The following is a 115,864-nucleotide window of genomic DNA, read 5'->3' on the forward strand; positions in this document are numbered from 1 at the left end:
TAGCCCTCTCTCTCTCCCCACTTTGTGCCAATTGTGTTTGATCAGTAGGCTTTGTGGGTCTTCACCCAAGTTGTGGATAGAACAGGGAGCAGGCCTACGGTGCTGACCTTGGCCCCTGCCTCTGCGTGTGCAGGCCTCAAACAGGCACCGCCTCGTCTCTGCAACCCCCTCCAGCTGGAGGTCGGGGTCTCTGGGGTCTCCGGGACTGGCGGGGAGGGCCCATGCAGGGCCCAGGCGAGTGTGCAGGGCAAGGCGGGGGGTGAGGTGAGGGTGTGGAGTAACCGGGAGCAGGAGAGGAACAGTGTGGAGGGAGGCCAGGAGGCCAGACCTCCCCGTGGGGCTGGCGCTCTGGTGGGGTCACCCTGTGCCCCGACGGCTGGTGCAATGTTGGGACACACGTGACCTCTCCAATGTGTCAGAAGACATGGCAGCACCTCTCACCGGGTCAACCAGCGGGCCGTCTGAGGGTTCCTGACCTGGATGGGTCGGGCACAGTTCATCCTCTCTCAGGAACAGCAAATACTTTGAGGCAAAGTATCTGGTCCTGCGCTCTCAGAATCGCAGTCTACACAAAGGCCCCTTCTCACGACTTTCCTGGGTCAGTGTCTTCGGGGACCGCCAAGCGCTGGGCACTGTGCAGACACCAGGAGTGTCCGATGGGACAGAAATAAACTGTGTGACCCCAGGATGGCCTATGTGACCCACCTGTGTGACCCCAGAACATACCTGTGACCCCAGGATGGCCTGTGTGACCCCAGGACCTCCTGTGTGATCCCTGGACATACCTGTGTGATCCTAGGACCCCCTGCGACCCCAGGACCCCCTTTGTAACCCCAGAACCCACCTGTGTGACCCTAGGATGTCCTGTGTGACCCCAGGACCCCCATATGACCCAGGACCCATCTGTGTGACCCCAGGACCCACCAAGCAGGCTCTGGACACGTGGTTGCACACTTTTGAAGGCGGTTCTTTTCAGAGAAGAAAGTTCCATTTTTCCAAGAACAAACTCATAACAGCCTGGTTGAGAAAGCCAAACCCTCAAAGTCCGTGGCCTTTGACCCTGGCAGAATGCAGCATCGCAGGCTCTGGCCTTTCCGTCCAGCCTCATCAGAGCAGGTGCCATGAGCTCAGGTTCAGGCTACGGACTGTAAAGTGGGGGGCAGCTCTCACTTCAGTCTGAGGCAGGGGGCACGGCAGTCATCAGCCAGACTAATGGGACCCTCAGAAAGGGCCACACGCCATTGTAGTGGAGTGTCAGGAGCCTGAGGGCTCTGCTGGGTGGGGTTGGGGCCTGTGTGCACATCACTCCTGAGGGGGCCCGCAGGGGGTGCCTTCCTGGGTTCCAGCCCCCCTGCAAAACTGGATCCTCCTCTGCACACGTGCATGAGGCGTGGACATGCGGACTGTCCAGGTTGTCACAGCTGGGCTGGGGCTTTGGGGTCTGTGTGTGGAGCCGGCACCTGGCCCCGAGGGCCTCATATGACTGACTGGGAAGACCTCCCCCGGCCCCCCGGCCCCACGTGGTTAAACGGGCCCCTAACTTGCTACGTGTGTTTCTTCGGGACGAGAGAAAGCTGAAAGCTGACAGGTCAGTCCCCTTGGAATGCACCAGCTCTGGGCCCAAGGTCACCACGTTTCTCTGCACCAACTTATAAAAGCACAGACGAATTAATTCATTTCCAAGTAGATAACCACTTCTGAGGAATCATTTAGAAAACACAAAATAACATTTTTCTTGGTATGATTCAGGTCAACACACAGAGATACAAAAGCTGGACGCTTACCCCAAGAATCTTTGCAAACAGTACATGATGCGGATGTAAGTCATTAAAACAACTTCTAAGTGCTTTAGCAGAAGAGTCTTAACTACATTGTGAGCACTTGGACGAACACTCAGCTGTTGGGGCCGCTGCGCCCGGTGGGGGTTGGGGGGTTGCCTGAAGCTTTAAGCACATCTTGGGTTCTTCAAAGCCCCAGAAAGAAGCTCTTTACTTCACAGAGGCAGTGAGCTTGTTCAGGGAAAGACACAGAGGGGACCCATCTCTGAAGGACGGTTTGGTTTCTCTCCAGAAAACGGGTGATTCACCGGGAGCCACGTGCATCTGACTGGGGTTAAAATCCCTGCTCTCCCGGGGCCCATGGAACCTCCAGAACATGTCGGTTCATGGAAATACCTGCTCTGCGTTTAGATCCAAGACTTCCTAAGCACGGGGGCTGCTTGCTGGCCATGTTTACCACAGAGCAGTGGGGATGATAGTGCTTGAAACGTGCTGGGGCAGTGAGGGAACAGACGATCTCTGCCTCCCACGGTGCCCGTGGGCCACGCCAGGCAAACCACGCTTCTGGCAGCTGTCCGGTCCCTGGAAACCCGCAGGGGTCCCGGGAGCCCCGGCTGGGCCACCGCGTGTGGCGGGCACTCAGCCCCCACCAGTGGTCTGCAGAGGCTGCAGGGCCGGGTGGGGGCCGTGCGCCGGGCCCGCCGGGGTCCTACAGTCAGGGGTTTTCAAGTTAGGAATTGGGAAAACCAGATTCCTCAGCGACCCGGGAGCTTCGGCCGCCCAGCACCCTCACCCCAATCTATCATACATTCCCTCATTCCCTCATTCGTTCATTCCTGCCACCCTTCTGCTCTGTGCACCCATCACTGGGCAGCACCAGCCCCCAGGGCCCAGAAGAGGAAGCTCACTGTGTCCCCTGACGACCTTGTCCTGCCCGCCTGCCCGCAGGGTGTCTGCTGGCTGCTCTCCGGAGGCACCTCTAGCAGGCATGCCAAGGAGCCCGTCCCACTCCTTCCCGCGCTGGGACCACGCCGACCACCCTTGGGGGCGGGTGCGCTGCCACGGGGGTCTGCATGGCTGGCGCGGCTCGGAGGTTGAGCCTCTGCTCTGTGTTTTCTTAGTCACAGAGACCTCCCTTGGGGAGCCCCTCCTTCTCTGCCCACAGGCTTGTCTGCGGGGTTTCTGCAAGTTCCTCGCATGTTCCCATGCAGAGCCTGTCAAGGTTTAGTCTAGACCTAGATGCACCAGGGCCTTACACTTGGCACTGCCTCTCCGAGTTCCTCAGGAGTCGGCCCCAGCCCTGAGACATGTTCCCACCCCCACACAAGACCATGCACACCACCCCCCCATCTCTGCACAGAGCAGGGGAGGCCCAGCACCCACAGGTGCTGGACGGGCCACAGGTCAGGCCACGTTCTCCTGCCCCCAGGCCCTGTCCGTGCTCCTGGCGCTGGGTGAGGGCCCAGCAGGACCCCAGGAAGGGAGCAGCGGCGAGAGTCCTGCCCCCTCCGAGCAGAGCCCCCACTCCACTCCTGTCTGCTTGCTCCCTCTGGAGGTGGCAGGAAACAGAAGCTGCAGTCCCTCAGCACACACAGCCCCACCACTGACCCGTGTGCGGGAGGGGAGCCCAGGGTGGGAGGGGAGCCCTGGGGGCTGGGGTCTCAGGCCTGGTCCCGAGGCCCAGGCAGCTGGTTGGGGGTGGAGGGGAGGGTTCGGCCAGAGCGACCTGGAGGGTCAGCCCTTGTGCTGCTTCGTCTGTGGGTGCCATTGCACACCTTGGGCCTGGCCCCATGGCCCCCATGCCCATCCTTTGACACCAAAGGCCGACCGCAGGCAAGCCTGTGGGCCAGGTGAGCACAGTACCTACCAGCAGACATGGAGCCACGTGGCCCTGGGGCAGAGGCGGGAGATTCTGCGCACAGGCCTCAGCCAGAGGTCATCTCCCTGAGAGTGGGGGTGCGGGACGCTGGGAAGCATGTTCCAGGATTCGGATGGAAGGGGGCAGTTCTGGGTAAGGAAAATGTGCTTCCCGGCCACTGGCCTGACTGCTGGCCCTGGTGGATCACATTTCCGCTGGGCTGTGGTCAGCGCACGCTGGGTCCGGGGGCAGGCCAGGGATCTGGCGAACAGAGGGTGTTGGCGTGGGTTTAGCGTTGAGCCCGGGGTCTCCCTTAGAGCGCTGCCTTGGCCGCATGGCAGACACTCTCTCGACCCTGCCCTACTGGCCTGCAGCACAGCCCCGGCTTCCTCAGGGAGCCGGTGGGCGCATGCCTTCATCGTTCTCAGCCCTTCTGGGGCCAGACAGCTGTTTCCAGCCGTGGGCAGAGCGGGAGGGCACCAGGGCCCCCGAGAGGACAAGCCTTTTCGGGAAAGTGGAAGAGAACGCGACCTTGGACCTGTGACTCAGGAAAACTTCACGGGCGTGGGGATGACTGTGATCTGTGCGCTAGAGAGGGGCGCAGAGCAGCGGGAAGATGAGTCCCCTGCTAGAGAGGGGCGCAGAGCACTGGGAAGATGAGTCCCCCGCTAGAGAGGGGCGCAGAGCAGCGGGAAGATGAGTCCCCCGCTAGAGAGGGATGCAGAGCAGTGGGAAGATGAGTCCCCGGCAGCCAGCTCCAGCGTACACCCTAAAAAGCTGTCAGCCTCTAAAGACAAGGGAGAAATTGCCTTTGGACATTGAAGCAAAGAAATTAAAATTGCCAAACGTATTTACAAAGAAAGAACATACGATTAGTGTAAATGTCGCAACAGCAGGTCTCCGCTAGGAAACAACAGAGCCATGTTTTAAAGCTGCTCCGGGGGAGGAAATGGAGCCCGGAATGCTGCATCCGGCCAAGCAGCTCTGCAGGAGTGAGGGCGGAGGGGCTGTAAGGCTGCAAACACTCGGGGAGTCCGGCCCCAACAGCAACCTCCCAGCACCACAAGACAAGGGCGAGGCTTCAGAGCAGCTCTGCGGGTGACCTTGGTATCGTGACTGCGAGCAGAGACGGGGGGCTAGTGAAGAGGGGACGCAACAGGGCACAGATGTGACGCACCTTCAGACACAGACACTGTGCGGCTAGCCCAGAGCCACAGTGTTGTGACCGCCAGTGTCCTGGGGAGAGAACGGCGACCGGCACCAGGAACTCTGGAGCCTGCACCCAGCGATGAGAGCAGCTCGGCCGCATGGAGGCTGTAAAATGACCCAGTCACTCAAGAGGGCAGGAAACAGGAAGCAGAGGAATGAGGAGGAAAACGCAAACCTGAATAATAAAATGTGCCCCAGATCCCAGTAAATGAGTGTTAGATGTAAGCAGTCCCCACAGACCAACTAACCACACAGGTGCTCACAGTGGATCTGTAAATCACTCAAACAGATGCGGTCTCCAAAATACTTAGAGAAATGTAACGATACAGCTAAGTTTAAAATAAAGAATTTAAGAGACATGCACTGCAAACTAATCGAGCAAACGCTGAAGTGGCTGTTAAGGTCAGAACAAGGAAACCATGGAGAAAGCAGAGGCATTGCAGAGTGACTGCAGAGGAAAGAGAAGCGAGTTCACCAAGAAGGTGGAACAAGCGGAACAAGCGAGACCCGGGGCACAAGACCAGGAGACAAAGGTGCATCTGGGAGCAGAAAGAGACCAACCGTGGTTACGCTTGGAGACTTCAGTGCTCCTCACTCAAAAACTGATAGAAGCAGTAAAAAGAAAGCCAGCAAAGATATAAGTAATGGACGAACATCAACCAACTGGAGCGAGCTGCCGTTTCTGTGATACGGCGCTTGGCAGCGGGGTGTGCCCCATGTCGCGGGCCCCGTGAACGTTCCCCAGGATCGGACACACCTGGGCCGTAAGTGCTCTGACCACGGCGGATGGACACCAGAGCCCAGGAACAGGAAAGCTCCAAGCACCCAGAGGTGAAACGACACTTCGCCAAATAATCGACGGAGCCAAAGAGGACACCTCAAAGGAAATTTAGAATGAAGTGCAGTGAACATAAATCCAAGTTTGTGTGGCACAACTAAGCCAGTGCTGAGGGGAATTTATGGCGTTAAATGCTTATGGTACGCAGTGAAAAGAACACAAATAATCTAAACTTCTTCCTAAAGAACCTAGTGGGGGAAGAGAAGGAAATAAAGACGAGTGGCAGGAGGGGAAATAATAAAGAAAAGAGTGGAGAGTGAAAAAGTAGAAAAAATTAATGAAATAAAAGTTATTTAAAAGATCAATAAAATGAATTAACACCAGTCAACACTGACCAAAAAAGGAGAAGATATAAACGGCCACTACCTGGACAGACAGAGGAGGTCTTCACAGACCCAGAAGGACACACAGAAACCCTGTGAACAGCCCTCTGCACAGAAGCTCAGCTGCTTAGCTGAAACAGGCCAATTTCTCAAAAAGCCACAATCCCCCAAAACTCACCCTAGGTGAAAACCCTGAACAGTACTATGACTATTAAAGAAATAGAATTTATAATTAAAAACCTTCTAAAAACTAAATCCCTGGTACAGATGGTTTCATTGGTGAATTCTGGTTTACCTTTAGGGAAAAATTTAGATTAGCTTTATGCAAGCTTTTACAGGAAATAGAAGAACAGGGAAAACCTTGCCTATCATGATATTTAACCAATACTATCAAGACATAACTTTACAAGAAAAGAAAACTACAGTCCCTTATTAATAGAGACACAAAAATTCTCAATAAAATATTGGAAAGTGAAATCCAGAAATTTGTAACATGGCCATGTGGGATTTTGGAAGTGCAAGGCTGGTTCAATATTTGAAAACTAATCAGCATAATGCACTATTTAAAATTTTAAAAATTTATTTGAGAGAGACAGAGAGAGAGCAGGTGTGCACGGGACGGGGAGGGGCAGAGAGAGGAAGAGAGAATCTCAAGCAGACTCTGTGGTAAGCCTGGATGCTTTCCCCTCAGATCTGGAACTAGCTGAGGACTTTGCCTGCCCCACCTGTGACACGGTCATGCTGCCGACAGGAAGAAAAAGGAAGTACAGCCAGGCAGCTGGGAAGCAAGAAGTTAAAAATAGCTTTAATTGCAGACAACTGGACCCTCAATGTAGGAAATTGGATGGAATCTAAAAAAAGGCTACTAGAACAAAAAAGTGAGTTTGACAAGATCACAGGATACATGTTTAATGAACAAAAATTGCAGTATTTCTATATACTAGCTATGAACAACTGGAAAACAGAATTTTTAAAAAATAATACAATTTATAAAAGCTCAAAAAAGTAAAAGTAAATGCATACATATAAATCTAACAAAACACATACTGGATCTGCATGCAGAAAACAACAAAATGCTGATGGAAGAAATGAGAGAAGACCTAAGTAAATGGAGGGACGTCCCATGTTCATGGACTGGGACTCAGCTGGGTAAAGGCATCTGTGCTCCCTACATGAACCAACGGTTTAAGGTAGGTTCCAAGAGAATCCCGGAAGATCTTCCTACAAATAAATAAAAGCTCATTCTTAAATTGATATGGAAAGGTAAAGGAATTAAAATAGCCAAACAGCTTTTAAAGTGAAGAATACTACTTGATTTTAAAGACTTACTACAGAGCTACGGTGATCGAGACAGTGTGGTGTTGGCCAAGAGGTACACACAATCCCACGGCATAGAGTCCAGAAGCAGACATACTCAGATACGGCCAACGTTGATGGGGAAAGGACAGTGTGTTCATCACAAGTATTGAACAACCACACTTGCACGGGCAATCCTCAACGCCCCCCCCAAGTTGTCCTGAAACTTAAATACAAACACTTTTGTATTAATCATGTTTTTTTCAATTTTCTGTGTCTTGTGATGTTTTGACATCTTAAAATCCTTGCTGACCAGGGAGAGACTGCCCCCTTCCTGGAGGCGGCAAAGGGCAGGGAGCAAGCCTTTGTTGTGCAAACCAACTTCCCCCACACAACCACTTGGTGTTTCCCCTGTCCTGAAGCACCCAGGAGCCAGGCAACTGGAGACCACCCACTTGAGTCGTGCTCACTGGCCCTGCCCAGCCATGCTTTGCAGGAACCCCGGGCGGGACAAGGGCTCCCCGTGTGGCCCTCTCGGGAAGTCTTCTTTCAAGGACACTGGTTCCTCCATGCAGGCACAGCCACCCCATCCGACAAGACCCGGGCACAAAACAACTTTGTGCAAAACTTTACTGAAAGTGGATGGAAGATCCGAGGTTAAAGAGTAACACTTGGCGGAGGCCTGTCCGGCCCAGAGTGAGGCGCGCTGCGGAAAGCCCGTCCCTGGAGGAGAAAACACAAACCGGACTCAGGTTGGAAGGACGTGCTCTGTGAAGGAAGTGGCTCCGCGGCAGACAGTGAAATGCCTGTGGTCTCATGTCCTTTGAAGGAGCTGAGGTCAGAATCTACAATGGACACAAAACCCGCGAAGAAAACACAGCTCCAAGGAAACACGGTTAAGAGACGTGAAGGCACGTCAGGAGGTCAGCTGCACGTCCCCCAAAGCCCGCACAGTGGCGCCCGCGACTCCGTGAAGCTGGTCTGCTCCTCACCTTGACCGCAGTGCTGGTTTCTCAGGTGCATGCATGTGCCTAAACTTGGCAAATTGTGCACTTTACTCAATAAAGCTGTTAACTGCGGCAAGTCTCAGGGAGGCGGCTGTCAGGAGTGGGGGACGCCAGAGTGGCCCTGGGGCCGCCGGTGCTCCTGGGGAGCGGTGGCGGTCACAGCTTGGCGGGCCAGGGTGTCCGGGCTGCTTCAGGGTGGCGCCCTCCCCTCCCCCGGCCCCCCCGCAACCGTTAGAGTATGAAGTGTCTGCTGACCTTGGCCTGCAGCCCCTGTGCGGCGGTGTGAAGGGTGTGGACAGGGAATAGCGGTGGGCTTGAGACAACAGGTGCCGGCCTCCCCAGCCTCTGTCTTCCCAGCGCCATGGAGAAGACTCTCCAGTGGGTCTGCTCGCCTGCTCCCCCACCCACTGCATGGCGAGTGCGGCCATGGGGTCGGCTCTGCGGTCAGGACCCTCTGCTTCTCTACCTGCACCTGGACTCGGGAGCTGTGGGTCCGTCCACCTTGTGGGCCCAGGTTGCCTCCACGAGCAGCTTCTTACATCAGACTACGTAATGTTTACATTTTAAGGAACGAGGACCGTAAGCCTTTCCAGGCAGAACCACAAAATTAGCGAAACCTTTCGTACTTCCTTCCTCCAAAACCTTTATCCATAAATCAGAGGCACAAAGATTTATTGCCCAGATGCTTGTCTGGACCAGCCCGTCCAAGAGAATACACTGCAAGCCTATATGTAAAACTAGGTTTTCTAATAGCCACGTTTAACAAAAAAAACCAAAAACCCCAAAAACAAAAAGAAACAGATGTCATTAACTTTGATAATACATTATTTAACCCAATGTACCCCAAATATTATAATTTTGGACAAAATTTAACCAAGATGTAAAGTTGTTGCTGAGATGCTCTGCATTCCTTTCTCTGTGCTGTGGAGGGTGGGTTTCAGGTGCCCCACAAGCCCAGACTTGTCACATCACATTCAGGCCCAGCCATACCCTAGTCAACGCATGTCTGTCCCATGTGGAGCCCTGGGCTGCAGGATATGTGGGGTCCAGGCTGTGGGGACATTGGGCTGGGGAAGGGCCCTGAAGCTCACCTGGGCTGTGAGCACTGCATCTTGCATGGATGCTGAGCCCCACATGGTGGTGGGCACCCAGCTCTGAGGTCAGCACCCAGGGATATGTGTGCATCGCTGCTGAGGCCCCAACAGGTGCAGACCCTGGCTCAGGGTAGTGCCTGCCCCATCCCTCTGGAACATTCTTCATGCTCTGGGCCACAGGCCGTCCTCCCAGGGGCCCCACATACCTGCCAATGGTTGGTAGCACACTGCCCCCCCAGGCCTGGGGCCTGTGTTCCCTGAAAAGAAGGGTTGATGGCCATTGGGACCTCTCAGCTCCCCTGCAGGCCTCCCTGGGCCAAGCCTTGACGCAGCCAGGCTCCTGCACCCAGTCTTGGCTGCGATGGATCACGGCCATCCGGGCGTAGCCACACCCGCCCTGACAGCCCCAGCGTGGAGCTGGGTTTGTGCCCTGCTGCAGCCTCACAGGTGAGCATTCTGCAGTGGCCACAGGCACTCAGATGGGACCGGGCCCACCCCTGCTTCCTGGCAGGCCAGAGCGGCTGCCCTTTCCCTGGCCACTGTGGAGGGAGCCGGAGCCCCAGGCCCTGCCTCTGCTGGGCGCCCCCCAGCCTCTGGCCACGTCCCTGGGTGAGCCCCGGCCTCAGCCACCAGCTGTTCTGTCCTCCCTGGACCATGCTCTGGCCTCAAGTCCCTGAGGCGCATCTTGGTGATGGAGAGATTGAGGTATCATGACCTCAGCACCAATGGCAGAGAAAACCCCAACCGGCGAATAAACGGGGACCACGAACAGAAGGCAAAAGTGTTGGGACCCCAGGAGGCGTCTCCCCACAGCAATCCCTGGAAGAGCCCTCTAAGGGCCACTTCCAGGTTAACGATGACGTGCGTGGCAAGGACCAAAACCACACTCCCGAGATGAGGGTGAGCAGCTACAAGGGTGAACGGGACACATCAGGGATAAAACGAAACGCTCAGCGCCTGGAATACAGAGCTCGGAGCAGGCGAGGAGCTTCTGGAGGCCCTAGCAGTGGCCCCTGGAGGGACCAGGCCTGGGCGGAGCCCTCATGGCCATGAGAGGTGGAAGTCGGTGCTGCACCTGGGGCCACGGGAGAGAACAGACCACACAGATGGAAACATAACAGCGAGTGTCCAGGTTCCCAGAATTAAAGAAAAACAAGACTGGCCCAGAGAGATGGACAGCAGACGATCCCAGCCTGCGGCCTAAAACCAGAGGGCATGAACCAGGGAGGAAGTCCAGGTGATCAGAAGGGGGGCCGCCAGCGAGGATGCTCGGAGTCCCGCGTTTGGGGCCACAGAGCCCCTGTCCGAGAAGCTTGTGGCGGGGCTGGAGGGGGGTGCGGACCGCGATGAGTTCAGGGAGTCGGTGGGAATAGTCAGGGCAACAAAGGACAGACCCGGAACTTTCCAACCAGCCAAGGACAACCGGTCTCGGCAGGGGCCGGCGCTAAGACAATGGGAGGGAGACAGGTGCACGTGTGGAAGTGGAAGACAGAGGAGACAGAGTTGGAGGACACAGCATGTGGCGGCAAACTGCCACGGGGGGCGGTTTTAGCCACTTCTGCCCCAAAGTCATTCCGCCGTTGTTCAAAATCCCTCAAGACAAGGAATACTCGCAAGGCTGGCTAGGAACGGGAGGTCTCGCGGGCTGGACCGGAGGGTGGCTGGCTGGGGCCGCGGATGCCCCACTCTGTACGCTGCACCCTGTGGGGCCCTGGGCCCCCATGCTGGCCTGCGACCCTGGTTGGGTGGCTCCGAGTCTGTCACTCCCTAATGGGATGCAGGTGACGGCACAGAGGTGTTTGATTTTAGAACAAGGAGAGGGGCAGACCTGTTGTCCTGCATCACTGTTCTGGCTTTAAAAGTCTGTCTTTTCCATCAGGGTGCGGGCATAGTCTCCCCATCTGTGCATCCAACTTAAGCAACAGGTCGTCTTTCCCTTTTGTTCCAAAAGCTAGGCTGAATAAGAAGTAGCCAGATCACTTGCTAATTGTTCTCCGAAAGGGAAATAAAAGAAGCTGTGTGTCAGCAGAAAATACAATAACCCTGCTTTAGACAGTGGGTGGCCGGACCCCACCCCTGAGCGGCTCCTGCTTTCCTGACCCGGAGGGTACTTGCTCTCTGTGGCCCTCCCGTCAGCAGCCAGCTCTGCCCAGCACACCCAGGAAGGGGGACCGTCCTGCTAGATCACCACCCGTTCCCTGATTTACCCAAGTGTTAACACAAAGTCCCCAAAGCACAGAGTAAAATAAACTAAGCCTGCCAGGTGCTCTGCTTCAGCTCACTTTGCTTTAACAACTTAAAACTGTGTTCCTTCCCCCATCACAGGTGAACGTGCTCACAGGGGAAGGTGTTCACAGGTGAACATGCTCACAGGTGAACGTGCTCAGAGGTGATTGTGCTCACAGGTGAACATGCTCATAGGCAAACACGCTCACAGGTGAATATAGTTCTAGGTGACCATGCTCACAGATGAAGGTGCTCATAGGTGAATGTGCTCACAGGTGAACATGCTCATAGGCAAACACGCTCACAGGTGAATAGAGTTCTAGGTGACCATGCTCACAGGTAAACATGCTCACAGGTGAACATGCTCACAGGTGAAGATGCTCATAGGTGAAGGCACTTACAAGTTGAACGTGCTCACAGGTAAATATAGTTCTAGGTAAACGTGCTCACAGGTGAACGTGCTCCCAGGGGAAGGTGGTCACAGGGGAAAGGTTCATGGTGCTCAGCTCCCTGGGCACCTGTAGGAAGTATGACATACATATACTAAGTAGGGATAGCCTTAATAAAGGTGAACATCTGTGGATGGAAGAAACACCACCTCAAACACCATACAGAAAGCTGACCCAGGACACCACTGACATTAGCCTGTCCCTTCTCTTTGGTCCCAAACACAGCTGGTTCTATTTACTTCGGTTATAAATTATATGGGTCTAGGTGGCTGTTAAGCAAAAGGAGAAATTAAGATAGTCCACAGCAGGTGCCTGTCTTAAGCACAGGTCTTTAAAACTCATAAATCAATGTAAAATAACATTCTGTTAGAAAGACTCATCAAAGTTGGCTAAGCCAGCCCGGCCCCAAGAGAAGTGAACCCCTTCCAGCTCCCTGGGAAAGGAACCCAGGGTAGGGGACACAGCGGGGGACAGAAGTGGGGGAGGGACAGACGCCGCAGCACCACCCGCACACCAGTGAGGGCGGCTCCATGCTCTGCTGTCCCAGGTTCCCTGGGCTCCGTGGGCACCAGGGGGGAGGGCAGAGGAGGGAGCAGATGGCGGCGCGATCAGTGGTTGGCGTCCCCTCCAGACTCCTCGTCATGGTGTCCCATGCAGCAGTGAAGGTCAGATGGGGGGCAGCGCGTGGGCACAGGTGCATCCCCTCCCTGGCCCTCGGCCCTTGTGCACACGGGCAACCCTGCAGCCAGGCGAAGGGCAAAGCCCACGGCCGTCTTAGGGAACTGAATCCAGCATTAAGGGGCCAGCAGACGGGTCTTGCAATTCACAGGGCTGCTTAGCAGCTCCGGGCAACTGGGAGCAAACAGGTTAGCCCCCAGGGGTCAGTGGAGTCAGGATGGCACGTCTCACGAGGAGCTGAGGGCTGACGCAGCCTCTCCAGAGCTGGCAGCATGGCCGCGGGGCCCTTGTGACGCCGGGCTCCTGTCCTCACCACCCCTGGCCCCGGGAGAGCACGGGGGTCCCATGTGCCCAGGGCAGGCCAGCTGGAGTGGCAGGAGCCAGCTGTCAGCACTGTGACTCGGCAAACTGACAAGAAGCGCAGCAAACAGCCCTTATTTTCTGAAAAACTCAAGAAGACAAAACACAAACCTATGTTAGAGCAATTGCTAACCCCGACCCAAGTGGTTGAGAGAGGGCCTCCTTTTCTTTACGGTCTCAGGAAGCGGAGCAAACGCCCTGGGAATGAGCAGACTCCGCAGCACAATGGAGTGACCTGGCCTTGTAGAGCGCTCGGCCGGCCCATCAGGGAAGAAATGCTCCAGGTGGGCTCCTTCCCAGGTGACTGCAGGGAAAAATAAAGCGGGAAAGACAAGTCTGTGCCCCAAACTAACAACAGAGTAGTCAGGACACACGGATCCACAGCTGCCATTCAATGCATTTTCTTTCTCCAGGAAAACACCACTGGGTGAGAAAACAAGAGAGGCACTAAGAGTCAACCAAGTGTGCGATGCAGAGGCTCTGGGAACACAGGCCTCCACAGAGAGCTGGAGGGGAGGCAAAGGGCTCCAACCGGCAGGGACAAGTCAGGGGCCACAGAAGGAGTATTTTCTTCCACGTATGCCAGTCAGGACATGGGGAAGAATAGTTCCTGATGTGCCTGGAAAATTAGGAGACGAAACACAAGGTTGCTGGTTGCAAATGGCAACTGGGCAGACAAGGAAGGAACATTTCCGGTTGCAAATTAGTCAGATGGCCACGAAGGACTCCCTGGTCATAAATGGCAACCCAGGCGGCAGAGAGAGAACGGCTCCCATGGCACATGGTGAGTCAGTGGATAGAGAAAGACCTCTAGTCATTAACGATAGCTTGGGGTAGAAACAGTCTGCACTCAGGCAATAGCACTAGATAGAAAAACATCATTGCGGTCATCCGTGGTGACTCAGCCAACAGGGAGAGAAGGTTCTGGTCCGAAAGGAGAATTCAGTTTTGACAGAGAAAGAATGATTTCAGCCCTACTAACTCCGGCGATGCAGACAGAGGTTTCCAGCACCACGTTATGCCCAGACGCTAGCGGAAGCATACTTCCAGGGTACACAACCAAGGTGGATACATGAGGAAAGGTGATGGAGCCACAGAGACGAGAACACAGGGGACGGCACGGAAGATCCCGTCATGAACTGTGACCCACAGGGCAGGGGAGGTTTCAAGCAGTGAGTGTGAGCAGATGAGAGAGTCTCCCGTCATAGCCGATGACTCAGATGCCGGAGGAGGATTGCTTCTCATATGAAATGGTGACTGTGCGTACAAAGATGGCCTCCAATCATCGCGTATGACTCCTGGTGAGGAAAGAGACCACTAGTACAAATGATAACTCGGATGATGGGGCGCGCAGGCTCCGGGTCGCAAGTGAAACTCCCGCGACATGGGGAGAAGGGCCCCAGGTGCCCGCGATAGCTCGGGGGATGCAGAAAGGTTTCCAGCGACCATTCACAAGTTGGGTGATGGAGGAAAGCAGACCTCGTTGTAAGTGATCACTCGTGTGGATGAGAAGGGGATTGTCAGCCCTAGCTGTGGGCTCGGCAGATACTCACAGCGTTCAGGTGACAGAGGAGGATGATTTCCAGGCAAAAATGAGAAATCATAGAGGAAGGAAGGCAGACCGTGAAGGATAAGTCAGGTGGTAAAGACAGAAAGTAGCCAGTCATTGGATTATAACTCCGGTAACTCCGAGGGAACATATTCAGCCAAAAATGACAACTCGGGAAAAGAGAAAAAAAAGTTTCCAGAAATAAACATTCAGTAAGTTGGTAGGGAAGTAAGTGTTGCAGTCACAAATGGGGATGGGAGAGAAGGGTGGGTTTCCGTCAGAAACTACAACTTAGGAGATAGAGAAGGATCCAATCATGAATGGCAAGGGAGTTTGGTCGTAAACGATCATCAGGAGATAGAGGAGAAAGAATTCCACGGGAAGATGACAACTAAGGTCACGGAGAATTCTCCAGTCATACGTGGGAGCTCAGATGAGAGTGAAGAGGGGCTGCCTCGGGAACTGGCTGACCACTCACGTGATTGGCCATGTTTCCCGTCGTGGCTGGAAAGTCCGGGCACCAGTGAACTTACGAGCCAGGGCCAGGAGGTCTGCTGTCATGGGTGACAGGCGGGAAAGCTGTCCGCTTACCGACAACTCGTGGGAGAGGCGGAAGAATCCTGGCCGGACAACGGTGACTCACACGACAGAGAAGACAGGCTTGACTGTGACTCCTCTGGTAGAGAAGCGTTTCTGGCCCAGTGAGAGCTCACAGGAGCAGCTTGCATCTGTGACGAGTCACGCCGGGGGTTGGCCCTGTCACGTGTGGGGACAAGAGGGAGGAGGGAGCGCGGGCTCAGACTGCCTGCTGTGCCGCGAGGGGTGACGACCCCTCTCCCACCCAGGAGGCTTGAGTTTCCCGCCAGCATCCGTGAGACGTCTTTGTTCTTGACTGCCCCCCAGAGCGGTCCAAGGGACCAGGCCTTTCTCCTGGCAGGGAACCCTACCAACAGGCTAACAAAGTCCAAACCGTGGGGTCTGCTTGGCAGTCTGAAGGCCCCCACGCCCAATCCCACTTCCTGCCCGGTTGGGGTGCCCACTGCCTGGTGGGGCAGGTGCCCAGCCAGCAGGGACACAGGAGGCTAAGCGTCACCGGCACTCGAGCCGTGGGATGCACTGGCCAGAGGGGTGTGTGAAGCGCTTGGAGGAATGACAAATGCAAGGACGGTGGCACTGGGTGGTCCCTACTAAGGTGTGAGGGTGTCCTGCATGCAGGACAGGAAAAGCTGAGAGCATCAGACAACAACTGTGAAGGAGCGTGAGGGCCCGGGATTCTCCAGACACTCAGAGAAGCGCAGCTCATGTGGCAGAAAAGCGGAGAATTCTGGGGTCAGGGAGCTGGACTCAAGACGATTGAGCGCTCCGTCGAGACACCAACGTTTACGGGCCCTGGCGGATCCCAGACCATGACCCAGGGATGGGGCATCTGCGTGAATGGGCCCAAATCTAACTCCCAGACTCCTCAGGTCTTCTGAGCCTGCATTAGTGGCCCCAGAATGAGGGCTAAGTAGCACAACCCAGCTGGGGACCTGCCCGGCCCCCAGCGGAGGGAAGACATCGCACTGCCGAGGAGCACCTGAGCCAGACTCGGGGTGTCGCTGAGGGAGCTGGAGGGAAAGAGGTCTGTGAGAATTCAGGACTTCAGGTGTTTTCTCAGGCCATGGGCTTGGATCCCCCAGCGAAGACCCAAGGGATGAGCAAACCCACCGTGCAGGAGCCCTTAGAGGCCTGGAGAAGCTGAACGTGGCCACGTGGAGCCATGGCAGCCAAGGAAGGGGAGGGCAGGCCCCAGGCCTGTGCGAGGAGGGGCCGGGCAGCCGAGGCGGGGAAGGCCCACGGGAGCTGCATCTTCCAGCGTGTTGTTGGGAACGAAACAACATGCTCAACGTTGGGTCCCTGCTTGGTGAGGAGAGCCGGGGAAGACGGAACTGACCCCCCACGACAGCTTACCCAAACCAACAGCACGTGTTGGGGAAGGGTGAGGGGTGCGCCCAGCCCATCTGTTCACTCGCTGCCTGGTCCTTTCAAGGCCAGAACCCTGTGATGACCGTTGACCGTGGACTCCCTCAGGCTTGGCTAAGTGGTGGCCCCCCTGGCCCTGGTCCCCACACCTTTGTGCCAGGCATGGCCTCGTGGCTACAGTGGTCCATGGGGCTCCCATGGCCCCTGCCGCCCCCTCCCCTGCACAGAAGTCCATGGATCAGGCCCCTGATTTGGAGGCCTCAGAAGGGGCCCAGAAAGGTGGTCACACATGCACTAACCCGCCTGTGTGGTTCTCTCTCCCACGGTTCAATCTCCTGGCCCCTGTGGGCTTCTGGAGACAGCACTCTGGCCTGTTTCACCAGTGAGGAGTGGGCTGTCCACCAGAGGAACATAGCTCCACCTGCCCCTCGTGGCCAGGACAGCCCCTTCCCCAGCCTGGCCCCAAGCCCATGGGAGCACCTAGCCGTGCTCAGCGATGAGCATCTGTCGGGGTTTGGCCACCACCCACAAAGTGCCCATGACAGCCTGTGCCAGGGGAGGAGCCCAGGACCTGTGTCCTCTGTCTGGGGGCCCAGGTGTGACCCCCTCCTCACACTTTGGCCCACCCATCTCCAGCAGGCCTCAGGACGGCCAAGTGGGTGGGATGGCCCACATCCCTTCTCCTTACGCGTGCCTGGTGAACCAGGTCCTGAGGAGGCACTTGTGCTCCCCTGGCCCTGCCGCCCTCTCCCCTGCACATAAGTCCATACCCACGCACACCCCGAGGCACAGACATGCACACGGGAGGGGTGGGGCCACAGCCTGGCAGGGTTGGCGGCCTCTGCTAAGCACCCTGTCCGCCCTGGGGCCCCCGCTGAGCTCTGGAACCCCCTCTTGCCCCACCGTACGGGGCAGTGCCACCCTCTGGTGGCTCACGGGCAGACCCATCAGAGGCACCCACAGAACCTCTGGAGCCCACTTTCTGGGAAATGGGTCTTGGTCTGGTGGACGTCCCCACCCTTAGATCTCTCGTCCTCTGCCCGCAGGATCTGGCTCTAGGGCCGCACCCCCACCCAGTCCGTCCCTCTAGGCCTCTCTTCCCCCTGCCCGTCTCCCGCATCCTGTTTTTCCACCTGTCTGCACCAGCCTGGTCCCTGGCCCCTTCCTTCCATCTGGGCACCTGTGGGCATCAGGCATTTTAGTAGCAAACTCACAAGATGAGGCTGTCTCAGGGTCCCCCAATCCTGGAGTATGGCATACCCCTCTTCTCCTGACCCTAGTCCCCAAGGACTGCACTTTCACCCCCACTACAGGGCCTCAAGGAAACCACAGAATCAGGCTCTGGTCCCTAAGTAGGAGTGGGTCCAAGCTCTGAATCTGGCTCTTGGTGCCATTCCCATAACAGGCTGTCCCTTCCTACACCTCAAAGCATAAAACTGGCTAAAAGCTAAACAATCATGTGAGTAATGTTTCAATAAAACTCAGAGCACTGGGGAGTGATAAGAAGATCAAAATGAGAAAATTCTGGGGAAAAGTTTTAATACTTAAAAAAGTTCTGTAACAAAAGTTAACATGTTCTTCAAAAATGTATATAAAACACAAACATGAAATTTTAGCGTAAGAGCAAAATACAACATTCCATGAGGCACGCCGATTAGCCAGTATACTTTACATTGTTAACGTGAATCTGCACTTGGGCCGCAGGAATGTGACTGAAGGAACAAAATGACAGGCCGAAGTACCACGTGATACTGCCTGCTGTGGGTGGCAGGGTGTGTGGCAAGAGCCAACCCGAACGCCGAGGCTGCACTTTCCCACAAACAGCACCGTGACTGATTATCATGAAGAACGCTCCACCTGGAATTTTTTTTTCCATTTCTAGAACACAGGAATAGGGTTTCTTTATTCATTAAGTCTCTAAAATGTGTGCACTCAATAAAACAAGCTCAGGTCAGAAAGCTGCCTTCTATCTTCAGTGCGGGAAACGTTTTTAATGTTGTGATTACTTTATTATAAGGTGATATAGTTTCTCTTTTGTTTCTTAAAACCTATGGTGACTGCCTCTTTCAAACCATATTTGTCAGCATTTTGTGTCTGATCCACCAGACACAGGATATGGAACGAGCACATCTAGACAGTTCTTCATAGGACAGAACGTGAATTAACGGCTTTCAAAATAGTGAAACTGACAGGCTGTTTGTCTTAAAACCACGTAAATACAACACACTTCTTTGAACACTGCTTAGCCTCAGGAGCTTCTGGCCTAGAGACGTGCGCCGAGTGTTTGGAGACTTCTGGGCAGCTGCTGCCGTGAGCAGTAACGTCACTTGCGACCCACAGGCAGGGAGCTCAGATCAAATGCAAGACGAGAGCGTCTTCCTTTCTTCAAACTGCTTGTCCACTGCCAGAGACAGGGCCTGCAGGAAGCCCTCGATGGTGACAGTGGGGGCCTGGAAGGAGACACAGGCACGGGGGCTGCTCCTGCCCACGCTGGGGCCACTGGCACCCCCCACCCCCACCGACAGCAGCAGGGGTGCACCCACAGCACAGGGCAAGGGGGGGGAACCAAGGTGCTGTTCTGCGTGAGCACCCCTGTGGGGGCCAGGGAGGGCCCAGTGTGGGCTCTCCATGAGCCACAGAGGTGTGTGAGGCACCAGCAGGCCATCTCCTCACCACAGAGGCAGCAAGGCGCACTCGTCCCCCTACCCAGGAGCCCATCACTTAGACACGGAGATAAATCAGGGTCCCGTGCAACTCCCGGCGAGGCCATACGCGGCCACACAGCGGTGGTGGGGAGAGCAGAGTGCCAGAGGCAGGGAAGGCTGCGGGTGACTCACCTGGATGTACAGTGCGTGAGCCAGAAAAGGGAGTTTCCTTAGGACACGGCCACTGAGGCCCTCGCTCTTCCTGTGAACAGAACCGCGTTTGGGGACAGTCTCGGGCCCGTTTCCCTCCTCTCTGAAAGTCCCCTCCCCCATGGTTGGTCTCCCCCAGTCCTCAGCTACTGCCCCAGGCAGGACAGGGTCCTTGCTGCCCTAATGCGCCACCTGCCTAGGAGTGTGCGCATGACACAGTGGGCGCGTGGGGCACAGCTCCTCAGAAACCAGGCTGGTCCATGCCGATTTTTGTGAAGTGTCTGAACTGCCCTCCCTGCCCCATCTCAACCAGTTTAAATCTCTTCAACAGAGTATCCAAAAAATAATCTGTTCTTCAGGCTATCCCTTTGTTCAAAACCTTCCACAAGCCTCATGGCTTCGGAATGAAGTTCAAACTCACTGGTCAGAGCGTGGCCTGGTGGCCGCCTGCCACCACCTCATGTCCATACTAAGACCCACCTGAGGTCCCCTGCACACATGGCACCTGCGGAGATCCCTGTTTCTCTCCAACTTATGCAAATTCTGTCCTTCGAGGCTCTGCTCCATCTCCCCCCTTCCCTCCTCACGCCCCTGATTACCAAAGCCATCTGAGAGGTGACAGCGCTGTCGGCTCTGGCCCCCAGCACACGTGTAGCCGTCATCAGTGCTCGGGTATGGAGTGCCCCTCTCCTGACACCCAGGGCAGCCGGGCCATGCACTTCCCCTTACTTCCCAAAGCACCGAGTGTAGTACTCTGCAGTTATTCACTCTACTCACTCAAACAGAAACTTCCACTTTTTTCTTCTTGCCAGTTTGTACAAATTGAACAAATACCATTTTAGAAATCATCAGTATGTGAAGAGAGCCTTAATGTGAACGTCTATCTTTTCAGAGAGAAGCACAGCACTGTTTTCTGTTTTCTAAAGCTGCCTGTGGGAGGGCAGCTGACCTCTACCCTCTGGCCCAGGAATCCGGGGCCAGGGTGGTCGAGGGCTCTCAAAGCTCCCCTGGCACATAGCGACAAACGCCTCAGGATTCTACTCCCTGTCCTCTGACCCCACACCACCAGCCCAGGCTGCTATAGTCAGCTACAACCGCCCATTACCACAACAGACACACTTCTCTTGGTTACAAAAATGAAGTCAATTCACACCTTGAAATTTCACTCAAAAGGAGGCTCAACTTTGACACGTTGTTTTCAATGAAGCCAATCATCTCCAGCTCCCGGAGGGTCAGCAGCTGCTGGCGAGGGTATATGATCTGACACTGGAGACAGAGACGGGGCATTAGGGCAGGGTCCACAGGGCGGAGTGCAGGCCATCTGCCACGGGGACAGCCCCCAGAGAGCAGGCAATGACATCCCCTCTCACAGAAACACAAGCAGACACACCAGCACTCGGGCGGCTCCCTCTCGCTCACACACATGCCCCCACTCCTTCAAACACAGGTAAAAATACAAATGACAAAACATGTCTCAAGAGACGGGCAGCAACCCAGGCTCTTCTGTGCTTTTGGTCAAGATGTGTCTTGACCACATGTTAGAGCAGGGAGGGACTTGGAGGGGCTGAGGCCAGCCTGGTAATGGGTTCAATGGTATACCACAACCCAGTGGAGCAGAGTTGGGTCCAAGAACCAGGACTTGGCCTGCCTTTCGAGGACAGTCTCCACTTGTTTTTAAGATCAGACTGTTGTGTGGTGCAAAGGCACAGCCTGACCCTGGATCTGGGCCCCCGAGTTCCCTCATAGGCCAGGTGTCTGCCCGTGGGATACTCTTTGCCAGGTCAGGGCGCTCAGCGACCACTACTGAATGACTTCTAACGTGAACTCTTTTGACTAAGAAACCAGGAGAGAAAACAAAGAACAAATGGCTTTCTTCGTACGTTTTGGAGGTTTGGTGAAGGGTGTGGGTAAATTTAAAAGACAGGGTTTCTGTGGGAGTGTTCTCAGCTTTCTAAGTGACACTCCCTCAGACCCCCTGCAGCCTCCCTGGAACTGCCCTCCGCTGCCCCTCCCAGCGACATGGCCATCCAGGTGCACGTGAGAATTGCCAGCTCCTGACAGAGTGGGCCAGTCACATGCGACACCCTTCAGGACCGGCCAGATCTCCACTACATCATCGGAACATCCTAATTTCCTGTAAACCATCTGACTAAACCTTAGAACATCTGTACGTTTGCCTAACCTTAGAACATCTCCTGGATGCATGGCCCAAGTGCAAGTGTGACTGCGAGCAGGGTCCCATCACGCTGACCTCTCAGCAGCAACACTTTCTGGAGTCCACTTGGGACCTCAAGTCAAAGCTCCACGGGGCCCCTCCCTTTCTCCATGCCACCGAGAAGCAGGATGGGATGCACATGCCACGACCACCAGCTCACCCATCCCCATCACAGGCTGCGTCATCCTTGCTGAGGGCATCAGGGCCAGCTCCGTGAGGCCGGGCAGGGGTCAATCCCACCCCACCACCTGGTTATAGTGATACCATGACAACAATCACATGTAACTCCCTGTCTTTTGGCTGGCTTGGTTACTGCACATTTCCCAGATGCAAAGGTTCGAGGAATGCTGCTGTTGGAGCAGGTACTGCCTGCCTTGGGCCTGCTGTGCCCAGTGCCAGAACTCCTGGCACCCAGGTGCAAGACAGGTCCCTGTTAAAGTAATTCACATGAGATCGACTGTGACCATTGTCTTGCTCATGGCTGCTGTTAGAAAACAGGACCAAAGGGACATTAACACTGCAGCCAATGACAGCCTGTAAATGACAACCTCCTTAGGATGACCTTCCCGGCACTATGAGCTCCAGTCAGGAGGTCTCCCTGTGAACTAGGACCTCTAGTCAGGATGACCTGTGAACTATGATCTCCAGTAAGGATGGCGCCCCTGTGAATGACAATCTCCAGTCAAGAGGTCTCCCCCATGAATGACAATTTCCCAGTCAGGGTGACCTCCCTGTGAACTATGACCTCCAGTCAGGATGACCTCCCTGTGAGCTCTGATCTCCAGTCAGGATGACATCTCTGTGGGCTATGACCTCCAGTCAGGATGACCTCCCTGTGAACTATGACCTCGAGTCAGATTGACCTCCCTGTGAGCTATGACCTCGTCAGGATGACCTCCCTGTGAACTATGACCTCCAGTCAGATTGACCTGTGAGCTATGACCTCCAGTCAGGATGACCTCCCTGTGAGCTATGACCTCCAGTCAGGATGACCTCCCTGTGAGCTATGACCTCCAGTCAGATTGACCTCCCTGTGAGCTATGACCTCCAGTCAGGATGACCTCCCTGTGAGCTATGACCTCTAGTCAGGATGACCTGTGAACTATGATCTCCAGTAAGGATGGCGCCCCTGTGAATGACAATCTCCAGTCAAGAGGTCTCCCCCATGAATGACAATTTCCCAGTCAGGGTGACCTCCCTGTGAACTCTGACCTCCAGTCAGGATGACCTCCCTGTGAGCTATGACCTCTAGTCAGGAGGTCTCTCTGTGGACCAGGACATGCCGGCAGGCTACCACAGCCATTCCCCTCCCACTCACTCATCCCCGGCAGATAGGTAGATTAATTAGTCATGATCATCCTGTGCCAAAAGAACAAAAATACTGAGTCAGTGGCCACAATTTCAACTAACAGCTCAACCTGCCAGACACAACTGCAGTTTTCAACTTTTTAAGACCGTTAATGCTGCATTCAGATAACTCACTCCATGTTGGAATTAGCTACTTTGAGCTATGTCAGGGAATGGAAAAACATGAGAAATCTGCTGCTAGAAGAGTGAAAAGACACCCAGCACCTTCATCAGTTCTTCCAAACATGAGAGGTAGATTTTGAAGATGGCTGCTGCAGACGGCGGTCCAATGTACTGCCTAATGTCAGCCCTGTCCACGAAGGCCACGTCGATCCTCTCTGTGATGTTGGAAGTGGTCAGAATCACCACGTTGCAGTGCCTGAAGGTAGAGGAGTGTGCGCCAGTCACCGGGTACCTCAGTGACTCCCTCACACCCTCCGCCCATGAAAGTTCCGGTGTTCAGCCAGCATCCTAGCCACTGCACTCCAAGTCCCAACACGGGCCTACAATGTCTTCCGAGGCTCACGCCTGAGTGTCTGTGGGACTCCCAACTCCCCACCAGGCTCTCCTGGCCACAACACAGTGCACCAAACAGACCCTCTGCTCCTCTGCCTTCTGGAAAGTTCTCCTAAACTATCACTTCACTATTCCCTCTCCTCCCTCAACCGCGGTACGGTGAAGCTCTCACTTGTGTGCAGTCCTGACTGCCCCATCAACCTGCCTGGGCATGCCCAGGTGACTGCTCTCCACGCCGTTCTCATGACCCCCACACGTTGCAGAGCTGAACTATTTATCCTGTTTACCAGCTGCTTTCCCCTTTAGCTTCTAAGCTCTACAAAGAGAGCACTGTTGCCTAGTCTGTTCACTGACATGGGCCAGCACAGAGAAGGCCCAAGGCACTCTGGGGAGCATGCTCCCCTGGGGCCCATGGTTGGTATACAGGCTGCAGGAAGCTGAATGGCTAGCTTTACCTAGTGTCTAGCAACAGGTGCATAGCACAGGGTGAGCAGGGGTGAGCCAGTGAGGGTAGGGGCAGGGAGTATAGGGGTCCTAGGAGCCTAGAGTCAGATGCACACAAAGGAAGGTCTGGAAGGGTCACCTTGAGGAGCCTGAACAGGGAGCATGAAGTAAAGGGGGACAAGAAGGTACGAGGGAAACCAGAGGCCCACGTGTCTCTATTCCCTCCTGAGCCCACACCTGCTGGCAACAAGAGGGGCATTGGGGCTCAGTGGGAACCCTGGAAATGGGGGCTTCAGAGCTGAATGACTGGAGTGTGCCTGATACCTGGTCCAGGTGGTCCTGCAGGCCTCTAAGAGGTGAGCGATAGAGGGGAGAAGGCTAGGCATGGGCTGCCCAGGCTGCCCGAAGAGATGAAAGGCCAGTGGTAGAAACTGAGATGGTCTGGAGAGTGGAGGCTGGGGAGGGGTTGCCAGGGGTCAGATGCTGTAGAAAACTCCAGGGAGAACAAAGGCCCTCAGGTGAACAAGGCACAGGGGTAGAAACCAGACTGAGGAGCAGGGGCAGGGAAGGAAGCAGAGATGAGGAGGGGCTGCGCCTCGCACGTGGCTGGCCTGTTAGCAGGGTGGAAGCAAGCAGCCCCTGCAGTCTGCCCCAAGAGCCGCATCTCGGGAAATCAGAGCCTCTGTGGTAAAACCACCCTGAAGGCCTGGAGGAAACAGCCCTTAGCACAATTCAGTTCCCCGCGAGTCCACATGCAGTAAGCTAGCTTCCAGGCGGTGCTCTGGAGTCTGGCACCCTCAGGGGAGGACAGCACTCCCAGGACTAACCGTGAGAGCTGTTATCAGCAGAGGGGGCGGTGAAACACTGTGCAGAACACACAGGGGCTCTGGTTTGGACATTACTTCCTTGTGAGTCAGGTTAGTAGGAGTCACTCCCTAAAGCTGGATCAGCTTAGGGCACACTGACCACAGGCTCTGGACCTGCAAGGCTGGACTGGCCCCATGAAGGGCATGCAGGTGACACTCACCTGCCCATCGCCAGCCCTTCAAGGCCGACAAACCCTGGGCGGTGCTGGCACCAGTGCTTGAATGTGGCGTGTTTCACTCCTTGTCATGTGCTTCTCTGCAGCATGTGAGTTTTCACCACACTCAAGTTTTGTGTTACATTTTTGGTAGTTTAGTACAAGTACGTAATTCCTAATTATCACATTTAGCATATATACCACCTCAGATGGGCAAAGACAGAACTGATACTTAGCAGCAGCCGTTGTTTCCAGTCAGAGGAGCTGGAAGTAAGGTCTAGGGGTGTGCAGGCACCTCACACCCTGCCCGTGGCTTCTCACGTGAGGCCACCACGTCAGCATTACCTCTTAATCTGATCGATCTGGGTCAAGACGGCATTGACCACGCGTATGGCATCCGAAGGCTCGGCGCCTGCCCTGCAAGCATTGCGGGCAGCCGTGAGGCTCTCCACCTGTGGGGATGGGACAATAGGTGGAGAAGGGTAGCGCCTGGCCCCACGGGCAGCCATGGGATGCATCGAAGGAGCAAGTGGGGAACAAGTGAAGGGGTGTGCTGAGCCCACTCTGCCAGAAGCTGCACATGCGGGACACCGAGGAGGAGCGTGCTGCATGACCGGAGTGCTGGACGGAGGCCGGGCTCAGCCAGGGGTTGGATTTGCTTCAGTCACAGGTGTGATGTCCAGAGGCGCATACCTCATCAATCAGCACAAACACCAGAGCATCTTTGTCATCAATCAAGTCCTGAATCTTCTGGAACATCTTAGTTACCAGCTTGCCACTCTGGAACCAAAATACTCCTTTAGTGTTGACTTGCACTCTTCACACTGCCTGGTGTATACTTGTACCCATGGTCCCCACCCAGCCTCAGACTGGGCCCAAGGGGCCCGCTAAGCCGACTGTCTCCTGACGGCCCCTTGGAGAAATACCTAAATCCAAGACGCCAGGGCCACATGGAAGGAGGCCGACCACACGCTGCCTTGCCCTGTTCCATGCGCCAGGACAGCGAGCCTGAACCCACACTGGCTCAGCTCTGGGCTGCTTGGCATGGGCGCCTCACACGCCATGCACTTCCTCCTTCCCTTTCCCTGCCATCCCCATGACCAGGAACAAGATGGGTCACAGATGCAAACATGCAAGCTGGGAGGTGCATGCCTTACAAGCGCTCCCTGTCCTGGCTTACCACCCACCAGAGGGATCTACTGCCACAGGCGCCTGGGCGGCATTCTCCTGTGCTGAGGGGCACTTATAACATCACCTTGGCTGAGCCCTGCGATTAAGAGAGAGGAACGAGGTTCAGGGCCCTGAGGGCGTGCTCAGCTGAGGATGCGGCCCTTGCTAGAATGAGGGTTCTCTCCCTAAGAGAAAGTTGAGTGTCTGTCCCACCCAAAGGTATGGATGTGACGAGCACAGGGTCCTCTCAAGGCCTCACACTACTTCCAAGTTACTGCTTAGCTCGGGAACTTCCCTCTGACCCTGAAGTCAGCCACACAGTCACGTGTTGCCTATTTCTCATGTTCTTGGAGGAGAAGATTTGCCTACCACAGGGGGCACCTTTTCAACTACAAGGTTGGCAATCCTGAAAAGTAGAAGTGATGCTAATACTTACTTCCGAAAACCACTTAGAAAAGAGACTGTGGCTATTTATTTCAATTAATTGGCCATACCGGTACCTAGGAGGGTAAAACAGAGTTAAGACGACTGGTTTACAAATCGGGCACCCCTGTGGCACCCACTCCTTCTTTAGCACTGCCCACTAACTGGTTAATTCACCAGGGACTAACCAGGGCTCAAGGCAATCATGAATTACAAGGTAATACCAACAGGGGCTCAAATAACTGTGAAAACCTAACGATGTGCAGTCGGTGGTTCTGGCTGAAGCAAAGTGTTTTGAATGCAATAATATCTTCATTTGAACCAAGGCAAGAGTAAAATCTCCCTCACTTCTAATCTACTCATAATTCACATCTCCAGCGTTGTAAGAAGTGTTACCAGTAGTAACCTAGCAGGCAAAACAAAACATAATCGCCAGAAACTTTCTGGCTGGAGCTGAACATGCTTTCTTCCTTCCCTAAAACTTAAATGAGTGTGACAATCTGTTTCGCAGCACAAAATTACTTCCCGAGCCCGGGGCTGCCCAGATGCCGCAAAGTGACCCTCAGCACATACGGACTGAAATCTACCACTGACCCTCTGCACGCACGGGAGGTGGCTGAGACCTGAACACGCTTAGCTCTAACTAAAAGCAGACAGGGAGCGAGACTGAGGCAGAAGGGAAAGCCGAGCCAGGTCCTCGCACCTGGAAAGTCCACACAAGAAAAACAGTCACTTTCAAAAAAATTATAACTGGCTTTCCATTTGCCAATTCTGTTTACAAAAGAGGGAAGGGGAGAGACAACCTAACGAAATAAAGATGGGGACGGTTGTACTTCCGGGAGTTGTATTTCTGGCAGCCACATCTTCAGTCTCCCGTGTTTTAGGAAATCACCCCAAGAGATCTTTAAGACACGGATGTGTTTCAGTCAAGACAAAAACCAAGTTGCCAAGCATAGAATAAAGGGTAGATATAGAGCAACTTCCCAACATAACAATACCTACAGGACATTTCTGAAAAGAAGAATAAAATATACCTCATTGGATTCCCTCCTCTAAAGTCCCACTGAGTAATGAGCATCAGATTAACCCTCCGAATTAATCAACCAGAAAATGAGACAAAATCACAAGGGCAGCTGCGAAGGGACTGGGTGGCAGGCAGGGAGGACTGTCAGCCCACACGGGACCTGAGCGGGCCGTAAGTGCTCTGGCTCTCTGCCTGCAGCACCCTCCAGCCACAGCCCTGGAGGGGACCCAAGAAGTGTGCAGCCACTGGGCCGACCTGGACTCAGAGGCCTGAGTTCAAGGAACCTGAGGCAGCTGGAGGCAACTAAGCAGAGTTCCAGAGGGGACGCAGATACTAGGAATAAGTCTCCAGGAATCATCAAAGGGTCCTTCTGGGTCTTTGCTGAACACTCAGGGATGTGAGAAAAGGGAAATCCCATGAGGCTGGAGAGCCGTGAGCTGTACGGTTCCTGGTGTTCACAGCTGGGAAGTTCACGTTCCTAATGGCCCAAGTGGACAGTACCCACTATGACTCAGGGGGCTCCCCTGAGACCCTGGAAGGGCCTCACTTCAGCATTCAGTCTAGACCCCACTCCAACAAAGCTTAAGAACAAACCTCAAGAGGATCACACTAAATCACAAGTAACTGAAATGCCTACCAGAACAAAATCCAACAAAAACAAGGTCTGCATTTGATCAAAGCTTAACTGACACGCAGCAGAAACTGACCCCGAAGCAGGAGAACCACCCAGCAATAGTGAGACTCAGAACTGACAACAACGATGGAATTAGCAGAAAAGAAAGTGGAACTGCTACTGTACACTTACTCGAGCATTTCAGCAAGGACACAGCATCAGAGAGTTGACAGGTGTAAAAGGAAACAAGCGGAACCTCCCGAAAAGAAATATACACTATCAGAAATGAAGACGTCGCCGAATGGAATTAAAAGCACATTAGATATTTTCAAAAATGGCCCAAAATGGAACACAGAAAATTCTAAAAACCTTTTGAGAAGACCAAAAAGCACATCAGTGGCCCGTGGGACAATATCAGGTCACTGAACCTGCAAATCAACAGAAAATGGGGAAGGGGTATCTGAAACAACAGCCACATAGAATCTAAAGGGGATGAAGCAGCCAGAGCTCAAGAAGAAACAGATCCAGCCTGAGAGACTTGGCCACTCCTCTCCCAGGTGACGGAACAGTGACCATCAGCAAGCATCCTGAGCTGCCACCCAACCATCCCACCCCTGAAAGCAGAAACCTGTTCCGATGCGTACAGGGGGTCACCAGAAAGACCACGTGCTGACTGTAAAGCAAGTGCCATCGATTTAAAAAGACGAGATTCTAACTTGGCACCGCTGAGTACTGAGGAATTAGTTAACCTGCCTTGAAAGAGCGGGACTATGTAGAGAGTCAAGGGAAATGATTAAAAACTAGAAACATCTCTGCGTCACAAATGAGAAGCAAGCGGCCCCACCCTGCTGCTCTCCTTTCTCAAATTACCAGAAGTTACCTGCATGAAAGTCTAATGGTCAGTTTCTGGGCTAATGCTTTACACAGGGATGTTTTTCCAGTTCCCGGAGGACCTGCAACAAAACCCAAGCAAATGTTAGGCCAGTGTTGTAACAAGTGGGTGCATTATGCACAGCATACAAAATAGGGAGAGCTCAATGCTATGAATGCTATTCCCCCAAGCACTGCTTGCTAACTACAAAGAAGCCCGCCAGCAGCGTGAGTGCCGTAAAATATCACCAAAACGCTTCACGAGTCTTTCCCTTTTCCTCCGAGTTTGAATTCAGCTCCTGTTTCTGGTCTTACCTCCCACGCCCCCAACAGAGCACTGCCTCCTGGCACGTGGGTCCCCTCAGCATCCCAAGAGGGCTACACTTCCTGGTTGACATCTTCAATGACACCCCCTTGTCCCCACGTGTCCTCTGTAAAATCAAGACACCTGGCGAAAGGTCAAACACCTCTCATGACACTCAATTCACCAGGGCCGATGCTAAACCAGAACGGCAGCCGGGGGAGCCCGGCTTCTTCCCCGTGGGCTACTTAGCACAGAGCCTGGCAGCAGCTCTGAGACCAATGTGAAGGACAAACCCATCTGTCAGGACAGGCACCTTCAACTCTGATTTTCTGCACACATTCTCAACAATTAAAAAAAAAAAAAATTCTAAAGAGAAAATTAGCTATTTCGCTAATTAAAATACCTACTGATTGCCTACTCAGAACCTAGTATTAGGACAATGTCCTGAGCGTGTTTGCTGCTTAAGAGACACTTTTTAGGACTGCATAGCAGCCTATAACCTTAACTGATATAAGAAGCTAATGACTTTGCACCCCTATTTCACTTGGGTATTCTCTCGATTCCTTTCTAACCAGTGACATCAAGAAAAACCCAATGCTTTTTTTTTTAAAGATTTTATTTATTTATTTGACAGAGAGAGAGTGTGTGTGTGTACAAGCAGAGGAAGAGGGAGAAGCAGGGTCCCCGATGAGCAGGGAGCCCGATGTAGGACCCAATCCCAGGACGCTGGGATCATGACCTGAGCCGAAGGCAGACGCCCAACGACTAAGCCACCCAGGCGCCCCGAAAAACCCAATGTTTTCCTCAGAGGAGATTCAGACAGAATTTCAGTAGAGTATGGCTGTCATGCTTTACAGTCATAAAGGGAAGCTCCAAGGACACTACAAAGAAACGTGAGGCAATTTCTGCCCTAAGAATCATATGATCACTTGGGGGATTAGGCAGTTATTTGAAAAGTTTGATAATAATGTAGAAAAGTCACGAGGCAGTGATCAGGTGGCTGCCAAGTGGCAGGTCAAGTAGCAGATGCCCAGAGTAACATGAGCTAGATTGGCTTCTCAGGGAAAGGACATTCTAGGGCAACTCTGGCTACATCAGAAAACAGAGTGGTAACTCCTCAAAGATCAACGGGATGAGTAAAGGAGCCCGATTTCACACAGTTTCTCTTGTTAAATAAGTAAAAGTCCACATGCTTTACCATGCAGCAGCACCACCCGGTTCCAGGCGATGAGATTGCTGTCGACGTTCTTGTCTGAGAACAGCAAAGTCGTCATCACATAGTCAAGGAGCTGAGTGAAGAAAAGTAAAATGCAGTGGAGGTTCCCACCAGATGTGCTCATGGAGCTAACGCCCAGGGAGTGGGGACAGGCACCGGGCTGCCCCTTGGAAGCTGCCATCAGTGCCACCGGCGATGCCACATGAGGACACGCTGGCTGTTACAGTGTAAGCGTAAAGGACAAACACGAGGCTCACTTTCACAAAAGATGCCAAGATCGCACAAAGGGACGAGACTGGTCACGTGACAAGCATCTCTGACCTCGGGGACAACAGGGCAGTGGGCAAGCGGCAGCACATGTGCCCGAGACAGCAGCCAGGACTCTGTGTTCTCGCAGCCTGGGGGGAACGCAGGGGTGAACCCCCAGAGCCCCCCACAGCACGCAGAAGGGCCCTTCCCCCTGACGGGTTCAGACGAGCTAGGGCTTGCTCAGGCCTGCCCACCTGCTCTGTCTGACCTTTGGCTCTGCCTCCTCAGTCCCAATGGTTCTTAAGAGCACAATCCAATCAAAGTTGCCTTCACATTGGGCACCCTCCCCTTTCTCTCCCCAGAGACCACTCTGCTGGGGGGCAACCCCAAAGGACAGATAAGCAGGACACGAGCTACTGGTGCGCCTGAGTTCCCAAAGCCTATTTGAGTCAAAGGGCTCCAAGATGCTGGAGAACAACACAGTATTGATCCCACTTCAAATAACCGGCCTTCTTGGAAAATAGCACAAAAAACTTACATGAGATTTGACTTCCACATCATATACCAGGCTGTCCCAAAGCCCATGGAATTCCGCTGGGAGAGAATAAAACAAAAACCTAATTTTAGGAAAGCAGGCTATTACACTGACCACTGAGGTTTGTTCTGAGCCGCTGATGCTCTCCACTGCCCCACCCCTGGCCAGCTAAGATTCTCATTATAGGGAAGTTAAATTTTTGAACTTTTTCTTAACATCTGAATTCTTCTTAAAATTAGAGATGCTAAGTAACTGCCAGTCACATACCTTTTGACAGATAATTAAATGGAGTACAGAGTCACTTTCTTGTCATGTTACCCCACACAATTGTCTTTTGTGGACCTGCACTCTGCCACGAACACGACCCTGACCCACCACTCTCCCCGCCAGCCAGCACTTCGGCAAGGCAGCGGCAGGTCTAGTCCAGCTGTCAGGACCTCAGACATAAGCCCTGAGGACTGAGCTACCCACGACTCCACCTGCTAGAACCATGGCAAAGTCCTCAGAGAAAGAGAAGGCGGGAGGAAGGAGGTGCGCAGCAGGTGAGCAACTGGGCAGGAAAAGAACACCTTCAGATTCTCAATTAGCACCATCTTAGAGGGACCTGCCTGAAGGAACACAGTCTTACAGTGAAGATCTCTACTTTTCTCTCTTATGATATGCTTCCCATTTCACAAGAAATAAGACATGCTAAAAGCCTACAAAACAAACGGACGAATGCAAACTCCTCAGCTAACTGACTTGGAGAGCTCAGGCCACGTGCCGACGTCTGACCTTGTGTCTCGAGTGCGGCCCGCCTGTTGTCACTGTCACGCACCTGCAGGCAGGACCCAGTGACTTGCTGCAGTGATGTTCTCAGTCTCCTCTTCCAGAGTCTCACTGCTGGGGCCGCCCTCATTCAGCTGGAAGACGTGAAGTGCAATTGTGCAGGCACCCAGATCAATGGGCTGTGGTGAGAAGGGAAATCAAATAAATCCACAAAAACTGAAAAATAACTCACTTCTAATTCTAGTCATCAAAGTTAGATGGTAACATCCAAAAACAAAGGTCGAACATACAGAATGCTGGAAACCAGTTCTTAGATTAGGTAGAAAAGCTACCATGTTCAGGTTTAGTATTAGCTCTTTTTTAAATAGTTCCCTCTGCCTTTATTCAAGAAAGGACTTTACTATTCTTTGTAATCATGAAAGTTACATGCTTGTTGAAAAAATACAAAAAAACACAGAAGGAAGAATGCCAAAGCCCCCCCCCCCCCCCACATCCAACCTCGCCCATGTTTTGGTCTATGACACACCACACACACTTGACCAGACATGGGTTCAGCTGCAGTTTTCTAACTGTGCCTTTCCCTCTCAGTAGAGCTTGGAAGCATTTTCTGTCAGTAGATAAAAATCTGGTGTGTGCTTTTTCACAGCTATACCACATTGGGTGTGGATGTATCATTTCCTTAGCCAACCTCTGACTAGTAGATAATTAAGATATCTCATAATTAAGATATCTCAAGTCGTTAGCTATTATCAACAAAATACATAAAGTATAGTTCGCATATCTTTACAAAGTTACACAATGAAGACAAATTTCTCTAGGTCAATGTGCCAACTCAAAGATAAGAATGTTAAAACCTGTCCTTTAATCTGTCCTTCCTCAGTAGTGCGGAAAGCTCTTCTGTTTCCTTCAGGCTGGCCAAAATCAAGTAGGATGGGTAAAGCTGACAAAGCCACAAGGGTCAGTCCCAGTGTACGAATGGAGAGATCCACCTCGCAAGCAAAATTTTAGTGCCAAGCCAATTCTTCCAAATTGATTCTTTACGAGACGCGAGGCACACAGACACAGGCGATACATCTTCCTGAGGCAGACACTTCGGGTTGTTTTCCTACTGACAGAAGTGCCCCAACACAGCCACCCTTTCCACAAAGGTCGGGGGTGAGACGGTCCTCACGGTGGACTGGATGAAGACCATCCCCTCTGTAGCTGTAACCCCCATGTCTCCCATGGTCCTACGCTGGCCTCAAGAGCAGGGATCGGGCAGGGGTCCGGTCAGGGCAGCCCACCACCCCACCGCGCGGCATTCTGCCTCTGGTTTCCCATCTGTCCTCACACTGTGCTGTGAGCTTCCGGACAGCGGGGTCCCATCTACTCCCAGCACCTGGCTCTTCACAGAGCCGGGGCCCACCTGAGAAACCAGAAGATAAATCAGCCAGTTTCTGACAAGAGACCAGCAAAAAAGCACGCACGCATTCATGATACTTCTTTGTTTTTTTGTTCTAAAAGTGAATTCTCCCTCCAACGTGGGGCTTGAACTCACGAACCCAAGATCAAGACCGCACAGTCCACGGGCTGAGCCAGCCAGGCACCCCCACGACACGGACTCTGTCTTCAGCTACGAGTTAAGGGTCCTCCTCGCAGTGAATTAGGTACCTGGGGGTCTTTCACCTTCAACTCCGTGTCGACAATAGACACGGAGTGCACGTTTCTGGTCAGAAAAGGCTCATCGAACTCAGTCCACGTGTAGTCCCCGAACACGATGTTATGTCTGTTGAGCAGCTTCCTAACGCTCTGCTTTATGTCTTCCTTCTTCGCGGTGCTGGCGAGACAAAAGACACGGTAGGTGACAACTCGGCGCGGTGACGCTGAGGCCCTCTCCGTTCCGGCCGCCCCGCCCCGCAGGGAGCAGCACGGGGCCCGCCCGGGCGTCGGCCCGCTTCTCCCTCCAAGGGGCGGCAGCCGTGCTTCCGCGGCCCCCGCCGACCGAAGGTGGGCACACGCTCGGCGCCCGGGCCCCACGACACCGCGGACCTGCCCGCGCTGGGGGCGCGCGCCGTGGCGGGAGCCCAGGCCTGCGACTCCCCCGACGCGACAGCGGCGCTCTCGGGGCGGCTCGGGCGGCTCCCGGAAGCCCTCCCAGGGCGGCGGCTGGCTCCGGGCGCACGGCTCCCTCCGCACCGCGGCCCTCGGAGCCCCGGGACCGCCCCTCGGGGGCCGGCAGCTCCGGGCGGGTCTCCCGCCGCCGCGCACAGGCCGCGCCCATCTCCGCGGGGTGAGCCCGGCGGCGGCGGGCAGACGCCGCGCACGGTCGCGGGCCCCGTCCCCGCGCTCCCGCCGGAGCCTGGGGCCCCTTCGGTCCGGGCCGCGCGGGCGCCCCCATACGACGGGCCGGGGCCCGCCGGGCTCACCTGCCGCCGCGCTGGTGCACCTCCACGTGCACGGTCTGCGCCTCGGCCACGCAGGGCAGCGCCTGCTTCAGGTCGCCCACGGCCTCGTCCATGGCGCCGCCGCCGCCGCCGCCGCCGGGCGCAGCGGGGACCCGGCCGGAGCGTGGCCGCCGCCGCCTCGCGCCCCGCGCCGCCACCACCGCCGCCGCCGCCACCGCCCGGGCCGCTGCGGCCTCCCGCTCGCCCGCCCGCGCTTGAAAGTGCCGCGCGCGGCGCGCCGCCCCCTGACCCGGAAGCGCTGGGCGCCGGCGGGGCGGGGCGGGCCGACTTCCGGCCGCGGCGCCTGCTTCCGGCGCGGCCCGGCGATCTCCGCGGGGCGAGGCGGGCGGCCAGCCAGGGCCGCGGCGGCGGCGGCGGCGGCGGCGGCGGCGGCGGCGGCGGCCACGCTCCGGCCCGGCCCGCTGCTGCCCTCGGCCCCGCGCCCCGGCCCCGCGCCGCCATGGGCAAGAAGCACAAGAAGCACAAGACCGAGTGGCGCTCGTCCTACGAGGGTGAGGCGGCGGGCGCGCTTTGTGACGCCGGGCGGGCGGGCGTTCGCGGCGGGCGGGGGTCCCGGGAGGCCCCCGGGAGGCTCGCGGGCGGGGTCCCAGGCCCCAGGGTTCCGGGAGCCCCAGGCGGGGCTCCAGGCGGGAGTGCAGGCTGCCCAGGCGCCTGGCTCGCCCCCCGCGTCCGTGAGGGAGGAGCGAAGCACCTCTGTCGGCCCCGGTCGGCGAGAGCCCGGCGCCTGTCTGCCTCGCCTCCTGCCTGCGGGTTCCGGCGGCAGCTGTGAGCCCACCGCGGTGCCTCCCGCAGGGCGGGGGGGGGTGAGCACGGGCCAGGAGCTTGGGCATGGGGCGTCAGGCTCCCGGGTGCCGTCCCTGCTCCGTTCCTGCACCCCGACGGTGAGGCCCCCTGCTTTGCTCCAGGCCCCCCTGAGGGTGGTGCGGCCGAAGGGGGGAGAACAGCCGGCGGCCCCGGGGCCCGCCTCGCCGACTTCCCTTGCTGGTTCTGCCGTCGCCCTGCCTGCCGCCTTAGCCTGGCCGGTCCCGCCACCTCCTGGGGCCTCGGCGATCTCCTGGTCACACCCGCACATTGGGCCGGCCGCGCCACGCATCGCCAGCACCCGGTGAAGCCTGCTGTCTCTGTCCACAGATTACACAGACAAGCCCTTGGAGAAGCCCCTGAAGCTGGTCCTCAAGGTTGGAGGAAGTGAAGTGACTGAGCTCTCAGGGTCTGGGCACGACTCCAGTTACTATGATGACAGGTCAGACCACGAGCGCGAGCGACACAAAGAGAAAAAGAAGAAGAAGAAAAAGAAATCGGAGAAGGAGAAGCACCTCGATGACGAAGAAAGAAGGAAAAGAAAGGTAAAGCACGGTCGCAGTTGGCATGTGGTGGCCCCAAGCCCTCCGGAGGGCCGCCCGAAAGTGCTGCGGGGCCTCAGGAAAGGGCTGTTCCGTTTGTAGCAAAACACAAATCAGGAAGGCCCTTCACTGTGTTTCCGGCTCTTTGTGCATCGTTTCTGACCCAAGCTGCGGGGTGGTCGTCTAAGGTGGGAATCTGAAGCGAGAAGTGCTTCTGGAGGGGGCTTTTCTCTCTCAGCTTCGTGTTTCCCCTCAGTTACAGGAGATCTGTTTAAAACTGCTTGCCTTGCTCTCGCTGCCCTGACTCTGCCTCACAGGAAGAGAAGAAGCGGAAACGGGAAAAAGAGCATGGCGACACGGAGGGAGAGGCCGATGACTTTGATCCTGGGAAGAAGGTGGATGTGGAGCCACCCCCTGATAGGCCCGTGCGCGCGTGCCGGACGCAGCCAGGCGAGTGGAGCGCTGTGGAGGCTTTCCTGGAGCTTCATGGCTCATCTCTGTGACCTCGTGGCTGGCGCTGGCGTGCCCACCAGCTCCCTGGGAGGAGCACGGGAGGGAGGGAATGCTGCTTTCCCAACACGAAACGTAGCTGGGCCTGAGGTCTTACTGTCCCCTCTGAGCTTCTAGAGCAGGGCTTGGCCAGCGACTTTTCCTGTGTTCTCCTCCTCTTGAAACTCCTGAGCTCATCGTGGATGGGAGGAAACTAGTACTCGGGTCAGTCACTGAGGCTCTCAGAAACCACGGGGGGTTTCGGTGCCAGCCTCACCAAAGGAGAGGCTTGGAAATGCTTGGGAGTCTCTGATCTGTGTGCGGTCACTTCCCACAGGCTTTCACGTAGTCAGGAGGCACTGAGAGACGCAGTCTTGTCTCAGGCGTTTCTTTTCTGGACTTTGGGTTTGACTGCCTACAATTTGGGAGGGAGGAGGGGGTGTTGTATTGCAGGCATTGTGGGGGTGCTGCGTTCCTGCAGTCCCCGTCCCCTGTGCAGGTTAGTGTCATGGTAGACTCGGGGCCGCTAGGCACGGTGGGGCACAGAGAAGGTCAGGCGTGAAGTCTGCGGAGTTTGGACAGTCTCTGGTCACCATGAGCTTAGTCTGAACCGCTGCTCACTCGAGGTCACATGTGCAGTGCTTCCCTCACCGTGTGCCTGAAGAGCTGCTCCTCACACCTGCCCTGGTCACTGTCTCTGTTGAGGACCCACTGGAGGTCTGCACTTCTGTTGTGCTTCAACCCTGGAACCAGCCATCACCCCAAGGAGCCCTGGTTCCTCTGCGCAGCATGGCATTCAGAAACCGGGGTCTGGGTGCTGGGTGTGGCCCTCGGTGGGTGGTGGCACGAGGATAGATCCCACGCATTCTCACAGCTGAGAGAACAGAAGCAACGCTGGCAAAAATCCACGTTTTCACACGGTGGGCCCGGAGACGCAGTTAACGGCAGCTCTCATGAGAGCCCTGGCGCAGTGTGTATTTGAGTGCCTTTTTCACAGGTGAGGAACGGGCATGACCAGAGGTTTAGGACTCCCAAAATGATAATTGGTGAAGCTCCAGCTCTGTGTCCAAAGCCTCTGTCCTCTTCTTTGTAGTGTGTCTGGGATGTACCGGGCCCGGTAGTGACCTGGACGGCCATAGACTGATGAGTGACAGCTCCCTGTTGTTGTGCTAAGGGTGTTGGCACTCTGAGGGGTTTTGGGGGCTGACGCTGTGATGGAAGTCCTTTCCCACCCAGCTGAGCTGCTTGGGGGCCAGGCGTAGTCTGGTTTATTCTGGTACCCGGTTCTGATTGGAACCTAAAACACTGAAACATGAAATGGCTAATACACACTGTGGAGTTGGAGCTCTCCAAATACCAGAATCTCTCGACTCATCTTTATTTTTTTATTTTTTGACTCGTCAGCTGAGAACGAGAGCACGCCTATTCAGCAACTGTTAGAGCACTTTCTCCGCCAGCTCCAGAGGTAAACAGATTTAAGAGCTTGAGCTTGGAAACATTTGGGGTGTCTTCCCTTGTGAGGTGTTCTTCTCCCAGCTCTACCACCTGTGGAGCAGACCCTCGCCTAGTCTGGTGGGGGGTGGTCAGCCGTGTGCGGGAGCAGTGTGCAGGGAGAGCTGCGTCTGCCAAGTCCTTGCAGGTCGGTCAAGGCTGCCGTGATGCAGATGTCATGGCTGGAACCGGGACGGCAGTTTGGGAATTTTTAGTCATCAGAACATCTACTGCAGTTCTAAAGAGCATAGGTTTTATTTTTAAGATAGTAACTTAAAACTTGGTGAGTTGTATTACGTATTTATCATGAGGGGTTTTGTATCACTTGAAAACCTAGATTTATGGTTTTCCCAGTTTAAATAAAGATGTTTTTGTTTTCAGAAAAGATCCTCATGGATTTTTTGCTTTTCCCGTCACGGATGCAATTGCTCCTGGATACTCAATGATAATAAAACATCCCATGGATTTTGGCACAATGAAAGACAAGATTGTAGCCAATGAATACAAGTCTGTCACAGAATTTAAGGTAACCTGGTTTCAGTTCCTGAAATCCCTGCTATGAGGCTCTGTGTGTTTATGTCCAGTGAACACTTTGTCCACTTTAGCTTGTTCCCGGTTGCAGATTTCCATGGGCATTTGAGTGTTTGGTTTGAGGTCACCCAAACACAGCATTGGGGGGAATGGGTTGGCCGAAATGTCCTCTGCATTTTTGTCTGGAAGCCCGACCATATGTTGCAAGCCATAGGAACACATTGGGTCATGCAGGAGTGTGTCGATTTGGTCTGGCTCCAGAGTGGGTATATCTAGAAATGCAGTTTTCCTAATTTTTAGTTTTATAGTAACTGGGAATTTAATTTTTTTGAATAATAAATTCTTAATAACACCTGAGTACATAGCTCTTAAATCCGTTTCTTGCTACTACCTATGAGGTGGAAATTATATCTCGGCTTTGAAACCCAGGGGGGATCAAAATGAGTGCTTGACAGCTTTGGCAATCATGTCATTTATGAAAGGGCTTTCTTTCTTAGTTTTGGTTAAATTTGGAAGGCTTGGCTTTTTTACTTTCATTTCCCGGTGATGTGACAAGGTTTGCCGAGCTGCGGAAGCAGTGCCACGCGAAAGGGTATTGCAGAGAGTGGGTGTTTCCTCCGGAGGGTCGGGCACTGCCCCAGGGCAGATGGCTAGTGGCAGCCTGCAAGTCCTTCACTTTCCTAACTTGGGTCCCAGTTTGGTCTGCTGCCCAGTGACTGTCCTGGATGTGAGCAGCATCCCCCTTTTCCTACGTTCTCAAGACTGGTACCTTGGGGCCACCGAAGGATGGGGGCTTCACGGCCTCAGGCCCAGCCCCGGGGACCTTGGCGTGGGGCCATGCTGGAGCTCGGGAAGGGCTGGGATAGTTTGCACTGTGTTCCCTGGCTGGCTTTAGCTGTCCTTGTGCATCCTGATGGCTGACTCACCTGTGACAGGTGTGTGCCATATGCAATTTGTTTAGGGTGACAAAATACTGAGGTTTCTAATAGTTTATTTTTAATATAAGTTGTTCAGTAAGAGTTTCCTTGTGTTAGTGGAAGTGTTTGCTCTGATACTTGTAATTACCCATAGACAAAATTCTGAATTCTGTGGAAAAATCCCAGAGATAGAGGACACAAATGTGCCCTGGTCTCCGCTCATCCCTTGGCTCTAATGAAAAGAACGTGGCTGTCGGTTCTTGTTCCTGTTTATGTCTGAGTTTCTCCCAAAGCGGGAGAACTGGAGACGGAAGAGAGGGCTGCCGTGTTCTTACAACATGCGTGTGTCACACTCAGGAGGAAGTTTGGGGCTTGGCAAGCTTCTCACTGTGTGCAGGGAAAGACCAGTGAGTGAACAATTAGGAACATTTTTCTGAAGGTCTGAAAACTGTATGTTAAACTGAAGAGCCTAATCTAGTTGTTTCCCACTCACTTTTAGCCTCTTGATAGGAATCCAGTTTATGCTGTTGTCTTGGTGGTGTTTCAGATTGGATGGTACTATTTTTTTTTCCCTTTTCAGGCAGATTTTAAGCTGATGTGTGATAATGCCATGACCTACAACAGACCAGACACTGTGTACTACAAGTTAGCCAAGAAGATCCTTCACGCAGGCTTTAAGATGATGAGCAAAGTAAGAAGCCCTTTGGCAGCGAGGAGCCACAGAAATGAGAATTCTCCTCTGTGTTTTTATGCCTAAACAGAACCTCACCCCAGTGAATGACATGCTTCCATCCATCCGTCACTGGCCGCGGTGTGGATCCCTCTGCTCTAGGGTAGACGTCCCAGGCCACCCTCCCCTCCAGGCTGGCGCGCGCGCTCTCTCTCTCTCTCTCTCTCTCTCTCTCTCTCTCTCTCTCTCTCTCTCTCTCTCTCTGCTCCTGCTCATGATCCAGCTGTAATGTCTCCTTAGGGTTGGTGGAAAGTTCTGGATCTGTTGATCTGAGCTTGGGTGTCTTGTCTCACTGGATTGCAGCCAGCCTGTGATTTGTTGTTTTACGTGGCTGCCCACTGAATCCAGATGGGACATCTTGGCCGTCCGGCGTGGCTTCCCAGATCTGTCCCATGAGCCAGGTTGCATGTGTCATGCATCTAGGACCAGTGCCTTGTGCCTGATCAGCCTATAGGTGAGGTGCAGCCCCTGTGCCCTCTGGCCTGTCCCCTCGGCCAGCCCCGGGTGCTCCCGGCCAGTTGGCTGCACCGTTGGTGCTGACTCCCACCACCACCTCCCACGGTAGCGCCGTGGGGATCAGCTGTTAGGCCAGGTGAGGCTGTGGCCACATCCCCATCCCACCCATCGTCATGGCACCCTGGCTGTGAGGCAGAGGTAAAGCCCTGCTGCTCTGTCCTTTTTGATTCTAGGAGCGGCTGTTAGCTTTGAAGCGCAGCATGTCGTTTATGCAGGACATGGATTTTTCTCAGCAGGCAGCTCTTCTGGGCAATGAAGATACAGCTGTCGAGGAACCTGTTCCTGAAGTGGTACCTGTACAAGTAGAAACTGCCAAGAAATCCAAAAGGCCGAGTAGAGAAGTCATCAGGTAAAGAGAAGTGCATTTGCCTATTGCGTGGGACACGCACCTCGGGAAGGCGGGTGAGGGGGCAGCCCCTGCTGGTGCCCACGGCCTTGGAGGAGCTCACAGACGGGCTGCTTGTGCAAGGTGGGGGGAGCACAGTCCCCAGGGGCTTGGGTCCACGCTCTAGCCTTAGGTGTTCCCAGGTGGCCGGCAAGCAACCTGGACCAGCCAGGACTTGTCCTGCAGGAGAGTCACTGTCACGCTGATGGACATAAGGTGCCAAAGGCGGGACAGCCCCTGCCACCACACACGGGCTCCGTCCTGGGTGTGTCACCGGAGCCCATCTGGCCACCGCTGTTCCCACATGCGTGTCGTTTGTGAATAATTGTTGGCCCTTCACTCCCAAGAGGTTCCCTCCCATGCAGAACGCATGCTGATGGCCTGGCTTGGCTGTCCCCTGCTCAGGGGACATAACTGTGCTGTGTTGGGCAGGCTGCATGCATGGGAGTGGGGGCTTCTTTCTCATCGTACTCCCTGAGCCCCCAGCTCCTGCAGCCGTACACCCTGAACCAGAGCAAGGGCCTTTTTGTAGGCTTGGGGTCCCCAGGCAGGGTTTGCTCCCACAGCTCCTTAGAAGGGATCTACCTATTTGTTTCTAGACCCTTTCACAGGGGAGGCCACCTCCCTTGAGTGCTGCACCCAGTGACTCTTGACTGTTTAAGGAAGGAACTCCTTCACATGGGGCTTGTGGCCACCTGCTGGAGGCTTGGGATGCCCCTGGGGCCTCACGGCCTTGTGTTCATAGCTCATATTTGTTGCGGGTGCTTCAGCCCGCCATGGAGTTCTGCCCTTTTTCTAATGGTGCCTTGAATGACACTGGGTTTGTGAGCTTCCTGGCAGGTGGTAAGGTTCCCTTTGGGCAGCTCTTAGATGACTCACAGGTGAGGAACGTCTGGTGGCCGTTTGGGTTGCCCCCACTCTTGGTGGATGTGTTTTGTGTTGCTGTGGTTACAGCTAAAAGGACAGGGTTAAGGTGTGCTTCCTGCTACCAGCCCCTGGTGACCTCGAGGCGTGTTAGGGGCTGGCCCTGGGGGAGGTAGGAGGGGCATGTGCCCTGGCCTCCTGGTGACTTGTGCGCTGTTCCCGCTTCATAGCTGCATGTTTGAGCCAGAAGGAAATGCTTGCAGCCTGACGGACAGCACGGCGGAGGAGCATGTCCTGGCCTTGGTGGAGCACGCAGCTGACGAGGCTCGGGACAGGATCAGCCGGCTCCTCCCAGGGGGCAAGGTAGCGTCAGGAGGGCTGGGCAGGGCGGCACCTAGTTGATGCATTGGTCACCGCAGGGTCATGTTGGCTCCTGTCACCGGCCTCATCTCCTGGGTGGGAGGGGGCTTCCAGGGGCACCTTGAAGGCAGGACCCTCATGGAAGTGGTGTGTAGTTGTAGTGTGTGGACGCCCGTGGACGGGCTCACCCTTTGGTGGGATGTTGATCACTGTTGCTGGAGGCTGGGCCCCACCAGGCTTCTGCACTGCAGCTGGAACCTTGTCCCGGTGTGCTTGCGTCTCTGTACCCGTCTGCAGTGCCCCGGGGGTTCCATGTGACCCAGGCATGGCCCGTGGGAGCCGCCCCAGCAGCTGCTCATCCTCAGGAAGAGGCCCCACCATCCTTTGAGCACCTTGCCATAAGAATAGACCAGCATGTCCAGTAGAAACCGCGAGGGTCCTGTGTACAGTTTTAAGTCTGGTAACGAGAACAGAGGTGAAATTAATCCTGGTGCTTTTTACTTGACCTGGTATATCCGGTCTTATGTCAGCATGTACTCTGTATAAAAAAACCTTTAGAACTGTCCATCCTTTTTTCCACATGAAGGCTTTAAGATGCGTGTGGGGTGGTACGTAAATAATTTTGAATGATGGTGTTTTAGGTATGCTGGGTTATGTGAGATATTAAGGTCAACGTCTTTGTACATCTTTAAACCTTCCTGGTGAAAAGTTTGAAGTTTCCTGTGTAGCTCGTGGTGTTGTGCTGCTGGACCCACTGGTCTGCACACCTGTAGTGCTCCGGCCCTGGGGTCTCCAGGGAGCCCGGGCCCTGGGTGGCGCCCTCCTTGGGTGGGGCTCAGAAAGACCCAGTGCTGACCTGCGTGTACTCGAAGAGTGTGTCCACACCCAAACCCCCATTGCTCCTGGCACCATGCCTGCTTCGCTCGTCTCCGTCTTCACTCAACCCTGTCTTTCGGGTGTTTGAATTCCACAGCGAGAAACCTGACTGCAGTTACTCGGTCAGTGGCAATGGATCCCCTGTCTTCGCTTCCCCTCCCCTCCCCGCCCTGCACTCAGGCTCCACAGGCTCCAGGCCTGAAGGCCACCCTCCTCCCGTTCCCCACACCGACATGCAGGTGTCCCTCTTCCTGGACCTTTCTGGTGGCCTGAAGAGGAGTGGTTTTGTTTGGTGGTTGGTCTTTAAGTGGAAGTGAGCCCCTTGTGGTTTAGAGATGGAGCCTCTAGGCCGTCCACAGACATGGCCCTTGGTGACCAGAGTCTTGTTCTAGCTCATCTGGCTCAGGTTCTGATGTCCTGTAAAATGGTTGTTTCTGGGTAAAGCCTCCTGTTTCAAAAGCTCTTTTAGAAGGGTCACAAGGAATCTGAGTTCTTCCAGTGCACACAGGTCTGAAATTAAGTTCGGAAAGGTATGAGAGGGGCCTCTGTAGCCTTTCCCACAGGGAAACCAAGAATCTCCTGGCTTTCTGGGATTCATCCCAGTTAGGTCATACCGGAAGGCCTCTATTTTGTTGGCATGTCCGTAGAAACTGCAACCACAGGATGCTAGTCAGGGGACGGGCATTCAGTTGTGCTTTCTTGCAGATGGGATATCTGAAGAAGAACGGGGACGGCAGCCTGCTCTACAGCGTGGTCAACACGGCCGAGCCAGACGCCGATGGTGCGTGTGGCCCCTTGCAGGGCTGGGCTTCTCTGAGGCCCACACACTGCTTTGTTAGTCTCTGCACTGGCAAGGATTTTAAAACTTCGTAACCTGTTTGAGATCGGCATTTCCCCTGCAGAGCGTGGCACCAGTAGGAAAGCATAGAGATGAGTCCCCGTCTGGTTTCGTGCTCCTGTATATGTCCCCCTTGACAGGACCCGTGCGTGATAAATGGACAGAGGGCAGTCGTCCTGTGGGGCGGAGGTCCTGGTCAGAGCACTTCTGCCCGACAGTCCCCAGCACAGGCAGCAGGACTGGAGCTGCACTCCCCCAGAGCTGTGGTTCTAGAAACCCACATGGCCTGACTTCTGGTACTGTCACAAAGGATTTACTCAATTAGGGCTCCCTGTGAGAAACCAGAGTGCTCAGTCTCCCACTCACCATGCTCGAAAGAGGCCTAGACGTGAGCTTTAGAAGAAATACCCCATTTGATCGTTGTGTTAAGGAAGATCTTGGTGGAGACACAGATGCTGGATTTGTGCACCTGTGCAGTCTTTTCTGTGGGTTCTAAGAAGCATTTATGTACTTCTCCATCTCTTTGAAAAGTGCCTCGAAGACTTGCCTTTGAGGAAAAGCAAAGCTCACTTGCACTTGTAATACATTCTATTCTCTCGCATGGAAAGGGAAATAAAATACTCTCCATTGTTCTCGCCCACCTGGGTGTGGGGCCACTCCCGCCGCCTGGGGCTCTTGGCAGTGTTCTTTAATGTGGACCTAGATAGGGACTTAGTGTTCTCTGACATGTACCCCCTGTGGACCGTGGCTGACTTCTCTACTCTGGCTGAAATGAGTGATAACTCCTAGCTTAGAAAGAGAGAGTGAAGGTTTGAGAATTGTAGAGTGGCTTCTGTAAAGCTGATCTTAGCTGGTCTTTGTAGAGAGCCCCTGAGCCTCCCTAGGTGTCCAGGTGAGGCATTGTGGGGGCTGGGAGCTCCCCAAGCCACCTGCTCACAGCCTGGTCCCTTTACAGAGGAGGAGACCCACCCCGTGGACCTGAGCTCGCTCTCCAGCAAGCTGCTCCCGGGCTTCACCACACTGGGCTTCAAAGACGAAAGAAGGGGCAAAGGTGAGTGAGGCGGCAGGTAGGGGCAGGGGGTCACAGCAGAGGTGTGGACCCTGAGTCCCCCCGCCAAGATCTTCCTGGCTTACCTGTTTTTAGTACCGTAGTCACACGCTGGCTCTGAAATAGCAGTGACGTTCAGGTCATTTGAAGTGAGGGGAGCAAAAGTGAGCGGGCAAGCTCCTGCTGTCTGCTCTTACCAGTGGGTGGGTCTGAGCTCCGTGCTGATGCCGGGGAGGGTGCACGAAGGTGTCTAGAGAATGATGGCGGGCAGGGGTGGGCGCAGTGGGGGAGGGGAGGGGGCTGACTGCTGTGCGGGCTGCACCTGTGCTTCTGTCTGACAGGCATTTGCGGCCGGCTTGCTGGTTTTGGGGTGTGTCCGGGCGAGCAGCAGTTTTGTTCCCAGGGGACATTTTCTGTTCACACTGTGGTCCTACTGGCATCAAGTGGGGAGAGGCCTACAGGGCTCCCCCGCACCGTTCCTCTCGAGCCCTGACTCCGCATGGAGGTGCAGCGATGCCTCCTTCAGGGCACGGACCAGCTGAGTCCCTTGACCTGCCCTTGGCAGGCGCCTGCCCTCCCTGCAGGCTCTGTCCCCAGTGCCGTCTGGGGTGGGATGGGATATGCTGGCGCTCTGGCCCCTGCAGAACACACACACTTCTCTGCGGTCACGGCTCAGACGTAGAACGAGGTGCTGAGGCATTTCTGCTGGCTAGGCCCCGAACGCTGCTACTCTTGGGGTGTGCTGAGGGGCGGCATTTGCATGCAGAAGAAAGCGCGTGACAGTGGGGGCTCGTGGGGGGGCCTGGTGGGGGTGCCCCGCCTGCAGAACGCCGGCACGCATCTCATGCCCTTGTGCTCCCCTCTCGTGCTCTCAGTGACGTTTCTCTCCAGCGCCACCACCGCGCTGTCAATGCACAACAATTCCGTATTTGGCGACTTGAAATCGGACGAAACGGAGCTGCTGTATTCTGCCTACGGAGACGAGACGGGTGTGCAGTGCGCGCTGAGGTGAGCAGGGTTGGCCTAGGCGCGCGCGGAAACGCGGACCGGCTTCTTGCCCGCTCTGCGGCGGGAACATCTCCCCGGCCCGCAGTGGGCGGCCTGCCTGTGCGTGTGTGGGGGCGACGGCCGGCAGCAGTGGGTCCGCACAGCAGAAATTTCCACGTTACTTCCCGTCAACCGCAAGTGTGCCACAGGTTGATGTCGAAGCTCTGGTAACTCAGCTGGTAGTGCGAGCAGGTGATGATCCAGGTTGTAGTTGGGAAAGGAATGTGTGTATGCGTAACCCGTGCTGTGCATGTTGAGTTTGTTTCGTGACTGTATTGAAATGTGGCTTCGTGGCTATAGTAGTCTGCTTGGGCCACCAAAACAGAGCACCGCAGGCCGGATGGCTTAAATAGTAGGCATTTATCTTCTGGTGGTCCTGGAGGCTGTTGGTCTGAGATCCAGGCGCAGACAGGGCTGGTTTCTCCTGAGGCCTCCTTGGTTTGTAGACGCCGTGGTCTCCCTGAGTCCTCACGTGAGCGTCCTGTGTGCGTCTCTGTCCTGACCTCCACTTCCTTTACAGACACCAATCATAATGGATTAGGGCCCACCTTGAAGACTTCGTCCTAACTTAATCACGTCTTAAAGGCCCTGTCCCCAAATACAGTCCACATTCTGAGATACTGGGGTTAAAGCTTCAGCGTAAGAATTATGGGCCACAGTCGAGTCCCTGACAGTGATTAAGATGTGGTCTTAAAACCATAGATGCAATACTGTGTTTTTGTAGAACTGTTTTTGTGTGTATTTTTTTGCTTTGTGTGCCAAGTAGAAGTGGGTTACTCTTACAGAAGTTTAGTAATTTTCCAGGAGGAAAGTGAAATTTTGCCAACCTCTAAGAAATGTTTTTTTTTTTTTCTACATTAGATCTTTGTTTAATTTGAAACCGAATACAGGGTATATTTTAAAAATGAACAATGAGAAATCAGTTAGTCCTCATTACAGTAAGTGAGTCTGTAACCAGGTTTTTGTGAGACCAAAAAGTAGATAAGTGGAAAACCAAGGAGGGAATTTGTTGTGGGCGAGGACAGTGTCACAAGTGGCGATCCTCTCCTTGACCCCACTGCCCTGCGGTGCTCTGCGGTGTCACAGCCCTCCAGGGTCAGCAGCCACCTCCAGTTCGGGTGGCCTTGTCCGGCGCCCGCTCCTGAAGCACATATGGACTCTGGGTGCCGGACAGCGAGGATCCCAGGCTCGTGGGCAGCATGTGGAGGCAGGCAGACAGCGCTCCTCCCTGCGTCCCCACGCCACCTCCCCACGTGCTCTGTTCTGAGGCACTTCCAGACCACACCTTGAGTGTTGCGACTGCTCCCTGCCCCTTCACACCTCAGTTTGGTGGTTTCTCCTAAAATGCTCCTGGTGCAGACTTGTGTGTTGTCACGGTTTCACTTCCAGACCAGCCCTCCTCACTCTGAAGGTCTGACATCTGGAAGCCCTTCTCAGCCTCTGCCCAGGCTTTGATGCTAGGACTTAGGCTTTTGATCTCTGCCTCCTTTTTAAATATTTTGGTTTTATTTATCTATTTATTTATTTAGCATTCCTGTTATCCAAAAATCAAAATGACCCTCTAGGGCATATGCAGAGAGACGTGCTTCCGTGTTGATCTCTCCCCTCCCCATTGTGGAGCATCCTTTTCAATCTACTTATGTTTTTAAATCCAATAAAAAAAAAAAAAAAGATAAAATTATCCTTCTTTTACAGAAGTTAGTGTAAGATATCTGGTTGACCCTTGAGCAACACGGCTTTCAATTGTGCAAGACCATTTACCTGCGGCTTTTTTTCTTTTCATTAAATGTAGTACAGTGTTGTAAACGTATTTTCTCTCTGTTCATTTTCCTTGTAACGTGTATTTTTTAGCTTGCTTTATTGTGAGAATATGGTGCATAATACATATAATTTACAAAATCTGTATTGATCAGTGTTTTCTGTCATCAGAAAGGCTTCTGGTCAACAGTAGACTGTTGGTTAAGTTTTGGGAGAGTCAGAAGTTAATATGCAGATTTTCAGCTGCGGGGTTCAGTGCCCCTAATCCCGTGTTGTTCGAGGGTCAACTGAATACATATAGACTGTCGTTCACTTTTTTTAAAAATAATTTTCTCTTGAGATGTTTTTAATCTTTTTGGGTCACGGACCACTTTGAAGATCTGGTGAGGACTCCTGATTCCCTCCCTAAAACTATATCTGGGAGGTTGGTGCGCCCAGTAAGACCCTCTCACGGGGGAACGTCTGAGGAGGTGGGCTGACAGGGCGGGCTCCTGAGATCAGGACCTCCGGCATTGGTGGGAGCAATCTGGACGGCCGGAGCCGGGGCTGCGGTCTGGTCATGTGCTCTCGCGGCCCTTCCAGCCTGCAGGAGTTTGTGAAGGATGCTGGGAGCTACAGCAGGAAGATGGTGGATGACCTCCTGGACCAGATCACCGGCGGGGACCACTCACGACTGCTCTTCCAGCTGAGGCAGGTGGGTGCGCCGTGCGGGCCCTTGCTGGGCACCCCCGCCCTGGGCTCCGGCCACTGGAGGAGCCTGTCCAGACCGACGCCGTTCTTGCTGGCTGTTCTTCCCTTACTCTTTTTTTATTTTCCTTTTTTTTTTTTCTGTAAATGGTTAATACTCTTTCAGAGGAACTTAAAAATAGTTGTCTCTATTGACCACATATCCACCATTTCTGGCACTCTTTATAACTTTTTTTTTTTTTAAAGATTTTATTTATTTGACAGAGAGCACAAGTAGGCAGAGCGGCAGCGGAGGGAGAGGGAGAAGCAGGCTCCCCGCAGCACAGGGAGCCGGACGCGGGGCTCGATCCAGGACCCCGGGGTCATGACCTGAGCCGAAGGCAGCCGCGCAACTGACTGAGAGGCCCAGGCGCCCCTCTTTATAACTTTTTATATACCGGAATTTCTTTCATCTACTGTTATTTTCCTTCATCCTGAAGAACCTTCTTTAATATTTCTTGTGGTATAGACTTGCTGACAGTGAATTTGCTCAGCCTTTTTTTTTTGTCTGAAAAACATTTTTATTTTACCTTTATTTTTGAAATTCATCTTTCCTGGGTCTGGAATTACAGACTGTTGTTTTCCTGTCTACTTTAAAAGATGCCTGACTGCATTGTTTCCGAAGTGTTTGTGGTCATCTTCATCTGTGTTTTCCACCTGTCACCTCTCGTCTGGTCACATCAAGGATTGGCAAATGTGGGCCCATGAGCTGCGAATGTTCTTTTACCTTTCTTAAAGGCTGTAAAAAAAAAAAAAGTGTGCTACAGACCTCACATGGCCCACAAAGTCTGAAGGATTTGCTCTTTGGTCCTTTGGAGAAAGGTTACTGAATGCTGCTCTAGATGCTTTTATTTTTTAATTTTTATTTTATTTTTTATTTTTTTAAGATTTTATTTATTTATTTGACAGAGAGACACAGCGAAAGAGGGAACACAAGCAGGGGGAATGGGAGAGGGAGAGGCACACTTCCCGCTGAGCAGGGAGCCCCATGCAGGGCTCGATCCCAGGACCCTGGGACCATGACCCGAGCTGAAGGTGGACGCTCAACGACTGAGCCACCCAGGCGCCCCTGCTCTAGATGCTTTTATTTATTTATTTATTTATTTTAAAGATTTTATTTATTTGAGAGAGGGAGAGAGAGCACATGAGGGGGGGCAGGGTCAGAGGGAGAAGCAGACTCCCTACTGAGCAGGGAGCCCGATGTGGGACTCGATCCCAGGACTCCAGGATCATGACCTGAGCCGAAGGCAGTCGCTTAACCAACTGAGCCACCCAGGCGCCCTCTAGATGCTTTTAAATTTGAACCCTTGTAACTGGTTTTCAGTGGCTCGTTGTGTCTTGGTGTTCTTCATGTTTATTTCGCGTACCAGTTGTCGAGCTTCTTGGACATATCAGTTTATAGTTTTCATCAAATTTGGAAGATTTTTGTCCATTATTTCTTCAAATACCATTTCTGCCCACACCCCACTTCTATCATTTTTCTAGGACTTTGACACAGGTGTTGGATATCTGGACCTGTTCTGCATGCTGTTAATGCTCTGTTCCTTTTTAGTCTTTTTTCCATCTTCGCATTTGGTTTCTGTTGCCGTGGCTCCAGTGGAGTGATCTGGTTTAGAGCCGCGTCTACATCTGCTGTTAATCCCATTCACTGAACTTCACTTCACGTGCTGTGTTCATCTGCCTTTCTTTCACGTTATATTCATGCTTTCCTTTAAATCTTTGGACCTATTTATAATATTTAGTACAGCTGCTTTTAAAGTCCTTATTCGCTAATTCTGTCATCTCTGTCACTTCTGGATTTGCCTCTCGGCAGGTTTTCCTCTGTTTATAGGCCACAATTTGCTGCTTTTTTGTTTGATTGGATCCTGGGTGTCACATTGTTGAGTCTCTTGTGCAGACTGTGCTGATACCGCAGCCAGTGGCCACAGGTGGCTGGTGGAGATTTTACTGTGGCTCGTCTGAATTTAGATATGATGAAATGTGAGCTACAAACCAGAATTTTAGAGACTAGTACAAAAAATGAAACGTAAAAATTTTTCATTGGTTTATTTGGATCGTACGTTAAATGTTTTCAGTACATTAGGTTAAGTAAAATACATTAGTGCAGTTGCACGTTAACATTAATTTTCGTTGGCTACTAGAAAATTAAAGTTTGGTGTATGCCTACGTTATATTACTGCTGGGCAAGGCTGGTCTGGTTTACCGTGTTCCTTTAAAGAACATTGATGTTCCTTTAGGCAGAGTCCTTGTGAGTCACCTGGTTTCTTGGTGTTTGTTTTTAAGCTTTCTTAGGGCGGGTTTAGGAGGCCTTTATGTTGGGTGAGTTTGGCCCTGATACTAAGGAATGGCTCTTCTGGGGTCTCCTGTGGTCGCCAAGTTTCAGTGAGGACTTAGCTCTGGCCGGGTGGAGTACAGATGTGTGTCCCCATACATGCCTGGCCCCGCAGTGTCCCATCTGTTTGTGCACAGTTTAGTGTCAGCTGGGTGTGTTCCTCCCGGATTTGTGGAGCTCCTGCTGGGAGCTGTGTTTTCCTCTTCAGACTTTGCCCCACCAGCCGCCAGCCAGTGAACTCTCACTTTTCAAGGTGTGCTTGGCCACAGTGCTCCAGATGCTGTTTTCTGTACTGTGGTCTGAAAGTTTACTCCTGGGGGTGCCCCTGGGCACAGCGTCTGAGCTGTGACTTTACGTTGTGTGGTGCTTATAGCAGGACATTAAAGTAGTGGCGATATTTATTTTTCTACTCAAGTTTATAAAAATTGCGCACGAGGGAATTTCCAAAACATTATCACAAACAAAAGATCTCAGGTGCAGAAGTTTGTAAGCGGAATGATTGTTTTTAGGTACATGCACACATCGAGGGTATTTTGAAGGTGATGCTCCTGCCAGATTGTAGAACAGTTAGGTTTAGGCTGTGATCTCCACACGTGGCCACACGTACCTGGGGGTCCCTACAGAATGTGGTCACGTGGTAGTGGTCCCAGGTGACTTTGGGTCCCACTCAGGTTGTGGTCACACAGTAGTGGTTAAGTGTAAGCCTCTTGTAGGTATTGTGCAGCCTGAGGAGAAGGGTAGTGGCCCCGTAGCCCAGGCCATCTGAGGGCCCTGGTGCTTCTTCATCCAGTAGGTTAAACCACCAGGCCTGGTATTTTTCCCCCGTGTTACCCCTGAGACACAGGGTACAATGTTGGACTTTTACTTTGTGTTTTAAGCTGTCCAGCGCTGCAAGAACAGTTTGGGTGCTCTCCCACTTCCTCTCTATCCTGCCCAGGGTGCTCCCAGGGCGCTTGGCCCACTGGGGATCTGGGCTGGGGCTACGAGAGTTGGGCCCTCCATGGGTCGAGTTGGCTGCCTCGCTCAGTCTCTGCCATCTCCATGGAAGCAGGCAAGGCCCAACTCTGACTCACAATATGGTGTGAACGTCATGGGGACAACCCCAGCAATAGTGAATAAGCTGTTTTTAATTCATACTTGTGTACATGATGTCAATGAAATGTTCTATATAAAACTTTCGGAAAAACTGGCTTCTCACCTGTTTTGATTTGCAGAGGAGAAATGTTCCAGTGAAGCCTCCAGACGAAGTGAAGGTGAGTTGTACGGTCATGTAAGTAAAAACCCAATTATTAGCGTTCCTGTGGGGAACGGTCATGTTTAGCCTCTGATACTGGGTGGCTGAGAAGAGGTGCGTGTGGTGTTCTATTGAGAAACTGATTAAGTGGTAGTCTCCTCCGCCGTGATTTTTAATGACTGGGGCGAGGGATGGAAAGCCACGGCACTTCCCCTCCAGCCCACACACAGCAGCTGCAGAGCAGTGGCCACGCCGGGGGCTCTGTCTTCACAGGTGCCCGGGAGGGGAGGGCCTGCTGGGGCCTGTGGAGCGAGGAGCAAGCTTGGTTTCTGGTGCGATGGGTTCTTCCGGCCCTCCCAGGAGGTACTGTGTGCTGTCAGCCAGGTGCATGTGCACTGCATACTTGTGAGTGAGGCCAGCTTGACAGATCCATGTCCTCAGGGCATCCCCAGCACCCAAAGTAGACTGCATATGAGGAAACTTCATCGTGGTCTGGCCTCAGTTTCCCCATTTTTCTTGTCCCTTGGGAGTAACTTGGAGCGTGCATGTTGACAACAAGCTTTGAACACAGCCTCTGTGTTGGAGCAGAGGCACCAGGCCTCTGGGTAGGCTTGTGGGGGCCTGGGTCACAGGTGTTACCTGGCCTCGGTGGACGGAAGGCCCGCTCCGGAGGCACGTCAGGTGCCCATCAGGTGGGGCTCATCGAGTGACAGAATGGGGAGGGTGGCATGGGTGTCTCCCCTGAAGGGTGTGCCTTGGTGTGGCCAGATTTGAGATGCAGGCAGGGCTCTGCTCAGGGTCTCTTGGTTACGCATGGAGCACAAGTCCCACGTGGTGTCTGTGCTGTCGGCTGTCTTGAGCTGGCAGCCCAGCGCTCCCTCGGTCCTGCCGCCAGCGCCTGCACGCAGACAGCCCAGGGCAGCCCAGGGAGCTTTCAGAAGGGGCCTTCTGCAGTTCCAGGGGCACCAAGCCCCGGTTCCCCACCGTCCTCCTCAAGCCTGTGGTAGCAAGCAGCTATTGTGTGTCTTTCCCGTTGGCAGGCGGTGTGCGGCCTGGCATTGGCGAGGAGGCGCCGGCCTCTCCTCATCTCGCTTCGTTCCGTCGGTGCTTGCACCCCCCCATGGCATCTGTGGCAGTGTGCTGCCAGCACCACTTGGGGCTCCCAGACATTGCTGCAAATACAGCAGTCGTGTTTTTCTTTAGACTTAAATTTTAACACACACTCAAAGGCACAGACTCTAACGACAGTGTTCTTTTCAATGCTACCTTGGAGCGTAGATCTCCGTATTTAACAAGTACGCAGAACCGGCTGATGGGAAGGTGGGCACCAGAGGAGTTTCCTGTAGGGGAGCCACAGGGCACTCTCGCCCCCGGGATGCTTCTTGGGGTGTGTGGGGGACGGGGCTCTGTGTGGTTTCTAGGGAAAGAAATTGTGAGCAAGCCAGCTTTTTACAAATTGTTCTTACAGGCTCCACCTTGCCTCATGTTTTAGGGTCATCAGATAAACCTGTGAAACCTTGAAAGCCATAGCTGTGGGATGATTGTCCCAGCCATGTAAGGAACAAGGGCCTTGTGCTGGGCCCTGGGCAGGATGACAAACAGTGCCAAGCCTCAGTCTCTGGTTGCAGAGCAAGGTGGTAATGCTGGGGTGGTTGTAAGACTATGGCAGCACTCACCACTGGTGTCTGGCTGCTGCCGTGCGCTGTAAATGTGAGCTCTGCCTGGTGTGTTGATGGCCCAAAGTCATCACTGTAACAATTCGTCTTGAGAGAAGTTATTTATCAGAGTGTAGACAGAAGTGACTTTTATGAAAGTCGAAACAAGCAAATTCTTGGATCACCCCAACGAGACAGTCCAACAGAATGGGGTTCACACCCAGATGAGACAGCCCAGTGGGAGAGGGCTCACACCCAGGCCCAGACAGTCTGATGGGAGAGGCTCACACCCAGAGAAGACTGATGGGAGAGGCTCACACCCAGGCCCAGACAGTCTGATGGGAGAGGGCTCACACCCAGAGAAGACTGTCTGATGGGAGAGGCTCACACCCAGAGAAGACAGCTGACGGGAGAGGGCTCACAGGCCTGGTGCCCCCTTGCTGAGTAGCAGGAGCTTCAGCTTCCTCCTCCAGGTCGCTGTGAGTCGCTGGGTGGAGGTGGACCCCTGTCCGTGCTGTCCAGGCTGGTGGGGACCCTGCATGAGCCTTCAAGCTCTGGGGAGGGCAGAGGGTGGGGTGGGGGCATGTGAAATGCCCCTGCGCAAGCCAGGCCCACAGACTCTCTGCATCTGCCATAATGTGGACTCTTGTTTAACTATTTGGTGAAGAAACTGTCCCTCCAGGGCATGTGTCAGGAGGGCACTGTTACTGGACAGTAACTTCCCATCAGTGACTTAGGATCCAGCACCAAGGTGAGAGTGTGACTTGGCAGAATTTGAGGGCCTTGGGGTCTTAGGTGGTAGATCTCCCTTAAAATACCAGAGATGACCCCTCTGTGATTATTTTAAAAATAGCCATACGTTAGCTATTATCTTAGTATCTTTGAGCAACAAACGGGCATGGACGGTTTGTGGGTGGCGGGGAGTAGGTCTCGGGCCGCACAGCGTTGTTTCCATAACGATGCAGAGCAGGGGCTTGACACAGGAGAGGGGCAGGGGGTCCTGGGGCAGCCGCAGAAGGAAAGAGAACATGCTGGCTTGGAGTCTGCCATGCTGTTAAGTGTGGTCCCTGAGAAGTAGCCCTTCAGATCCCGTGTGTCTGCCTGTTGCAGGGACCTGTCCCACATGCCCTCAGTGGCACCCACTCCTGAGCTCACCCCAGTGGTCGTGGGTTGCAGCGTGGACTGGACACAGTGTGGTCTCACCTGCTTCCCGGGGAGAGCGGGCCTGTCCCACCTGTGGCTGCAGGGCACTGATGCCCCTGTCGCTCCCGTGAGTTCAGTAGCTGGTGTTAACTGCCCACCCAGTGACATCTCTCCTTTTCTGCTTGGTCTCTCCCTGTCTCCTGCAGGCTGGGGACTCACTGGGCGACGGCAGCTCCGTCCTGGACTTCATGTCGATGAAGTCCTACTCTGACGCCTCTCTGGACATCTCCATGCTCGGCTCTCTGGGTAGGTTGTGCTGGGCTCACTCACACCATCAGGCTCTGCTGGAAGCAGTGGACCCTGTGCTCTTGTCCCTGGTGCTGCATTAGTCTGCTGGGCAGTCCCCAGGGGCGCAGGGCTGGGGCACTGAGGCCTGTCCTTGCTTCCAGGAGTCTGGCCGCCGTCCTCAGGACCCCCTCCCAGATGGCCCCAAAGCGGGGTTGCCCCAGTCTCCTTTCGGATGTCAGGCTCCATGTGAAGGATCGCCAGGGTCCCTCAGCCTGGTGGTTCATGCAGGGCTGGGCTGCCTGCTTCGGTTTGCTGTTCGTGCGTTTGTGTGTGCACGTGCATCCACGCGGCCCCCAGCACGCGAGACGTCCTCTGTGCTCTGCACGGCACTCGGGGTTTCGGAGTCTCCTTGGTCACCCGCCTCCCTGATGACCAGTGGTTCTCATGGTGCTCCTTCTCCTCTCCTTTACTTTGGACACACCCGAGCTTTACTGTGGGGCTTCTCACCTGAGAGCAGTAACCGCCCCCCCCCCCCCCCGCCATTGCGTGTGGCAGTGTCTGGAGACATCTTTGGCTGTCACACTTGGGGTGTGGCGCTTCTGACATGGAGGGGCAGAAGCCAGATATGCTGCTAAACATTCTAAAGCACAGGGAGCAGCCCCCCAAGAACGACCCAGCCCCAGGGGTCACTGCTGCCGAGGATGAGAAACCCTGCCTACGTCAGAAGTGGGTGTCATCAGACCTGCAGAGTGTGTGAGGCCAGGTCTTGCTTTGTTATCCAGCTCAGCAGTCTCTGCCTTTGGTTAGAGCGTTTTTAGACTGTAGTTAGTGCAGTAACCCTATCTAGGTCAGGTCTAACGTCTTGCTACTGGTTATTTTCCCAATTGTTTGAGGGTCCCCCGCCTACTGCCAGGTTTGCTGGTTCCCTAGGACTCCTGGGATTCACGGCTCTGGTTTGTTAGAGCAGAGGGACAAACCAGGATCCACAGAGGGACAAGGTGCATGGGATGATTCTGTGGGGGGGCCAGGTGGCACTTCCAGAGCCCTCTCTGCTTGGCATGTCCGCAGATCCCAGGCTCCTGGAAGCAAAGCAGGTGTTCGGTGGAAACCACATCGATTGCATGGACAGTTGAGGTGCAGGGAGCCCCTCTGTCACTGCAATGGTGGGGACCCTTCGAGATCCACGCTCACCAGCCAGGGCCCAGCTCTGCCTTGTGGGCCGGCGGTCTGAGACTGCGGAATTAACACTCTGCCAGCTACTTTTTGTGTTTAAGACTTTCTCCTTTTTACTGGGTTTTGGTAGTTGGGTTATGACTTGCTTTGATGTGCTTTTGTTGAGATTGATCTTCCCAGGTTTGGTTCATCTTGTTGGCCCCGGGGCTTTGTAGGGTTCATCCACTCTGGGAAGTTGGGCCATAATTGCAGCAGTCGGCTGGGCCCCGGTTCTGCCATTTGTCACGGAGTCTCCTCTGCTTCGTGTGTGGCCATCCCTTCCACTGTGGCTGGCCTGCCATGGCCCTTCCCAGGGTGGGGTGCGGGTCGCTGCGGACACCCCTCTCTCCCTGTCCAGGGGCTCCATCGGTTTTTCCAGCGTCTCCCCTTCTGCCCTCGCCACTGTTTTCCTCTGCCTTTTGAGGAGCCAGTGCCCGGTCCCTGATGTCACACCCATCTCGTTCATGCCCTTCCTCTCGAGTTTGGTGGGGCCGTTTCCCTGCCCTCTACCCTCCGGTAGCAGTTCATCACAGGCCAGACTCCGGCTCCACGGTCAGGTGCTGTGTTGGGTCACACGCCCCGGAGCTGTGCTGGGTCTTGTCTGACAGGCCATCAGCGACTTGCAGCCATTGGACCCTGTCCATGTTTTGCTTTGAGATGTTCTTAGGGTGGCCCCAAGCCACATTTAGTGTAGGCGGGACATAGTCCTACCATGGGGCCACACCCTTCTGCAGACTTGGGCCACGGATTCTTGCAGACATGTGTGAGCTCCCCGGTGGGGCTGTGTCCTCTCGTGCACACACAGGTCCCTGTCGGGCCAGACGTGGGGGCTCTCCAGGCAGCCCATCTTCAGCAGCTCTCAGCCTGCCCACTGCCTAGGGCACCCGCTGGCTCTGGCCTGTGTCCTGTCATGGCGTCTGCAGGCCTCTGTAGCACACGCTGTCCTGCTGCTTACTTGTGTGTGCGGTGGGGGCAGGGGGCAGCAACCGTGTGTGTGAAACGGCTCAGATTTGACATGGCACCTGGGTTCTTGTCCACTCGGCAGCCCTGCCTCGCCTCTCATCCTGAGTGTGCATAGAAGTGAGGGAGAGACCGTGCCGGCATGCTGCGCTGGCCTAGGCAGCCGGATGCCTGATGTCCGTCCGTCCTGTTTGCACAGGGAAAGTGAAGAAGGAGCTGGATGCTGACGACAGCCACTTGAACTTGGATGAGACAGCGAAGCTCCTGCAGGATCTGCACGAGGCACAGGCAGAGCGCGGGGGCTCCCGGCCGTCCTCCAACCTCAGCTCTCTGTCCAACACCTCCCCCTCCGACAGGGACCAGCACCACCTGGGTAAGGTGGCCCCGGTCCCCAGCATCTGTGTTACTGTGCAGGTGCTGGGCGGCATCTGGGTAAAGGGCAGGAGGGCCGGCAATCCTGGCACGTCGGAGCTAACGCAGGCCGCATGTCCAGCCTCCAAGGAGTCCAAGGGCCCTGCTCCCTCTCCAGGATGCCCCCTGCCCCCTGGGGTTCCGAATAACCTCTCCCTCGTCAGGCAGCTGCACGGGGTGAAGTGTGTGAGTGGAATTTACTCAGTGTTCGGCATTGTGGGTCTTGTCTGTAAGGTGCTGGTCTTCTCAGTGTCAGGAGCCACATCCCGAGGCCCTTGGACTGGGCAGAACGAGGCCCCAGACGCTGACAGGCGTGTTGAATTCACCTCTGGGGATGTTTGTTTCTTCCTGCTGTTCCCGTTTTTAGTCCTAAAACAGGGTATTGAGAAGTACTTTGTTCTTCCAGGACCCTGATTTGGGGAGAGCAGGTGACCTTCCTTGGCCTGGGGCTTTCTCTCTTTAATGAGTGACAGGGTGGGTAGGTGCATGGACCCCACCAGGATTTCGGCCCGTCCAGGAAGGGAACCAGATACTGCTCCCTGGCCTCTCAGATCTGCTCAGTGAGCTCCCCATGCTGCTATTCCAGTCCCTGATCCCAGCAGTGACTCTGCAGAGCACCTCCTGACCTTGGGCAGTCAGGGGGCGCTTATCAGCTATAGACGTTTGAGTCCCAGCCCGGGGACGTGAGGGGGTGGCCCAGGCCCTGGGAGAACGAGTCACAGGACGTGTTTCCAGCCGGGGCTGAAGCACAGCGTGTGCAGACCCGTCCTGTGAACGCCGCATCTTTCCCACACTTGCAGGAAGTCCTCGCCTCAGTGTCGGGGAGCAGCCGGAGGTGACCCATGACCCGTACGAATTCCTTCAGTCTCCAGAGCCTGCAGCTTCTACGAAGAGCTAGCCTTGTAGTCTTCCATTTTTTTTTTTTTTAATTTTTTTATTTGCATGTACAGAGTTTTTGTCTTGAGACAAAGACTTTCCTTTTGTCCCCTTTGGCGAGCGGGAAACAGCCCCGGGGAGGTGGTGATATCATGTCGGCCGTGCACAGATCCAGTGTGTCTGTGCACAGCCCTGTGAATCCTGAATAGTGGAGATCACACAGAACGGTGTGTGGCCGATGGGGTCGAGCCGGCGTGTGTCTGAGCTTTGCGCTGTCTGTAAAGCCCATCCGTGCAGCCGGCCTGGACACACCTTTCTGCCCCAGCACCCTTCCTGAGAGCCTCTTGGGAAGCAGACGTACCCATGGGCAGGGTTCCTGCCTGTTCTCTGCCCTGCCTGCCCCCCACGCCCCTGCATCTCCGAGGGAGGTCATGGGGGGCTGCACCCTCCTGGCCCGGGACAGGCTCCGTGCTCCTTGTTCCTGTGCTGGGCGAGGCCTGCCTTCTGCTGGAAGACCACACTGCCTCCTGGTAACGGCCACGTGCTGTGTCCGTAGACCTTTCTGTCCCGGATGTGTTTACTGGATGCCTGTTTACATTTGCAAAACAGAAATCTCAATAAAATACACAGAGTGATTGTGTATAATTGTTCGTAGCGCTGTAAGTATCCACTTCTGAGTGACCTTTTAGTGAAAACCTTTGTCAGGAGAGGTCGACAGCGTCTGTTCGTGATGCTCACCTCCCCTCTCCTCTGCGTCTGGCCCAGGTCTCCCCCTGCAGTGACGTCCGACTTTACTCACCCTGCACAAGTTCTGCTGTGTTCCTTTTTTAGAAAACAAAATTAGGGGCTCTGTTACGTCCTGGGGTGGAGTCAGTCCTGGGAGAGAGTGTGGACCTGAGGCAGTGGGCAGTGCGACGTGCCCCGGGCCACGAGGCCACTGCCTGCCGGGTGTGCAGGGCCCCTCGCGGACGTCAGAGGTCTCCCAGTGTTGCACAAGCAAGCCAGCGACGGCAGAGGAGTGAGCCCCCTGCGAGGGTGAAGCCCCCAGTCAGGCTGCAGACCTGCCCCCAGCGCCCCAGCTGCCGGGAGGTCAGGTGGCGCCGTCTCTTATTTCCCACCGTGGCATGGGGGTGTGTTCTGCCCCGCCCAGGGCTCCGAAGGTGAGGTTCTGGGCAGGGTGTGGCCCTGGGTTCTGGTGCTGGAGTTGCCTTGCTGAGCCCCCGTTTCTCCTTGGCCCCCCAGCCGGAGTTCGCAGCCATGCCTCTGTGACATGGACGTGGCGCATGTTTGCAGGACCCGCTGAGACTGTATGAGCCGTGGAGCCCCAGACCCACCCGAAGGGAGTGGTCTCCGGCTCGAGGGCCCCACAGATGTGCCGGCAGCTTTAGGTGCTGCTGCCTCCTGATCACAAGCCTGTACTGCAGACGGGCAGATGGGGTTGGGCGGCTTGGAGACCCTGCTCTGGGCACGGCCTCTGCAGAGCCAGGGGCTGCCACTCAGAAGGCCACATACCCGGCGACAGGGAAGACCAGGGGGGCGTCTGAGGACAGGAGGGCCCTCCAATCTTTATTTCAGTGAAGGTCACATGGTCTGAAATTAACCACTGACTGCTTTAAAGTATGCAACTGAGTGGCATTTGGTGCATTCACAGTTTCGTGCAACCAACACTTCTGTTGAACTCTGGAATGTTTCCATCACCCCGAAAGGAAACCCAGTCCCCATTAGCAGCGCCCCTCAGTCCCTCCTGGAGCCCCTGGTAACCACTCTGTTTTTGGCATCCATGGATCTTCCTGTTCTGAGCATCTTGTTGTAGTGGAGTCTTACACTACGTGGCCTTTTGTGTTTGGTCCCTTCCCTAGCACAGTGTTGGTGTGTCAGTATGGGCCCAGGGACCCCCTACCCTTGCCACAGACCCCATCAGGGCTCAGGCTGCTCCTGGGTATGTCACAGCCATGAAGTGGGTCCAGGGGCTTGGGTTGTCTCACTGGGCCTTCTGCTCAAGGAAGCCAGCAGGGTCCTGGTCATAGCCCACGGATGCTCTCGGTGCTCAGAGTGAGCAGGTGCCCAAGGTAGGGGGAGTGTCCCTCAGAGCCACGCTAGCCAGGGATTGGCCACAGACCGCACAGCCGGACCACGGTGCCTCAACCACACTGTTGACGTGCCAGAGAGAGGGGCTGTCTGGGTGGACAATGCTGGACGACGGGGATTCATCTTCCTGCTCTCTTTCTGCTGAGAGCTACACTCAGAGCAAGACCAGAGATGGGGAGAGTTTGCGCACATGTTAGTGCATGTGCATGTGTGGGCTCCTATGTGAATTTGTGTTCATGCACGTGGGTGCACCTGTGAGCGCGAGCATGCACGTTTACGTCCGGGCACGTGTGTGTAATTTTGGTGCACATGTGCACATTCGTGTCAGTACGTGTGTGTGGGTGTGTGTGTGTTAGTGCCTGTGTACATGTGAGTGCCTGCGCCCTACCTATATCCTGCACTCTGCGTTGTTCCCCACCTCCCCCACAGTGTTCACCTTGCAGCGGTGGGGCATCTCAGCTGTGTGCGCAGGGGGATTGCAGGCAGAGGCTTAGAGAAGCACCGCTCATGATGAAGGTCGTGAGTGACCTCGCTGTCAGGCAGAGTGATAGTCGTACTGGGGAGTGCTCTGCGCTCCATAAAAACAGTGTGGGCATGGCTCTGAGGGCACAAGAGTGGGTTGCAACGTGGGGGCTGATTGCACGCTTGTCCCATTTGACTTTCTGGGCATGCAGCTATGCGTGGGGAAGGTCCTGGTTGCCCTGGGCAGGGGGCTTAGGGCTTTGCATGCTCTGGTTTTACATCTGTTTCTTAATGTTTTTGTGGCGAATAGGCCCTGATGTTTGTAGCTTCTAAAGTCATTTTCATGGAGCAGAGGTGTCTCTGAGGGAAGGATATTTCTCAAAGGCGTGAGTGGCTGCGGTGGTCGTGGCTCTGGGTCTGCTGTCTGCAGACTCGGGGCGCCCTGGGGCAGTGCCTCCGCTGCCCCACTCCTCAGCGGCCTCCTTCAGGGTCTGCTGAGCTGCGGGGCACCGGGTGTTGAGGTCACAGGGCTCCACCCCCCCATGTGGCAGCCTGTGCAGGTGTATCTGGACAAGCATGTTCCATGCAGGAGGTGGAGATGTCGCTCATCTTCATTTACCGAAAAGCACTCTGAAGCTCTGTAAAGACACCTTCCAGCGTCTCAAGCGATGCTTCGCTGCGAACAGGGACTGTGGCCTTGTAGCCAACGCTCGCACATGTTGTCCGAGACAAGGCCTTTCGAAGGTGAGCGTGCCGCAGAAGGACAGCAATCTTTCCAGGGGCCCTGGCTTTGTGTTCAGTCCCCGCTGTCCACAGCCTCTGCTGTACCAGTGGCTGGGCTCTTGGGGCCCTGAGACCGTGGTCAGGCAGCCTGGTCGTCTGCCCTGGGCCTCTCTGGTGGCGCATTGGCCTGGCGGACAGTGGACAGTGGACGCCGGCAGCCCAGCTGCAGAGTCTGTGGCTCCTACCTCACAGGGACATGGTTCCGGGTGAAGGTCAGCGCCCTGTGGCCCACCGGTGCCAGCCCAGTCCTGCCCACGCGCAGGTGCTTGTGTGCAGGGTCCACAGGAGGCGGCCACTCTCGCCACTGCCTGGCTCCTCGGCCTCCAGCCCCCTCACTCCTTGGGGCCCCTTATCTGGGGCCCTGTCTCCTGCTGCCCACCTGTGGGCAGACCAGGCTGCCAGGATCAGCGTCCCTGTCATCCCCATGGATGCTTTGCTCCTTGAGATCTCCTGGGACATGTTGGGCTGGACAGCAGGCTGGGTGGAGCAGAACTGACCCAGACATGAGGTAGGCCTCGGCACCAGCCACGTGGACCAGCTCCCCGCCCAGCACAGAGGTCCCCAGTCTCCCCAGGAGGGCTCTCTTCGCTGCTCCAAACTGACCCCCGGCCCCTGCCCACTGGTTTCTCTTCATCTTGGGCCCGGCCCAGCTACCTGGTCGGAGGCAGAGCCCCTGGCCACCGCAGGTGCCACACACAGTGCACACGGAGGTGGCTCAACCCACCCGGCTTGGGTGGCTTCCCCAGGGAGGTGTATGTCCCCCCACCAAGGAGGCGATCGGGATCTGAGAAGGCCATGTGGGGGTTCTTGGGCCCAAATGGGCACCGGAAATGTCCTGCACTTGACAGTTGAGACCCTGAGGGGAGGGAGAGGCAGGGAAAGGGGCTGCTGAGCCATCCTTGGGAGAGACCCCTTCCCGGCACACTGTCCATATGCGCTTCACCCCTGCCTCTTCTCCTGCCCTGGCCCTTCTGCAGCTCCTGAAGGGCAGACTTTGGACACTGCTGTCCCACCCGACCTAGACGGAGCATGCGAGCGTGGGTCCCCGGGGCAGACTTGGCCAGCAAGTCAAGTGTCATGAGGAACCTTGAGATCGATGCCCCAGCCTCTGAAGCAGAGGTTGGGGGCCAGGAGTCTTCCGCTGGTTCGCCGAGGGGCTGCCATGGGAGGTGGTGTGGTCAGAACTTGGGACCGTATATGGGGGTCCTGCCCACCAGCCCGGCCTGTCTGGGACCCCTGTGCCTTCTCTGCACCCCACCCCTCCCCCCAGCAGGCAGCGGGGGCTCGGGGGGGGGCAGCCCTGGCTTTATGAGGCACCTCCTTGGGTTCCGTCACTGCCGTGGCAACCAGGGGTCCTCACTTGGGTCTGGGTCGAGAGAGAGGCCCATGCCTTTCTGTCCAGCCTGGACCAGTGATCGGGTGGGGAGAGCAGGCTCTGACTCCCAGGGAGGTGGGTGCCTTCTGCTTCTGGTGCGACCAGGGAACTCGCAGGCATAACCTCTGTGCATCCCAAGCGGGACAGAGAGCAAAACAGTGATTCAGAAGCTGTGAGGACCTGTGTCAGGCGATGGGGTTCAGAAGGTCACGTGTGCACAGTTGTGTCCTAGATATGCAGGTGGGGGTGCCCAGGACTCCAGGTTCTCGGGAGCATGGTAGGGCAGGCAGGGGGAGGAGGGACCGTCTGCAGCCGCGTGGGGCCAGGAGAGTGGTCCCTGCACAAAGCTCCTGCGAGTTGGCCATGCTTGTGCTGGGGACGTGGAGGTGACGATGGCCTCGTGGGAGCATCGCGGCACCAGCACACCTTGCACCAAAACAAGGGCTAGAACCCTTAGGGATGACAGAGCACAAACGTGAGGGACCAAACTTGGGCTCAAAGGGGACCCGGGCCCCACCAGGGCTGACTTCCCGAACCCACTGCCTCATCTGCCCAGTAGGGGATGACGAGGCTCCCGTCCTGCAGACAGTCCAGAGGACCAGCTTCAGCAGTTACAGAAGGAGTAGATGGGGGCCCAGCTCAGACTGGACAGGCGTGTCAGGGAGGTCATCCAGAGAGAGTGACAGCAGGACAGGCTCTAGAGGCAAGACGGCTGTTAGTGGAGGGGGGGCGGGGTGCGGGTCCAGGCCAAGGAGATAGCCCAGGAAAGGTCGAGAATGAGGAATGGGTCCAGAAACGCTGTGTGCGTTGTGTGGTGCGTGTGGTGTGCATGTTGTGTGTGGGGTGCGCATGTGGTTACGTGTGTGGTGCGTGTGGTGTGCGTGTTGTGTGTGGGGTGCGCATGTGGTTACGTGTGAGGTGTGTGTGGTGTGTGTGAATGCGTGGTGTGCATGTTTGTGTGTGGGGTGCGCATGTGGTTACGTGTGAGGTGCGTGTGGTGTGCATGTTGTGTGTGGGGTGCGCATGTGGTTACGTGTGAGGTGCGTGTGGTGTGCATGTTGTGTGTGGGGTGCGCATGTGGTTACGTGTGTGGTGCGTGTGGTGTGCGTGTTGTGTGTGGGGTGCGCATGTGGTTACGTGTGAGGTGCGTGTGGTGTGCGTGTTGTGTGTGGGGTGCGCATGTGGTTACGTGTGTGGTGCGTGTGGTGTGCGTGTTGTGTGTGGGGTGCGCATGTGGTTACGTGTGAGGTGCGTGTGGTGTGCGTGTTGTGTGTGGGGTGCGCATGTGGTTACGTGTGAGGTGCGTGTGGTGTGCGTGTTGTGTGTGGGGTGCGCATGTGGTTACGTGTGAGGTGCGTGTGGTGTGCGTGTTGTGTGTGGGGTGCGCATGTGGTTACGTGTGAGGTGCGTGTGGTGTGCGTGTTGTGTGTGGGGTGCGCATGTGGTTACGTGTGAGGTGCGTGTGGTGTGTGTGAATGCGTGGTATGTGCGTGTCTGGGGAAGGTGTTGTCTCCACGGGTGTCTTGTCCACACACGGAGCCTGCATTAACTGTGCCCGTTTCGCCCCAGAAGGAGACAGGAAGCGCCACATTTGTTGGGAGCCTAGTGTTTGGTGGCGGGTTTTGAACCGATGGGATCCCCCAAGAGCTAAGGATCGAGCCAGAAGATTCGTGCTTTCCCTTAGGCCATACTTCAGACTAGGTGAGGGGAATACGTGGTTTTGGTGAATGGAGGTGTGTGAGCGAAGCGCCTGCCACCGGGGGGGGGGGGGCGGGCGAGGCTGCCACCCGCGTGTGCTCTCTCCAGGACCCCTCATCCACCAGCGCCCGCGCAGCCGCGGAGCCTGCAGGGACAGACTTCAGCCACGCCCGTCCCGCTGGCCCCCGTGACTGTGGGTAAGTGTGCGCCTCCTGCTGCCACTCGGACCGTGGGCCTGGGCGGGGGTGACCCACGTGCCGTCCTCGCGCCTATGAGACGCGGCCCCTGCGGTAACTAGGATGCGCTTGCCCATCATGGAGTTCTGCCCTTGGTGCCTCCCGACTTCTCAGGGCCACTTGCAGGTGCGATGCGGGGGAGCTTCCCGGAGCCCCCAGAGGAGCAGGGACTCGGTGTCCCCACAGGCCTCACGCGTGGCCCCCGTGCTCTCGTGACACCAGGGCTGTTTAGCTTCCAACTACTCTCAGAACCTGAAGAATCGCTCCTTTAAATTGTACAAACTCTGATGCCAGTTGAACTTTGGGGTTTCCACACATGATCATGGTGACCTTTGCGTCCTGGGAACCCCTGCAGGATGGAGTCGCGCCCCTATCCTTGCCAGCGTGGGCGGCCCTGGGGCTGACGCACGTCCTTGCATCTTGCTCCTCCCACAAGATAAGTGGTCTCTCCCTCTGTTGTCCCGTCACTTAGGATTTCTTCCTCAGGGTCACTGCTTTGCCTCCCCGCCCTGAGGTCCACGCGTGCCCCCGATCCGACCTTCCTGGGGGTTTGATTCTTGGCAGTGTCCTTTCTGTTGGTTCACGCTTCCATCTGAATGTTGCTTTTGCTCGGGAATCACGTTGTAATGCAGGGTGCTTTCCCTGCCCCAGTCCCCACTGCGCTGGCCTTGCTGTCCATGGGGGATGCTCTCTGCGGGCCCCCAGGAGTCTTACTGACCAGGGAAGCCCTGCCTGGCCCCACATCCCGAGAACGGAGCGGCCAGCCTGCAGAGAGCAGCCGAAATCTGCCCTCATGTGGCCAAGTCCCCGGGACCCTCAGGCCTCCACCCGCCGTGGCTGTGATGTGCTGCTCACCCATTCTCTCACTGCCGCCTGGCCAGAAGTGGCCATGGCTCCCTCCCAGCCCCTCGCTTCGGCACTGGTGACCCCAAAGCACCTGGAGGCCCCAGAAGCCCCACAGCCCGCAGGTCTTCATTTCTGGGCATGTGGCATCTAGTTCTGTCCTTAAGGGAGAATTGTAGGAAGGTTCTCTGAGGATTTCAGGCACATAAATGGTCACACAGCGAGGGGCTGCTTTTCCTGCCAACTTCCCCTCTGTTTCCCCAGGGATGAGGGCCTGATGGGGGTCTTCTTCCTGCATGTGACAGGTCTTCTGATGAGTCAGTGCCCATTTGTAAACAAAGCCCGCACTCAACTGGAGGTGGTCACGGCCATGCCCGCGCTGGGGTCCTGGCGGCGCCTCTCCCGGGTCCTCGGCCCTGTGGGCCTCACACCCTCCAAGAGTGTTGCATCACTGCTGTGGCCTGGGCAGACACAGGACTCCTCTGGACCCTGGAGGGCCCCCCACCTGCCATCCGCCTCCAGAGGTGGGCAGCCCTGGGGTCCCCTTGCCACACAGGCTGCGGGAGGGTCCACACACGGCCTGTCTGTCCCCCTCCCGTCTTGCAGATGGGTTTGTGCAACAGAAGCTGGAGACGGGTTGTCCCAGAAGCCAGGACCAAGCAGGCTTCACCCCCCCGCCTGTCCCGAGTGAATGGCTGGTCGAGGCCCCTGCACTCCTTCCAGGCGGTGGCCTGGGTCACGCTCCTCATCATGGCCATTGCCAACTTCGGCATCTTCATTCCCTTCCTGCCACGTAACTGGAAGTACATTGCCTACGGCGTATCCTTTACTGTGGGAGCAGGGCCTGCTGTCCGAGGGAGGCTCCCGGAGGGCCGGCCCCCAGAGCTGGCTCAGGGGCACGCCATGCCTTCCCGTCCCCCTTGCCGCTCCATCCTCTGCACCAAGTCACCCACAGGTGCAGCCCCTTGCCCTCTGACCCCGCTCCCCCCTCTTCACCCCAAACACCCACCGTGGCCACAGCAACCTGTTGATATCCTACATGTGGCTCCCTGGCTCGGGGTCCTTGCTAAAAAGCACAGGCTTGCCCGCCATCAGTTCCGGGAGAATGCGCCTGGTGGGGAGGGGCAGAGGGACCCTGGGGTGGGGTGGAGAGCCCTGAGGACAGGAAGGAGTCACATGGCCAGGGCGGACATGCAGACAAACGGACACAGTCCCACAACGGCCACGCATGTGGTCGCACACACAGATACTTGGGAAGAAGGGTTTCTTCCTCGCATTCGAGCAGCCCGTCTGGCTCAGAGACTGAAGGGTGTGTCCCAGGGCCGTGCATGGTGTTTCAGTCTCAGGGTCCATCCGCAGGGCCACAGTGGGCTGGATCCAGCTGGCCGGGGGTGGGGGAGCCACGCCAGGGATCCAAGGGGGTGTGTTTAGAGAGAGACACTAATTATAACAGTGGCCTGTCTTCAGCCGCTTGTCCCCATGCTTTCTTGTTTGGCCCCTCTTGCGACATATGGTAGGTGGTGGCCGGACCTGGCAGAGAGTGTGAGCCTGCCAGCCGCTAGGACCCCTGGAGAGTAGCTCCAGGTGGGCAGACGCTGGGGCCGTGGGTGCACATGGGGCTGTCACGCAGGCTCCACGGTGCTGGCCCTGCCCCCAGCCACACGGGCATCGCCCGCCTTGGTCCCTCCTCATGCCTTACCCTGTGGGTGGTGGATCCAGTTCCACCGGTGCCATGCTGGCAGACCCCACCAGTGAGCCTCGGCATCCACCATGGCCTGATATGCAAGCCCGCTGCCTCCCCAGCACCACGCGGCCCCCAACCTGGCCGGCCTGCCCCCGTGGGGCCCACAGAGTGTCTGGTCCACAGGAGTGGCATCGGGGAACATGGGTCCTGCGTGCCCTGGGCACGGTCACCCCACCTCCAGGCCTGTGGTGAGGTGGGGGCGTGAGGCGGGGCCCATGTACTTGTGTCTTTCACATCCAGCAAGATGGGCAGAGACCGTACCATCTCACAGCCAGCCCATCTTAAAATTTCTCCAGGGGTCCTCAAAACATGCTTTGTCAGGGGTTTTTAGCCCAGAATCCAGTCACAGTTCACACTGGGCATGCGGTGATGGGTCTCCTGTCTCGGGCCCAGCGCAGCGTCCACCAGTGCCCTGCCCCGCGGTGGGCGCCCTCCCCACAGCCGGGGCAGCCTGCAGCTGGGCCTGGCCCTCCCTGCGGAGTCACCCTCTCGCTGTGGCTTGTGAAACAGTGAGGTCTCCATTTTGCCACTCCGACCGTGTGCTCAGGAGACCTTGTGCAGGAGATGCACCGCCCGCAAGCTAGCGGCGGCGGGAATGGAGCCCCGGAAGCCCGCGGGTGTGGGCGGGCTCTCCTGCCTCCTGCGGTCCCTCCTTGTCTGTATCCTGATCCTGACTGTGGGTTTGCTCACCTGCTGGGTTAAAATCCTCACCTTTGTTGTCCCTTGACCGTAGCTCAGCCTGTTTGGGGGGCCTTTTTGAGCTGCCCGTGTTCTTTGTCCAGGGGTCCCCCGGGGGACTCACCTGCTTTCGGGCCCAGAGGGGGCTTGGGCTTGGGGCCCAGTATGAGCTGCCCCTGGCAACGGAGCCCAGTGATGGTCTGCGCTGCCCCTGGCACCAGCCCCCAGTGAGGGATTCTTGCCTGCGTGACAGGCGTCCAGGACTCAGGCTGCCCTGGGACAGGGTCTCTCTCTGCCCAGCCCCCCCTAGGGCAGGCGACGTCCCAGGCCCCTGCAGCCGCCTGGGCACTGTGCTCTGGCCGCTGGGGGGCGCCGGTGTCCTTCGGTGCCTGCAGGGGCAGGCTGCAGCCCCAAGGAGGCGGGCTGGGCCGGGCTGCAGCCTCCCGAAGCCTCAGCACAAGAGGCGACCCAGGGGTTCTTGGCTGACCCTCTGGGTCTGAGCGTCCCCCGCCATCCTGCAAAGGGAAGCAGCTCCATCCCTGGCCCGTAGGGGTCCACGGTGCAGAGGGGCTGGCGTCTGATGGGACTTGACTTAGTCTGAGGGCCGGTGGTGTGGCTGGGCCGAGAGGCCCCCGGGGAGCTGCCAGGACCGTGCCACTGACATCCCGCTCTGACTCCAGGTCTGGCAAGAGGCAGACGTGACTGGGGCAGTGGGGGCTCTGGGGGCGCCTCACCTCTTCCTGCTGCAGAACCGGAAGGACGGGAGGGCCTGTGTCCTGGGCTGCGCCGCGCCTGTTTACCAAACACAGATTGTTGCTAGGGGACCGTGGCCTCTGGGGCAGGGCCTCCTGCTTACTGAGGGAGACCTCCTACCCTGTTCCTTTTGCTTTTTGTTATTCACGGGAAACTGAGACACTCTTGTGAGAAGATGGCACTTGAAAGTGAGAGCGGGAACCCGCGCACCCTGTGACACTTTTGGGGCTCAGCCCATGCTCATTGACATCTAGAACGTGTGGCTGACCCAGTAATGGCCAGGCAGAATGGGGCGCCTTTTGCTGGTCCATATCATTCCTGTGGGTGACCTGGGGTCAGCTTCTTGAGTGCTGGGCGGCGTTAGGTCAGACAAGCTGGTGGGCTGTGTTCTTGCTTGGACAGCTTCATGCTCGAGGAGGCTGTGGGGGGACTTGACCTACAGCATGGGGGGGCTGGAAGCCACACCCCTTTGTTCCTGGGGGACAGGTTCTGGGGGCGGCCTGGCAGGGGCCCCTGCAGGGCTCAGACATCTGGGGGAATTGGCGGCAGGCAGCTCTGTATGGCTGGCCCAGCGACTCAGGTCAGGTGCCTGGGGCGCCTGCACTTTGAGGGTCAGAGTGTGGGCCGAGCTGTCCCCGCACTGTCTCCTGGGCGATGGTCTCGTGCAAGCCGAGTGTAGCCAGGGGCAAAGGGCTTCGAGCACACATCCCAGCCCTGGCTGCCCTCCTGTGCACCTTGCCCGCCCGTTTCTGAGGCAGGCGGAGGAAGGGGCCGCACCTGGGCCACAGTTGGACTTCCTGCTGCATCTTATTGTCCTGGGCCTGCAGCTCAGGACGGGCTCCTGTTGCCCCGGTAACCACACAAACATGGCTTCAGGGAGCAGGTGCAGAGAGACAGGCAAGCCAGCACCATGCTGGTGTCTCCAGCTGTGACCGTGAAGCCCGGCCCAGCCCCTGACCACCCGCCAGCTGCCCCACACCCTGCATGGAACAGGGCTGTGGTCTGCTCAGCAGCAGAGTAGGGCAGGCTCCCGCCCTAGCCGGCCCTGCAGGGTCTGGTGGCCACACGAAGGGCCTTGGTGTCTCTGTACCCCCTCCATGGCCCTGAGGGATCTGGTCAGTCCCTTCCTCCTGCAGGTCTCCCAGGGCCTGGCTGGTTCTCAGCTGCCCCTCCACCTGCCCCTGGCCTGGGCACCAGCCTCTCGCTCATTCTCGCCCACCCTCCTGACAGCCATGCTCCCCCAGCAGGGCTGGCTCCCCATCGCCTCTGTGCCCACGTCTGGCACCCAGAGCCCTGGGTCTACACTGGTGCCTGGAGGCTAGAGGACGAGGGGCCATGAGCAGGTCTGGCCAGAAGCACTCAGGCTTGTTGTGCAGTGGACTTCACGGAGGCAGGCCCATGTGGAGGCCAAGCGCTGTTGCCGGGTGGGCAGCAGACTCCGGACCACAGCAGTGGTGGAGCATGAGAAGGACCCCATGGGGGCTGCCCGCAGAACGGAGCTATGACCCTAGCCCCTGCTCAGAGCCTGCAACCCCCTAAAATCACGGCAGAGCATTGTGCACACGGCCAGTCATTTCCCCCACCACACCCTGGAGCCCGGCCTGTAACCCTGAGCCCTCCCGCTCAGAGCCAGTCTGGGGAAGCAGGGCAGGGCTGACAGGGAGGCGGCCTCCACCTCTTCTGTTTGGTTTCCATGGGGACGGTGTGTTGGTCCCGAGGTGGAGGAGGAGGAGAGGGTGAGATCCCAGGGCCTGGTTTTACCCTGGATGCCATGGAGGGCGTGGGTGCTGGAGAGCCGGAGGGGCTAGGGGCAGGGAAGACAAGAAGAGACGGAGGCGCCCCATAGAGACTGGGTGTGGGAGCCCTTCCTCCCCACCTTCGTTTCTTGATGACACGCCTGCCTCCTAACCCCACACCTACTCTTGGAGCTGCCCGAAGAACCCCCATACCTCCTTCGGCACCCAGCATGGTGCCCACCCCCTACTGACCCTCAGGCCCCCGGCAGGTGCCTCCAGGGCCCTGCTTCCAGCGGGAAAGCCTATCTCCAGTGCGAGCGAGCGTCGTCTCTCGTGGAGGAAGGAATGGGGGGCTCGCTCTGTCGGCCGCGGGGGTGTAAGCGGACCGTCCTGGGACTCGGCCCTTGGCCAGGCGCACTGCTCCCGTGGCGCTGACCGGCAGCCACCCTGAGCGGGCACCCTCGCCGTGTTGTCCAGGTCTGGCTGCGTGTTCCTTGACGCCTCTTCCCCAGGTGAATGGCGGGCTCTTCTTTCTCCACTTCTTGGTCCACTTGATTGCAGTTTCCATCGACCCGGCCGAAGCCAACGTGCAGTTCAAGAAGAACTACTCCAAGCCTATGCCGACCTTCGACCGGTCCAAACATGCACACGTGATCCAGAACCAGTATTGCCACCTGTGTGAGGTCACCGTGTGAGTGCCCCGGGTGTGGGGGCAGGCGGTACCTCGGTTTCCCGTCAGCTGGCTGGCACTGCTCTCCTTGAACGAGGAGCCGTGGCCCTCAGACACATGGGGCCCCCCACCGATCCAGACACCCCTATCAGATCTCCGCCCGGGCTGGTCACGGCTTCCGTGGGCGGCCTGGGAGGGAGACCCGTGGCTCAGGGTGGGATCTGAGCCCAGCTTCCCAGCTCGATCCCTGGCACCATGTGGCAGGCGTGGCCAGGGGAGGCCACCCCGCCTGGGGCCTGGTGCCCCCTGCTGCCCGCCTCCCCCCGACAGGCAGGCGGGGGCTTCGACCCTGTTGTCCTCCGTCACACGCTGCCAACAGGCTGGTGGTCCTCATTTCTCCCTTCCCTTCCAGGAGCTCGAAGGCCAAACACTGTAGCGCCTGCAACAAGTGTGTCTCTGGCTTTGACCATCACTGCAAGTGGCTCAACAACTGTGTGGGGAGCAGGAATTACTGGTGAGGGGGAGCAGGGGGGAGCTGGGGGGAGGGGAGAGCCAGGTGTGGGGGAAGGGTGAGGAGTCCAGGGCCCCAAGAGAGGGCTTCTGCAGGCGGGGGCCTCATGGGTGAGGGGGTGAGGGCCATGGCAGTGGGGGCGTCACGTGCTGTCCTCTGTCGTCCTCGTGTGGTCTGGAGTCACCCCTGGATGTGTGAGGTCCAACCTGTGGGAAGGGGTGTGGGCTGAGCTGCCTCATCCTTGACCCGCTGGCTCGGGCCCGGCAGCATTCTCCCAGTGAGAGGACAGAGGGCAGGGGCCCAGGCTGTACTGGGAGCGAGCGTCCAGGCCCGGACGGGCTCAGGTGCAGGGCCCGTGAGCATCACCAGGACCCCACGGGCCGGGGTCTGGGCTCCGAGTGGCCAGGAGGAGCAGCAGAGCCCCCCGCACTCATTCGCACTGGCCCACGCTGGCTGATGACGCAGCTGCCAAGGGGCTCCCCTGCTTCCCCCCCCCGCCCATGGCAGACGTGCCACGTGCACCCAGTCCTGGAGCTGGAAGACCGTGTGAGAAATGCGCGGCTGGTTCAGGCCTGAAGAGGCTCGCTGCTTTGAGCAGAAGGAAATACAAAGCTCTCATAATTAGGAAAGCCCAATCAGCACTGGGGGACTGGGAGTGCCTGGGAGCCCCCATGCCCCCTCCTCCCTACAGAAGAGAAGCCCTGGGCCAACGAGGGTGGGGTGGGCCGCCTCCTCACACTAGCAGGGCTCTCTTCTCTGGACACAGCTCCTCAAGGCCTTGCTGGCACGAGCTGGTCACCTTGAGGCCCAGTCAGCTGTCGGGGGACAGAGGAGCCCTGCCACTGAGCAGGACTGAGTGGGCCAGGCCCCACGGGTCACAGGCTGGAACTCAGAGGGCCTGACAGGGGTTTCCAGGCACAGCAGGCTGAGGGGGTTCCCAGCAGGGCGAGAAGCCCCTCGACTGCGGGTGAGCCCCAGCAGCCGTCCGGGCATCCACTGGGCAGGGCCGGCAGGAGGGAGCAGGTGCCTGGCACACAGCAAGGAGGGGGCTGCGTTCCTCGGAAGGAGCACGCAGAGGTGAGGCAGGGGTCAGGGTGAGCACAGGGCCGCCGTCCGTGTGCATCTGCCCCAGATTCCCTCCTGTCCCTTCGACCATCCAGCAGAAAAAGCAAGAGGGAGTGACTGCCTTTAAAAGACCGCGTGTCCAAAAAAGCGGGCAAAGCCTAACAAGCCAGTGAAGTCAGGTCTTCACAGAGAAAGGGCTGGATTAGGTGCTGAGGCGCCGCAGATGCAGGAGTCAGGGAAGGAAGCGATGCTTCGTGTCCTGAAGGTCGGTTGGACAGGCTTTGGCCCCCACCCAATCGGGAACGCTGCCTCTTGCCAGGTGACAGCAGGGCAGGGCAGCCGAGGGGCTTCCAGCCTGGAGGGGCTCCCTGGGGACCAGAGCCAGGTGTGGGGCCAGGCCTGTGCCCCCTGCAGCTCGGGGACACACAGGAGGCTGGGCCTGCCTAGGATTGCACAGGAGATGCATCTCGGGGGGCTTAGTGAGGGGCCACGATGCAACGGCCCTCGAGCCAGCAGCTCCCCAGGACTCCAGGGCCGTGCTCCACATGCACCCAACCTTTTGGGAATGCTCACGTTTTAGCTCTCCACCTGAAGTTGTGTGTAAAGAACCCTCAAGAAGTTCTGGGAAAGCATCATGGAATCAACTGAATTCCAGCTGAAGAAAACACGTTGAGACTGAAAATGTTGACGGAGTGGTTTCCTTCAATGTCACAACAGCAGAAAGCCTGGAGGAAGACCGTGCCGTGGGAGCATATTCCAAGAGTTGCTGGCCATAATTTATTTTCTGCATGGATGGATCATTCTCTGGGTCTTCTGAGCCAGGCAAGGGGGCAGGAGTGATTTTGGTCTAATGCCAAAGCACAAGATGTCAATTGTGCCCAAAAGTGTGCCTGGCCCCAGGGAGGGTGCGTGGAGATGACCCCCCTGAGCTGTGGGTCATGAGCTGTACCCAGCCAGGCACCTGTCATGGTGCCCTCTGGCCTCCCCAACCCACCCTGGCTTCAGTGCCCTTGAAGGAAGGACAGCACCAGGACCTCCACCATGAGGAGGAACCGCCAAGTGTTCTTCCAGAGGGACTAGGCTTTGAGCTGGAGCTGTCTTGCCCACTTTCCCTCCTGTCTACACTGCTGCACGCATGCCCCGAAGTTTTTCTGAATGAGGAGACAAATGTGTTTTCCTTGGCCACTCAGAGCAAACGGTAGAATACAAGAAAATGCTTTCAAGTGTAAAAAGTACCTCCAATGATCTGCAGATAATACTGGGGTTACTGGCTCTACCAGCTTTTGGAGTAGCAAATCCGTTACGCCATAGTTCAGGTACAAGCAGAACAACAAAAAGAGTGAAATTAATTAAAAAAAAACAAAACCACCCGACTCTGTTCAGTGGCAGCGGTCACGACCCCAATTCCAGGCTAAGAGCCACGAGGGCTCATTGTCCACAATTGTGTGACCGGGCGGGAGCCCCCGGTGAGAAGCGGCCCGGATGTGGGGGATCCTGTGCCCGCCCACCCCACATGGCCCGGAGCCTCTGTGTCCCTCCCTGTGAGCCAGGGTGGCCCCTCCTCACCCCTCGTGGGGGTTGAAGGGGAGCACGTCTGTAAGCCACGAGGCACAGAAAACGGAGGTGCCACCAGGACGGCCGCGAGCCAGCAGCATCTGTGGAGAGCTCCACTCGAGGGACAGGAGACGGGAAGAGGGCTGGGTCTTGGGTTCGGGGCCGGGGACACCCCGCGCGGGTTGCCGCCCTTCCAGGGCTGTGGGTCGGCTGGCCCTGAACCTGGTTTGCCTCTGCCTCTCCCGCAGGTACTTCTTCTTCTCCGTGGCCTCCGCCTCGGCTGGCCTGCTCTGCCTGATTGTCATCCTGCTCTACATCTTCATCCAGTTCTTCATCGACCCGGAGGAGCTCCGCACGCACCCCTACTACGAAAGTACACGTGGCTCCTCTGTGGTCCTGCTTCCTCTTGGGTCACTCGCAAGTGTTAGCCTGTCCCTCCAGCCGCCTCTGTGGTAAAGCCTTCCTTCTGGGGGGCATCAGCCTGGCCTGCCCCCAGCTGGGTGAGCGGCATGGCTGGGCAGAGGCAGGTTCAGGGCCCGTGGTGCTGGCTGCTCAGAGGCCGTGCTCCCAGGTAGTGCCAGGCGTGGGAGGGGCGCCCTCTGCCCATCACCCTGCAGCCGGTCTGGATGGGGACAGGTTCCGGGTGATGTGTGGCTGCAGGCCTCTGCTAAGTGGGTGCAGGAGCCTGGCCTTGGGAACAGATGTGGGATTGGATGTGGCCTCAAAGTTATGTCCATGATCTTACCCCCGGACCTGTGACTGTGACCTTATTTGGGGAAAGGGTCTTTATAGATGTGATTAAGGATCTTGAAATGACCATAGGTTACCCGGGAGTGTGTGTGGAGGGGTGCTGGGTCCGTTGAGAATATCTTTATAAGAGACTGGAGGGACACGGCCACAGCCCAGGGGTGCCTGGAGCCCCAGGACCCGGAAGATTCAGGACAGATCCTCCCCTACAGCCATGCAGGGAGCTGGGCCCTGCAACACCCTGACTTCCAGGCTCCATCTCTTGTTTAAACTGCCCAGTCTGTGGCTATTGGTCACAGCAGCCCCAGACACTGATGCAGGGAGGACCCCCAGGGGACCGCCTCCTGTGTCTGTCCTGAGTGCCCAGGGACCTCAGCTGCCTTTCTCAGCCCAGGCCTCTCTCCAGAGCACATCATGGCCCAGCACATAGAGCAGGAAAACAGAGGACCTTGTCGCTTAGCTCAGAATGTTCCAGGGACCCGCACTCTGCTCAGGCTCCAACATCTCTGCAAGGCCCAGCATCGGGCTCCAAAGCACGTGTGGACAGTGCCCTCCTCCCAGGAAAGTGAGCAGCCTGCAGAGCCAGTGATGATCTGGTGGTAGGACCGAGCCCCCACATCTCCCTTCTCCAGAGCCTGTGCCATTGGAGGGGTCCTGCTGCCGTGCAGCCTCTTCCTGGGGGGGGCTATGCCCTGTGCACCTTCACCGCGAGGCCTGCACAGCACCATTGTGGCATGGACTTTCTGACCTGCAACTGCTCCGAAATGCATCCGGGTTATTTCTACGGTAAAAGGGAACAGCAGGGGTCTCATCGAGGCCAGGCCCCACTCAGCAGGATGTGCACACAGCCAGCTGGAGCCCTCTGCCTGCCACCCTTCCTGACAGTCTCCACATGTAGCCTAAGCCAGAGGGCTAGCCGGAGCCGGCAGCCTCCAGAACGGTCAAGGCTGGGCACTAAGGGTTCTAGGTATAGGCCCTCCCCACCACGTGGCCTCTCAATGCCCCTACACACTGCACCTGCTGAGCGGCGACCTCAGCACACCCCAGTGCCCACAGCAGCACTTCTGAGCGTTTCCTGACGGCCTCGCGACACGGGCATTAGCTGGGCCGGCACTGCTGTGCGCTGTGAGGACAGAGGGCAGGGTGACCCTGGCCTCTCTCTGGGACTTGCTGGCTCCGGAACCACAGTGGGACCAGCTATATGTGAATGCCTGAAGACTGAGGCAATCTCCTGGGTTTGCTGTTCCAGAAGATTCCACAGGGCTGCTTAACTACAAGTTCCCTGGGACACTTTGCTGTCATTGGTGGGAATTCGTCGAAACATCGCCAGCTAAGGGGACAAGCATGCCGTCCACCACCCTGAGGTCCAGCCAGCCCCACGCACGCACGCGGCCACACAACACAGTGGGCCTGGCAGCCACCTTTTGGGGCGTCACATAAGGGACCAGAGTCAGGGCATTTTAGCCGGAATTCCACCTCATGGGCCTGACTGCAGATTCGTCAGTGCTTTTCTTACACTTAAGTTTGGGGCACAGAGGACCATGTTCTGGAATTGCCCTGAGGCGCTGGCTACAGCCTTCTGGTCCTCTGTGACAGTGGCTGGTTGAGAATGGGGAAAGCCCAGCAAGGACAAGCGAGGACCTGGCTGACGGGCAGGGTGGGTGTTGGGGCCAGGCGGGGTCCAGGTTCTGGGACCTGGCCACTTAGTTAACCTCCTCCAGCCCTGTAAAGTGGGATTGTCAGGGGGCTGCAAGGGCACTTAGGTAGGGCAGGGCACACAGCTGGGCAAGGAAGAAGAGCTCCCTTGGGCTGGTTTCCTTCTCCCACCACCGAGCTCTGTCTCGCGAGGAGAGGTGCAGCCACGCCCCGGGTGCTGGGCACGGTGCATGTCCCCCTTGCTTCCACAGAGGTCTCCAGCAAGAACACTTGGATGCTCTTCCTCCCCCTTTTCCCTGTAAAGACAAAGACCCCAGTGATCCTGGGCATTGGGGTGTTCGTGCTGCTGTTGGACGTCATCAGCCTCCTGCTGCTTGGGCACCTACTTATCTTCCACCTCTACCTAAGTATGTGTCCCAGCCCCTTGCGTTCACACATGTCCCGAGGCAGAAGACTGCTCAGCTGGCCCCTGCCAGAAATACACAAAAGACAAATCACAGGATGGGAAGAGACACCCCTCGAGGGACAGCAGGGCTGGTTCTATTCTGAGGCCGGCAAAGACCATGAGAGGGGTTTCCAGAGCAAGTTAGAATGTTCAGAGATAAAGGAGCAGAATCTGAGGCAGGAACAGGGAACCTTGAAAAAAGAACAGGGGATTTAGAAAAGCACCAAATCCTAACAATGAGAAACAGTCAACCAGTGACAGGGTATCTGCTAACCACACTCGCCACAGGGAGCCTGGTTTTCTGATGTCCACACGGCACTGGCGCTGCAGGCTCCACTGCTCCCTGGCACGGGGGGTGGGGGCAGGACTTCTGCACCCGGTGAAGCCCTTCCTTGAATGTACCTTCCTCCCTGTGGCCTCTGTGTGGGAGTGGGCAGCACCAGCAGGCTCTATGTGGCTGCTGGGCTCGTTTGTGCAGGCAGTGTCCTCATGTCCTCTGTGGAGCCAGGGCCAGATCGGCCCAGGCCCTTCCTAAAGCTTCTGCACACTGGCCGAGGGGGACAGGGGTGCATTTGGGGACAGTGTCCCAGTCACAGCGTGCATGATAGCCAGCAGGTAGCAAGTTGGGCAGGTCCAGAAGCCTGCCACAGCCACTCAGGATGGACGGATACAAGACTGGAGAACAAGTCCATAGGACTCACAGCTACCTGGAGATCTGAGGAGAGGGACCAAAGGGCCCCAACTCAGGCACCCGGGAGGGTAGTGGTGCCATAGTCACTGTGGGGGCATGCACAGGAGACCCCTGGAAGGGAGAAACACACCGAGCTTAGGGCTCATGGTGTCGCTTATAGGGGATTTGGACATCAAAGAACAGACTTCTAGAACAAAGTTGGGATATTAGCTCTTGTTAGAGCAAAATTACCCTAAAATGCAGCTGCTTGAAACAACAGTTAGTGCCTGGCAGTTTCTGTGGGTCCCCCGGCCCTGCTTTTCCATCAGGTGCCATGAGGGGCTGTGGTCTCATCCGATAGGGGAGGATTCACTTCTAGGCTCATCACCAGGGCAATGGCAGGTCAGTTCCTGACCTCAGTTCCTTGTGAGTTGGTGGCCAGTGCCTCCTGCCGCTCCTTGTCATGCGAATGCTCCAACACAGAGCATCTTAGCATCTTACAATGGGGCAGCTGGCTTCAGGTGAGCAGGCAAGAGAGGCAAGACAGAGCCAGGCTTTTGTAGCCCAGTCATGGAAGTGACGCCCCATCACCTCTTCTGCAAGGCACCAGGGTCAGCCTGCGTTCTAGGGGATGGGACTACATGAATGCCCTGAAGTGGGGGGACTGTTGGGGGACACATCAGAAACTGCCAGCCGCTGGATGCTTCCTTCCGAAGCTTGGGAAAAGGACACCCAGATGAGTCTGCAGCACATGAGTAGGAGTGGAAACGCTGGTAAGGGCCAGATCTCCTGGGAAGACACACATATGTGGGAGTGCCAGCAGCAGGGGTGTGGGGAAAGCCACCTTCACGCAAGTGGGAGAGAGAGCATCCCAAAGGGCAGTGGCCCTGAGCTCCTGTGTTAGAGCCTGGTAAGGCTGGAGGGAACACGGTGGACCCTCACTCAGTGCACGCTGTGCTCTGGCCTCACTTCCTCAACTGCATCTCCTCTTGTTACTGTCAGATGATGAGTGTGAGCTCTGGGAAACACACAGTTGTGCTTACTGTCTGATGGTGATGGTAGCTGTGCAAATCCATGCAAAAGAATGAGTGTTTTCACTAGCCTGTAACCAAGTGCAAGTTGATACCCTCCAACAGACACAGATTCTGAGGGAGTGTGAAGAATGTAGTAAGAACCAGGTGGAGTTAATTGAGAAAGAGAAGCCAAAGCAAACAAAAACAAAAGTGCTTGTACAAACCACTCAAGGAAGGGGATGGGCTGCGTTCTGCAGGAGCTCACTCCACCTGGGAAGAAGCCTCTGAGGGCTCCACGGGGGTGTGTGGAGCGGTCCCCCCTCCGTCTGCTCCTCAAACTGCAAATAGGCTTCTGTGGGTGGCCTTCTCACTTTCCAGAAATAATTAGAAGCCATCTGTCCTCATGTTTGTTGGTTTTAGGAAAAGAAAAATGGGAAGTTGGGCACCTCCACTGAAGCACATGGCTGAAACAGGCACAGAACCCATTTCATGAATAGTTCTGTCTACCGAGAGGTCTTAGATGCTCTTTCAGTGACCTGGGGTGCTGCCCACGATGCTGGAGCCACTGGCTCAGCCCAGCTGAGGTCCATGTTGACTTTGCAGGCCTGGGAGGCAGGCAGGACAGCTGTTCCTGGGGTGGGGGGGGGCCTCAGGCCTTGGGGGTGTGAGGAGCTGCTGTCTGCTACCCACAGGCCAGATGGGCTCTGGAGTGGCCATCAGCAGCCCCCCAGGGCTCCAGGTTAGGAAGGAGCTCCCAGAACCCTGGGGGGAGCTCTGGAAGGCTGGGTTGCGGCACGCAGGCCACTCTGCTTACTTGTGTAATTGCTTGTTTCCTCCTCTCTCCTGTCTAGTGGTCAAGAAGTTGAGCACATTTGATTACATGACACAGGGCCGCCAGCAACAGACTCCAAAAGCTTCAGCAGGAAAGGAAGAGCTGTCCTTCCAAATAGGATTCCCACAGGTACCAGGTGTCCCTCTGCTTCACCATTCATATTATCTAGGCCTGGGACAATGCCCAGGGTCACCTTGCAGCTGGGACTTCTCAACCACAATCCTTTGTTTCTATGTTGGCACAGTCCTCTGATTCTGCATCTGTGTGTATATGTGAGTCTGCGTGGTGTGAGATGCAGTGCATGTGTGGTTGTGTGTGTGTGTTTGGTGTGAGATGCAGTGCATGTTTGTGTGTGTGATGCAGTGCATGTGTGTGTGGTTGTGTATATGTGTTTGGAGTGATGCAGTGCATGCTTGTGTGTGTGACTATATGAGTGTGCATGTGTGTGATTCAGTGCATGTGTGTGTGGTTGTGTGTGCATGGTGTGTGTGTGGTTGTCTGTGTGTGCATGTGTATGTGAGATGCAGTATGTGTATGTGCATGGTGTGTACAATGCAGTGCATGTCTGTGTGTTTGGTGTGTTTCTACATTCACTATCTATAAAATCAAGCCAGCAGAGCTGATTCCTTTTAGGCCCATATATTTCCACAGCTGCTTCTCATCAAAATTAAAAACATTTGCTTTTCAAAAGGTCACCATTAAGAAAATGAAAATATAAGCCACAGGCATAAATGAAATACTTATAAATCATACACTTGTGTCCAGAATATATAAAGAACTTTCAAAATTCAATTATAAGAAAATGACCCAGTGCTTTAATTTTTTAAATGGGCAAAAGATTTGAACCAACTATTCTCCAAGGAGGGTCTATGGGTGGCAAATGAGCACACAAAAGATGGTCAGCATCATTTACCATTAAGAAAACACAAAACCACAGTAAGATACCATTACACACCCACTGGAATGCCTGTAATCAGAAGGATGAACAGTGACAAGTGTTGGTGAAGCTGTAGAGATAGAACTCTCATACATTGCTATTGGGGAGATCCAATTAGATCACTTTGATAAGAAGTTTGGCATTTTCTTAAAAAGTAAAATCTAGGGATGCCTGGGTGGTTCAGTCGGTTAAACTGGCCTTCGGCTCAGGTCACAATTCCAGGGTCCTGGGATGGATCTCCTCATCGGGCTTCCTGCTTGTAGGGGAGCCTGCTTCTCCCTCTCCCTCTGTCACTCACCCTGATTGTGCTCTCTCTCTGTCAAATAAATAAATCAAATCTTTTTAAAAAAGTAAAATCTATACTTACCATTTAAGTTGGCAATCCCACTCCCAGTTTCTTACCTAATAGAGGTGAAAACACGGTTATTCCTCTAACAAGGGTGCTATCCCTCAGTGAGATCATTTCCCAAGACCCAGGAGACTCTGAGGTACCATTACTCAAAATTAACTAAAACTGACTTGAATTTTGTATAATAAGCCCACTGTCAACAATTTTTTTCACTTTATGAATTTTTATGGCCCACAGCAAGCAGGTGATGACCAGAGTTCATCTGTACACAGGTAAGTTTGTAAGCTTACTAGAGTTGTTTTATCTGTTTGAAAAATACTATACGCTCTTAAGAGTCTTGCTTTAAAATGTCTTCTTTACTCCAAGGTTATACAAATATCCTTCATATTCCTTGCTAATATTTTCATCATTTTTATTCCCTTTCTTTGCATTTTGGTTTCCAAGCTATCCTGAATTTATTTTTGTGTTCACGAAGACAGGGGTTAAGGTCATTTTATTACCCTAGGCAGCGCCAAGGGCATGGTGCGCCCTGCTCCCCTGGGAGACCCTCTTCCGGTTGCGCCCTCCCTGAACGTCCGGTAGGGTACCCCCCTCTTGGCATTTTTTAATTTTTCCTTGCTCTTGACAATTCTTTCACGTTTTTATTTTTCCATATAAACTCTAAAATCCTTTCGTGCAGTTCCAAGACACGCAGAGTTCGAAGTGGAGTTACATTAAACATTCCCTTGACATGGGAGGGAACGAGGCCACGGGGTAACAGCTCCATGCCCCGAACCGTCCCGGAAGTCGGTCTCCCCCGGGGGAGCGGGCCGGAAGTGCCACCGCACGCCCCGAGGTGTGCGCGGAAGTTGGGCCTGCGCGGAAACCTGTGCGGGCCGCTCTCACGTTCGGGCAGAGTGGGGCGGGGAGCAGGGACCGCGCCCCTCACGACCAGGGGTCTAGCGGAAAAGGAGCGTTCGCTCCAAATAACCCGCTTCTTCCTTCTGCATTGGTTTCCTTAGACACCGGGTAGCGATACTGCTGTGAAAACCCGGGTCCTTTAGAGTTTCACTTGAAGCATCGCCTCGCTGTGGTCCTTTAGTTACAATCTGAGCACATTCCCCCGCCCTGTCCAGCTGGGTGCGAGCCGTCTCCAGAAACAACCAAGACTAAACCCGGTTTCGGACAGTTGGTGCAGACACAGCGCACGGGCCGGGGACCTGCAGAAGTCGGGGTGCGCGCGTCGCGCAGGGGCCCGGGGACCCGCAGAAGTCCCGGGGTGGACGCCTCCCAGGGGCTGGAGACGCAGAAGTCCGGTGCAACGCAGCACAGGGCTGGGGAGCTGAAGAAGTCCAGGTGTGCGAGCCAGACAAGGGCTGGGGACCTGGTCACTCGCCGCACCTCGCGCTGCAGCCACTGCTGGCGCTCTGAGTAGTGTCTTCCAAGTTCCATTTTTAATATTGTTTTGTGAGTTATACACACACTGCTTTGTTTTTATAAAATTATAATCATAGTGTGCAACTCTTTAAAAGCCCTTTTAAAAAATTCCATATACCATCCACATTGTTAAAAAGAAACATGATTTTTATGAATAAAAGTTAATCTGTCGTTGGGAGGAACCATATTCCTCATTTCTGGAATATTTATTTTCAATCTAGTGTTGTCTTCTCCAACAGGAAAATGAGCTAACTTTCGCTGTTGAAAGGCCCGTTGTTGAAGTGTAGTACAAACCTCTGGGTGCACTGGGCAGTAGGGAACAGTGGCCTTTCTTTATTGCACAAGTGTCCCTAGGGGAACCTGATAGCTGGAGAGTCCACTGCCTGGACACTCATAGCCTTATATTTCAGGCAAAGCCTGCTATAGCATGTCAGGGTCTCAATTCCTAGAGATCAAGGAATATGTTTAAATCACTTGACAGGATATCAATCCAAAGAGGAAACCTTCACTCAGTAAGTGACCCTGGAGTGAGATGATGTTAATCACCAGTATATTTTAGGGGAGAACTTTGTGGAGGACTTTCTCAAGTGCTTCTCTCTAATAGTGGTTATCAGACCAATTTATTGGGAGTATTTCTTCTGGACTGTTTAGCTGTTATGGAGGTAGGATCATATGTATAAAGACTTCTCTTGCCTCATTTCACAGGTGTTCCACTCAGTTAATGTCCATCAAGTGGTTTGTGTCAATTTTCTATTGCTACATGGCAGATTCCCACAAATTTAGTGACTTGAAACAAGACTCATTATCTGAAAGTGTACATGGGTCACATGCCTGGGCAAGTGCAGCTGGGTCCCTTCCTGGCACCTCTCAAGGCACAGTCATGGTTCACCAGGTCAGCTTTCCTTTCCAGAGGTAATGGGAAAGAATCTGCTTCTAGGCTGATTCAGAATGCTGATAGAATTGTTGCTTTCCCACACTTGCCCCATTGCCCCTCAGTCTCTAAGTCGGTCGTGGTAGGTCTAGTCTTCTCATACTTCAGATCTCTTGGACTTCCTCCTCTTCCTCATTTCTCAAATTTTAAAGGTTCGTGTGATTGCATTGGACCTACTTGGATAGTCAAGGACAATCCTGCATTCATTTCCTAGAGCTGCTGCAAGAAATGAGCATGGAATGCCTTGGGCTCCAAGGCCCATGACTTTGTCCACTTATAACCAAGCTTGCTGCCCCCACAGGCTCATGAAAGGTCCAGGGTGGGGCACCACAGCAGGAGGAGCACCTCTGTGGTCTCCCACTGGCAAGCGGGTGTAGACCTTTCCCGGAGGAGCTCCTGCAGGGTGTCTCACATTGTGCAATCAACCCAGGAGCACACAGACAACATCCCAGGAGCTGTTGGCTCTGAGATTCTGCAGGCGAGGGCATCACAGTAATGGCGAGTGAATGGTGCTTGGCAGCCATCAGCAGTGCTCTCTGAGCTTACCGCCCAATACAGGGCCCTTCTTTGCTGATAGGAGTCTTTCCTTCCTTTTGCCCCATCCCTGCAGAGAGAAGCACAAGGAGTCCCAGCCACTCCCGAAGTGCCCAAGTCTCTGTTCCACCACTGCCATACACCCAGAGAGCTCCTTGATGCTAGCGGTGAGCTCAGAGCCACAGGGCATGTGTGCTGAATCTAGGATGAGAACCAGATGGAGGTTCTCAGGCTCCCCCAGGAACGAGGACAGAAAATGCTTGGAATGGTTTGTTTGATCTGAAGCATTTACTTGGTCCTCGGGGGTGCTACTCATATGGGAACAAAGTGGGGGAGGGAAGTAGAAGAAAGAGCGAGGGACAGAAAATATTCTTAACTGTGGGGCTTGTATTGTATGTGTGTGTGTGTTTGTGTGAGAGAGAGAGAGAGAGAGAAATGCAGTACAAAAATGGGCTTACTAAAACAGCGATATATGTGTGCTTTAATGAAAGATACTCATGTCTGCACTCAACGGGCTTTGAGGTGCACCAGAAAATAAAATGATGGGTGGATAATCATATGGTAAAAAAAAAAAAGATACTGCAAAACTTTAACAATGATAGAACCTAGGTGTTGAGTTTTTGGGCATTCTTGTACAATCCTTTCAACTTTTCTGGATGTTTGAAATTTTTCATTAAAAAAGTGTTAGGGACTCACTGTAGGAAACTGACGTGGAGTAAGCCTCAGGGCTGCCTCCTTTTGGACCCACGTTCTGCAGCTGTCTGGGAGTTTCTGGTGGGTTATTTTAAAGCAGGGTTTGTGACTATGCTGACTTTTGAAGATCACAGGTGACTTTAATATTCTCTGTGGGAAGAGTTCCATCTCACCAAAGTCCCTACAGGGCATCAAAGGGAGGGCTCCTTGCAATAATTTAGAAGTAGAAAGTGGTTGGTACCCACCTTTAGTGACAGTGATATTGTCAGCAAAGTCATTTTCCTTGCTTGCAACTTGGAAGTTTGGAGACACATTTAGTGGAAACTATCATGCCTCCAATCTCTCCCTACCCCAGACTCAGCCACAAAAAGGCGACCCTCACTCCAAGCCATGAGCAGATGGCCATAGACTTTTCTTTGCTGCCATTAAAACCAGGGTGACCCTATGTCCCAATTTGCTTGGGACAGTCCCATGTGACACCTGCTACCAGCCCTGACCACGTGCCTGCCACTGTGACAGACACTTGTCATTGACCGTTATGTTAAATCCTGCTAAGGATGCTCCCAGACACAGCTTTGTAGTTTCTGTTTGGTGTCCACCAGGGTGGAATCAGACCAAGCTCACCTCCTAAATGCACATAGATATTTAAGACTCTGAGAGAAGACACCTTGTTCCGTCCCACACCTAGCGGGACAAATTCTTGTCAGTATTCAAGAACATAGAATACCAAATATGCACAATGACTTTTTAATGCAAAAATGGTAACATTATAGGCTTGGGTCTCTTAAATTTTTCTATACTTAAAATGTCCCAGGGTCGAAACATGCTTTCTTAAGAAAGGGAGTGATCATTCTACTTAGCTGACATGAATTACCAAAACTGATTCAAAAAGAAATAGAAAATTTGAATAGACATATAACAAACAAAGACAACCACTAATTAAATTTCTCACAAAAATCCCAGGTCCTGATGGTTTCACTGATAAATTCTACCTGATATTTTAAAGAAAGTAGCAGCAGTCATGCACATCCTCTCAGGAATAGAGAAGGAAGTCACATTTCCCACCTCACTCTGTGGAGTCAGTGCATGACACCAACCCCAGACAAGGCCATCCCAAAGAAGAATACATGAGCTGATATCATTCATGAATACAGAGGCAAATATCATTAACAAAATATTAGCAGACCAAATGTAGTTACAGAGAAACAGTATTATTACACCATGACTGAGTGAGGTTTATTCCAGGAATGCAAGGTTGGTTTACCATCTGGAAATAAATTAATGTAATCACCAAATTAATAAAACAAAGAACATTAAACATATGAGCACATTGGTCAATCAGAAAAAACCATTTGACATGATAACACATCTATATATGACAAAAACAATTGCACAACCTGGGGCATGGGGACACTCTTAATCTGATAAAGGGCACCTAATGAGACTTACAACTAATTCACACTTAATTCATTCTGAATACTTTCCCCTTAAGATTGGGACAAAAGCAAGAATGTCCACTTCAAACTTCTATTTGACATTTTATTCAAGTTCCAGCCAGTGCAACACAGCAATATAAATTAAAGATATAGACTTGAAAATGAAACTGTATTTATTTGCAGGAAACATGCTTCTAACAAATCTGTAAAAAAAATCTGGTAGAAATAATAAGACAGCTCAATAAGGTGGTAGGGTACAAAATTAATATAAAAACCTCAATTATATTTCTGTATACTGGCAAAGAAGAACCTGAAAATGATATTAAGAAAACTATTCCATTTGCAATAGCTTTGAAAATAATAAAATAATAAAACAAGTGCCAAATCTATATACTTAAAGCTACAAAGTACTGAGAGAGATTGAATGCAATCTAAATAAATGAAAAGATTTAGAATACTCATGGACAGGAGCACAAAATATTGTCATGATAGCAAATTTCCCCTAAATTGATCTACAGACTTACCATGATCTGTACTGAATTTCCAGCAAGCTTTTTTTTTTTTTTTTTAAGGAAATAGTAAGCCAATCCTAAAATATATACAGAAATTCAGAGGACCTAGAGTGGCCAAAATAATTTAGAAAAAGAAGCAGCAAATTGGAGAACTTACACAATCTGCCTTAAAAATTTATGATCAAGCTTCAGTAATCAGGGCAGTGTGGGACTGGCAAGAAGACGGACCATACAGATCAGTGGAACAGAGTAGAAACTCCAGAAATAAAACCTGAGCCGCGGATGTTAAACAGAGGTGCACAGGACAATTCAATGGGGAGAGAAATGAGAGTATTTTTAAATAAAGGTGCTGAAACAATTGGATAACTATATGCAAAAAAAGAACTTAATACCCTACTTCACACCATACACAAAAAAATAACTCAAAATCAATCATAGACCTGAATTTAAGAGTTAAACTATAACACTTTAGGAAGAAAACAGAATAAGATCTTTGTGACCTTGAGTTAGGCAAAATTTTCTTTAATATGATACCAAAACACTATTAAGGAAAAGAAATAAAGCATTTGGTCTTCAAAAGTCACCATTACAAAAATAGAAACTATAAGTCACAGGCTGGAATAAATATCTGCAAACCATGTACTTATATCCAGAATATATAAAGAACTCTCAAAACTTAATAAGGAAAAACAGCCCCAATTTAAAATGGGGAAGAGATTTTAATAAACTTCACTGAACAGGATATATGGATGGCAAACAAACACCTGAAAAGGTGTTCAGCACCACTCACCATTCGGGAAATGCAAATGAAAACCACAGGAAGATAGCACTTCATACCCAGTTAGCATGGCTCAGTCGAAAACGCGAACAATGCCGAGTGCTGGGCTGATGCAGAGAAACCAAAGCCCCGCGTGTCCGCAGTTGAAAGCAACAAGGGAATTTGAAAGTGATGCCACTTTGGAAAGCAGTTTGGCAGGTTCTTAAAAACGTGAATATATTCTTACCATTTGACGCAGCAATCCCACTGCCGGGCTCTTACCAAAGAGGGACAAGGACACCTGCGCTCGCGGGGCGGGTGTGGGAGGAGGGGAGCTGTCCCTCCGCGAGACCCCTTCTGGGGACGTGTCTGAGACACGCTCACTTGACACTCACTAATAACGGACTGGATTTTCTGAAAGAATAACCTGAGTATCAGCAATTTCTCCTTTTTCTTCATTTTCATTTCCGCAGCAAGCAGATGGCAACCAGAGTTCATCCACACAGAGGTAGGTTGTATGCTTGCTAGAGTTGTTTGATCTGTTTGAAAGTAGGCTGCCTGCTCTTTGTAACTCAAATTACTTTGGGAAGTAATCCAGCTCTGATGGGATATTTTAAAACAATGTGTAGCATCATTTCACTTAACATTGACACGTATTCACCATCTTTTTGGCTTACCTTACTTGCAAAAACTGCAATAGTTCTCCACTCTGTAACTGCTGACATCTGAACCAATACGCGAAGGTCAGTGCTCATTGATTGTGTCAATCAGAGAACAGGTGGGGAGTTGAGTCCGAACCTCCTCCTTAGGACGTCTCATAGTGTCTGGTTTCACGTTGCTCCCGAGGGCCCTGGAGCGCGGCACGCACGTACACAGGCACACACGACTGTTTCCCCTCGAAATCAGAGGCAGAAAGTGGCCCGTCGTGAAGGTCACGACCCAGGCTAGGCACCTACTTTAAAACGCGCACTTGTCTCCACATTGAAACTGCAGCTGTGAAAAGTCATCGAGGGACAAGACATATGCTCACATGATGGTAGGTGTCTTAGTCCGCCAGGGCTGCCGTCACAAAGGGCCACAAAACAATAGAAGTGTGTGGTCTCACTGTTCTGGAGGCTGGAGCCTGAGAGCAAGGTGTCAGCAGGGTTGTGGGGCCTTGTCAGCCTCTCTCCTTGGCTTGTAGATGGAGGTTTTCTCCTTTTGCCTCCTCACATTTCCTGTTTTGTCCCTTTCTGGCAAGAATAATTGAAAATCAATGCATCAGGATCGTAAATTTCCATCTTAAATTTTTTTCAGATTGCCACATCAATGAGTATTCACTATAGAAAATTTGGAACTTACAAATATTCCCAGTGTACAGATGAAAGTCTTTCCTTCCCTCTGCCCGCCACGGTCCACTTCTGGCATTTTGACTGGTATCTTTCAAGTCTCCCACATGTAATATTTCCATGTGCATCATGTACATAACATTTTCTTTTATAAAATTATGATCTCGTTGTGCACTTTTTTAGGAGCCTGCTTTTAAAACTCCATGTATTGTGGAGTTTGTTCTGTTAAAAGAGGAAGCATGAATTCACTGTTCCATTTTGAAGGTATATCCCGTTTCTCGTTGTGGGGATCTCTTCTCATTTTCGACAGTCTCCCCTCTCTGACAAGAAAGCCGGGAAACTTAACTTGTGGGAAGGGAGCGCGAATGTGTCAGCTTACAAACCCTTTGGGTGTGGCAGCTGATAACAGACGGGCAGCCGTTCTCCGTGGCAGGAAGCCTTTCTAGGGTAATGAGGAGTTTGTGCCCGGTGGGGCCAACGGGGGGCCTGGATGTGCCCACAGCCCTCAGGTCACACCCGCCTAGCAGACCAGGCTCGGCATCTGGAGACCAGGGCTTGTCTACACCTCTTTACACTCACATCAGTGTGTAAAAAGATGTAGGTGTTTACAGCGTCAGATGATGTTAATCACAGGCTTATTTTAGAGGAAACTCGGAGTCGGGCTTTTGCCAAAGCATCGCTGTCTGGGGGTAGCCATCGGACCGTCTCTTTGGCACGATTCCTTTTCAACTGCGTGCCTGTCGGAGAACATTCCACAGGCGGCTCTGCAGAAATTACCAGATAGGGTGGACTAGAGAGGGGAAGGGGCTGCACACCTGAAGCTTCAGTAACTGTGCGGGAGCTCCACCCCGCCGGCCCTCGCCGTGAACTGGGGCCCCTGCATCTCGCCGGACAGCAGTCAGTGTATGGCCGGGGTCGCGTTCATTTTGGGAGGTGCTGGAGAAGAATGCACCTGACAGAATTCGCGTCTTCTCACACGCTGTCACCTCCAGCCCGCAAGTCAGCAATGGAGGGCTGAATCTCTCCGCATCATTCTTCTTCATGTCTCTGAGGTCCCTCAGCGGGTCCTCCTGGGTAATTCCGTGCCATCCCACTGTGGCAGTTGAGGTCCAGGGCACACAGCACCACCCGCCGCCCCTTCTTGTTTAAAAGTCCCTGCTGCTCCTGCAGCCCCTCCCCTCAGGTGCTTCTCCCCTGCCCTCATGGGGGTCTCCCAGGGTGCAGCAGACCTGAGGGGCAGTAGAAGGAAAGGCCACAGTAAGGAGCCCGTGGGATGCTGTGGCCTGTGGCTTTCAGCAGCTGTCTGCATTCCCGTTCTTGCTGACGTGTGTCTCCCCTTCCTCCTGCCCCATCCCTCCAGAGTGACGTCCAAGGAGCTCCTGCTGCCGGGTATGCCCTCCTTTCAGTTGTCCGCTACCATATACCCAGAGAATTCGTGGCTAACGGTAGGTGAGCGGCAGCCATGCCATGCATGAGCCTCAAATACAGGGGTGAGAGCCAGTGCAGGGTCTAAGCCTCCCCCAAGAACCCAGGGGAGGGCAGGTTTAGCTGGTTTAGAGCATTTATAATATTCCCAGGGGTGCAGCTCAGACAGGGACAACGGTGGGAGGGGAATACGAGGGAAATAAGGTGGGTGACACAAACATTCTAAACTGTGGGGCATGTGTGTGAGCAGAGAAGCATGATAAAAAAAATGGGTGTGACGAACGGAAGCATCACATGTGCGCTTGGGTGATGTGTGTGGACATCTGCAGCCAGCGCTCCAGCAAGCTCCTGGCAGGATTCTGGCCTGTCCCCCAGGGTCTCAGCAATTCACTTACTGTCACATGGAGTGTGACATCTCACAGGAGATGAGCTCTCCTGCTCATCTCCCAGATCAACGGGGAGGAGGGACATGCCCAGCCCACTCTGTTCATTATGCAGCCTGGACTCAGAGTTCCATGTTGGAGATGCTGGAGGCTGGTCTTCAGTGGGGACTGGGTGTGACTGGCCAAGTCAGAGTTTAAAACCATGGCCAACACAATATGGCACAACCCCTCCCTGCCACTCACTGCCATCCAGCCTCCTGCCATACATGGAGACTGGGGCGGTGCTCCGTTCCATTCCATGGGCACCCCAGCTCTGCCATCCCTTCTTGGGTGGTGGGTGCCACGCAGCTGCTTCTGAGTGACAGGAAGGACAGCAGCAAAGTCATGATGACAGGACAGGTGTTGACCATGGGTCCCACCTCACTGGAGTGTGTGTCCAGGGGAATGTGCTCAAGCCCTCTTCTCTGGTGAATGTGGCTCTTGAGCTCACCTGTAGAATGTGTGGTAGAGCAGTCTCAGGGCCACCTCATTCCCATCCTGTCTCAGGATTCCAAGTCAGCCATGACCATTCAGTGCCACTCTGAGGGACACTTGTCATCCATCATCACATTTAATCCCTCTGCAGATTATCTGAGACAGATCATCATTCCCACTTTGATGGCTAAGATTAGATAAGGCTGGGCTCACCTCCTGAGTGTGGGCAGAGCTTTGAGACCTCAGTGGCTCAAACCCTCCCTACCTCACACCCAGGAGGACACATTCTCTTCTGCATTCAAAACAGTAAATACCAAACATGCACATAGGGCTTTCTAATGCAACAGTAGAAATAGCATGGGTTTGGGTTTCTTAAACATTTATATACTTAATTCTGATTCTTCCAATATTGAAAAATGCATTCTCACTTAAGAAAGGTAGTTACCTTTCCAGTCAATTTATACAAATTAGCAAACCTAAATAAATAAAAAAATAGAAAATCCCCAACCCCCTGGTGGCTACACTGTTGAATTCTACTGAATTAAAAAATAATAACAGCTGTACACAAGCTCTCTCAGAAAACAGAGGAGAGGAAACCCGTTCTGTGAAGCCAGTTTCAACCTGATAACAAAGCCAGACAATGTCATCACAAAAGAATACCATGAAGCAAGAGCCTTCAAGAAAATACAGAAACCATTGACTAAGCATTCGCAAACCAAATCTGGCAACACACAGGATTAAATACCATGACTATGTATTGGCCTTATACAAAATATTAACAGTGAAGGACAGTAATAATATAATGATATCAATTCCGAAAAAGGAGTTGCCAGTAAGAAACTCTCATTTATGATAAAAAAATAATATTCTCAACAAATTAAGAATGAATTGAAAAGATCTTCATTCTGACAATGAGCACCTACGAAATACAACATACTTCCTGGTGGAAGACTGAATACTATCCTTCTTATGACTAGGAACAAGGTGAGGATGTCCATATTCACTACTTTTATTTAACATTGTACTAAAGTTTTAGCCAGTGAAATAAAATAACAAAAAGGAAAAAAGACTAGAAAGTTAAACTGTATTGATCACAGACAACATGGTTCTAAAACAAAAATAAAAACAAAACAAAGCAAAAAACTTTGCAAGAAACAGCTAAAGAGCTCTCCAATATGCTTTGCGACATTTATCTTCAGTGTCATTCAGAGACATCTGAAATCAGTTACAGGCCCCACCTGGCTTCAGGAGCCTCTGTGTGCTGCCAGTCATCTCCACAGCAAATCGCTTCAGCTGTAGTCTAAGTCAAAATTTCTCAGTTGCCTTGGTTGACCTAGAAATGTTTTATGTAATTTGCCATTAACTGGAATGGAAACAGTTGTTAAAAAATAAATCTCTTTTGGGGCACCTGGGTGGCTTAGTCACTTAAGTGTCTGACTCTCAGTTTCGGCTCAGGTCATGATCTCAGGGTTGTCAGATCGAGCCCTGTGTCAGGCTCCCCACTGGGCGCGCAGCCTGATTAAGATTCTCTCTCTCTCTCTCTCTCTCCCTTTGCTCCTCCACTCTCTTTCTTTTCTCTCTCTCCCCCTCAAAAAATCTCTTTTGACTTTGTCTTATTTAAAAAAAAATAGCAAGTTCAATCATATTTCTGTATTTGGCAAAATTAAACTGAAGATAATATTAAGTATTCATTAATGATACATTAAAAATAATAAATTTAATAAAACTGGAGTAAAATCTATACACTGAAAGTTACAAATCATTGCTGAGAGAAATTGAAGACATTTAAAATAAATGGAAATAAAATCCAATGTTCATGGATTAGATCACTCAATATTGTTAAAATAGCATTTTTTCCCCAAACTAATCTGTAGACTTAGTACAATCCCTATTGAATTCCCAGAAGGCCCTATTTTTTTTTTTAAGGAAACCAACAAGCTGATCATAAAATGTGTATGGAAATTCAGAAGACCTGCGGTAGCCAGAACAATTTTGAAAAGAGAGCAAAATTGGAAGAATTATACAACTTGACTTCAAAATTTACTAAAAAGCTACAGGAATCAGGACAGTGTGGTACTAGCATAAGGATAGACAAGTCAATGGAATAAAATTCTAGAAATAAGCCTTTACATTTATGGCTAATTGATTTTAAACAAAGGTGCCAAGGCAATCCATTAGGGAGAAATGAAACTTTCAGCAGATGGTGTTGGAACAGTTGGATAGCCACCTTGAAATAAAAATAACTTAATACCCTACTTCAACTATATAAATAACTCAAAAATGATCATACACCTGAAATTAAGAGGTAAAACTTTAACACTTCTAGAAGAAATTATAAATTGTGATTTTGGGTTAGGCAAAGGTTTCTTTGATATGATACCAAAAACACTATCTACTAAAGAAAAATATGTACGTAATTATATATATAATATACATATGTAATTATTGTGAAATGTCAAATTAACACATCATCATCTCATATGATTAACACATCACACATCACACTTTTATGTGTGTATGTGTGAGAATGCTTAAGATCTACTCTCTTAGCAAATTTGATGTACAGTTTGCCGTGATGTACATGATATAGGTTTATTTTTTAAAAGTCTTCCTTTTGGTAAATCTGTTAATGAACTTTTGACCAGGAATTGTGCTCCTGGGAATGAAAATAGACTACAGGCGTCCTGGATTCAATCCAGCTCTGCCTATAACCTTGGGCAGGGAACCTCACATTTCTGTGCTGGTTTCCTCATCTAAAGGGGGACAATAAAATTATCTCCCTGTAAGGGTTTTGTAAAGATTAATGAGGATAACTTAGGAAGCACTCAATTGTTTAATATTATTACCCGAAAGAGTCAGTTATAAATGTGGTCAAAGCTTTATGCAGAGATGTTCACTATAACATTGTTTATAATAATGAGAAATCTGAAACAATCAAAACATCCAAAATCAAGTGAATTATTAAGCGGGATAGGCTGAATATCCAACTTTGAAAGATGATGGAGCCATTGAAGATTCTGGCTATGAAAACTATATAGTAACTTTTTAAAAAAAGATTTTATTTACTTACTTGAGAGAGAGAGAGAGAGAGATCTCACATAGGGGGAGGGGAAGAGTGCCAAGCAGACTCCCGCTGAGCAGGGAGCCCGAATCCCAGGACCCTGAGATCATGACCTGAGCCAAAGGCAGATGCTTAACTAACTGAGCCACCCAGGCGCCCCTATAATAACATTTTTTTAAAGATTATTTATTTATTTGAGAGAGAGAGAGAGCATGAGAGGGGGGGAGGGTCAGAGGGAGAAGCAGACTCCCCGCCGAGCAGGGAGCCCGATGCGTGACTTCGATTCCGGGACTCCAGGATCATGACCCAAGCTGAAGGCAGTTGCTTAACCAACTGAGCCACCAGGCGCCCCTATTAATAACATTTTTAAAAAAATGCTTATGATATAATGAGTGGGAAAAAGCAATATAAAATTACATTTATGGCAAATTAGCAATTGTATAAAACAAAAACAAATCCTATAAATGGGGAAATAAAGATTGATGGGAGGGGCGCCTGGGTGGCTCAGATGGTTAAGCATCTGCCTTCGGCTCAGGTCATGATCCCAGGGTCCCTGGGATTCGAGCCCCACATCGGGCTCCCTGCTTGGCGGGGAGCCTGCTTCTCCCTCTCCCTCTACTGTTCCCTCTACTGTGCTCTCTCACTCTCTCTGTCAAATAAATAAAAAAAAAAAATCTTAAAAAAAAAAAGATTGGTGGGAAATGCATTAGGATGAAGGAACTCTGGGTAAGTTTTAGTTTTCTTTTCTCTATTGTTCCAAACTGTTAAGTATATCCACATGATTCTTAGAGTAAAAATATATGAAATAATATTTAAAATTATTTTAAAATTTAAAAAGAAGGAAAAGAAAAAGTGGTGCATTGGACTTCATCAAAATTTAGGGTTAGATTTGAACAAACTTATGTGAAACGATGCTCAGCATCGTTCAAGATGTGGGAAAGCAAGTTGCAGCCATAGGATGAGGGTCCTGCCGTCCACTAGAATGAGGGCGACCCAACGGATGTGCTGTCAGAGCTGGTCAGTACTGGTCAACAGAGTCGCGTCTGTCGCTGCGGGCACAGACTGTGGTTTAAGTGACAAACACAGGTCTTCCCATCTGGAGGCTGGAAGCCTGAGATCCAGGTGTTGTCAAGGTTGGATTCTTCTGAGACCTTTCTCCTCAACGTCCCACGTCCTTGCGCGGCCCTTCCTCTGTGCACCTTTGTCGCCGCCGCCGCCCCGCATGCAGACCTGTCACCAAGGTCAGGGCCACCTGGTGACCTCACTTATCGTGCACCCTCTGTACGGCCCCCATGGCCAAGCAGGCACACTCGGGGTGCCCCAGGGTCGGGGCACCAGCCGTGAAGCAGGAGGGCACAGAGGGAGGCAGGGGTGCAGGGGGCAGGGAGGGAGGTGCTCTCCTGCACAGACCCCTGCCCTGGACCCAACATGAGCTAATAATGGACTTGGATTTTAAGCATAAGCTCCATGTCAACCACTCCTTCGGTTCTCATGCTATGAATTATCATTTACACCCTCACAGGAGACAGACAGCAAACTGACATCATCTGCACCAGGGTAAGTTTGTGAGTGTCCCGGACTGTTTCCTCTGTCTAAAAAATAGCCGTGGACTCGTCCGACCCACCATTCCCGAGGGAAGGAGTCGAATGGAGTATCTCACAATGCTGTGGCCATGGGTCAGAAGACAAAACGGCTTCCCTGACATCACAGACGGGGATGGCCTCTGCAGCGATTTATCACACTGGCGCTCCTTGGGAAGTTAGAGTAACGCTTCTGGGCGTCGCCCCCAGGGACATGAGCTAGTGCGCAAGTGTGAGTGGTGCTCATTCATTCTCCCTCCCGCGAGCTTGTGGGTACAGCAGTGTTGGGCTGAGTCGGGCTTGCCCTTTTGCCCCTCAGTCGTCGTGGGGCTGCAGTTGGCGCCCCCATGGCGCCCGCTCTGCCCACAGACACGCACACAGGACCCCCAGGAACACACGGCCTTTCCACCCTCCCTGCCATGGGGCCAGAAAGTGGCCCTGGACAGACCATGGCCCAGTTTTAAACACACGTTTTAAAGAGTAAGATCAGGTGCAGGGGAACATACAGACTTCTGTCCCCATGACAACCCTGCGCAGCCACGACAGGCCACCTTCTCCTGGAATACTGAGTAGCAGGAGAGATTCACGGCGCGAGCGTTAGCAAGCTCTGGTCTCTTCGGCACCATTCACCCACACCTGGTGCTTGTATGAACTGGTCCAGGTTCACTGGGGGCTCCTGAGACCTCAAGACTGGTAAGGACGCCTGCATCATCCTGCACCGAGCTGGCTTCCTTCGTTCCAACCCAGCAGCCCTGGGTCATGGGGCAACTAAAACACTATTAGTCTTTTTTTGTTGCAGAAAAATATTTCTGTGGTAACCTAACAGTTTGGATCCAGTGAACAGTTGGCACTTTAGACAACCCCCTATACCCCTTGCTCCCTGGGCCTCACCTGCAGGAGCAGGTGGAGTCTCATGCCTAGAGGCCAGGCCAGGGGAGAACACACCCACCCAGGGCCTCGGTGGGTGCTAATCACGGGCACATGTTAGTGGGGAACTTGGTAGAACTTCATGCAGCGTCTCTTCCTGATGGTCAGACGGACTTACTGGTCTGTTTATCTGTTGGGGATGTTCAGTTTGCTGACTGTATAGAAATCAGCCAGACAGAATGAATATATGAATAAGGAGGATCTATCCCACAGATGAAGCTACTTCTGTCTGGCTTTAAAGGTGTCTCACGCAGCAGAAGTCCACCAGGTGGTTTAATTTTCTGCTGTGGTGGAGGGGCGGGGTCCTTCCCACAGGAGTCTCCTGCTTGCCTCTTCCACAGGACTTCCCGCAGGCACTCACACTGCTTCCAGCTGCTGCCTGTTCCGCTGCCACAGACAGGAGGGGACCCCAGCAGTGAGACATCCTGCAGGGTCCCCGTGCGCTCACCCACACAGGGCCTCCTTGGTAACGTGTTTCTCCTTCCCTCCCGCTCTAGCAGACACAGGAGGAGATGCTCCTGTCGCGGTCCGAGTCCTCAAGCCTGAGATCCTCCGCCACCGCCAGCCCAGAGAGCGCCCTGTCGCTGCAGGTGAGCCCAGGGCTGCTGACGACCGAGCTCAGATGCAGGGGTGAGAGCCTGGGTCCTCCCGAAGCTGGAGTCGGCATCGTATTCTGGATGCTTGTTGCACATCACGCTCAGCGCTTCCTGGGCCCAGGGGTGCTGCTCAAGGGCAGCAAAGGGTGCATGTGGAGTAGGAGGAAACGTGAGGGGCAGATCACGCTCCTGACGTGGGGCCTGTGCGTGTGGGATAGAGGCAGATGGAGTCCCCACGCGGTGTCCCTAAGCCAAGCCTCGTATGCACGCTCTGGGGACGCATGCTGGTACGATAGAGGATATAGGGCCAGACGCTCGCTACAGTAGACTCCCAGGGGCGGTGTTTCAGGGGTGTTCTTTGTGTGATCCTTTCAACTTTCTGCGTGTTTGAGCTTGTCATAGTCCATGCTGGGGAATAGCTCTGTAGGAAGCGGAAGGGCAGTGAAAATGGGGTGTGCGTAACTGATGGTCAATGGAGCATGTGAGCATGCGTGGGAGCCACACGTGGGCTGGAGTGAGGAAGCCTGCTAAGAAGGGCTGGCAGCCCCAGGACTGGGTGTGGGTGGCCTGTGTGGTGAGGCAGCAGGTCAGGGAGGCACCGCGCGGTGCTGTCTCTACCAGCAGGTGAGCACAGACACTGGCGGGGCGGGGCTGCTGGGAACACAGCTCCCCGGGTGCTCCCTTCCAGAGTGACCCACAGGACTGCCCACCACCCCCCAGCCAGTGGGGCCCAAGGCTCAGGACAATGCTCTTGAACCCTTGGCTTTGAGCTTGGAGAGCCCCCTCCTAACTAAGGAGACTCAGACCCCGGCCCTCAGACGGTCATGCACGGTCACTGAGCCCACACCCCCAGACCAGCCTGGGCCCTCCTCCACACTGTAGGCTCCATCCAGAACCCGAATCTGATCCTGATTCCCTGCGCACCCAGCTTCACACCAGGCCCACCTCTCTGTGGGTGACCCCAACGCCTGTAGCTGTCAGCCAAATGGTTAGAAAAGAATAGGTCCCATAAGGGGCACTTGGACTTTGGGTCCATTCTGGTGTGGAGACATTACTGGTACCACACCCCAGAGGAAGTTTCTTAAACCCCCCTGAGTCCCTGGGTCTCCACGAGGACGTTAGGGTGTATGGCTGTCACTTCCCAGAGCAAGATGTGCGAGGACTCAGTGAAGGGTTGTGAGCACTTCTGCCCAGCGTCAGGCTCAGACTGGTGCTCAGTAAATGCTAGCCCCCCATGCCAACACCTTGTTTTAGACCTTGGTGCACATTAATCATAATCCTTGTCTGGGACACAGACTCATCATTGATCTATGCAAACCCTGCTTTCTAAATTTACTCCATATTTTCTTTATTTTTGGTGTCAGAGGAAGCAACAACCACCCAAGAAAAGGCAGGGTCCTGATGAGGTCTACATCTGCGCATGTGGCCCCGGCCACTCTCTTTGTTCTTGTGTTTTCCTTTTACTTCTCTGTTTCAGATCATACCATTCCTAAAAAATACATACATGCAATTCATTGACTACTCTCTATTTCACAGAAAGGACACAGTGTGTATGTGATGTTTGGAATTTGGGGGAATCACGTTTTCACTTACTACTTAATGGTCAAGTTGACTGTGCCCTGTCTCGTGCTGCTGAGTCCCTTTGCCTTCCTTCTGTGACTCTTTCTTCCCGCCCCACACTCACTTGTCCCCTCTGCTATGGGTGTGCAGGATGGATGCCCCTGTATGGATCTCTGTAATGAGCAGCAACTCTGCCAGATAAGGCCAGACTCTTTTCTAAAGAGGGTGTGCAGTCTGCACTCGCACAGAAGCCCATATGAAACCCTGTTGGTCCATATCCTCCCCAACACCTGGGGCCACAAACCCAGTGGTGCGGGCTGGTGGCTTCCTGTCCCTCCTAGAATTTCCCCCATGACTGATGATGCTGGACATGCATTAGCCATGTAAGTTTCCTCCTATGGGAAGTGCTTGCTCTTATCCTTTGTCCATTTTCCTGTCGTGCACTTTCTGCTTTTCTTACAGATTTATTTGAATTCTTTATATATTCTTGATATAAACCACTCGCTAGTTGGGTGATTACAGGTAGGGTGTCACAGAGCAACTTGACTCCATGCTTAGTTTAACCTGACGTTTGATGAGGCTGAGCCGTACCTTTCAATATACTCACACTTATACATATTTTATTATAATGTTTCTTGGTCTCGATTCATCTTTAACCCAAGCATCTAAAAGAGAGTCATCTGTACTTTCTACTACAAGTTTTCAACATTGAATTTTGAGAGCTGAGTTCTGTGTGGTTCACTGGTGGGTTTGGTGTGAGGTACCGATCCAGCATCATCCCCCCACTGTGGGTTTCTGTTGTTCCAGCTGCAGTCACGAAACACTGAATGGACCCTCTTTTCCCCACTGATCTGTTTTCTGTATGCCTCATATGTTTTTTATTCCACAATGCTTTCACTACTGCTTTTTTAAATATTTAGCTGAATTTGCATACTGTGCCGTTTTTATTCCCTTCTTATTATTTTTTAGTTATCTTCTTACTGGTTACCTTGGGGATTATAATTAACATCTTAAACTTATAAGAGTCTATGTTGAATAATACCAACTTAATTTCAATACCCTGCAAATACTCTGCTCCTATACATCTCCATCCCTCTTCTTTTATACTCTTAATGTCACAGATTACATCTTTACACATTGTGTGCCTATTAGGAAAGATTTATAATTATTATCTTATGAATAAGTCTTTTAAATTGCATGGAGAAGAAGAAGACCTACAAACCCCAAGTATAACAACCCTGGCTTATACATTAACCCGTGCAGTTATCTTTACCAGTTCTTTATTTCTTCTACTGCGTGAAGCCTCCATTTTAGCCCAAAAAGCTCCCTTTAGTATTTCTTATAGGGAAGGTCTGTGGTCATGAATTCTCTCAGCTTTTGTTTACCTAAGAATGTCTTAATTTTTCCTGTATCCTCAAAAAACAGTTTTGTTGGATTTAGAATTCTTGGTTGGCAGATTTTATTTTCCTTACAGGATGTTAAATGTGCCCTCGGGCTTCCATGATTTCTGATGAGAAATCAACTGTTGATCTTACTGAGGCTCCTTATACAGGATTAACCACTTCTCTCTCGCTGCTTTCAGAATCCTCTCTGGGGTTCTGAAAAATCTAGCAGTGCTGTGGCTCCTCGGTGTGGACCGTCTGCGTTTATCTTGCTTGGAGTCAGTTGAGCATCTTGGGTGTGTAGATCCATACCTTCCATCACATTTGGGAAGCATGTACCCAGTGTTTCATCAGATATTTTTCTCTCTGCCCCTCTCTTCTCCTTCTGGGCCTCAGATCCACCAGGTGCTGTTCATGTTCCTTCATTCCATTTTCTCCCTGGTCCCCAGACTGGATAATTTCAGTTGTCTTCAAGCTCACTGATCCTTTCTTCTCCTGCTCAAATGTGGTGAGCTCCACTAGTGAATGTTTAATTTCAGTTTTCAGTGGTAGAATTTCTGTGTGGTTCCTTTTTGTAATTCCTATCTCTTTATTGATACTCTTTATGTTTATTCAGTATTTTCCTGATTTCCTTTAGTTCTTCATTTTGGCTCATTGAGCATATTTAAGATAGCTGATTTAATGTCTTAAATGTCTGGGCTTCTTCTGGGAAATTCTGTCAAATTCTTTCTCTCCTTTGAATGGGCCACATTTTCTTATTTCTTTGTGTGTTTTATAATTTTTTGTTGAGAACTGGGTATTCTGAGTATTATAATGTGGTAAGTCTGGACATCAGATTCTCCCACTGCTCAGGGATTGTAGGTTTTTGAACTATCAGATTGTGACTCTTCCAAACTGCTTTTGCAAAGTATGTATTTCCTATTGTGAAGTTTCTCTGATTATCTGTGTGGTCAGCCAGTAATTTCCTTAAATATCTGGCTGCAAATAAGAGGAATAAATGTTCCAATCGATGGCCCTAAAGAAGCTACTGCTGCCATGGTGGCCAGGACAAGAGAGCACCTGTGCCGGCCCCTCAGGGCATGACCAGACCCAGTCAAAAGGCACAACGCCCACGTTTTGGAGCACGGAGTTCCCGTTGCCTGCCCAAGCATTGGCTGCTCCAGGAATGAGGGCTGTTCTCCGGCAGCGACAGGAGGACGGAGGGTGGGTGGTCACTGGCTTGCACACATGGCTCGCTCAGGAGGAACAGGTAGCATCTTTTCCCTGGTGCTGCACATTGTCACTGTGCCTGGTCCAGTTCCAGAATCTGGAACAGTCGACCCCGATGGCTCTCCTCAGCATAGTGGCTCCTTCTGCGGAGGACTGATCTCTTATGCTTCCTGCTCCAGCACTTTGTTCTCAGGTGAAGGATGCTGATGCACACACTGGCACAATCATCACCACCCTCCCCACAAATCTCTACCCCCCAGCCTTCCACCACTCCACTGCCAAGCTCTGTGTTGTTATTGCTTTCATTCTAAACCAGCAGTGTGCCTCCCTATAGTTCCAGTTATACCTTGATCACCTTTGCTTCCTGAGCCCCATCCCCTCCTCTACTGGGATTGCTGCCCACTCTGCGGCCACCTTTGGTAGATGCCCTGCTGTCACCTGTGGGCGGGAAGTTTGACGGCAGTGGTCGCCTGCCCGGCTGCTCAGCCTGCTGCACCCCCAGGTACCCACCAGAGCCCTGCCCCCACGTCAGCAGCCATGACTGCCTCTCTGATGGATCCCCTGGGAGCCTCCCCATCCCGACAGCATGCTCCTCAAACCTTGGCTTTCTGTAGCCTGTTGCCATTCGCTTCCTCTTCTTTAGGGGATGGTCGTCCCTCATCAACAAGGGCTTGCCTTTTGTTTCCTATAAAGTTATATCTTTACTCGTTCATGCATCAGTTTGTATCTTGACTGTAATTCTCAAGGGCTGGCTCGGGGAGGCACACTCCAGATTTAGAAGTCTCCCAGAAGCACTTGTACTTGGAGGTCTTTCAAAACCTTCAAGGGAAAATTGTGCACAGTCATAGTGTCTGGTCCCTGCTGCATGCAGCCCCGAGTTAGAATGAGCACCATCCCTGGCCCTTTGGCAAGCACCGTGCTCCCCCCTCCTACCTGTCAGCCCACATGGATGGGATCATAAGTCACCTGTTGGCTGGTCTGGCAGCACCAGGGCAAGGAATAAGCCTCCTGCTTTCAGGAGGTGGAGTGAAGACACTTGGGGCTCCTGGGTAGCCAGGACTTACCACAGCGAGCAGAGTTGTGTGGTGAAGGTGCCCAGAAAGGGGTGGCCTATGCTGTGTCCTTGTTGCCCCTTCCTCATGCTGGGGTTCCAAATGGGACCCTCAGCCCCTGTGAGACGCTCCCACTCATTAGGCAAAGCACTACTTGTCTCCATTGTGATGCGCATGCAGAGGGAGAAGCCAACACCCCTCCACACCCACCCCCCCCCCCCCCCGCCCAGTGCACTTGTGTCAGCAGCCCCACACAGAAGTGAGTGCTCTGAACTAGGCAGTGGGTGATTGCCTGCGTCTGGAGCTCCTGGGGGCAGAGCTCGGTTTGTTTGCCCCCTTTAGGCAGTGCAACAAATCTTGCATCCATATTCCCTGCTACTTCTCTCTCTGCAGGTTTCAAAGGATCAACAGCGAGAAACAAGGCAGCCTATGAGAGTAGACGGTAAGGTATCTCAAAGTCTGGGTGTTGAGATCTACCCAAGCTTGATTCTCTAGAGTTAAATATTTTCTACGGAAAAAAAAAGAAGGAGGGAGAAATCACCAATGGAGGGTCAAGGGCTGGGACACTGTATTCTCAGTGGCACAGAGGACATGCTTGAGCTCACATAGAGCGTCTGTAGACAGCGCCTGGCATCCCCATGTTCGCCCGCCCCATGCTGTGTGTGCCACAAGGCAGCAGGTCCAAGAGGTGGGGCCAGACACCTAGCGAATGCATCAGCTGGCAGAGCGTCTGCAAAGAGCTGGGAGCTGGCCTGGCATCCTTCTGTGTGGCCACCAGTCTGAGCTGTGGGCCCCGAAGAGCAGTGGTGGCCGACTTACTAACGGGTGCGCAGAGCAAGGGCCACGGTGAGTCTGAGTAACGACCAGAGCCTGACGTGCTCTGTAGGAGCTCAGACTCGGCTGCCCATGCGCTGTCTGCCCAGTGATGTCATTGTTTGGACACGGGATCCTTGTAGGGTGCTTCTGACGTGGTGTCATCTCATCTAAGAAAACATTCACCACAATAACACCTCCCTTCAGAGCACGCAGCGCCTGAGTATGTTTGCCTTTTCAACACGCCCTTGGTGAGGAATCAGTGGCTTCTGTTTCTAGAAAAGGAGGCTGAGAGGGTGAGTTTGATTTCTATGTGATTCCAGAGAAGACTCAAGTTGGATTTTAAGGATCATAAACTAAAAACAACTGTTGTAAGTGACAGGGGGTCTGAGCCGCAGGTCCAGTCACATGGCAGGTTGGCTCCCAGATGGGTTGACACCACGGGGGTGTGTGTGTGCATGCCATGGGTGCTCGTGGATTGCCAAGAAGCTGGGAATCCTCAGGCCAGGGACAGAGGCAAAGACAAACCCAAAGAAAACCCCGTGAGCATGGCTTCCCCTGGTGAACTCGATTTTCACAGCTTTCCAGGAGGGAGAGAGAGAGGATGAAGCTCAGAGCACAGCCAGAATGGGAGGCCAAGAACTTGTCCCATAAAACTTGGACCCCAGATGGCTATACCCGCATTGTGGTGGCAAACCAGAAGGAACCCCGTTCTCACTCCCACAGGACGCAAGAAGAGTCAGCCCCATCTCAAACCTGGCAAAGGGCCCACTGCACCCCTGCACCAAGGGGCTCTGCTCACCTGCCTCGGGCGTTCATGGTGAAAGGGGCTGAGAAAATCTCTGCCAACAGCTTGGAAGGACAGACTGTCCCCAAACTCCTCAGGCTGAGGATTAACTTGGAGCGATTCTGGACTGGTCATCACAGATGCCAGGAGGAGCGAGGAAGAACTGAGCCATTCTCATCCCACATGGCTGCGCCCTCAGGAAAGCCAAGGCCTCGGCAGAGACAGACACATGAGGGCATCCAGCTCGCAGGCCAAATGCAAAGTAACTGGGCTTATTGTTTCAGGAAACAAAAGGCAAAGTGAAAAACATCTGAAGAGAACAGAAAACTGTTGTTTAATTTATGAGCGTATCTGACGAGAACCAAATAAAACTTAGGGCTGCAGAAAACATCACAGAGGCTCAACAGTCCACTGATGGGTTTAGCAGCATGTCGTCGGTCGGTTGGAACCTGTGAGCTTGAAACCAGAGCTAGGGAGTCACCTGGCACACGAAGGCAGGTGCAGAACGTGGAGGACTGTGAGCAAGGTGGGGCTGGGGTGTGCGGTGTGACTGGGGTCCCGGGGAGAGGAGGGGGAGGTGTTTGCAGAGGTGAGGCTGAGAACCCTACAGATTCTTGGAGTCTGATGAGTCCAGGAATGGCAAATAAGATTCTAGATATGTCGTAAGTCAACCAGCAACCACCAGAGAGAGACAAAGAAAATGCATATTTTTAAATATCGGGTGATACAAGACAGAGTCCCTTCCAGGGAATATTGATTACCTTCACTCATCCCAATGGAAGCCTTCAGTATGGTGGGGTACCCAGCCCAGGGCTCTCTTCGTGGCTGATGTACATCTTAGGCTGAAGGTGAAGCAGGCATTTCTACATCAGTAAGGAATCCTGGGGAATGAAAATAGGCCATTTTCAATAGCGTGTTTAAAAGTGAGGTCCCTAGGAATAAATCGAACAAAAGACAAGCAAGACTTGCAGAGAAAAGGAAAAAACTTAGAGAGAACACCTTGAGGAACCCTAAGGAATGCAGACAGACCCTGCTCGCGGAGTGGGCGCCGTGGTGCCGAGACGCCAGGCTCCCAGGTAGGCCAGTGCCGGACTCCAGCGGCAGATGCTGCTTCTGAAATGTGTATGGGATTGCAAAGGGTCAAGAATAGCCAAGAACCCGAAGAAGAAGGGCAGTTCAGTATAATTAGCCGTGCCACTTCTCTAAAGCTTGCTGGTTAAAGACAGCATGGCACCTGTGCGGAGATCACCGCCGAGCCGGCGTGGAGGCTTCTGATGCCGCGAGCACGTCCGCGCACACATGGACACTAAGTTTCTGGCAGAAGCTGGCTGATGAGCGGGGGTGCGTAGGTTTTGATAAATGCTGCTGGGAAGTTCGGTGCCACGCGGGAAAAACACTAATGAAATTAGAGCCCTACCTCACACTATTCGCACGAATTAATCTCACGTGGACTAAAGACGTATGTGTGAAGCTGTAAACACTGGAAGGTACTATTGGGTAATATCTTTATGTCCTCATGGTACATGAGGATTTGTTCAGTAAGATTTTCTTAAAGGCCCTAGCCGTATAGGAAGGTAGACATAAATTAGACCACACTGAAATGAAGGACTTCTGGATACATCAGAGAAGAGGATGCCATCAAAAAGGGAAGAGTCACACCCAAGACTGGAAACATGTTTGTCATTTGTCTATAACTGACAAAGGACTAGTATCCAGAATATATAAAGAACTATGGCCTCGTAAGGAAACAAATGACCAGCGATGAACGGGCACTTCACAGAAGAGCAGACCCAGAAGCCGGCAAACGGGAAAAGTGCTCAACAGTCCCAGTCATCAGGGAAATGCGACTGAAAACCGTGCGAGGTGGCGAGATGTCCCGTCACGGGAGCAGGGACTGGCAAGGGTGGGCCCGGGATGTGCACATGCCCGGTGGGCTGGCTCAGCATGGTGCCCTGCAGAGCGCAGCTGTGGGGGCCCCCACAGCCCCGTTCTGGGCGCAGGCCTGGAAAAAGGCCTGCCTGCGGCACTGGCAGTCCAGAGCATTGCTGGGCCGCCGAGATGCCCAGCACGGGAGGCCCCCCGCCCCGGGGACGCCCCGACGAGGCAGCAACGGGACAAGTGCAGGCACGTGTCAGGGGAGCACCCAGTACCTGTGGGAACTGAGGGTCCCAGACACACAGGAGCCCCTGGCCCCGGGGGTCCTCATCCCATCATTCTTGTGAACATACATCCATACACTCTCCACCCCCCTGCAGGTGGGGTATCGCTCATGGAAAAGACCCTGTGTGGGCATTCGCATTCCTTTCTCAGCTCTGGCAGCCGCTCACTGCGGCGCGGGGGTGAGCAGGAGAGAGCCTGTCTGGGGAGGAGGGTTCTCACCACCCCGCTCTGCGGGGCTCTGTGTGCAGGTGTCCTGTGCAGGGCCGGCCGCCCTCCCAGCAAAAGGTCAGGACTCATGGCACCAGGAACCCTGCCTTGGCCTTCCTAGCAAAGGGCCGACCCTGCACCCCTGCACCAAGGGCCGGGCGGGCCCTCTGCTCACCTGCTGCGGGCATTCATGGTGGCTTTCCTTTCCTCTGCAGGAGCCAAGGAGCCCACGCCGGAGCTGCCCTCCTTCAAGATCCCGTCTTGGGAGTTGGACCTGGAGAACCTCATGCCCCTGTACCTGCTGCCATGCAGCCACCAGAATGTGCTGTCCAGGGAGGACACCCCCTCTGGGGGCCAGCAGAGCCCGGGTGGGGCGCCCGCCACCTCCAGCAATGAGCCACGAGAGGAGCAGGCCGCCCAGGGCCCGTGCTGTCTCCAGGACAGCCAGCCTCCAGAGGCGACACTGGAGGTGGCTCATGCCAGCGTCGCTCCGTTAGGCCAGGCTGAGGACCCGCCCGCAGCTCAGGGAGAGACCGGGGTCCCCCTGCGTACCCCCAGGGAAGCCCGTGATCATGACGCCTGATGGCCTGGAGGGGCTCGCCACTGTGCTCAGAGGGCAGTGCATCCTCAAATGTCCCTGGCTGTCCCTCCTCCTGCGCAGACACCAGGGGTGCCTGGCAGCCTGTTCCTGCAGAGGGTAGCCCGGGCTCTGGCTGCGGAAAGTCAGGCCAAAGAAGGGAACCGAGCGCCTCCTCAGATCCTGGCCACGCGGAAGCCTTCCCTGAAACTTGCATCTCGCTCAGCGTGGAAGCCACGTTGTAAAGGCTCGGACAGTTTCCCAAACACGCCCACATGTTGTGCGGGGACTAAGGGTGGACCTGGGATGCTGTTTTCACTTGTGTTGATTAGCAATGGTAACTGTTAGGGACTTAAGCAGCTTTTAAGGAAATTCTTCAGAACTTCTTAGGAAGTTGTATTTTAGGAAATAATAGAAATTAATTTTATTGGCAATAAACTTTAAATCGGTCTTGGTAAATTTTACATTCTTGGGCTTTGGGTGGTCTTTTGGGGGGCTGGTAAGGATTCGTGGCCGAGCCCCTCCGCCCCCCAACCTGAGCCGTCCGGCACTGGGCCCTCAAGTCCAGTATGCACGAGGCCTGGGTCTGGGCCTCCAGAACCAGCTCCCAAGCCTGCCTCCAGGTGGGAGAAGCCCCAGCCCACCCCCTGCCACCCCAACTCCCAGGCTTGCAGGGGGCTAGCCCAAGTCAGGCCCTATGTGGGCGGTGACCTTCCGTGGGCCCAGTGGTGGCCACCTGTTTCTCTGAGCACTTTGCTGTGGCTCCAGTCTGAACCTGTGAGCCCCACGCCGCACTGCCACGGGCAGGCTTCCTGGAGGAGATATGCTCTGGCACAGGCTCCTTTACCTTCCACGCCTCGGTTCCTCCAACAGGCACCCTGTGATAAGTCAGTCTGCCCACCTGTGTGGTCTCACCTCGGGCAGCCACATGCTGTGTCAGCTGACACGCAGGAAGCCCCCCGCCAGAGCCCCTCCATCATGCATGCCCTCAACTGCTGACCTCCCACCCCATCCTGCAGTCATCATTTCCACCCCCCCCTCCTGATAGACCGTGTTTGCCCTTGGAGGACCCCCGGGAGACCCCCTCCAGGTGGGCCAGCCCCTCCTGAAGGACCCGCCTTCCCTGCTTCTTTATCTCCCTGCCCTGCCTCCAAGCCTCCAGAGAACTGCTCCCCCCAATTACTTGAAACTGGGTTGTGGCCCCCACGGGGCAGTTGCCCTCACCTTGTGTCCTGAGAGCCTCCATGTCTACACAGGCTCATGGGACCATGGAACCCAGCACTTGCATGACCCGACATTAACCTTCAGAGAAGATGATCCTCTTGCTTCTGGAGGGGAGGTGGTCTCTGCCTCCCACCCAAACTCATAAACCAGAAGACTCTCCAACAGAGAGCAGGTTCAGAAGCTAACCAGCTGCAAGGTTTTGACAAGGACACCCGGGAGCTGAGTGCTGTGGACACAGCCTGGGGGCCACCTGAGTCCCGACCATGGAGTCAGTCCCCGGGGTATGATACAAAGGAGAGGGTTCCGGCTTTATGGTGAAGTTTTCACCACAAAACATTTACTGCTCTCCTAAAAATGTAATTTCATTGCATCCTGGATTTATACAAGGTGAAAAAATCCTCAAGAAACTTTTGAGAAAAAAAGTGAACTGAGAGGTAAGTGGTCGAGGGTTGGGGCTTCTTTGAAACCAGACCTTGAGCCAGAAGCAAAGGGTAGAGCTGGGGGCAAGGATCCAAGATGAATCCAGTCTCTGGCAGAAATCAGCTGAGCTAAACTAGCCCAAGTTAGGAAGCTAGGCTTTTCAGAGTTTAAGATCAGTCAAGATAAGCTCACAACCAAAGACCACAGACCATCATGTGTGAGAGTCAACAAACAGTAAAGAGAGGACTCAGACCCCCAGAAACCTCAGGAATTAGAAATTCAGGATATTAAGTAGGATGCACAAAATATTTAAATGTGAGACAGAGTGACAAGAATAAGGAGAGGATTTTCTAAATGATCAGGAAGATATGTAAAAGGCATGAATAAAATTTCTAGAAGTAAAAAATACACTTGTTAAAAACTTGGATAAATTAAACACCAGATTAAACCTAGCTGAAGAGAGAATTCCCGAACTGGAAAGTAATTTGAGGAAATTATCTGAGGGCTGATGCAGCCGCGAGGGTGATGTGGAGGGCGAGCTGGCCAAGGCGGAGGGAGGACAGACGGGCCTCAGATGCATCCAGCTGGAGTCAGGGGGACAAAGAACATGAGAAGGGATGTGCTCTAGTACCATGACTGCCCAGAGCTCACAGAGGCATGAATGCAGAGGGACCAGAAGCTTCATTTATGATGAGCTGCTCAGGAAAAGAAACCGGCACCTGCACATCCTGAAGGGAAAAGACAGAGCACCCAAGACAATCTGCCCTTAAACACAGCCAGAAGGAAAGACCATGGACAGGAATAGTAGACAGACGGCAGACTTCCCAGTGGTAAGGACAGAGGGGGCGAAATAGACAGTTGTCAGCCTAGACTCACATACCCAACAACACTATATGTAGGAAAAAGAGCAAAACCCGCATTTTTAGATGACAAAAGCTCGGCTTACACCATCAGCCCTACAGAGAGAATTCACTTCGGATGAGAAATGTCACTTTGGAAGAGAAAGAAGGGAAGTGTGTGTGAAGCGTTTGGACAGAAGCCACGGGGAACAAGTATGAAAGGCACCCTCACCTGCCCATGCTTCCTGGGAGGTCACTGGGTTAAACAGTGAAAACGTAGATTCAGACACAAGTAACGAGCCTGATTCATGGGATGTCTGCGGGACCCTGGGCTCACTGGAAGTGCGTGGTCTCCTCAGGCACACGGACCACTTCCCGAGGCCCAGCAGGATCCTGCCGCCGCCCCCCTCTGCCCTGTTCCCCGCCCCTGCATGCTGCACCCATTCCCCCAGCTGCTTCTGTCGCTTCCCGCCCATCGCCAGTGCTGTTTTCCATGTGGTCCTTGTGCTTTGGGCTCATCGAGCCTCTTACATCTGTGGGTTAGAGTTTACATCAAATTTGGAAACATTTTAGCCATTATTTTTCTAACACTTTTTCTGAACCCCTGTCCCCAATATTTTCCCCTCTTTTGGGGGGCTCCAATTAAACATACATTAGGCTGCTTGAAGCTGTCCCAAAGACACTGATGATCTGGATTATTCTCTGTTCCCTGTTTCACTTTGGACGGTTTCTGTTGCTCTCCCTGTTCCATATCTAATCTGCCATTGACCCATTCTGCATATTTTCCATCTCACACACTGTGGTTTACAGCCCTGCAAATTCAGTCTGGGGTACTACTGTGACTCCCATATCTCAACCTAACTTTCAGACCCCATGGGATGCAGTTATGATGCTGCGCTGAAGCCCTTGAGTCAGACCTGGGTCAGTCCCAGATGACTGATTCCTTGTCACATGCGTCTTATTTTCTTGCTTCTTGGTACCCTGAGAGTTCTAAGTGGATGCCAGGAATCATTACATTTACCTTTTGGGATGCTGAATATTTCTATATTCTTACCAATATTCTTGAAATATATTCAGAGATGAAATTATTTTAGAAGTTTGATCTTGGTGCCTTGGCTGGGGCTAATGACCCACCCTGAGCCAACCTGCCTCCCCTGTGGCCTCACCCAGTGCCCCCCGGATGCTGAGCCTTCTGCTCGGCTGCTACCCGGCACGCTGCGTGACCGTGGGAGCATCCGGCGCTGCTCCTGGGGCAGTGGTGTGGCCCCCGTCCAGCTTCACTGCTCACCTCGCCCACGTGCGCTGCCCGGACTCAGCTGCATACTCGCGGGGCTTCTGCAGATCTCTGGGTTCTGTCTTCTTTTGGACTCTGTTCCGTGAGTTTTATCTCCCCTGGGCTCCCAGTCTCTCAATTTTGTTCACTCACCCAGGGTAACTGCCAGGCTCTGCCTGGGTTCCCTCCCTTCACGGCGCTCAGATGCTACCCAGGCGATTAGTGGGAATCCTGCCCCTCAGGGTCCTGTGCTTTGCTGCCTGACACCCAGGGTTTTGCAAACCTAGCTCCATGTGAGAGGGTGCATCTATTCCTGACACAAAAATCTGATCTATGACAATCTGACAGGTTAGACACTACTGCACAAAGGCCCATTTTCATCTGCAAAGTCAGAAAACGCCATCATGGGAGCCGAGGCAACTGGACCTTCAACAGCTCAGCTGCTGTCACTGGAGGTGGAAAAGCACCGTAATAACCCCACCCCATGAGTGGCAGGAAGGCAATGACAGTTCTCAAGGGGGGGGCTGTGTTCAGAGCCGAGGGCACAGTAACCACTGTCTTACGCGGACTGGGAGCCATGCGCCAGGATCCCCGTGTGCACAGAACACTCGCATCAAGTAACTTGGGAAAGATCGGGACTGTACTAAGGCACAGATCCTATTACCACGTGGGAGCTGCCCCCGATGCCAGCTTCCTGGGAGGCTGCAGCACCGCTCGGTCCTGGAATCCGTGTAAGTGACCACCTGCTGCCACCAGGGTGTTCTGACAGGCTTGCACATGTGCGTGCAAGGAGCTCCTCAAAGGGCTCTGACCTCAGTGGTGGTGAAGGGTCTGTTTTCTTCCCATGCTCGTGCACCCCCACGTCCTCCCGGAGGGGCCAGACAGAAAGCCACCTCGTTCACACCCACCTCGCGTGCACGCTTCACAGCCACCCCTCATCATGACTTCAGTGTGCGGATTGTCCTACAGCAGTCTCCCCGCCCTCGAGCCCAGAGCACCCGGCACTGCAGCATGTCCTCAGCACCACGCAGGACTGGCAGAAAGGGGAAGGCAGCCTTGGGTGGACGCACAGAGGACAGCACGTGGCCCCCTGAGACCCCAGCGTCCGTCACTGCCCCTGTGACCCCGTCTCTGGGGTTAGCGCTGTAGGTTAGTCCAGAGGCGGGAGGGATGTGTAGACACAAGGATCCCCAGCCCAAGGGGACGTGGCATGCCTTCACCCCTGCTTGGTGGGCTGGTGCCTCCAGAGTTTTCTTATAAGCAAAATCAGTAACAGACCTCGGGTCCTGAAAATCATATTTGAATAAAATCATCTTATTTGAACAAAAATTAGGGAATAAGTAAGACTTTATGCCCAGTTTTATGAGCTCAAGGATAAATTCATAAGCCAAAAAAGCAAGTTTCTGAGGTAAGCCTCCCACAGGGCTGTGGCTCCAGCCCTGCCCCTCTGTCACTGTGCATCCTTGGGTGAACCACTCAGCCTCTCTGAGTCCTGAGAGTTGCCTGACAGCAGGACAGCCATCAGGGTGTGTGTGCAGGACCCCCAGAGGACCCCGAGCCCTATTCAACACTCCACTGTTGCCCTCTGGAGAGCCTTACTAATTTCTGTACCAGGGGCCCATGTTTTAATTGTGACTGGGTCCTGTATGTGCAGCCAGCCGGCCCCGATCGGGACGCTGGTCTCCAGCCAAAGCCGGAGGGCTTGTCCACCCATGGAAGACACCACTCACGCCTGAGCAGGGCCCACCGGGCAGCAAGGAGAGGGCAGCCCGAGAGGCCATCCCCCCTCCTCCACATGGACCACTCAGGGTCGTTTCAGCTCCATTTGGATCTCATTTCGATGAAGGGCAATCTCCCCATTGCTGAGGGGCATGAGCAAGAAGCCCAGGTAAGGCCTCTCTGCAGCAAGAAGGCACACCCTCCAAGCAGGGGCGGGGAAGCCAGCACCGAGCGTGAGTCCCCACAACTCTAGGTGGCCTGCAGGATGGTGGGGCTGCACGGCTTCCAAGCTGCGGTTTTGTGTCCATGAGTTTCTCCCTGTGCTACCGGAGTGCAGGCTGCACATAACGCACAAACTTCCCACAACAGGGAAACTGCTGGAACAGGACTCGGAAAGTGTGTGGTCGAGGGTGCATTTTAACCGAGAGGGTGTGCTCAGGTTTCAGAAATAAGGAACAGATTGATGTGCAGTATGTGGAGTCAGGTGCAGGTCGAGACCCTCTCCCTGCACACAGCGGCCCTCTGCCTCCTTCAGGGGGCCCCGGGCCAGAGACCCAGGATCCAGAGCCTGAGACAGCCGGGCAGGCCCAGCAGGGTCCGTGCCAGCCTGGCCAGCCCACGTGGGGCAGCTGTCCCATCCTTCATTCTCCCAACGGGGAGACATGGAAGCTGCCCAGGAAGCCAGGACGGGGCAGCCGGTCTCCTGAACCACTGTGGCTGCTGGACCACCCCTGGGAGGGCCAGGAAAAGACTCTGCACTGCGGTGATGGTGCCCCGCAAATCATATCGCCTTGGAACTTAGAATGTGATTTCATTCAGAGAAAGCAAGAGCCTCTGCAGCTATAATTAGGGACCTGGACATGAGACCATCCTGGATTATCTGCGTGGGTCCTAGTCCAAAAAGTGTCCTTACAAGAGACACGAGGGAGGAGGCCACACGAATATAGAGGCAGAGATGGGGGCAGAGATGGAGGCAGAGATGGGGGCAGAGATGGAGACAGAGATGAGGGCAGAGATGGAGGCAGAGATGGGGCAGAAATGGGGGCAGAGATGGAGACAGATGGGGCAGAGATGGGGCAGAGATGGGGCAGAGATGGGGGCAGAGATGGAGGCAGAGATGAGGGCAGAGATGGCAGAGATGGGGCAGAGATGGGGGCAGAGATGGGGCAGAGATGGAGGCAGAGATAGGCAGAGATGGAGACAGAGATGGAGACAGAGATGGAGGCAGAGATGGGTGCAGAGATGGGGCAGAGATGGAGGCAGAGATGGAGACAGAGATGGAGGCAGAGATGGGTGCAGAGATGGGGCAGAGATGGAGGCAGAGATGGGGCAGAGATGGAGACAGAGATGGAGACAGAGATGGGGCAGAAATGGGGGCAGAGATGGAGACAGAGATTGGGCAGAAATGGAGACAGAAAAGGAGACAGAGATGGGGCAGAGATGGGGGCAGAATGGGGCAGAGATGGGGGCAGAGATGGGGCAGAAATGGGGGCAGAGATGGAGACAGAGATGGAGACAGAGATGGGGCAGAGATGGAGACAGAGATGGAGGCAGAGATGGAGACAGAGATGGGGGCAGTATGGGGACAGAGATGGGGCAGAGATGGAGGCAGAGATGGGGCAGAAATGGGGCAGAGATGGAGACAGAGATGGGTGCAGAGATGGGGCAGAAATGGGGGCAGAGATGGAGACAGAGATTGGACAGAAATGGAGACAGAGAAGGAGACAGAGATGGGGCAGAGATGGAGACAGAGATGGAGACAGAGATGGAGGCAGAGATGGAGACAGAGATGGGGCAGAAATGGAGACAGAGAAGGAGACAGAGATGGGCAGAGATGGAGACAGAGATGGAGACAGAGATGGAGGCAGAGATGGAGACAGAGATGGAGACAGAGATGGGGGCAGAGATGGGGCAGAGATGGGTGCAGAGATGGGGCAGAGATGGAGGCAGAGATGGAGGCAGAGATGGGTGCAGAGATGGGGCAGAGATGGAGACAGAGATTCGGCAGAAATGGAGACAGAGATGGAGACAGAGATGGGGCAGAGATGGAGACAGAGATGGAGACAGAGATGGAGGCAGAGATGGAGACAGAGATGGAGACAGAGATGGGGGCAGAGATGGGGCAGAGATGGAGACAGAGATTCAGCAGAAATGGAGACAGAGAAGGAGACAGAGATGGGGCAGAGATGGAGACAGAGATGGAGGCAGAGATGGAGGCAGAGATGGAGACAGAGATGGGGGCAGAGATGGGGCAGAGATGGGTGCAGAGATGGGGCAGAGATGGAGGCAGAGATGGGGCAGAGATGGAGGCAGAGATGGAGGCAGAGATGGGCAGAGATGGGGCAGAGATGGGTGCAGAGATGGGGCAGAGATGGGTGCAGAGATGGGGCAGAGATGGAGGCAGAGATGGGGCAGAGATGGAGACAGAGATGGAGACAGAGATGGGGGCAGAGATGGAGGCAGAGATGGGTGCAGAGATGGGGCAGAGATGGAGGCAGAGATGGAGGCAGAGATGGGTGCAGAGATGGGGCAGAGATGGAGACAGAGATTCGGCAGAGATGGAGACAGAGATGGAGACAGAGATGGGGCAGAGATGGAGACAGAGATGGAGACAGAGATGGAGGCAGAGATGGAGACAGAGATGGAGACAGAGATGCGGGCAGAGATGGGGCAGAGATGGAGACAGAGATTCGGCAGAAATGGAGACAGAGAAGGAGACAGAGATGGGGCAGAGATGGAGACAGAGATGGAGGCAGAGATGGAGACAGAGATGGAGACAGAGATGGGTGCAGAGATGGGGCAGAGATGGGTGCAGAGATGGGGCAGAGATGGAGGCAGAGATGGGGCAGAGATGGAGGCAGAGATGGAGGCAGAGATGGGTGCAGAGATGGGGCAGAGATGGAGACAGAGATTCGGCAGAAATGGAGACAGAGAAGGAGACAGAGATGGGGCAGAGATGGAGACAGAGATGGAGACAGAGATGGAGGCAGAGATGGAGACAGAGATGGAGGCAGAGATGGGGGCAGAGATGGGGCAGAGATGGGTGCAGAGATGGGGCAGAGATGGAGGCAGA

General features: G+C 54.0%; 3 protein-coding genes and 1 long non-coding RNA gene across 6 annotated transcripts; 2 read left to right on the forward strand and 2 right to left on the reverse strand.

Moving 5' to 3' along the window:
* Positions 1–18,149: 18,149 nt before the first annotated feature.
* On the reverse strand, positions 18,150–34,798 carry TRIP13 (thyroid hormone receptor interactor 13). Its single transcript, XM_027606830.2, has 13 exons — positions 34,603–34,798; positions 33,848–34,013; positions 32,247–32,376; positions 31,433–31,488; positions 30,628–30,718; positions 29,136–29,208; positions 26,632–26,695; positions 25,719–25,805; positions 25,371–25,477; positions 23,270–23,423; positions 20,636–20,748; positions 19,465–19,534; positions 18,150–19,077 (listed from the first exon to the last, which is right to left on the reverse strand). Exons 1-13 carry the CDS (start codon positions 34,692–34,694, stop codon positions 18,982–18,984), a joined length of 1,299 nt encoding a protein of 432 aa, XP_027462631.1. The 5' UTR covers positions 34,695–34,798; the 3' UTR covers positions 18,150–18,981.
* Positions 34,799–34,978: 180 nt separating this feature from the next.
* BRD9 (bromodomain containing 9) lies at positions 34,979–59,316 on the forward strand. Of its 3 annotated transcripts, none has more exons than XM_027606171.2 (16): positions 34,979–35,132; positions 35,773–35,987; positions 36,302–36,434; positions 37,878–37,938; positions 38,346–38,490; positions 39,993–40,103; positions 40,832–41,007; positions 42,138–42,270; positions 43,849–43,924; positions 44,937–45,032; positions 45,905–46,037; positions 48,417–48,528; positions 52,107–52,145; positions 55,131–55,230; positions 57,584–57,757; positions 58,596–59,316. In XM_027606171.2, exons 1-16 carry the CDS (start codon positions 35,081–35,083, stop codon positions 58,691–58,693), a joined length of 1,854 nt encoding a protein of 617 aa, XP_027461972.1. In that variant the 5' UTR covers positions 34,979–35,080; the 3' UTR covers positions 58,694–59,316. The 3 variants fall into 3 exon arrangements, with proteins under 3 accessions (XP_027461972.1, XP_027461974.1, XP_027461973.1); XM_027606173.2 differs by having other exon boundaries at positions 40,895–41,007; XM_027606172.2 differs by having other exon boundaries at positions 34,980–35,132; positions 40,892–41,007.
* A 4,089-nt stretch (positions 59,317–63,405) lies between these two features.
* LOC113928404 (probable palmitoyltransferase ZDHHC11) lies at positions 63,406–107,766 on the forward strand. Its single transcript, XM_035727457.1, is given in 18 exon segments — positions 63,406–63,454; positions 64,949–65,080; positions 65,186–65,274; positions 66,763–66,975; positions 71,580–71,758; positions 72,150–72,251; positions 75,116–75,248; positions 75,250–75,319; positions 77,522–77,677; positions 80,250–80,359; positions 81,754–81,788; positions 84,474–84,564; positions 88,269–88,303; positions 90,484–90,568; positions 95,989–96,027; positions 97,471–97,563; positions 103,166–103,235; positions 106,958–107,766. Coding segments are annotated over 15 exon segments (1,776 nt in total). The 5' UTR covers positions 63,406–63,454; positions 64,949–65,080; positions 65,186–65,274; the 3' UTR covers positions 107,323–107,766.
* LOC113928406 lies at positions 98,932–102,887 on the reverse strand. The gene is made up of 3 exons (XR_003521896.2): positions 102,785–102,887; positions 102,320–102,539; positions 98,932–99,058 (listed from the first exon to the last, which is right to left on the reverse strand). It is a non-coding gene; the product is annotated as an uncharacterized LOC113928406 (long non-coding RNA).
* Positions 107,767–115,864: the final 8,098 nt, after the last annotated feature.

This window comes from Zalophus californianus, chromosome 5, assembly GCF_009762305.2.
Source record: "Zalophus californianus isolate mZalCal1 chromosome 5, mZalCal1.pri.v2, whole genome shotgun sequence".
NCBI classification, from domain to species: Eukaryota; Metazoa; Chordata; class Mammalia; order Carnivora; family Otariidae; genus Zalophus; species Zalophus californianus.

Excerpts from the sequence above, each read along its gene's own strand:
- TRIP13 (XM_027606830.2), bottom strand. The coding sequence starts at position 34,694 with ATGGACGAGGCCGTGGGCGACCTGAAGCAGGCGCTGCCCTGCGTGGCC. Across the intron at positions 34,014-34,602 it reads GTGCACCAGCGCGGCGGCAG|CACCGCGAAGAAGGAAGACA; the intron begins GTGAGCCCGGCG and ends TTGTCTCGCCAG. Across the intron at positions 19,078-19,464 it reads CTCACGCACTGTACATCCAG|GCCCCCACTGTCACCATCGA; the intron begins GTGAGTCACCCG and ends GTCTCCTTCCAG.
- BRD9 (XM_027606171.2), top strand. The coding sequence starts at position 35,081 with ATGGGCAAGAAGCACAAGAAGCACAAGACCGAGTGGCGCTCGTCCTAC. Across the intron at positions 35,133-35,772 it reads GTGGCGCTCGTCCTACGAGG|ATTACACAGACAAGCCCTTG; the intron begins GTGAGGCGGCGG and ends CTCTGTCCACAG. Across the intron at positions 43,925-44,936 it reads GGCCGAGCCAGACGCCGATG|AGGAGGAGACCCACCCCGTG; the intron begins GTGCGTGTGGCC and ends GTCCCTTTACAG.